The 144,179-nt window shown below is 39.1% G+C and overlaps 1 protein-coding gene across 4 annotated transcripts; it reads right to left on the reverse strand.

The window, feature by feature from the left end:
- Window positions 1-6,212: 6,212 nt before the first annotated feature.
- On the reverse strand, window positions 6,213-88,437 carry LOC134531076 (xyloside xylosyltransferase 1). 4 transcript variants are annotated; one of them, XM_063366610.1, is made up of 4 exons: window positions 58,538-59,198; window positions 46,019-46,242; window positions 14,649-14,895; window positions 6,213-14,009 (listed from the first exon to the last, which is right to left on the reverse strand). In XM_063366610.1, exons 1-4 carry the CDS (start codon window positions 59,177-59,179, stop codon window positions 13,803-13,805), a joined length of 1,320 nt encoding a protein of 439 aa, XP_063222680.1. In that variant the 5' UTR covers window positions 59,180-59,198; the 3' UTR covers window positions 6,213-13,802. The 4 variants fall into 4 exon arrangements, with proteins under 4 accessions (XP_063222680.1, XP_063222681.1, XP_063222679.1 ...); XM_063366611.1 differs by lacking the exon at window positions 58,538-59,198 and adding an exon at window positions 87,874-88,423 and having other exon boundaries at window positions 6,218-14,009; XM_063366609.1 differs by lacking the exons at window positions 6,213-14,009; window positions 14,649-14,895; window positions 58,538-59,198 and adding exons at window positions 40,236-45,011; window positions 87,874-88,437.
- Between the last annotated feature and the right edge of the window lie 55,742 nt (window positions 88,438-144,179).

Consider the following 144,179-nt stretch of genomic DNA (forward strand, 5'->3'; position numbering starts at 1 on the left):
TGAATTTTTAGCAACAAAAATGCAGGAATACAGTCCTTATACTTTTGCAGCGTCTCGGGTACACGGATATCAAGAATACAGTCCTTCAACTAATTGCTCTCTTTACCCATAAATAAATGTCGCGTACAAATTAAATTAAAATAATTATAAAGTTTAAAAAGTGTTGGTCAAAAGATTCAACTTTGGGAGAGAAGCGATTTAAATATGTTATCACAGTCAGAAAACAGTTGTTTTTAAATGTAACACCTGAACTACGCTTATAATTATAGTCAAAAATTGTTTCACAATTAAATGTATATTACTATGTTTAGATATGAATCATAATTGCTTATCATTTAGAATTAGCACAGATGGATTCAGTAGTCGAGGACTATAAGTTTATTTAGTGATAGAAAAGCGCAGAAAAAATTAGTTTATTATTTAACTAGACAATTTAACCAAACAGTATTTAGAGGTTAAGGAATTAAGTGACACCAAAACCAATGAAAATAATCGAAAATTTCTAAATGCTGACATAACTCATATATCAGCTTTCCACAGAAGAGTTTAGTTCGGCGCAATTAATCCACACAAAACAACTGGACACTATGTCGACGCATATTTTAAGAATATAAGAAGATCCACGTCGCAGTATAATTTTTTTTTCGTGTCGTGTGGTGCGGGCCCCCATTTGTGGTGCGGGCCCATAGGCTACAGCCTAGATAGCCTGCGCGTAAATACGGCCCTGATAAACCCTTAAATAACATGTTCAGTACTTAACTTCAGAATTAAGAGTACATTAGAACCTCGATTTTACGGAGCCCGGACTCAACGAAGCCGCGGTTTTACGAATACATTTTTCAGGAACCATCTAAAATTCGGAAAATTTGACACCAAAATATATTTAATAAAAAATTTAAAAAACTATGAAAACATATAAAAATATTAATTTTAATGCACAGCGTATTCATATTTTTAAGCTAATACTACATCCATTTACCGTTAGTGAATATTGTATACGTTATTGCGTCATCAAACTCAAAATCGAAAAGAAAAAAATGGACTAGGTACACTATTTGTCGCAAAGTTCGAAATTTCTTCGATTGAAAAATTATGTCAAGGCTGTAAAAATATTAATTTTACTGCAAATGAACTATACTCAACATTCCTTACCCATTCCAACATTTCCAGCTCGTGAGCATAGCAACTGAGCTTGAAACCTTGTGAAGCGTGAGAGAAAGAAACGATATTGAGTACCTAGCTACTTCCTCTCCTTTCTGCTAATATCCAGCAACCCATGCCATTAGGCATTATCTTGACATGTGTCGCATTCATTACCTTCGCTGCATCGGTTTCCCAGTAAAAAACGCTCAAAAATGGTATAAGTGACGCAGCAAGTAGACGTGACGAGCGGGTTTTTAACTAAGCTTTTTTTAACTTACTATACAAACAAATAATTCCCTATGGCTATCACAAATTCAAGGGCTTCTCGCACTAAAATGTACTGTGTTTTTAATGGATGTCTGTCGTTACAGAGCAGCGTTTTTCTTCACCAAATAAGCCTATGATTAGAGACCGTAAATATTCGTGGATTCCTTTCGAGACAGGCTGGAATCCAAACTCGTTTAGCTTAATGCTGCGTCAGTGATTGGACCGCAATTTACCTGAAGGACTCTGAGCCAATGGCAAACACTCAACAAAAGAAGTATCGAATCATAATAATCGCAATAAACAGGTGTCCCGAGTCGGTAGCCAATAGCCAGGTGATATTTGCCCGAGTACATAGAGAATCGTGGAGTATATCCTAGTGGTCATTGAAACCGCGAATTTTTCCAATCCCTACCTATGATCACTTTTATGAAACAATACAGGTGTACACTGAACTGTGTGCTTGTTCTCCTCGATTATGTTACTAAAAGTGCGTTCATTAATATTTTTCAAGCCGATCTGTTAAAGATTAACTGATAAATATGATAAGGTGAAGTCCATAAAAATGCAAGGCAGGGAATTCTTCCAGCCATGGGCGTAGATCCCGGGGGGGCCAGGGGGGCCCGGGCCCCCCCTGGAATTAATGGGCCCCTCCTTGGGGGGGCCCACTTCGTGATTTTAAAGTTAATGGTGTACACAACATATATATATTATTTATATATATATATTTATATATATTTATATATATTATTATTATTTACAACGACGACAGACACTTTGACATGCTTTGCATTCCTACCTTCGAGTTCCGTAGTTATTTTCCCCTACCCCTTCTGCGAAAGCCATGGTATGGAGTTTTCCAGTGAGAACTTTGAAACCCTTAATTCCCAGAAAACGTTCATTCCAAAGGAAGAAGCTAGGGTAGGGTTCCGTTAGCTTTTCCTCCCTATTGTTACCCACACTACCTTGTCATCTGAAACGACAGTATTATAGGTTTCAGGTAGTCTGTTTTTAAAGTGGTTTTGCTCTCGTGTGCGCCAGTCTTCTGCTTTCTTGGCAAACATCAACATGGATAAGTTCGTGACGCGGAAGAAATGGAAAACATAATCTGATTCTCACCTGATAAGCTTGATTGTTTTATAAGTAGTGACTATTATTTAGGTAATATATATTTTATTTAAGTGATTATGTAACGTTATTTTTTCCAGTAAATAAACAACTTAATACTTTAACAGTAATTATAGCAGAATTTAGTTTATTTACGAACTGAAACTTATATACCATTTTCTGGAATTTTTTAGCTCATCTCCATTCTGTAAGGCTAGCTGCTCTGTACGTTACATGTGAATATACATGGAATAATTTTTTTCCTCGTCAATATGGAATTTAAAATCACTCCCCTTTTATTATCAAACGATAATTTTCACAATTCATGGCCGATAATCACTTTATAACATTTGTTATTTGATAACTGCAACACTGCACGAGTAAACAGAAGTAAGAGTGAGAAAGAAGTATTTAAACGTTACACATCCGTATTTAAGTTAATAAGGAAGCAAACGCGTCTCTTTAATAACTAATCAAGAGGCATATTTTAACTAAATAATTCACTGCCAAAATACTGATTATACTAAATATAAGCCGAGAAATGTATGTGGTTCAATTAGCTGTAGGATAAATTTCATAGTTCTATCTCCGAGATTTTTCATTTGTGTCATTAAATTTTTTTTTTCTTTTTTACCTGGTTGATGCCTTTACTAAATAAAATAGTCTTTAAGAGTTTTAATATGATTCGATCGTTCATTTGATGTTGATCCGTTTATTAGCTGTGGCGCTTTGGGTTTTTAGGGCGCAGTGTTATAGCGGCAACAGAAATACATCATTTGTGAAATTTTATTCTGTTTTCACGTTTGTTGTATGGGAGCCCCCCTTAAATATTTGTTTTATTTTAATTTAATCATTTATTTTTAAATTGAAATTAGAATAAACACTTTTGGAAAATGGTAATGTATGGGTGGGGTGTTATCTATTTGCATTATATTCACGTATATTATTTTTATAGATTTTTTCATGGATATTTTATGTATTTAGGTTAGCAAATTATTCAAACATGTTTGAGAGATCACTTCTATAGTCATTAATTGATAATTACTAAAACATATGTTGCTCTGCTTTATTGTTAATATCACTTACGTAAAAATAAAGTGTATAACATACGAGCTTAATATCCAGAGAAGACTTGTTTCGGTTGACCTCTAGCGCAAAATTCTTAAATTAAATTCACGGGCCCCCCCTGGAAATCCTACAGATTTGCGCCCATGCTTCCAGCTCATCAACCCTACCCTGGATAGTCTCGTCTGTGTTCAGTCGTCTCTGGCAAGGAGTGGACAAGTTTGCAAACTCAAATATAAATTTATTTTAGTAGCACGCGTCTTACGAAAAGGAAATATATCCAAGAAAGGCATGTCGGACAACCTACTGTCACCACACAAAAGTTAACATGATGCAATGCGTGGTGCAACTGTGTTTAGTCGCTGTGATGTCACTTTTATATCACTCGTGCAATGAGGCAAGTTGTGGAATGCTAAAAAAATAAGGGGAACGCAGGGGAGGGTAGAGGGAAGACGGCAGTCATTGTTTTTACTATTTTATATTATATATATATTCCGTTCAATAAATTATAACATGTATCTTCACGGGGTGGGGTGTTTAAAATTTTATGAAGATAACGATTTTACGAATGCAATCCAAGCGACCGTGAGCGTACGTAAAATCGAGATTCCAGTGTAAATTGCTTCCGAGTCTACTGAAGGTAGCGGAATCCTTATCCCTTTAAACACTTTTGAAGGGGAAAAAGTGGTTTTCCTCTAAATTCAAAATTCCAACATAAATTTTACGTTGTAGACTTTTCTGAACAATAATTCTTATTTGAGTAACTTTAAAGGTGTTAGCTTACCTTAAAATTTGTGAATATTCTGAGCGGATGTGACGAATGAGGAAAACTAAGAAACACTACATAATAACAATGGTTTTTATCTTTACACTTTTCACTGATTTATTTACACTTAAGTTATCTTTACTGACTGAATACACTAAACTAAATCTAGACCAGATGCATAAAACTGTAGACCTAAAGACTATTGAAAAATCTGTTTTGAGATGTTATTTGTGAACATACACATTATTATGACGAAAAAGTAGCAAAACATTTCGCCGTCTACAAGTACATGTCAACTGTCGCGTCGTCTAACTCTGACTTGTCTAAATCTGTTGCGTTGTGTTATCGAGTGAGCTTGGGCAGGATTACGAAGGGGAATGACTCGCCACGGGCGTTGCGCTTGAACAGCGTTTTCTCCCTGTTCACAACACCTTATATCGCAGCAGCAGAAACTAATGCTTCAACTAACATAAAAAATGAAGTAGACATGTAAAAAACGATATACAATAATATCTTCGTGTTGAACCACTTCTACATAATACCGAATTTAAATAATTTTCTTTAAAGTAAAACACCTGACTACACTATATTTTTTTTCCTTCCCTGAAAGCTAGGGGGGGGCCACGGCCCCCCCCTGCCCCCGGGTATGGGCGCCCTTGGCCAGAGGGCACTGACAAGCAGTGGCGTAGCCAGGATTTGTGTATGGGGGGTGTTAAGAAGCGTATTAAAGGGTCCGGGGGTCCTCCCACGGGAAAATTTGGATTTTAAGGTGTAAAATAGTGCTATTTTAGCAGTTTTCGGTACTTAAATTTAAATATTGTAATGGTAAAAATTTTATTAATTTTTAATATGAAATTTGTTTGAGTGATGAATACGAAATTTAATTAAAGATTTGGTGCCAAGGGAGGGGGGGGGGGGGGGGGGGGTTTGAACCCCTAAACCCCCCCTCCCCCCCCTGGCTATGCCCCTGCTGACAAGTAATACTACAACAGTTTAAAATGGATACATGGAAAACTTGGCAGTAAGGAAAGTTCAGTTGGAAACATCAATAGGATGCACTGCCACATACATGGTCAGGCTGACTGACATAAAACTAATGTCCGGACACAGCCATTGTCAAACAGTGATCACTGCTGCGGGTGAACGTACCAGAGGGGAGGTAGGCTTCTGCTTCAAATGGTTAGGAGAATCAGGACGATGGCAAACAAATGTTTAAAAGAGAATAAAGAAATTAATGGAAATCAAAAAAAGTTACCGCAAGAATTCAAAGAACCTCACTGGGACTTCTACCAACCCCTAGCTGTTTTCCGGATCATGCTCACGGTTGGACACAGGACTGCCACCCACCAGACAGTAATACGCGACATCACCAAACCGTTAATTCAAAGCAGATTGTGTGAAAGTCTCTTTCTTTAAGCAAACCACAAAAATAAAACAACCACATGATAAATATGCATTGCTATCCATTTCGTGTCTATTTATTACACTTATAAACTATTTAGTTTTTTCATCTCTCCTGCATATCACAGTGAAAGAAGTGGCTTAACCCCTCTCCCACCCCCCCTTCTAGGTGCTATCAAACCAGCCCTCTGTATAATTAACACAGTTTTATTATACACAAACTTAAGAAAAGATGTGTTCAATATGTGCAAAGGTATCCTTGGTAACTTGATACAGCACATGTTATGAATTTATTTTAGAATAATAGCATTTGTTTTACTGATCAATCAGGGTGTCCACCAATATTTACAAAATATTTTCCAGTACATAACAAAAAATTCCAGTACATTCAAAAATATCAAATTAATTTCTAGTTACTTCTCAATTTTGAAAATAGCATAAATATAGATGCCTCAATTTAATTTTCTTAAAACCACGAAGAACATAGACTTGATTCACAGTTTAATTACACGTAATAAAAATAACATACAAAATATAGTCCATTTAATGTATATAAATGGAATTTTTAAAAATACTGCAGAGCAAACTTACCCTTTAGAGTAGTAGCAAGTTAAACTGTTTCAGTACAAGTGTCTATGTATTTCTCTTGAAAACCTTGCTAATACTGAGTACACTATGTATCACTTATAAACAATGTCCTCAATGACACCCACGCCATTCAACATTCTGGAAATTACAACTATGCCACAAGCAATTGTTCAATAAAAGTTAACCAATGTACGTTCTTGATTATTGTAATCAGTAAACCAATTTTGGGATTTGTGTTTCAAAATTTGTTTAGTGAATTAAAATATGCCTACGCCTATAATACATAATTTAAGCAAGTATTATTGCAAACCAAATTCAGATTCTATAAATTTATTTTACAAGAACACTGCATTGCATCACTTAATAATCCAAATCCATTTCTAACTGCTGCTTCAATTTTTCAACATACAGTAAAACCCCTTATTTGCACTTTTCAAGGAACCCCAAGGAAAAAGTGTAAATTGCGGGAAAGTGTAAATTGTGGGAAAGCACTTTTATTGGCAGTTAATGCTAAATTTTAGCTTAAAAAAATGTATCAGCATTTACTGGTGCTACAAGACAAACAATAGTTGTTTACAACACATTTAGGGCACTGCAAAAATATAATTTTCTTAAATATAAAATATAAAAAACAATGCAACATAAAGCCTACATTAAATTTTCTCTAGTACAGTTTTATAGGTGTACATACTAGTATAAATTCAACACTTTTAAAGAAATCTGAAATCCTATTTTTAATTATTGTGTTTAAAGTACTAACAGGAATATTCAGTTCCTTGGCCAAAACCACTCGGGTACCCACATGCTTGTCAAACTTCTCAATAATTTTAATTTTATCTTCAATAGATAAAGTATTTCGTGGAACTTTATACCTATCCATCTTCAATCAAAATCTTGCCATAAATAATATTGTGAACGATAAAAAAAACACGTACTAACCAAAACGGACGTTGACTAATGTAAACAATGAAAGCCATCATAGATATGTACTGTACATAATGCAGCACTACTAAATATACGTACTGTGTATGAGCGCTTTCCGGTAGTATCGATAGCTCAGCGCTTCGGACTATGCTCTGCTACGAGAGTGCTCTATGACACCATAAATAAAACCGTTTGTGGTTCTGCTACGAAAGTTCTCTATGGCAGCAAAGATTAAAACGTTAGTAGAGGAGAGGCACCATAGAACTTGTCGATACATCAAAACGAAAGGTTACAGACAATAGGCGAACTACTTCAAACTTTTCACATCTATGACTAACGTGACGAGTATTTACATTTTTACCGTGTTTTGAAACGTACATTCCGGGTTTTTTGGTTACGTAGCGGTGTAATTTCAGGGAAAATGCAACACGAAAGTTAATGTACAATAAAACGGACCTACATAAAATGACGTTATTTGCGGGAAAACGTAAATAACGAGAACGTAAATACGAGGTTTTACTGTATTTATTTTTGCTGAAATTTCATTAAAGTGCCTTTTCCTTCTCTTCAATTAGTTTTCTTTTCTTTATTTCCAGTTTTCTTATTTCCAAAGCCATTCGTTTTCTTTTATCTTGCTTTTGCTCTTCTGAGTCTTTCTCCTGTTGCTGTTTTTCCAGGGCTTCTTTGTACTTACCATTGGCATTTCTCATTGCAAACACAACAGACTTTGTTATTTCAATATTGTCCAAGCCTCCCTTCAGTTACAGAATCATGAATCATTCGCTGTGCCACCAGTGACTGTTCCTTTAAGTTTTCCACCAAACATTCCCTGTTAACTGAAAAACCCCTTTCTAGATTTAAGTTGCCATGTGACATGATGAGAATGAGTTTAACAAAGTTTTCCAGATTTCTGTATTCTAACCTTGTGCTCAAGGACTTCCATCCAAAATTTATCTAAACGTATATCACTTCTTGAGTAGTGAATCATTTGATATTTGACGCTTTCTCTAGAGCACAAGTCAGTATACTCACGTTGTATTTTATCTGCTACATTGCCTTCCATTACATTCCTTGAAACAAGGGTTTCAAGAGTTTGTCGTAGCCTTGTATTTCCTTTATCTGATGCAGAAATATGCGGACTAAGGCAAGAAACAGATTCTGTAAAAGAATACTTTAATGGTGACCTCTCCATACATTTCTAGATAAATAACTTCAGGAATGTTCTGCAGTCATTTTTGAAGACAAGAATATCTTTTTCAGTAGCACCCTTACATTTCTTTAGAGCTGACCTCGTCGCAAAACCAACATCAATGTCTGTAGAAAGCATTAGTGTTTCCTTTTTTCCAATGTCAATCTTCAGAAAATTTGAGCTCATTACTTCAGCTCTGACTATTCTTGTCATGATATTCCGTACAAGATCAGACAGTGTTTCAAACAAGAATGGCACCATTGGACTGTCCGTCTGAAACTCTCTCAAGAAGGGCTCGACCTCTTTGGACAGAGACTGAAAAAAAGTCAGTTTGGCCAATAATAACCTATCTTTGAGACTACTAACAACAGTTTTGAAACTATTGCATTTGGGTTCCATTGGAGTGCCTTCAACTGTTTTTACATATTTTTCTATGCAAGGAAGAACCTGCAAGGCTTTTGATACAACAATGTCATTTTCAAGCCACCTTACATTGCAGAACTTCAATGGGAAAACAGAGCTTCCTGTAACCTGAATGTAATCTCCTAGCCTAGCAGGGGAATCTTTGAACAAATAATACAAAGCTCTAAGAAATTCATTTAGATTCCATTCAGTTCCCTTGAGCCCTACCTTAAATGCATTGTGCAACGTGTGCAACCCACACGATCCAATATCAAGCAACTTGGGTCCATCAACCTCACAGGACGAGAGTTCACTGTTCAATAATTTTTGAAGTTTCAAATTAACATTCGGTCCATCCATAGACAACTGCATAATTTTATTCAGTGGTATGCCTATCAGTGCCTCTTTAATGCCTTGAAGGAGACATTCAGATGTAGAATGCTTCAAAAAAACAGATGTCAAGTACCTGGTACATACAGTATTGGTGTTACAATCCCAAAACCGTACAGCTACATCCATCTGCTGGCTCTGTGCTACTTTGTTTAGGGATTCATCAAAGCCTAAAGTAATCTTACTACATGTTTTCAACAGACCTTCTAGCTCATTCTTGAAGTATGGCGCTAGGCCATAAACAATTGAATATGCCATTTTAGTCCGGTGGAGTTGCATGCTATTGGCAATTTCACATGTTGGGAACATTTTCTTAAAGAGGCTGCAATTTCTTTCTGCTGAGCGTAAGGATGAGTGGTTTAGCACCGTGGATAAACACCAATAAGCCTTTGTAACACCGTCTTTAGTTAGCATTCTTTTCAGACCACTACCTTCAACTGTGTGTAAATGTGATTGTTGTATGTCAGGTGATTGAAATGGTGACAATTCAGATTTTTTGTTTACTGGCATGCTTAGTATGCTCACTGACTCACCAACTGACGTTTCTTGTCCAATGCTTATTTTACACGTATCTTGACTGGATGCATATGTAGACACAACTGATGAATCAAGTGCAAATGACGTAGCGCATTATGATTTATAGGAATTACAGACACTGGCGTCTATGTTGAAATGACACTAGTAAACTTGGCCTACATGACCAATACTAGACAAAAGTATCGAACATAACACAATGTGAACATCACTTACACAGCATACGAGAAGCGTCACATAAAAATAAATAAATATTACATTAATCACAACAAAGAAAATCACACTTTTTGTGGACTACACGTCTCTTTTGCAAATCTGTAATTCTAGTTAATTACCGCGCTGCGGAAAAATACTGTCATAACCCATCTCTCACGGCGCACTTAGTAGTATCAACACCTTTGTCTAGAGAATGTTAACAAAGAGTCCGAGGTTATCCCACGAAGAGTAACATTTCAACTGAAACAATTTAAACAGTGATCCGAGAGAAATATTGTGTTCTCTTTAAAAAATGTCCGTAAAACAGTAACACTACGGCCTATCCACCAAATCCACTTGCCAACGAACTGCGGTAACTTTTACAGCCTTTTGTTTCTCGCACCAAGAAACGACAATTCTCGTACTACATGCCATAAAATTTGTTCCCGTACAGATTACCACCCAAAGCTACCGGTTTAGAAGTGCCACTATTCTCTTACGTCCTACAATATTGGTACAGCACAGTAGCATCTAGCATTCCACCGAGCCGAGACATAACGAGCGTTTCCGAACATGGGCTTGGCTATCACAACGAGGTATCGTCTATCGTTTCGAATTCCCGGATGGAAACTTTAATTTCCCGCACATTCCCGTATATTCCCGTATGATAAAAAATCCCCGTACATTTCCCGTATTTTCCCATCTGGTGGACATCCTGTCAATGTCATTTATTCTAAAAGAAATCTCAAAATGCATTCATAAACATGCATATTTTATTACATTATTGTTAACAACAAATTTTTGGGTCCTACTACTACTGCATTGATAATAATAGACCTCATATATATGTAACATTTTACATGAAAATGAATAAATGGTACAAAACAAAATTTTCAGGATTTGATAGTTAAAAACAATAATATTTACAGTTTATAATACAAGAACATTTTCATAATTGTTCTGACATTCATTACATACAATATATTATGGCACAAGAAAGTAGTGATACAAAAAACATATGTATATTTATGGAAAATACAATACAGTACAAATAATCATTCATCTTATTAAAAAAATATATTTTGGATATAGATTATACAAAATTACTAATATTCTACACATGACTAACAATAAAATTTTTCTGGTTAGGGAAATGCTTCATAATAACTCAATGTTATTTTCTTCCCATGAGAAATAAAAAAATAATATTTCTACAACCATTCACTAAACCATTAAGAGTTAAATGCTAAACTAATTTTTTTCAGAACTCTGATCATCTTAATAACTAATAAAAATTTTAGTATTGCACATTTTAGATCTCGAATCTTTGAGTAAGAACACCTCCACACATATAAATATGGAATATTATGCATTGTAAAAAAGTTAACTTCACTCTGAAACCCAACACTATGTACTGAAAAATCACCTAATATATGATACCCAAACTTTTTTTTTAATAATGGCAGTGCTATCTAACAAAACACTAGTAAACACAAACAAATATAAAACATTTCAACTCTGAAAGAAAATATATGTATTTGAATAAATTCTAATTTTGAATACATAAATGTGTTGTTACATACAGTAGAACTTGTTCAGGTCAATTCTGAAAGGACAGGGAAATAATACAGAACGGAAAAAGATTGGATTAAGGTAAACGTTGTTGTAATCAACTAAAAGTTATGATATGGATCCAAAAAGTGTTACATATAACCTGAGATTATGGAAAACAAACAATCTGAAGATAAGGACAGTAAGTAACTAAACATTTCATCACTTGCTACCTGGCTGTTGGCGGAGTAGCATAAACAAAAGGATAACATGTTTGAACACATTTACGGCAGGAGTATCGAAGCTGTAAACAGTTTTGTTTCATCGACAACTGAAAAGAGAATATGTCACCTCCATTTAAGGCAGTCGATTTAATTAGATGGTCTTGGCATTGTAATACGAATCATCCAAATGAAAATAGAACTATACTTAAAATTTATAAAAACACTGTAATGAATTTATGACAAATCTTTTGTACAACTGCTCACCCAGTATGAATAGTATTACTAATAACACCAGATTGTGACAAAACATTAAAAAATCAAATCTTTTTAATAATTTGACCATAATTTTATGCCAGCAGAAAGGCTGCCCCTGCATATGGGTACCTAGCATCAATAATTTGGAAATAAAAATCTAACACTTTCACCAAAAGGGTGGACACATTTCGTCACAAAAACCTGTTGAGATAGGTATGTGACAACTGTGTATGGTGCCAGTTCACTGAAATTTACAACGATGAAAGAGGGAGGGAGAACCACAAACACTGCTGCATGGTCACATGCACTCATACATCCACCCCTCTTTCTCAATCTCTGGCTGGTTTATTTTTAGATTTTCCCCTCTGGCCAAATGCCAGCACAGCAGCAGACATTACTTACAGGCAGTAGCTGGGTAACCAGCAGATGCAGCATAACAGCACAGTTCATGATGCTTTACAGGCACTGCTGAGATAATTAACTAAACAGTTTGCAGTAAATACAGATAACAACACCAGTTTGCAATAAACTTCATTGCCAATTTTAATAATAGTTTTCAAAATGATTTTGGTGTGATTCAATTTTCATAATTTTTACTACAGTTGAGGAATTCATAAAAACTTTTCTGCATTTTCTACAGAAAAAAGATGAAAAGAAAAATGGCTAATTGACAATTGTACAAACCAATTTAAAAAAAGTGTGGAGGAAGAAAGTCAATTTACCAAGTTTACACTGCTATACAAGTTATTAATTAAAACAATATAAAATTAACTTCCCAAATTCTTTAATAATTGATTTAATTTAATTTGTCTATCACTGATGCTTCAATATTTATATTTAATTAATTTAATGGTTAAAAAAACCTAAGAAAATATTACTTCCATCTACATACATTTAAATTTATTCAAATTTAACACAGGTGTAAAAAATTATAGTTATAGTGTGCTACGGTGAAATGTAAACACTGGCATCTTGTATTTCCCTTCCAAATATCTTGTGTGTTTTGTTGTAGACGTGCTGGAATAGGAGGGGGCATAAGAGCGTAAGAGTTTGGAGAGGAAAGGGTGATTGCTGCCCTCTTCTTTAGAAAAAAGTACGACATATAGCAGACAAAAAAACTGTGGTGACACATTGTCATATTGCTTATGCCCCAATAAGTTGAGACGCAGTGCACATACACTTCCACTTTCATTCATAGAATACTACTTTAGACAAATATATAATGCAACCCATATTCCAGGAGAACCCTTAATTATTATATTTTTATACCACTGCAGTAAATATTACATATATTTACCTGTTATTAATATGCACACACGTAGAAAACTTAAACTTTCCATTAGCACCATATGAATTTTGTAGCTATGCTGACTAAACTAGTAAAAAAAATTATTATTGGGTACTCTTTACTTTCAAAATTAAAATTTCTCTATAACCGCATCAAATAAAAAATCTTATTTACTTAAAATAATTAATATGTAAACACATATTAATCTTAAATTTTCCATTAGCACCATATGTATTTAGTGGCATGCTAACCAAAATAGTAAAAAATAAATAATTTTTCGGTACATACACTTATAGTCAATTACATTAAATTAAAATGTCTCAAGAATGTGGCAAATAAAAAAAATCTTTGTTGAAAATAAGTGTAGCATTAAGAAAATTGAACTAAACCGTAATGCTAAAAACATACTAAACAGTATTGTAGCGATACATAAAAACCTAAGGAAACAAACCAACACAAAGTGAAGATATTGCAAAGGATAACAAACATAGAAGATGGCAGTGACCGACACACACATCAACTAGTTGGCATGGGTGTGTTGCAGTTGCCATGATACAGACGCACTGTATCTGCGCAGCGGAAGAAGGCAGTGAAGACCTCCTGATAGCCATGGTCCCGCCACCAAGTGCACAGCTGGCGGTTCCAGCCGCACGGCAGCAGGTGTATCATCTCTGGGTGCTCCATGGCCAGCAGTGTGTAGAAGTCCTGATCCCCGAGATGACCCTACACAAGCAAGGCCACTGCTAGCTCTGGCAGGGGGCTGAGACCACACTAAAAATTGCACTGAACAATTAATAAATCTAAACATTTTCAATTAGTTATATACAGGATAAAGTTAGTAACTACAGTCTTTTTTTATGCAATGCCTATTTTTGGATAATTACTGGTTAGATCTCTGAAATGAAAACTGTGCGACGGCACATTACTTTCATTGGCGCAAAGTTTTGTGTGAAGAAAAAACAGTAAAACTAAATTTGCTGTGTTTATTGTTCCATGAATTCTATATTACATAGTATTAAGTTATAAACTGATCAAATATATGATGACAGAAGAAAATAAAATATTTTTATAAAACAAAGCAACAGTGATGTATGCTAACATCCTTTAAAGAAGTATATGCAAAATAATATATATATATATATATATATATAAAATATACCACGAGTACTGGAGAGGTGGAGAGATGAACACAATGGATTACCAAAAGTTGTTAAATACCAGCTGAGAGGTTCCCAAGTAGTGGGATGATAAAGGAAGAGATGGAAAGAGCAAACAAAGTTCACAACTGTTTGAAAGTCCTCACACCTGGAGAAGAAGAGAATTTAATGATGACATCAATCCCCAGTCTTAAATGGCACTCACCTGAAAGTGGTACTTAGCAGCCAACTCATCTACAGAAGCTGGTTTCAAGAGCTCGTTATACTTCTGTGAATTTCTCATGTGGTCCAGATGGAGCAGCATCACACCGCTGTTGATTCCAGGAAAACCCCCTTTGGAGAACGGCTCTCCAAACCTTGTGTTCTTGTGTTTGGAACGATAAACGTAGAGGACATGGCGGTACACTGGAGTCAACTCGGGTGCCACACCAAACAACGTTGTGTTGTTGAAACTACAAATAAAGAAAAATTCGAGTTTAGCACTGCATAACATCTGTTTTACAAGTTGATTGCAGCACCATGATACAAGGTTAGTTCAATTGGGTGCAATTATTTAACATTCAATATGTTAACAGCTAACTTTTTGTTTGATGTTTGTAATTGTTCCCTGGGTACTATAACTAGTTTCAATCCCCTAATGAGGGAAAGGCTTGAAACTAAAAGATATGGATCCCATTTACCCAGTGTACCTACCAATTTCATAATGTTGACGGTATAGAAATCCAGTGTGAATTTTTCTGACACTGAGTAAAACAATAATATATTTGAAGAACAATTTTTTTTTTATATTATTGAGTTCAACACATCGTCGACAACATGTGAGAGATGGTAACTCTCAAAGACTCAGACCAGGGATATTGGGATGGATATTGGCCACAGCCACAAGCAACAAACCATTCCACAGTTTGCTTTGAGTCATCGGGACTCCTTGAAAAACTAAAATCAGGAAGATTGTAGGAGGCTTCAAAACCTGGTTCTCTGAAACGTTGAGTACAGACTTACTTCTAAACCCACCTTGCTCCCTACAGATGGAAATAGTACATTATGAATGTGTGTGGATCTATTCACAACATATTATAGTTCCAAATATATTATATGTTTTGAAGAACTACAGATATTTCTCAATGGTAGCCGCTTTTAAAAAAAAAGTTAAATATTTGAGTAGCATCACTAACTTATGTTACAAAAAAAGAAAAAGTGAAATATAGATCACATAAGCTTTACTGTGCGTGATATGGGAGGTGAGTACACCTAAAAACATTGTTTAAATAAAAAATACATAGTATGGTAATACTTTATTATGCTTCCGTGACATCTCCACAAATAATACATGCTGAATCCTGAAAGGTTTGAAACACAATTACCACCACAAAACATGCAGTCAATCACATGGGAATCACCACCTCTTGGCTGCCCCGAGTACTTCTGTGGACAGAGCACAAACACTGCCAGACATCTTCCACATCTGCTTAGGCACACAAGGGCAACTTGTGGATATTTTCCCCAGTCTCTTCAAACTGCTGACGCCACCATTGAACGTCGAGTAGTAGGAGGTTCACTGGGTAATGCTGACATATCACATTGAATAGTGGTAACTGATTGACATTTCTTGAAACCATTTTGTAGTTGTGTCGCTATATCATCAAATACTGAATGTGCATGCTAGCAGCACCAAGTATTTTGGCACCAGGGCAACACCGATCAGCAAACTAGTGAACCAGCAAAGTGTAACATGCCCCATGGAAAATTTACATTTCAATGTATAGTTTTACATGTGTCAAGAGATTCTGACGTAATTCACGTAAAAGTTATAACCTTCTGAACTCGGATTAATCAATTAGAAACATGCAGTATAACAACATTCTCCTTGCCTTTAATTAAGTTGAGTCTACAGTTGTTCTACCCTAACACACCAGGTGCCTAATGACTATAGTTGACTAAGGAGTAGAGGTGGACGGGAATAGCATTTTTACTTCGGGACGGGATTGGGAGCAAGAGCAGTAAATTGTCTTTTAGCTTGATGTACAGAAAATTATATTTACTTTTAAAATGTGTATATTTTTAAGTCTTTTTTTTTTTTAATAAACCATCCACATTTATAGTCCAAATCACAAAAAAGAAAAGACACACAAATACAAATAATATATAACATAAAATGTAATAAATACAAACATCTTGTGTCCTACTCTACTTTAAATTTTCATGAAGAAACACCAACTCTTCAACAAGTTCACTTGTTAATTTTTCTATTTTGGCACTAACAATATTGCCAGCACTATAGTCGCCGCACGGTAAGTTCGTACTTTTGGGAAGAACTGTTGAAAAATGGAACTAAGAATATTTGGTTTACTATTGTGCAATTTGTTTGACAAATAAATAAACAAAATAGGACGACATAATTTATCAAGCTATTACGTTTCCGTACGTGTGTATGCATACTGAAATAATTTGTATTTGTTAATTTTATATGTAAGTTTTTAAACACGCGTGGCAACGATATTTATCGGTATGTTGGCTACACACTTGAAGAAATAGTTCCTTAGTATGTAATTTTGAACAGCTGAAATAACGATAAATATTGCTTAAAATTAGGGATGGGGCGAATCCTGATTTCCTCGAATCCGAATCCTAACTCGAATCCTCGACTGGAATTGCCGAATCTCGAACCCAAACCCGAATCTTTTAATAGATGATGTCCACATATCTAATGTAAGTGTATTCTGCTTGCACTAAAAGTCCCTTGACTTTATCACATGTAGATTGGTACATTTCTGGTATAAGTGTATATAAAGACAACAATTTTTTCTTGAGAAATTTCAGTTTTAGTACAGATTTGCGGTTAGGATTTTTTCTATAAATAAGCTAGAGGTCTGGTTTTTTCATTGAATCTTACCTGTTTCCATTGGTTCATTTGTAACTGATATCATCCAACTAACATAACCAAGTATATGTTTGTGTAAATGTAACATATCTTTGGAAAAATTTCACCCTTGTCAATTTTTCTGGAGTCCTTACTGAGCTTCAACAAACTTAGCGCCAAAAATCATGTTGTTTGAAAAGTACATTCACATTGTTTCAACATTTCCACTTTTCAGCACAATAATTCTGAGAGAGATTGTCACAGAGTATTAAATTCTATTCTTTAATCTATCATTCAGAACAATAATTTGTTCTGCACGTTCAGGAGTTAAATTAGCTCTACGATTGGAGATAGTGTTTCCAGCAAAAGAGAAGCGTCTCTCGCTGGCAACCTGCTTGGCTGGAATGCTTTAGTAAAATTGCTTAACCTCAAAATTAGTGTCATAAATATCTGTAACTGGTCATTAAAGTTTAATCAATTGAAAGTAATAAAAATAACATTTTACTTCATTCAATTTACACTTGCAAAAAAAACATACACACAATAAACCTACATGGAAATTAGTCTTTTTCAATATCCTGAAGTCTGAAATATGTTTACTCATGTCATTAAATGTAGAGCTGTATTGAAGAAGCCGATTTTGCCAATATTTAGTTGAATCGGCATTTATGCTGACTTCCGATACAGTACGCTCGTTAATTTTCGGCCGATATTACCTACTGAAAAACGAAAGAGACTGCCATAACCTAAAAATCCACGAGTACCATTTTCACTTTTCGTAGTAGTACTGCATTCTTTCAGATCGCATTATTTCTTAGCAACATGTGCCAACCGTACATATCAAAGTTTAACATCCTTTTTTTTTTTAACAATGTTCTTTAATTTAATATGTCATAAATAAATAATACATTACTATCACGGTAAATATACATCTCAGTTGTTACGGTAACTATAGTGCAAATATGGTAGCTATCATGCTTCTGTAGTAATTATGGTATTCTACAAAGAATCTTTAGTTCTTTATATGGTAATTATCTTAAAATAACTATTGGGTTTGTACTGTAGTTATGGTACATCATCCATATTTCTTCGTATGTTGTTGTTCATTTGTCTTTTCTTCATATTTACGTGTGCCATTATTTGAGACAAGAAGTTTCAGAAAAAATTTTAACGGACATTATTTCACACATTTAATGGCGTAAATGACGAGACCTCGGGCAATTTAAACGCTTTATACGGAAATACCTACCATGCGGGACCTCGTAAGCGAGTTTTACTGTATTTTTTCCCCGTAAATAGTAAAAACCGAATCCTTTGACGAATCCTATATCAGACCCGCCGAACCTTCGAATCCCTAGGATTCGGCGGATTCGACGGATATTGGATTCGGTCGCCCCATCCCTACTTAAAATGTTTCACATATGTTTACTTCCAGATCCTGGAGTAATATTGTTTATTATATACGAAAGTTAAGTTATTTTGTTTACAGATGACGTTGCAAGCTGTTGCGGATGAATCACCTACGTAACTGTGTGTCGGCCCGAGCCATGTTGAACGCTTGTTTGCTCAAAACGACTTCTGATTTTCTGAAAACATCCAGTGTATTTGTGTACTAATTAATTTTCTAATTTTAAAGGGTTGTCTTAATTGTAACTTGTAGTGAACTATTGCTTTTACAGTGTAACTTTGTGTTAGTTATTACGGTTTGTTAGGTTATTAAAATGAATGTAAAGAAGAAGGTCGTCAGAGACAGCACGATATTATCAACGTGGCACGAAGAGTTACGATTTTAATGAATACAGGTCAACTGGAACAGGGTGATGTCGCAGAAATGACAGCATTTCTTCTAGATCTGGGCGTCACGACCGTGAAAAAGTGAGTAACTAATTAACACGTTATGAAAGTATGTGCGTGAAAACGTTCCGTTAGGTTGGGGCGTGTTTGTAAAATAGTGTAAAAGTACCTTCCTCGCATCTTTCTTGTTTTGAATGTCGGGCAAATTACAAACAGACACGTTCTTATATTTTCGGTTATATATTAGGTAATGTCCCACAAGCAAAACATATTAAATGTAAGGGCATGTACACAGATACTAACCTAACATAACCTATCCTCAACCAACATAATGTAACCTAACCCAACCCAAATGAGGTTTATTTACATGAAATTAGGTTTGGTAAATTTTGGTTAGGTTAGGAAACATAATTGTCAATAATTAGAATGAATTTTAAAAAACTTGAGTAGAAATTCAACTCTACGTAGGTTGTTGTCATGACTTTTTGTTAACACCTGTAACCATAAAAAGATACAGGGTCAATCCATATCAAATGTCCCAATTTTAATTTTTCAGGTTGCTTGACCTTTTTAGAAAAAAATAATTTTGTGTGTGTGGCCTCACTAGCATATAATAAGTTTAAAACCACAATAATATAATTTTACCATGCTTAGTTTATTATTGGTTGCTAGATTTACATGATCGGGTGCGGCAGTTTCGACGTTTGCAAGACTTTGGGGGAACTCCAATAAATTTTTATTGGCTGCTTCCGGAATTATGAATTAAATAGCACTGTACTGAGCATGCTCTGAAGTAACTTTATATTTAGTAAAATATATTTATTTTATTTTTTTATATACGAAAATGGAGTACAAATATAGTCAAAATTTGGGTCAAAAATACGAGATTCAGTGGTGTGTAGTGAAAGGAAGACTTCAAGTCTCAGAGTTGAAATTCACACAGGGAATTCCTTTCTACCAGTAGTCTTTGTATACCAAAAATGAAACCTGAGAAATATTTCCTTTCGTTTCTATGAGCTCGTCAACTTCCCACTTTTTGCATTTTTTACAAATTTTACACCTAAATATCTCTGGTGGGCAAACTGATAAAAATTTGGGATTATGCCAGAATGAAGCTCTATATGAGGGTAAACTCCTGTAAAAATTTGGACTTTGAGATTTATCTGTGAGTGCATAAAAAACAAGTTTTAAATGTGGCAACTATGCACATTAAACTATTATAACATGCATGCGTACAGATACACGATGTATAATATTACATATTTACAATACATGTACTTTACAATCTTAAGTGTTTAAAACTTAACCAAAAATCAGCAAGCAAAACTGTTTAGCAACACAGAAATTTCATCACAAAGAATGTTAGAAATGTTGTGTGTACGTCCCGTGGATGTTGTAAGTTCCTGTGGTGTAAGTTTCCTCAGAATTCTGTTAAATGGCACCCAGGTAGAATCATTAACATGTTTCTTGAATGATGTACTGGGTCCTGATGGATGGTAAAATTTTACATGGATATCCATATTTTCATTGCTGATGCCATCAACTTCAGCCAACCACCATTGTCCATCGTAGATACATGCAACTATATCACTTATGTCTACATTCAAGGGAATTGTTTTGCTGACTTGAAAGTCTTCAAAATTTTCTGCATTTGAAGTAACATAACACCTTACAGTGCTCTCATTTACAGGCACAAACCTATGGTAGCTTCTTATTCCAGTAACTCGTTTGCAGTTTTCAAATCTTTGTTCCAGCATTGTGGCATGATTGTAGATCTCTGTGCTTGACACATATATGTAAGAAATACCAGTTATTTGAGTGCTGCAGTACTGAAACATTTCTTGAGGAGTAAGTATCTGGTTATTTGCTGTTCTTTGAAGACTTGCTCGTGAAACTTGTCGTTTTGTAGTGCCACCAACTCCATCACAGGCATTCTTACCGTGTGAAGAACCAAAAAAGTTCCATTCACATTGCAGGTCAAAATCTTTTTTATGATTGCAGACATTAATTAAATTCTTTCTGTTCTTGTATTGACTGGAAGCCCCATCAGAAAAATACAGAATTTTTTTGATTGCAGGATTAGTTTCAGTAATATGTTTCAAAAGATGAACTTGAAATGTGTGAACTGCCAATGTGTTATGTTCCAAACTGTCACTGATAATGCAAACACTTTTGTGTTGAATATTTTGTCCGTTCATGTAGTAATAGACAAATGGATGTAGAGTGGCCTGTTTTTATGCCCAATGAGCAGATTGTATTTCATCTTGAATTACAAATGTGTAATTTTCAGCAAAATCAGCTAGGACCAGGCACTCGTATTCAGTCAAATTCATCTTCCTTTCTTTCAAGAACTGAGATTGAGTTTTGCTAATATAATGATGTTTTTTCAAAGAAACTAACTTTCCTGCCAGATCTTCCATGAATTCATGTCTTGGCTTCACAATTGTGACCATTTCTGCTCTATCAACAGTAACCCACTGTTTGTAGACAATATTGTCAGGTAAAGAATCACTTTCTTCAAGCTCAGCAAACCACTCTAGGAAAACTTCTTTTCCTGGGCATTGCTGGCATTCACCCATCATACACGAGTAGTTGTTGGAATCACACACTATCATATTGAGCAATTCTTTGTAGTGTACATTCAGCCGGGCTCCATCAATCATTAGTTTAGCATTCTGATGATAAAGACACACACATACTGTGTGTGTACCTGACGAACCTGCTAAAATGCACCACTTTGGTCTCAGCTCACAAAATTTAGACCTACCTATCTTGAATGCTGGATATTCATTCTTAAACTGTAGATACAGTTCATTTAGGTTGTTCAAAATGAGTCTTTTTTGTTTGTGAACTTTTTCTCCATTAATTTTCGCAGCTACAAATTCTTTTTTTCCAGAACATATACGACTATTCTCATCATCTTCATAAAACCTCTCCACTTCTTTTGCAATGTCATCAATAATTCCAACACCTTTCTTTTTTCCTAGGTGAGGTAAAATTCCTTGTTCTTTAACTAGCTTCCTTGTTGTTTTCACAACACTCTCTGTAACTTGAAATTCGTTCATTATTTTCTCGCAAGACCAAGAGGTAAGGAGAAGACTGATGATTCTTACTGTGTCTTCTTTGTTAGCTGTAAGAGTTTTAGTTCTTAATTTATTGATTAACTCATTATATTCTGATGAAGATACTCCACAACTGTCCTTATCTTGAATAACTGAATCATTTTCTACAAAACACAATCTCAACTTCTTCTTTACTTCTTCTGATACTCTCTGTGCTTTTGAACAGATTGCTAGATTTCTTTTGTTAGAACTGAGTTTTCTGATCTTAGAAGTACTTGGCGAAAGTTCCAAAATATTAAAAGCAGAGAGTAGTTTCTCTGCAACTTCTGTGATGTTAACAAATTCATCAACCTCTTCCTCATCATTTGCATTTTCTTTGGTAACAAATATCTTACTGTAGCATGTTGGGCAAAGAGATTTTCCAGGCACAAGACATAACCTCAAACTTACATCTTGAAAAGTATTCTTCAACTTAATTTCCCTGAGTCCTTTTGATATCACCTTCTTGTGAACTTGCATCGGGTCACAACAAACACGACCGAAAATATGATAATACTTGCATAGAAACTTGATCTCATGATATTTACAAACTGTCAAAATAGCCTTATTCACTCTCAACTGCAACAGATTTTTATCTTCCTCACTGAACTCACTTATCAATTTCATTTTCATTGGCACATTACCATAAACATTCTTGTGACATTCTTCTGAAGTAAAACTTCCTATTGAACAGATATCCTCCATACTTATAACCTCTCTTTTCTATGCTTATAAGTAAACACCATAAATAAGACAAATTATCCAAAGATAACACAAATACTAATTAATGTGCAGTGCTCCTTGTAGTACAGATTAATAGTGCATTATAATACGTATTGTAATATTCTAAATGTGATAATATGAATTTTAATTATTTATATGAAATTGGTTGATACAATTGATGTTTTTTTAATGGGTGGGTAAGTAACATAACCCTAGAGTATAAAGGCAAAATTCCACATATGAAAATTTTTTTTTTCTGCATTCACAGTGCAATCTCAAAGTCCAAATTTTTACAGGAGTTTACCCTCATATAGAGCTTCATTCTGGCATAATCCCAAATTTTTATCAGTTTGCCCACCAGAGATATTTAGGTGTAAAATTTGTAAAAAATGCAAAAAGTGGGAAGTTGACGAGCTCATAGAAACTAAAGGAAATATTTCTCAGGTTTCATTTTTGGTATACAAAGACTACTGGTAGAAAGGAATTCCCTGTGTGAATTTCAACTCTGAGACTTGAAGTCTTCCTTTCACTACACACCACTGAATCTCGTATTTTTGACCCAAATTTTGACTATATTTGTACTCCATTTTCGTATATAAAAAAATATAATAAATATATTTTACTAAATATAAAGTTACTTCAGAGCATGCTCAGTACAGTGCTATTTAATTCATAATTCCGGAAGCAGCCAACAAAAATTTATTGGAGTTCCCCCAAAGTCTTGCAAACGTCGAAACTGCCGCACCCGATCAGGTAAATCTAGCAACTATTAATAAACCAAGCATGATAACATTATATCAATGTGGTTTTGAACTTAATATATGCTAGTGAGGCCACACACAAAAAATTATTTTTTTTCTAAAATGGTCAAGCAACTTGTGCTGGGATACTTGATATGGATTGACCCTACAGCATTTGAATATATGCTCAGGGTAAATGTGCTAATGTATGCTTTTTAATTACAGGTGTTCTGGATAACGTGTTTAGTGATATGTAATTTCTCTGCTGTGTTTATGTGAGATTCTTAAACATTAGTTTCATTACAGGATATAACATAATATTGATGGTAGTGATAATTTATTGCTGAGTTTCGATTTATTTAATATATTTATTTTATTACAGATTCTTAAGTTAAGTTTTTTATGGCAACAATTTCTTTTCTGCATTGTACATACTTAAGTGATATAGTTTTTATATGAGACAACCACATAGACACATAAAAATACACACTTACAGAAATGTTTAATGTATAACTTAGAATTTGAATTTAAAATTTATTCTGCTTGATAGAAAATAATGCCTCTAATTACAAAACACATGTTGGTTAGCCATAACCTTTAACCGATACTTGACTCGGTTCGTAGTGCCAGAAAAGTGTTACCAACTTGTTATTTTCTATTCACAAATGACCTCTCGATGTAATGGCAGTGATGTGCCTGGCACTCACGGCTTTAGGAAACTAACAGTTTACATAGCTACCTCATACTGAATAATTTCCTAAAGTTAAATTCTTCATAAATGATACTGACATAATTTTCATGCTTTCAACCATAGCACTTTGTGATATAGTAATCTCGAAGCAGCAAAATTTCTTTAGTAAAACTTAACATCAATTTTTATAGATATTATGTGAAGACACAGCATCACGCTGGGTTTAAACTCTAAACTATAAAAATTTACTTAGATTTTTTTATATTTAATATTTGAATTATTAAACATGGTGTTATGACATTTAACCAATTATAAAAATTGCAGTGTAATTTTATTATCCATTAATTACATCCCTATTTGACAGTTACCCAACCAAAACATTGCCATGTGGTAGTCACATGGTTTTCCACATGGCAATGTTATTGTTGATATTTGGCCGAAGGATACATAGTCACCTTGAAAATAGATCCCAGCTTGAAGCAGGGCTTCCTAAAAGTATGAACTTACCGTGCGGCGACTATAGTAAAAACCCTTTCACTGGCAACCTCTGTTGATGGTATGCCAAGATAACTCAAGACAATGTTTTTGAGTGTTGGAAATCAGGTTATATTATTTTTCCACCACAAAAAAGGATCCTCCGTTATGTCTATAACAGGTTCACACAGGTACATGTCCAAGTCCTGACCGAAGAGATTTGTTAAAGTGGCAGATTGTTTCATTATCACTTGTGGCTTTGTGTTGTCTTCATTGACATCGGGCATATTTAAATCTCTCTCCTTTAATTCTCTTAACTCGTTTAACATTGGGCACAACTTTATGTAGAGAAATGAAAACTCGTTGGTCGTGCTGTGGCGATTTTAATACTGACTGAAAATACACTGTCTAATACAAACCATAGACCATAGAGTAAAGAAGCGCAGTGATAAATAAACAGTGCAGCCAACTACACAAAACTAAATTCTTACTGGATTACAAATAATATAGTCCAACACACTCCCTTAATCCAGTAAGACATAACAACTTTAAAGTTTTTACATTAACACATATTAATACCTCTTATGCATAAGTTATGTTTTATACTGGACAATGATTTTGTTAACATATCGGCTAACATCCTTTCTGTAAACATATAATCCACAATCACATGATTATGTGAAACAACTTCTCTAATGTAATGCTATCTTATATCAATATGTTTTGTTCTATTATGGAACATGGGATTATAAACTAGTTTCTGAGCACTTTCATTATCATTGTACAATAATACAGGTTTGTCAACATTAGTAAGCTCCTTGAGCAAGCCCTTTAAGTATATAGCTTCTTTAGCAGCATAAGAAATGGCAATATACTCTGCTTCTGTACTGCTAAGTGCAACACTACTTTGTTTCTTGGCCTCCCATGATATGGGACCATTTCTGAACATAAATAAGCCTGTATATGACTTTCGGTCTACCATACTTTGTGCCCAATCTGCATCAACTATACCAAACAGTTCACTTTCATTTTTTGAATAACAAATACCTAAGTCTATTGAGCCTTTTAGGAAGCACAATTCCCTTTCAGCAGCAATCCAGTGTTCCCTCTTATAACATCTGTTACATTGGCTAAAAAAACTTGCAGCATAATCAATATCAGGTCTTGTTGTAATCGCTAGATACAATAAACATCCAATAAGAGATTGATATGGGACATCTGGAGTCTCTTTAGTACTGCAATAATCAAATTTACAGTGCATTTCTAAAGTTTTTTTTTTTACTGTTTTTGCATGTTCCATATTAAAGAATTTTAACAACTCTTCAATGAAATTATTTTGGTGAATTTTTAAACCATTTGCATATCTTTCAAATTAATACCAAGAAAATATTTGAGTTCACCCAAATCTTTTAAACTAAATTTTGTACATAGTTTTCCTTTTAATTCACACTTTTACTTCTCATTATTGGAAAATATCAAGAAATCATCAACATATAATGCAATTATAGTGAAAGAACTAGCATTGTTTTTGCAGTAAACACAAGGATCATAATTAGATTTTTGAAATCCTAACTGTAAGAGGACATTTTCTACCTTATGATACCAAATTCTAGATGATTGCTTTAAGCCATAAATGGCTTTCTTTAAAATACATACTTTTTCTGCATTTTGTTCATCTATAAAACCTTCAGGTTGAGTCATGTAAACAATTTCAAACACAGTCAAACTTCTATTTATCGTTTTTCAGGGGACCAACAAAAAAATTCAGTAGATGCGGACATTCAATAGATATGGACTTCACTCTTAGATTTTGAAAAAAATATTTCAACCCCAAAATTAGTGTCAGAAATATATCAGTTACTTGACATTAAAGTTTAATCAATTGAAAAAATAAAAAATAAAAATGGAAGCATTTTACTTAATTCAATTTACACTTAAAAAAAACATAGCTTATGTACAATAGACCTACAAAGACACCTAGGCTAGTTACGAAAAAATACAAATCAGGTACAGTACATACAAAAAAATAACTCACCTAGTCATTGAGTTCCTCAATGTGTACTTTTACTCTCCCTATTAAAAAAAATTATAGGTAATAAAAAACTAATTAAAAATAACACAATACAATTTTAAATATTATGTATTTAAATTGCACTTTCACACTAACTATTTTTACCCACTTTATTTCTTCTTGAAGAAGTCATTTATGGTTGACTGTCTTACATTTTCTCTTCTCACGTTTAATAACATGGCCTCCATTCGAAGCATGGTATCTTGATCCTGCTCACTCATTCTGCGAGCGTAGTAGAAAGTCTTCAGTATTTCCAGTGCACAATGCGCTTCAGAAAATTATGGAACCTTCTCTGCTGGCAAATGTTTCTTCTTCCTCTTCTTCACTGCTGTGCTGATGTACTGCTTCTGTAGCCTCGCACATTTCATCCACGCTCTGGACACCACAAGTAACCACTTTTTCGTAACAAGTAGCATAAGTGTCAAAGCCTACATGATTCTCATCAAGTTTTTTGAAGTCATCTTCAAAGTCGACATCATCGGTGTCAACCACAGAACTAGATGGAATTTCTTGTGCAACTCCAAACTTGGAAAAGCAGTTCTGAATCACTATGGGAGTGATCTTTTTCCATGATTCTGCTAGGTACTGAATAGCTTGTAGGATGTTAAGCTTTAATTCCACCTTGGAATCAAGAAGCCCAACAACTTTTCGCACTAACATCTTCCGGTACTCATGTTTAAAACACTTGATAATTCCCATGTCAAGAGGCTGGCATACACTGGTACAATTTGCAGGATAGAAGTCAACCTTCACATTGCGAAGAAATGTGACATCTTTAGGGTGTGCAGCACAGTTGTCCACAAACAGAATTATTTTCCTTCAGCGAGTTCCCATAGTGCAATCCAAAGTACGCAGGAATGATGTAAAAAATCTCCAGTCATCCAAGCATTTTTGTTTGCTTGGTATTTTACCGGTAATGTTTTAATGTTTTTGAAGCACCTGGGCTTCTGAGATTTTCCAATGACAAGAGGTTGAAGCTTGTCGCTGCCATCACTGTTTGCACACGGTAACACAGTCAACCTTTCCTTCGACATCTTACCCCCCTGACAGGCTTCACCTTTCATGGCCAATGTTCTGTTGGGCAGGAAGTTGTAAAAGAGACATGTTTCGTCAGCATTGTAAATATCTTTAGGTGCATAACAGTCTGTAATTTTTTGAAGGTTATGTAACCAATCAGTTGTGGTTTCAACACACACACCAGCACTCTCGCCACACACCTTGTAAGTTAAGTCGTGACGCTCTCACACACACGCTTCATTCACACTACAAATCACAAGCCAATAGGAATACGCGACATACATTGAAAACAGTTTTCTATACACAGAGCCAGGGACTTTACATTCTCGTTCTCTGTCCCACACCGTGGGACAGCAGTTATCACTCAGTTCCCACGACCAGTGGGGAATCCCAGCTTTTGTGTCTGTTGGCAGGGAATCCCAGTGTCCGTCTCATTCTTACTTACGAATCTCATATCCCTCTTTCTCTCTATTTACATCCACCACAGACACAGTTCCTTGTTCTGTAACTATTATGCAACACGTTAATGAAAATTAAAAACAGCAATCATAATACAAATTACTTGACAAAATTAAACTTATTTAGAAAAACCTGAAAAAGTAGGCCAAAACAGGCAAAAATCCAGTACGACTTATTTGTGAATAATTACATAAAAAATAGTAATGATTTAAAATGTTTGTTAAAATACAAAGTACCCTCTTTAAACACACAGCAAGTGCAAATATCAACCCTAAAATACATAAAAACTGTAAAAATATTCTTAGAAAACCTTTTTAATAAATGTTTACATGCATAAAAATAGTTTATAAGAAAAATATTTAGCTAGGAGGGCAGGGGTCTTGCAACGTTACAACATGTTTTAAAGACATAAAGTATCATTTCAGTTCACACTACATATGTACGGAGCAGAACGAAGTAACAGAAGAAATAAACTCTTCTGCACTCAGATAACTCCAGTCTACATACTCTAGGAAGACTGTAATAGCTCTGTTAAAAAATAAACTGAGCTGTGATGCAACAATGAAAGCAATCAGTAGCAGCATCAACTGTCTTCCCAACTCACAAGGACTATTGTTATAATGATTATGGTTTTGACACAAACTACAATCAAACCCTGGGACTGCAATAGTATTCTACATACCTATATATAAAATAAATTATTGGTTTATATTAAAAGAGTTTAAAAAAATACAAACAGACCTAGAATTTTTATTGTTCTTATGGTGAAAAATTAGTTAACCTAAAGGAGAACATATCCGATGCATGTTTATACCATAAATTGTTACCTGCTGAACATGTTTCAATTGAAATTATACACCCTAAGAGTTGACAATATTATTGATTAATATTCATATACACAAAACCAAAGACACGTTGCCCAGCCTTCAGATTAACAAACAAACAAACAAACAAAAAAAAAAAAAAAGCTAATACCTATCTAAATTGTGGCACAGTATAAGCCAATATCAAGATCAGTTTTATAAAAACATCATAATTTAAGAGGTGTATGTCTTCACTTTACAACATAATTTGTTATTGCAGATTTATTCAATACCATAGCTGCCAACTTGTGAAAATGAAAAATAGTACAATTTTTAAAATATGGTTTTGTTTAACACTAAACAAAATAGGAAAATATTTACTAAAAATATTGTTTTCAATTAAACTAACCTTGTTCGTCTGGGTGGTTTTTAAAGAGAAGTAGGTGATAATTATTCTGCCTTCTGCAGCGTTTTGTATGTGCCAGCTTTAGCTTTCATCAGGAACTGTTGTTGAAATTCTTGCTCTTATCAGATTTTGCGAACAATAATATATTGTTCAGCACTTGGTGTGACATTGATGCTCTAAATCAGGGCTGCCACCACTTTGAAAACAATATCCTTGATTGAAATGTGAAATATCCTGTAATATCCTTGTTTTCAATACAAAATATCCTGTAAAATCCTGTACATTAAAAAATACAAAAAAATATGCAATTTTTATGAAAATTACTCGATCATAATGTACGTGAATTCTGCCATATTCTTCCTAGAAGAGATATACAACAAAGCATTTAGCATTGGCAATTCAAGATATGACCTGTGCCCTGTCTTGATAAGGTTGAGCTTACTAAATATACTTTCCACCCCTGCATTGCTGTGTGGAAGGATAAGTATTGCTTGCCTTTGCAAGTTTACAAAGCAGTGGAAAACATGTTTTCCCATTAATTTCATACTGTGACACTTAATGCCAGGCCTGCCACCAAATTAGGTTCCTAAACCCTCTTTACAGCATTTAAAAATCCTGTATAATTTATAGCCGTAATTGACATAATTTATTTTTCGCAGTAATTTTAAATATACATTGCATTCCAAAACATAATTTAAAAAAAAAATCAAATGAATGTAAATAATTGTTAAGATTTGCCACTTACATTACAAAACTAATAGTTGGTATCACAATAAAATGAAAAGTAATTTAAAAATTTCTCTTCAGTATAGGCTTTGGTGCTTTTATTTACAAACTATAAATACATCCATACAACTGAAGTTATTTACAAGTTTAAAAAAACATATGTTTTTCACATCATTAACTAGCTACTTTTTCATGTTCTGTGCTCTTTTCCGCATCTCGTCAGTGGGCTTGAAAGCCAGACCTGCAGATGTTCGCATTGTGCAATGCAACAGCGCATTTAACATTGGTGATTCCATTGACGATCTGTGAACAGTTTTAACCATCTTGAGATTGCTGAAAACCCTTTCCACAGCAGATTTTCTCCAGTTGCAGCAACACTCAAAGCCATTACTTTGTACAGATGAGTTTCAACAATCTCAGATGGAAAGAACCTTCCTAACACTACAACCTGCCTAGTGACTGTCAGTTGATTCATCAATCATCAGTGTGAAAAATTGTGTTTTCATTGCATAGGTAACATAATCTGCAGCTGATGTACCCAAAGATTGAATAATTATCTGGCTAGTTTTATTGCAAGAACAATGAAAGTTTCTTGCGATTTCACTATCTGGAAACATTTGTGGGACAAGTTTCGTGAAATTATCACTGAGTTTCACAGATAAATTGTTTTCACAAACGAAGTTCACCCATAACAGTTCCGCATCAATTATTTTGTTTGGTTTGGTTACAAAACTCGTCAAAGAACAACTCTGATCAGCAGCTCGTTGGTTTTTTGCATGAACGTACGTCTTCAAGCCGCCCTTGGTCACATTCAGTTCCGAGTTGCAAGTCGAACAAACGGCGGAAAATTCCGTTTTGCCACGCCTAAACCATTTCAATTCTTGCTCCCATTCTTTACGATAACGCTGTTTATAAAGTGACCTGTCCGGCGAAGCCTTTCATTTTTTCTCCATCATAATCAGCTAAGACCAAAACTACTACTTAAATCACGTATGAAGTTTGTAAACAAATGCTGCACCTAAAATATTGTAATGGCAAAAAATACCAATGTTTACTGACGCCATGACACTTCTTAGCGTTTAACTCAACAAACAAAAAACATTTCCCCCGAAACCATAGATATTGTACTTCATGAAACGATATGTGGGAGTATATGTTTTTGGTTTGTGGTTAAACGATTGGAAGTTCCATGGCGCTACACCTAATGTGAATGTTTGCTTTACTGTTGGATGCTTGTATGGTTTGACAACTTCAAATAGGTAGTTGAATGTAAATATTTACACGAACGAAATTCAAATATGAAAATATCGGCGAAGCGTCGTAAATATCCGTGAATGTCACCGTTTATCCGTTAGTCCGTTTTAAACTTCAAATATCCATGAAAACGGATAAAATCTGTGAAAACGGCAGGCCTGCTCTAAATATTGTCCTGTTCTTTTTAACACTGCTGAAAACCCTCTCACACTCAGCATTGCTGTGTGGTATGACTAATATTGAAAGCATTACATGTGCAACTCTATCATACTTTAAACTACCATCAACCCTCTTCATTTTTCAAACTGAACACCACAGATAATCCATACCCTCCGTGGATTCAAAAAGAATGCCACTATCTGCCTGAAACACAGAAAACTGTTCTTGAAGTAAGTCCAATGCTTCTTCAGGGGTTTCACTATCCTTAACAAGGAGAAATGTCGAAAACTTGTTGACAAAAAATTTTAGTGATGAAAATGAAGAACTCTCAATGTTCTTTAAATTAGCCACTTCTGCATGCTTTAATATGTCATTTTTTTTATGGAAACTTCAGTACAATGTAATCACATGATAATGTAAAAAAAAACTTCTGACTCATGTGTAAAACTTTTCTTTGTCAGATGGTTCTAATAAATCCACTAGTTTGGATGCATTACAACCCACAACAAGATCTTCATCAGTCTTCTGATTTGTTGCAATACTGTAGGTACTTGATATCTAGTATTGGTGTTGTTTTGATTACAGTTGGCTTTACAAATTTTAGAAGCAATTCTTTTAACATTTCAGTTAATAAGTCCATTAAAACATTATGTGAGGTGTTTGTGACTGCAAAATTATATTAGTCTTGTCAAACACTGGTATCACATTTACTAAAAACCAACAAATGGCCTTGTTTAGGTCTGAAGAAAGGAACATGAAAACCCTTTCTTGCCAAGAGAGCATTTGTGTAGTTTTTTCTTCTTCTGAACCATGTGACTTCATTTTCTTTCCAGTAGGAAAATCATACGATACTAAAGATCTTTTGCTGCAATTACTTTCAACTTTGTGAGGCACACTTAAATTTTTATCTTTATCTTGAGGAGCTTTTTTGTTGCAGCTTGAAGTTGCACATAATAATTTAACTTTGACATCACTTTTACCAACAGCGGTTGCATCGACCAATCCGCTTGAATATTTCTTTGGTATTTTGAACATACTTAATGAAGACGATGGGGCTGCACACTTGCTGTCTACCTCTTCTTTATAAAACCATAATAGTAGTTGCCACAAATCCATTAACCTTTGAAGACATATACCAAGCGAAAGCCACCGTGTGGATATGTGCTTTAAAACTTTCTTGGTTTTTCCATCACACAGCTTCTGTAAGTCTTTAAGCCTGTCTTTTCTTTTAGCACATTTTTCTAGGTAGTAGTATATGTCCAAAAGAATTTCGTCAAAATTCACAAGCAGTCCTGTGGAACCTTTCTCTGCTGCTAAGTGCAACAAGTGACATGCACAACCCAAAACAATATTTTCAATCCTATCTCTCATTACAGCAGCAACACCATTTTTGGACCCAACCATTACTGCAGCATTATCTGAACCCAGTGGAATGCAGTTCTTGATGGGGATGGTACAGCTTTCCAGATTCCTTATCAACATTTCTCCAATATTTTTTCCGGTTGCTGCACCTTCCAAAGAAACAATTGAAAGCAAATCATTTTCAACTTTAGACTCTTTTACATCCAAATATGTCACTACTACTGGATACAGCTTAGAATCGTTATTGCTACCGTCAGTAGCAATAGAAAATGAAGTATTTTTCATAATACCTACAAGATAATTTTGAAGTTCAGCTGCCATTTCACCTATAATTGCGGTTGTTTTGGTGCGCCCACAGCCGTACTTTTTGGCCTCTTCACTCTTGGGAAACATTTTCCTGAATAAAAGCCTCGCATGATCAGTGACGGATAGAGGCAAGTTATGTTCCATGATAAAAGACGTGAAGTAACATTCTACTTTAATCACACTGTAATCATCACTTTGAGCGCTGCTGAAAAAGGAATTTATTTTATTTGCGCTGCTATCACATGAAGCACTTCTTTTATGTTTATTTGTTCCTTCATGAACCTTTAGATCATTTCTGCCGCTATGGGAAACATTTATGTCACACGCACAAATAGTAGAATGGGCAAACTTACTTCCACTTCGTGAACGAGAAGCCCAAGGATACTGTTCGCTGTAACATTCTAAAAACACTTGATTATATGTTTTATTTTTTGGGTTGCTGACAGTTGCCATGATTGTTATTTTTATGACAAACACTCGTAACACACACCCATGGTACTAGCAACCGTAAATGACCGTAACTACAAACTTCTATTAACTAGTGACCACGTTCAACATGTCCGTCGTCCGATTACTAAAAGCAGGTTTCCCAACGTTGGAGCTTAACAAAACTTGTGGTATGCGGCGTTGCCATGCAACGTTGTCAAATTTAGAATAAGCCGTCACCCTGCTTTCTCAGCACACATTTTACGAAGAATTGTGCGCGGTTTATTAATACGGTACATCCAAACAATGAACCACACTCCAAAAGTAATGATATCCGTAAGAAAGACACACACGATCGTAGAATAGTACAATAGGGCCAATTATCGTACACTGTACGGGAAAATCGTAAGAGTTGGCAGCTATGCAATACCACAAAAAATTTGAAATTGTCAGCACTGAATCATTGAGAACACTACTTAAAAATGTTGTAAGCTCCAGCTTGGCTTAAAGCACACTATCCAAGAGAACAAATCATCTTGAGTATTATCATTGAATTTCTCAAGTTCAGTGAAAGACAGTCAGTCTGTTCACCATATGAAAATACACAGCCTAAATAAGATGCTAGATGCTGGCTACCTTTACTTTTTTTTGTTATCACTGTGCTTGTTTAATGAAGAGTTAACAGCAATAGCTCATGTGTGACTAAGCAAAATACAAGGCTATCCAGAAACTAACTTAAGTTTTAACATGGAATGGCAAGGGGAGGGACTAACGCAGCCATCTCGTGTTTGGACTTTCTCTTGATCAGTTTGCATCCAGCTGCGAGTATGAGGTTTGTGTTTTTTCTGATCAGTGAATTGAGTGTTTGTAAAATGTGTGCACCAATAGAAAATCTCATCAGCTGTGAATTGCAATAGATGATCAGGTTTTTGTTAGCATAAAAAGGCAATTGTAATTCATTGAAAACTTTGTAAAGTGTATAGAAACAAAGTAATGAGTGAAGGTGGAGTGAGACAGTCGTGCATCATGATCAAAAATGGCTGCACGATGTAAAGCGAAGCAGCTGACCAAGCATTACAACTGATGAACTAATGTTGAAAGTGAATGAGAAAATTTGTGCTGTATGATTTAGGAGCTCTCATTACAGTTTGCTCAAATTTCATGAAGTTTGCTGTTAAAATTGTAAAAGAAAATTAGGCTACCATAAATTTTGTACAAGATGGGTACCAAAATTTTTGTTGAAAGACCACAAAAAAACAGCACATGGCAGCATCGTTGACATTTTTAGAAGCCTACAACAAAGATGGTGACTCACTGCTTGGTTGTGTCGTTACTAGGAATAAGACTTGAGTACATGACACATTTAAAAGGAAAAAGTCTATTTAATGGGGACACACAAGTTCCCCCAGAAAACCATAACAGTGTTTGTAGACATTATCAAGATAAATCATGGAAACCATTTATTGGGGCATAAAAGGAGTGCTTCTTGTCGATTTCCTTGAAGGTATTTTAACAATAAACTCTGAAAGGTATGGTAACACATTAAATTCAAAAGAGAAGAGAAATCCAAAACAAGCGTCGGGGAATGCTGAGTTCAAAGGTTATGTTTTTGCAAACCCGCACTCGGCCAATTGAATTCGGGAGCTCTTGGATGGTTTTGGTTGGAAAGGGTTCAACCATCCTCTGTATACTACCAATCTGGTACCAAGCGACTACCACTTGTTTCCGCACATGAAAACCTGGCTAGTAACCCGCCGCTTTGACAATGATGTGGAACTACAGGGAGGCATAATCTCAGGCATGATAATGGCATCAACAAACTGGTGCACCGCTACAATAAGTGCCTCAATTTTAACAGGATTACTTTCAAAAGTAGCTTAAAAGTTAGGCTGTCAAATGTGAATAGTAAAAGATATTTTCTGTCCTCTTTATTTTATTTTTATTCCAAACCGTAAGTTACTTTCTGGATAGTCCTCGTACACAAGAGAAAATAATAAGCACAATTGTTGGAAGTAGCAATACCATAGACCATGTGGCTGTGCATGCATCAAAACTCAATACATACATAAATATCTCTGAGATTCAATCAACTCTTAAATTGAATTTAAAATACTTAATTGTAAAACTTTTTTTAACATAACATGTAATACTTTTAATGTGGGTTTGGGGAACAAAGTTCAGTGCTTCCTATCCTCTTTCCCATGTTTGTGTCTATTCAGGAATTACAAAAACATAATAAATAACATCATGCCCTAAGCACAGTCTTAATATAATACTTCACCATTGATTATGTACTAGCAAATTTTACACATTTCACTACTAGAGCTTAAATTTTACACATTTCACTACTCTGCCACTCAAATTACTGAAAACTACACACACCATATGACCCACGATCACAATGTAATTACACAGATTATAATTTAGATACTAGTCTGATAATAATGAGGGTAAACACCGATGAGATCAAGGTAGGCTACTGTCATTGTGTTCTGTACGCCAAAAAAACCCATATGGCGAACAATGAACAGTGAACAGTGAACAGTGTTACATCACAACCAATCACAATTTGTTTAATGCATTAGTTTTGTAATATTTTCTTTGAGTTTATGAAGATAAAACAAAATAAAGGGATGGAATTTGATCAAAAGAAAAAAAATTAAGGATATTAGTAAGTGTTTTTAAGACACAAAGAACATTTCCGGATCACAAACATATGTACGGAGGGGAACGAAGTAACAGAAAAATATACATTCTACTGCACTCAGAAGCCTCCATTCTACATACTCTAGGAAGATCAATAAGCTCTGTTAAAAAATAAGGTGAGCTGTGATGCAACCATGAAAGCAATCAGTGGCAGCATCAACTATCTTCCAAACACATGAGAGCAGTTGTTACAATGATATTAGTTATAACACCAACAACCTACAGGCAAAACTCTGCGACTGCAATGGTTTATCCTACCTGGTAAATAAATACTTATTAATGCAATCAAGTTTTAAAATCAAAATTACTATACAATTTTTAACACATGTGTCTATAATAACTACGTATATTATCTTACCAGCTTTATAGCCCTTAGTTTTCACAAGTTAAATTTTGAAACACTTTGAAAACTTGCATAATACAAGGAAAATCAAATAGTCTTGCAACAAAAAAAGAATTGCCACTAAGAATGCCATCAGAGCAGCTTATGAGTTTACAAGTAGACATATGACTAAGGTAGTAATGATGGAGACATGCATGCAAGAGGTGACAGTGTTTTAATTGATGTTAACAAATATAACTCTTATAGGTTGAAATAATTGACAGTTTTTCGATTTCCTGAATATTAAAATCTTTGGTGATAAGTATTTTCAGTTGAAGTTTAAAAATTTATTTGGAAAGCTGTGTTTTGAAACAATGGTGAAAAGCTATTCTTTCATTTAACAGCAAACAGACCTGTAATATCAGAGCAAAAGTCAGTGTCAAGCCTTTAAATGAAAGAATAGCTTTTCACCATTGTCGCAAAATACAGCTTTAAAGTTCTGAACTTCCAACTGAAAATCTGGTCACTACTTAGCACCAAATATTTCCAATATTATTTACCAATCTATCTTGAATCTAGTAATGAAGAAATCACTGAAATGCAAATACAACTAAAAACAAAAACTTACCACTCTGCTAGAATCTACAGACTGATATGCACATCCAACACCAAATTTAAAAAGTGCAGTCATAAATACATACTGAAGAATTCTTTCCGATTGTGAAAAATCTGTTTTAGAGCGCCGTGGGTGCAGTGCGAGTAGTAAGCAAGTACCGCGAGAGTTCCGAGCGAAGGGAAGTGCGACAGCGGTGAAGAGGGTGAGAGAGACCCCCCCCCCCCCCACCCCTGAGAGTGGCGCGACGCGGAGTTGACTGGGCGACGGAGTTCGGCGACTGAGTTCAGCGACAGGTGCCGTGCGAGTCCAGCGAAGAGTTCCACGACGGTGAGTGCAGCAAGTACGGCAACAAAGTTTTGGTGACCAAGTCCCACAACGGTGAGTGTCGTGAGGATTGCGAACTGCAGAACTTGCAAACAATGAGTGACTTGATAAACATTTTTTAGTGTTAAAGATTTTTGTTTAGTTTAAATATTAGTAATCAATAAAACTGTAATAATTCTTAATCGGGCTATCCATTACGAACCCAGTTCTCGCCACATTAATAAATATTAAGTCTAAGAATCTTTACATCCAAATGTGATCCTCCTTTCTAATTGCAGAACTCAATTATATGATCTCATTATTAAAAAATGTTACAATCACAAAATCAAAAGCAATTATATACTTGACAATAGTGGTTTCCGTGTCCCTCAATTTAATAGCCAGTTGCTATCTTCCTTGTGTACCCTCCATATAAACACTGACCTAAACTTTAATAAACAAAACATGCAATTTAGTTAATAACTAATAAATCTGCATTATTGTTATGCATTATTCTGTTATTCTGAAGATATATTTTGGTTATAATTTCTCTGAAAATCTCTAGTTGTTTTGTGCAATTCTGTTGGTCTTTAACTAATTAATGTATTTATCTAGGTGTTTACTCTGTTGTCTCGTTTGTGTTGTCCTTTTGTACATGCTGTCTTTGTTTATTTGTTGTGCCTGCTCCTTGAGTCTTGTACTGTTGGTAGGCATTTTACAAATAATATATTAATAAATTGAAGAGAAGTTATTCGAAGTGGGATCTGCAATCTTTTAACAGCCACTAACTTCAACATAGTTCCCACTCCTTTTAGCTAAAAAAATTTCGAGCACTTTTCAAGCACATTCAAGGAATTTTTTCAAAAATTTCAAGGACCCAAATATTATGAAATAATTTTAGTACGTATATTTTGAACACGTGCAAAAATTTTTTTTCTGTCTATTACTTACAAACAGAAAGATAAAAGCTTATCGGAGGAGCAGTAACATTGCAAACTGGCTGAGTTTAACATTATACCGAACTGATTCAGAATTATCGTAAGTTATTTAGGTTATTCTACTTTTGGTAGGCTTATAAAAAATTTAAATTTAACAATATTGAATTACTATAGGTAACCTTGACAGTCCCATTATTACAAAATTCCTGTTCATAACAATGCTATGTTTTAGAGTGATGAGGTCTTAAAGTGTAGCAAAAATACATACCAATGATGCAATACCAAATTTCTATCAACTGCATAATTTACAATATGCTAAGTTACTGCACAGTTTTACATCTACAAGCACATATACATACCTACACGTTGCATATCAGGACAAAAATATGATAATATTAATGCATTTTTTACTCACTACTACTAGAAAATAGGTACTCATATTACAGTTTACAGAACCTAATTTTTCCAAGGTTCATGATAAAAGAGCACAACAACATATACCATTTCTGATTATGTTACTCTCTTCATGTTTTCAGATACTTCTTGAATTTTCTTTTCTAACTTTTCTTTAGCTGTCTTGCTTAAACTGTTTGACTGGATAATCAAATTCATATTTTCGGTTTTTTCTGCCTGCTCAACAAGTTCATCAGCAGATTTTTGGAGACTGTCTATTGTTTGATGTAGTCGAATCTTCTTTTTTTTTATTAACTTCTAATTCCTCACTTAACTGAATGAAGACTATATGTTTCTTTTCCAGTGCATTAAATTTTTTCTTGCGTTCCTCTTCTAAGTATGACATGTACTTCTGACGAGCTCCTGCAACAGAAGCCCGCAACTCTCTTGTTAGAGGAACATTAATAACACCCGCCACATTTTCTGGCCTCTTCAATGGTTAATCTCTTTGCTGCATACGAGACTTCCTTTAGATTTTCCACTTCTACATGGCGATTAACAGAAAACCCTCGCTCTACAGTTGCTTGGCCATGTAAAAAAATTAAAAGCATTTTTATAACTGGCCACAGTTTCACAAACTTTTTCTCACCACCAAGGTAATTGTGAAAGAAAACATCAATTGGAGACACATCACATACTAAATGCTGTTTTGTTTTCATGAGCATATCGGAGCAATTCTTGGCACTCTAACAGGATTTCATCACATATCTTTTCCTAAAGGTGTTTTGCCTTTACAATAATTGACAAAATCTGCTTCATCTTCTTGTAGCAGCTGTGGCTATCGGTTAACATAAATCTTAGATCAAGACACGAAAGGCTTCGAACGAAGGCATACTTGATTGGGGATTTTACTACTAGGTCTTCCAGCATCAAGAAAATGAAATTCTGTGTCTCGTGTTTGAGTTCTAGTGTACCTCTTTTTCTGAAACTTCCCTTTTGTGAACAAGTTCTTTGACTAGTCTATCAGCAATGAACCTCAAGTTTACTTTGCATGAACTTAAAAGACTCTCTCTCTCTCTCTCTCTCTCTCTCTCTCTCTCTCTCTCTCTCTCTCTCTCTATATATATATATATATATATATATATATATATATATATATATATATATATATATCCCCTTCTCCGATAGCGACTCCTAGTGAGACCGCGGGATTCCCTTCTCTCTCTCTCTTTCTCCCTCTCTCTTGCACCCATCCGCTAGCGACTCTTCGTGAGACCATGGGCATCCCTCTCTCCTACTTCTAACCTTTCCGCTAACGACTCCTTGCGAGACCGCAGGCACCTTCCTCCTTCTACCTCCCGTCCCTGCAGGCCCGTTCCGTGCAAGCACGTCCTCGGTCAGCTGCACTGGGCCGAACGGTCCACTCCCGCCTCAGTGTGAGGCTGCTCTACCCAAGAGCTGGCGCCGGGCAAACAACACGACAACCGAGTGACGTCCAACCCGTCTCTACATCTTCATCAGAGACGAGGCCGCGACACACTACTTACGTTAACATTAATTTACAGTACTAATAAATATATATAAACATTAGAAGTACATTTAAATATATCAAGAGGACATTAAAAAAATGTTGAACAACATTTAGGGATTAAACAAACATAAATATTAAATTTAAATTTCACGTACCGTACATGCGGTAATAGGATTTTGGAATACATTTTTTTTTTCAATGTAGGCGTTACCAACATTTCTGAGTTACAAAATAATAAAGTTATTGATACGGAAGATATATTTGGTTCTAATGAGAATTTAAAAAACAAAAACTTACTTAACGTTTTCTATTATTATAGATATTATTATCTGTTAAATTAATTCCCGACTCCGTTGTTTACTAACTGCGTGTCTGGCCATCCTAACGCATCCTAGTGAGCAAAGTATAAACCATCCCGGAAAGCTTCTGGATTTTTTCTCCAGAGCTGCTGTTGACCGGCAGAATGGCGGAATACAAACATTTGCTGAACACTTGGGCGTTTTCGGAAATAATTATGAGATGAAGGAAGCTGATAGCAAATGAGGAAAGAGCAAAATTTTGTTGGTGGATTCGCCATATTAAGTTGCATTACTAAATCATTGCATTATATTTAATGCTACACAAGTGTCATTGCCATTGTGCTCGCACGAAAAAAAAAGAAGTTATTTTTTTGTTTTAATTGTTTGTGAAAGTGAAATATGGCACGGTTACACAACACGGATAATAGGGTGTATAGGTACTGTAGTTTATTATAATAACGCCAACTTACAGATTTTTAATAATAAAAAATTACAAAAGCGGCAATTCAGTAATTTGTTACAAACCCAAAAATTCATAATGAACCAAATAAAAATATGACTTACCTTTCATATGAGATTTCAAAGCAGCTTTGCCCATGCTACTAATGTCAAAATTTTTTGAACAAAGAGAACATTTTTCTTTATATTTTTCAGGCACTTTCACTAACCATGATGAATAAATATTGCTTGCGAGCCACGCATCACTAAAAATACACTTTCCTTCCCGGCATTTTTACGTGATAAAAGTCAACAAACGGCAAATTTCAACATGGTTGCAGCAACGAACAATGCAGAGATGGTGTAGACGGAGATTCCAACAAGGTGGTCATTTTTAAATAAATGAAAGTAGATTGTCTTTCATCAGAACAAATACATTGATGACACCATAACTGCCGATAAAAATAGTACATAGAAGATATCTTATCGTATGCAGTCGAAAAACGGCACATTAATCTATGTAAAAACTATTTGAACATACCATAAATATCGTAAAATAAAATTGTGGTGCCCCACTTTTAACTTGTCCTAAATAAATACTATAACTCTTATAAACAGTGTAAATTTTATCAAGCACTCTTAAGCACCTAAATGTTTTTTCAAGCACTTTTAAGGGCCCTTGATTACTTCAAACCATTTCAAGCACTTTTCAAGGACTTTCAAGGAGTGTGGGAACCCTGTTCAAGGAATGAGGTGGGCGCAGTGGTGAGACCTTGGACTTGCATTCCAGAGGACATGGGCGAAAATCTCGTTCTGACTAGTTTGGTTCCAGTTTTCCATTGTCTGACTTCTTGGCTTGGTGGTTAGAGCTGGTTAGAGCGGGGTCATTCCATGGTTGCGTGTGTGACATTTTGACAGTGGATTTAATAATATAAAAATTATATAATGAATACATCATAATAAATACCACTTTTTTTCTTATAATATATTAACCTAAAACTAGATAAGTATGTCATAAATTTTTCAATTAGTTAAGTAGAATAACACTTACAAAAAAAAATTGTCAATCTCTGTTGCGTGCGTGACAAAAGTATACACCCCTCTTTGATGGAAATGAAATCAATGTTAAAATTCTGTTTTATTAAAAGATAAAAATGATCAATACTTGCTGGTAACACAAATAAAATGTGCACCTTTAAGATGATATAGTCAATGTTCCTCAAAACCAATATTTTCACATGCAAACTTAGCTTTGCAAATGTTGCGTGTGTGACTGTTGCGTGTGTGACACTTTGAGACATGTATTTAAGCTTGTATAATAATCAGCTGCAATTTGACAAAAATATGTTTGGTTGCAAAATAAAATAAATATTTACCAAGATAGCAATAAAAGTAATATTATATTACATATAGAAAAAATATATACTGATTACATAAATGAAAATTGACCCCTATTATTAAGCAATGTAGGTGAATTCACTTTCTTCAATATCACTGAAATGTCTTCCCAAGAAGCATCTTCATTTGCTGGCCATACCCAACTCTTTCCACTAGGGTGCATGTACTTGAGCAAAACTTGATTACTTTCTTCATCATACTCCATCACAACAGCAAAATAGTCTTGTTTTCTGGTGAACTTTCCTGTGGGTGTTAAAGAAACTAATACAAAGGCCCCAGGTTCAATACTGTTCTTATCCTTTTTGCTGCAAGAAGAGCTGAACTTTACATTATTTTGAAGATAAGTTCCTTCACTGCCTCCTTCGAAATCTGAATCCTCATCCACATCTTTTTCATCAGTCACATCTTCTTTATCACTATCTTCTACACCATATTCCTTTTCATCATCGTCTTCGTCTTCATTTTCTTCACTGAGGTCTTGTAACACAACCGTTGTCAAATTTGTTTTTTCAGAAGTTGTAGATACCTCCACCACACCTTTTCTTACAGGAGAGACAAAGTGAACTTTATGTAGGTGTGGAATTGGCTGTACTTTTTCCCAGCGTTCATCTAGGAGCGATGATGATGACTTTACTTCTTCTGCAGATATGAAGATAACTGTTACACCCTTTACATTACGCTCTGTGCATTGAAAGAATTCAACGGGTGAATTAACAATCTCTTGTCGTGATTTTACCTTACGCCAAACAGTTCTTTTCAAAGTTCCCCCAACACCATTAACAGCCCCTTTGCCATGGGACGTGGCAAAATAATTCCAATCTGCAGAAATATTACAGTCCGTCTGAAAATATGTAAGGTTTACAACTGTGAAACGGTTCTTGAACTGTGCAGCACAGCCGTCAGAGAAGATCTTCACATGATGAATATTCTGCATTTTTTGTTTCGAGTCTTGGATAAGAGTTTTAAGAAATGTCCAAACAGAATATTTGTCATGTGACAATTCATCACTTATAATGGCATAGTTGTAGACCTTATTACATTCTAACCAGACAACAGCAGTGAAAATGGTGGTTTGTCGTTGGGTCCAGTGAGCACTTTGTATTTCATCTTGGCTCACAGCTGTGTAATTTTCTGCAAAATCAATTTGGATAACTGCATCATGAGTTGAAAAATTTTTCTTTGCATCCTCAAAATGTTTAGACTGTTTTCTTTTTACATACTGATGTAGCTTGAATGCTATCATCTGCATCTGTATTTTCTTCACACAGTCAGATACTGTTCCAGTTTCTGAAACAATTTGGGGATGTCCTTCCACATTTTTCCACTGTTTCCATTTCATTTCATTAGTCAAAGTTTCTTCATCATATTGACTTATAACATCTCTGACAGAATTGCATGTCAACTTACATTTCTCACATATATCTAACATGCAATCAAATCTTTCAACATCACAGACAAGAATTGCTAGTAAATCATTTGTACTATGTGGGAAAACATTTACTTCCTTTGCCAAACTTTCCACCAAAAAATGCATGTTCGCGTGGTAATGACATACACATGTGTTATGACTCATAGTAGAAACGGGATATACAAATTGTGGTCGAAGCTCAAAAAATTTAGATTTTTTTATCTTACAATCGGGATATTCCTTCACAAACTCTTCATAGGCCTCCGCAATGGTCATCATCATAGTACGTTTCTGTACAACATCTTTCTTGCCAGACTGAACATTCTTAACAGTGCATTTGTCCTTTCTTCCTGGTTCAGTTCTGCTTATATCATCACGGAGATAATACTGTGTCACTTTAGCTTTGGTTTCTTCATTTAGTCTCTGGCCATGTTCTTTTTTCATTTTATGTAGCAGGTTCAATCTTTTCCCATATTCTGGTAATTCATCAACTAACAATTTCGCTACTACTGCTTTACGTTTTCCTGGGCTATGTGGTAAAATTCGCTTCAATTTACAAACTGCTTTCCCTAGGGATCTGTTACTTCTGTACGAACTCTTTTCTGGCAACACATTACTATTACTCTTAACAGTTTGTGACTTTTTATTTTCTCTGTGCTTCCTCTGCCTTATTCTGTCTTGCTTTCGCTTTAACTTTAACTCCTTATCAGTTTGAATACGCTTTTGTTGGTCCCTTCGTAATTTAAATCTTTCACGTTCTTTTATTAAGTATGCTTCATACTTCGCTGGGTCTTGTTTAAGCCTTTCTCTAAAAGCCTGTGACCTCTTCGTAGATGTCATAGTTCTGCAAAAATACCAGTTAAAGATATAACATTAACCTCAAATAAATTTTAACCAATAACAGCAAGTTTGGCACTAACACACAAAGGCATTTGCAAAAATGGTCATTTAAATTTAATGTTGGTGTTCAAATAGAAACTGTGTTACATGTAATCCTCCTGGTTACATGTAATCATCCTGGTTACAAGTTTTTTTTTAATTTTTAGGTTAGTTCATAGTTGAAATCAAACCAGAATGCATCTCTTTTGTGTTGGAGTTGCAAGCTTACAAAGTTTGTATTTGACGGTGTCACACACGCAACACTACTTCCAGTTAAAAATATAAATGTTGCCAGAAAACTTTGTTATAGTAAAATGTAGTCCATGTGGCACACCTCACTTCTAGAAAGTTTCACATTGATATGTCAATTAGTTGTTTGTAAAAACTATTTTAACCATGTTTTGTGTTGCGTGTGTGACACAAAATCATTACATATTTTCATTTTATGCTGTGCAATATATGCTTACCTGATTTGGTCCAAAATGGTATTAAAAATACTCCCACATCTGTACAGTATGGTCAACACAAAACAATGGACATAACTCAAACAGGAAGATAATCAGGGTAGTCAATATCGAGATGTACTTTTCCCTTTTTGGCAACAGTATTGTTAGCACTAAAGTCTAACATTGGAAAATAAAGTTTTAACTGAGTAAATAATTTTTTAATTTTGCATATATAGTAAAAGGATTATTAAGTAATACAAATATGTACTGTACAATTAATTTTAAATATTTTAATTTTTTTTATGCTTGGGTCATCTTTCATGGAATGACCCAGCGTCCACTGGTCCCGAGTTTGATAATTGGCTAGGTCAGGGGTTTTTCCCAGTGGAATATTCCCTTCCCTTGTTGAGGAACAAGTGCTGGGTGTTGAGTTGTCCCTTCATACTGCAGAAGGCATCTACCATGGACGGCTACAGATACAAACTAGCCTTCAGGTCATTTATGTGGTAATCCTACTTTGGCTCACCTATCAAAGTGCCGAAACAGCTCGGCCACGTCCGCCAGTAGCTTGGTGTCAGCGTCAAACATGGCCGCCCGGCTCTGGTTGGCCGCGATGTGGTGTAGGCCAAGCGACAGGAAGAACAGGGCGTCGCTGTAGTATGTGCCTGGCTGCGAGCTGAAGTGAGGTTGCATCGCCGTGACTATGTCTGTCAACTGATGTGCCAGTCGACCCGCATCATAGTACGTCACCTGAATAAATGAATGTATGAATTACGATGAGATGCCTGAATTTTATCCAGTCCAAGCCTAAATAGTATTCATTAAGGTTTTTTTTATGTATGTTATGGCACTGAGAATATCCCGAATGGTTACCATTCAGGTTTAGATATGTTTCACTTTTAGCCCACACAGATCATGAAAAGTATCCACTTCTTGAATTTTAACCATTCCAACATTTGTCTGTGACGTTAAGGTTTTAGATCATGCCCAAACCAGGTAAATGGTGGTATAGGGATTTATATATTAAACTTAAATAGGTACAACTCCATCAGTTTTTTTTGACAGAACTGTCAAAAAAATGCAAAATTATACACTTTGTAAGACAAAGATTGCTACATCAACAAAGTTGAAATTATTTATTATTTCATAAGTGATTATGTGGTTATTAATTACTTCATAAATGATCTGGTGTGTCACAGTTTTCCAGCATTATGTTCTACTCCTTAAAATTGATATACTGACAGTGGTTACAACTAAGTCCATAGTGATGACATTGAATTTCTTTAAAAATATTAGTAGCAGATAAGTTTTTAAATGCTGTCTCTGATGGAGCCTGACATATATGCTTCATTGCCCACTGGTTATGTGATGTGCTCCAGTGGAAGGAACGCGGCGGGGAGAATGGCCTGATGCCATCCAACTGCTGCATCTCCACTACCCGCCTCTCCCACGATGAGATATGAAATGGTACACCCAACACACTGTGATTGTGTTCTTTAGTTATAAGTAGCTTGCTACCCTATAAAATTGATAAAATGGCGCAAATGTTCCAAGAACAAGTGATTAATGCTTAAAAATTTATTTAAAAAGAAAACTGCTGGTTTTAACTGTATTTGATTTTTCCTTAACAAATATTATCAAAGCTTAGTGGCGGTCATTATCCGACCCAGGCACTAGTATATGTCCTACTTCACAAACACTAATAAAACAGTTTACTGTCAAACTCTATGATGAAAAAAAATGACAGACATTCCGAATGTTCCATACGACACATGGTATAGCCACAGGATTCTTTCATTGGAACGCTTATGAACCAAGTTTGCCTCACTGTGGGATTTTGCCAAGACTATGTTCAACAAATTATATTTAAAAAATTCCAAAAAACGTTTACGGATCGGTGTTGCCTGGACTACAGCCTTGAAATTCTTTCTTCAAACTATATTATATAATTAATTTTGAGCACTCGCCCAACCACAACCTTTCAGTACCACGACCAAACCACAATTGGAAAAATGGTGCAGATTCCTTCTTCACTAAAAAGAACTCACTCTAGTGATACATCTAACAAACAATCACAGACCCATCATTGAATTATATCCAATAATAGGACACTAGGATTGTTTTACTTGCAGTCTCTTTTGCTCCCTAGGAGTTGTAAGAGTTAGAAACAAATGAACCTAGGTCAAAAAGAGTTGGTTCACTCTCATATAGGGGAAGAGAACAATTAAGGGTTTATTTATTTTTTTTATTTTTTTACATGGTACAAAAACAGACGTCTTAAAAAATTCAATTGCCAAGTAAGATTTGCTAAAGGCGAAACTGCTTAGACAATACATAATATCATGCCACAAATGATGAGTGCTTAGTCAAATTATGTTGTTGTGTTTATACATAATAATGTAAATATGTACGTATATACTCCACTTAACCTGTAGTAATAAAATAAATTAATGTTAACAAAAATACTTTATTCAAAATATCATGGACATAAACATGTGATGATCATTGTAATTTGTAATGCGATACTAAAGTTATTCATTTTCCTAAAAATTACAATACACTGAACAATATCAACATCACAGAAGTATATGATCGTGCCGGAACAAACAGTTGACAACTTGCCCTAGCACCTCTCCTCAAGAGGAGCATTGAGGGCATGACCTGAGTGACCTGAGAGCATCTTGCCCCCTCGAGTAATACGGTCATCTGCCATACTGTTTCTGGCAATAAAAACTTGTAAGGGCACCCACAGAGTTAAAAGGTTCAAAAAAGAGACTTGAGTAAAATATACTTTACGATATGAAAACCTCTCAAGATTCCTTGCAGTTTTTGTCCATGGGATATATCGCAAGTCCATGTTCCACACTATTATTAGAATGCTGATATAATTTTCAGCCATATTGCATCAAATTGCTTCCAGACAAAGAATAACAAGTAAATAAATCCATAAAAATATGCGAAAACATTACCTGTCTGGTAAAATACAATAAAAAAATACTAGAAAATTACACTCCGCCTCATAACCTAGAATTATTCTGAAATACTTAAAAGGGCTTTTGATTTAGGCCTAATCAAATTACATTAACCAAAAACTTAAGATGCATCCATACATCAATAAAAATACACTATGGTCAGCACATTTTTCTAGAGACTGTAAATGAAAAATGTATTGAACATTAATAAGCAATATTAATAATGCAGTAATATTGACCTTCCAACCTTAAAGCACAGTGTTTAGAAAGTGCTTGGATCAGAAAGCTGGGTACGGCATGAACCTGGTGTTTCCACATAAAAATGTGTTTTTACAAAAATATGTTGTAAATTTATTTATAGCTTAGGTATTCTTTTTTAAAGTTATCATGACGTACCAAGAACTAAAATTAAATTTTCTTTTGTTTTTGGAATGAGGCAAATCAATTTGTAAGACAAGGTAAAAGAAACTGACGTATAATACGTCAATTGCAATTGAGTTGTAAATACTCTGACAAATATATAACACTTAAAAATTTTTATGAACTAACTTGAGTAGTAAAATAATTAATTTTTGTTCTTTACTTTTTATTAATTTATAATGGTAACTAGTTATTAGTTAAAGTTTTGATAATGCATCATCAAATTAATAAATTCTCATCTTCTCACAGCCTGAAAAAATATACATATAAATGTTTAATTTTTGAAGCTATCTAACAACTCATAAATAAAATTGAATATTGTTTGTCTCTTTCATCTTGCAAGTCATATTGATATTCGTTATTTTCTTCACATATTCATTTATAAAAAACCTTAAATAACTGTGTAATTAGCATTTCAATAGCATATCTTTGAGGATTCAGAACTTCTCTTTCAAGCACATGCTTAGGATGTACATACGTATAGTCTTAACACCAAGCTTTCTGAGCTTTCACAGGCATGTGTCCTGGATGCTCTGCCTGTCTAGACAAGAAGTCTTTCTGAAAGATAATGATGTCATTCTCTAGATAAAACAAAGAAAGTTAAAACTTAAGACAAATGGACTTCTTTGGTTGCCTATTAATAATGTTATTAATTTAGCTGACCTAATATAACCCTACCAACTATTAAGAGACCCTGGTGCAACCTGTACAATGATTCACCCTCTAGTTTTAGTTTCTATTGATAGTAAACACGTGTGAAGGTTGCTATGTGCCTGCTATATTATAGAAAGTTCGCAAAGTGGGTTTTAAAAAATAAGGTTTGTTTCAGATATCATGAAAATCACACATTAGAGGCTATTAGAGCCTCAGGTGCAACCTGTACGATGGTTCAAAGTCTAGTTTTTTTTATTGATTGTACACACAAGTGAAGGTTGCTATGTGCCTGCTCTATTGTTATCTTTGTTCATTTTGTTGTTAAAATATAATTAACTCGGTCGAAAATTGCCGTAGTTGCGTGGAATGACTTAGGCTGTTGTCCCAAGCTCTCTGCCCGGGCAGTTGGACAGAGCCGGCAAATAGAGCTATTCTCCGTTCACTCTTACCTGAGTTTTGGAATAAACAAAGCCTCTTGTAAACAAACATTTTCATTGGCTGCCGCGCACATTATTCGTGCGCAAGAAATAGTCCATTGGTTAGGTACCATTTGTAAGTATTTTTACACTGCCTTTTTTATAACAATTGTTATATAGCATTATAGCGTTTCACAATTAATATCCAATACAGTTTAATGTGTCAGCAAGTATTTACTTACAGTTATGTTAGCAGACGCCGTGTGTACAGTATACAGTTCAGAAGCAAAACAAATGTCATAATTGATAGGGACGACATTTCACTATGGTGAAGAAATTATTTAAGCAAAATCCGTGGTTACAGACAACAAGGACGCAAAATATACTATTTAGATGAAACGTAGCTGAATGAAGGGCAAGCTACAAACAAGTCTTGGAAAAATTCTACAGTTACGATGTGCCGGAAATTAGGCATTTCGTCACTTTTTTAATTTTTTCTATAATTTTAAAATTTTTTGGGGTTTCTATTTTTTTTAATTTATCTGGTTGTTAATGGGGGTGATTTACTTTTGTTAGGCCAGTGTACGCCACGGATTTAAACTTTGTGCCAGTGGACCGAAGCCCCTTCCCTGGGGGCCAATCTGATATTTTGCTGTCTAATGTGGACATGGTCAGTCCGGTTGAAATTTCTCTCGCCTGCAGTCACGTCCCGAGTTTGTAATTTTAATTCCCTGCATGACCAAAACTGCATAGAGCAGCTTCTGGGCTGCAAGCTGCTACTTCTCAGAGAGCTGCTGAGAGAAGTAAGTCTGGTCACGAATACGTATTAGGTTCTCTCCTCGAAAAGCACGTCATGGACGCTTGTTCTCAGCGTCGTTGCACTTTTGCTCCCCCCCTCCTCTTTCGGTTCTAAGAATTCGCCTAAGGCCAATGACAGGTCAGAAACCCCAGCAGACAGCGACCGTCTCCCAGGATGCCTTGCATAAAAAAATGTGTGTGCCAAGATGGACCACCCCGCGACACCTAGCGGCAAACTCGCTAACCACCCAGCCAACTTACCCTGTAGGCCGCCAGAGTGTAGCACTAGACTGCGCCCTTTAACCCTTGGTTTAAGCAGACGCCTTGGGCGAGTCGATCCTTTTTTTTTAATTTCAGACAGCCCTCCACAGGGAGCGCTAAAGTCGGCCAATGCTACCAACTTGGAGATTTCAATCCAAGTTTTTTTTATGGCCCTCACTCGGGGAACTTCGGGACCTTTCGGTCCGGACTCCCAGTCCTCCCCTCCACTTTTGATTCAAGATTTACTTTTAATTACAAGACGGGGTTCTCCGCGGGGCACTTCGCGCCGCGACTGCAGACGGACCGTTAGATTATCGGCGAGTCGACGAGCCTCTGCAAGACTTCCATCCGGCCGCAACCGACTATGTAGTCACCTAAATGAGGGATGCTATCCCTATAATCTTTTTCAAGTAGTTTAGTCCGTCTGCGTAGTATAAAATGTAATAGTTATTTTTTGTCTTTTAATTTTTTTTTTGAAATTAGAAAACTACCGCGCCCAGGCGCGTATTCGCGGGATCCAGTTCCTGGCTGGCGACGCATCTGTGAATAGAAGTCAACTTCCCTGTCTGGTGAGTGACGATCCGGCCTTTTCCCCCACATTCCCGTTTGTTGGCCTTTTGCGCCGACGGTGTAGGACTGTCTGGAAACAAGTCTAATTCGTTTTGAATTTGATTTGGGTTTCAGACAGGGTCGAAGTGCTGGAGAGACAAATTGCTCCCAGCTCGTGGTCCTGCACCTCCACTGCGGGTCACGTTAGAATAGAGGTTTCCGCGACCCGATGTTATTTTTTTGAAGACCCGGGTGGTAATGTGAAATCAACATCCCCCCCCCCCACTTTCTAGCTACGAACTACATTAATCGAATGAATAGCCTACCAGCGAACAGTGCTTTCCTCAAGAATATGTAGAATCAATAAAACTAATCATCGATGTAATTGTTGGGACATTCAAATTTGGTGCAAGTTTTAAATTTTTGATTATGTAATAATTTTTGTTAAGGTGTAATATGTATTGTTTTAATTAATCCTGGGGCGCCCCCTTTAACTTTGTTATTTACTAAGATTTTTATTGTCAGGTTTGAATAATACGAACACAAAATTCCTTAATAATAAAACAGGGAACCTATAGACCAAGCTACTTGTGTAGTGTTAATTTATTTATGATATACCTTGTTCCCTTAAAAGATCCACCAGCTCCCCAGTTGCTTGTGTCAGGGAGTTCCAAATTATCTTGTTCTCCACCTCGTGCCACCTCTGGTCAATAACTTAATTGTCTCATTTTTCTTGCCCAGCAGTTTCCAAGGACTTTTTGATTAATTAAAAATAATATAAAAATTGGGCACGAGGGGCGTTACAACGAAGAAGAGAGAAGGTTTTCTCTCAGAACTGTCCACATGACTAAAAAATCCAACAGATAAGGGGCAGTGGTAGCGACAGTAGTTTTGTGGAAAACTGTGAGTTAATTTTTCAGTCAAAGAAATCCGGCGATTATCATGAAGAGATGAATGGTGACGTTTTCCGGGATTGGTTTGAAAAAACATTGCCAAAATTAGAACAGAACAGTGTTGTTGTTATGGACAATGCCTCCTATCACAGTGTAAAGTGTGATCGTATGCCAAATCAATTGTGGAGAAAACAAAATATTATCGAGTGGTTACAGGCAAAAAATATATCCTTCAGTGCAACATCTGTGAAAGAGGAGTTGCTGAATTTAGTTCATACAGTACGTTCATCTTTTACTGCATATGTGATTGACAACATTGCCGAGAAAGCGGGGCACACTGTACTTAGGCTACCGCCGTATCATTGCAATTTGAATCCAATCAAACTCATGTAGTCAGATTAAAGGTTACGTGGCACGTAATAACAGAACATTCATGCTAAGCGAGGTACCTGATTTGGTAGCCACAGCTTTGTCTCAGATTACTACAGAGAATTGGAATGACTGTATTCGGCAAGTAATGAAAGAAGAGGAAAGAATGTGGGAATTGGATGGTATCAGTGATATTGTCGTTGACATTGTTATAGTTCCTCTCGGTGACAGTGACGACAGTAGTGATGAAGATAGTGGTGGTAGGTCTGATTCAAGTCTGGAAGGGATAGCACCACTGCCAGATAGTGATTAGGTGAATACCAAATCGTAACACTATCATATTGTCTTATGTTACGGTGCTATTTTATAGATTATTCAAAAAATAAAAATTGTTTGCTTTTGTGCTCTGAACGGTAACGGCACCATTTTCCTGTTATATTACTTCTCCGTTATTTTATTAGCACCGACTGTACGGAAGTGTGTGTGTTGCAACTAGTGCTTGGCGTGCAAGATGAATTCTGCATATCACTTGCTGACGTGGCGCAGTGATACGACGGTGTTTGTTTATTTAAAAACTCAGTGAACGGAGAATAACTTCAGCCTAGTTTTTCATGACATCACAAAACAATGACGAATGGAATCCACACACATACAATTTCAGAATCAGGTAGCCACACGTCTGAGGACCACCTAATTGTACCAGGGCTGTAAATAGTTTTACGCCGACCAAAAACAAAGCTTTAACTCGTACATGTTAATGGTAATAAAACATTTTATCAGTATCAATAGATCCATTTAGGTATGCAATTAACGATTTGTGATAGGAAATAAATTGTTGTCCCTTTGGCCCTAGTCCCTCGGTCCCCGACGAAGCTCGCCCTGTGGGAGTCGTTTTTGCCCGAGTAGCTCCAGCCGGAGAGTGGCGGGTCTAGGCCTAACGTGGCCGGGACCGGAATATGCGGGACAGAGAAAGGAGTTCAGTAGAAGTTGGAGATGTTGACGAAGGCGATAGGAAAAAGACGTCTTGCCCGGTTTCGTAGACAAGTTTATTAATGGAAAGCCTATCGCACGACCTGGACTCCCTAATTACAATAACAAATAAAACGCGGTGCTGTAGGACAGCTGATGACGACCCGTGATATAAGCTGATCGCGATCTGCTCTGCAGCTAGTCAGTGACTGAACTCTCCGCCCCACCCACCCGCCCGCCCGCGCAGCGCGGGCGGAGGTCTTCCACTGATATTTCAATAGCTGCTAACAATGTTGTTACATAGATGCAAATGGACTTTCTGAGGACAAAAATGGGCTCATCAAATTATTAGTAACTTATTTTCGAGCTTCAGCATCACTCCATTCAGTGCTCAGGAGATGCTGATACCACTATAGCAGCTATTGCTCTTCAGTATTCAACAAGCTGTTGTGTAAAAGTAATAGCTACTGATACAGAAATACTTGTGATGTTGACTGCGAGGTCAGAAGAAGATGCACACATTCAAATTGTCCATCCACCCTCCAGCAAGACAACAGGAAAGATTTACAGTATATATAAGCTATTCAGCAGGACATTGGTGAAATGAAAAACTATATTTTGTTTTGTCATGCTATGACCGGATCAGATACAACCAGTGCTTTCTTCGGTAAGGGAAAGAAGCAAGCATGGAACATCATCAAGAACGATGTTTCCATTCGGAGAACAGTACATGTTTTCACATGTCAATATGCGGACAAGAAGATTGTTATTGCAGCTGGAGAAAAGTTTGCAATTGCAATGTATCAGGGACATGATAACTATTCCACTTTGGATGAAATGAGAGTATATATGTATACCTGCAAGATAGCAAAGATGCCTGTAAGTGCTTCTTTCCAGCTTGCCTCTCTTCCACCAACCAGTGCCTCATGTGAACAGCATTCTCTTCGGGTTTACCTACAGGTGCAAGAGTGGCTGGGCCATTCATTAGATCCTGTTGAGTGGGGATGGAAAAGTGTGAGTGGCACACTTGTTCCTATAACAACATCCCTTCCTCCAGCTCCAGAACAGCTCCTGAATTTGATATCATGTAAATGTAAAAGTGAATGCAGCTACAAATGCGAGTGTGTGCGGGCTGGACTGCAGTGTGGTATTGTGTGTGCCAAATGTCGTGGGGCAACATGCACTAATGTTGTTATCAATGATGGTTCTGATGAAGAGGACATAGTTGCCAACCCTGAGGAATCCAAATCTTGAGGATTTTCAATTTATGAATTTTTGCTGTGGTTTCGTGAAAATGCTTAAATATATCTAACATACAATATTATAGGCACTAATGTGTATGAATTGCATATTTCACGTCAATCACTTAAAACTGTTTCCAAAAATCAATAGGAACAAATGCAAACAACTCACCTACATTAGAAGATTATAAATGTAAACCTTCACAGTTCACACGTAGGTCTGCACACAAAATGATGTTATTTTAACTCAATTACATTTGTAGTTGTTAGAGGAAACATTTATATGTACAAAAAAATAATGTAACTTTAAACTAATTTTGATTATAAAATTGTAAATTGAGGTTGGGTTAGTATTTAAGCACATGTATGGGCCTACAAATTAAATGCAGATAATTTTAACTTCTTCAATGACATGCATGTTAAAGATTTAGCCTTCTTTAAAAAAATTTGCATCAAAATTCTGTTCATAACAAAGTCCTCTCTGTGATGATTTCAGTTTGACCAGTTTTTCTAGAGTTGCATCACACATTGATGCTCTGATAGTCCGGTCAAATTAGACCAAAAAAGATCAGTAAAGGTACATAAATTAACAGCAAGCTGTAAATGTGTGTACTTGTTTAAAACATGATTAAAAATAACCTCTGGAAGTTCCGAATTATTCCGGTGCCTGCAAAAAAAAATTGATTCGAGGTCAAAGTTCAAAAATCTCGAGAAAAAGAATGGTTTTTCGCGATTTTCAACAAAACGGTAAGTTTTATCATAAAATTATCTCAGACAAAAATTGTAGATCATTAAATTCTCTACAAAAAAATGTATCAATACTATTTTTTCTTAGAGCCATCGTTTCTGAGATATAAAGAGTCAAAGAACTGTAAAAGTTGTAATCGTCAATATATTCATAAGTACGCCATGTATATACATCTCTGAAGCTGTTATATAATTAAAAATATTTTTGAATCAGTATATATAAGTATAACTATGAGAATATTAGGTGGAATGAAATCTAATCCCTTAATTTATACGCCAGTGTAACCTTGAGACAACATCTGTCCCCCTGTTCAATTGTGTACATCGCTTGGGTCGTATATCTGCTTTGTGTCAGTATGCCCAATAAATGAATTACCGTTAGTCTTGAGCGCCACGCCGTAGTGAAAACACGTGTTTAATCTAACCTATTTCTTGCTGTTTTGAGTTTTATAATAAAAATGTCAGACTACTGTTTTATTTGTAATAAACTTTTAACGGAAGGTAAAATTTGTATTGTTGAACGTGGTTTAAAGACATTAATCAATGCCAGTATCTAAAGAGCAGATAACTTTTCAGAATATCTAAAAAATCAGAAATCTGTGAGAGTACATGAAGATTGTCGTAAAAATTATACTCGAAAGTGTTCTATTGCTACAGCTAAAAGACAACGCGAAGAGCAAGAAGCTAGTACATCAACAGTAAATCCTCGGCGTACAAGATCACGTGTAAGTGATTCAGCTTTTTGTTTTACTAATCTATGCTTATTTTGCGGCAAGGAATTGAATGAAGAGCATGAGAGAAAAAAATCAGTGGATTCTCGCCGTCGAATTAGCCAAGTAAGTACTTTCGATGAAGAAAGCGAACAAGACGAAGCTCAAGAAGAAGAACAAGAAATATTTGATTATGAATCAGATGAATAAATTTTGACTAAACAGAATCAGAAGAGACATGTGGAATAGGCCTACTGGGGAAACCACGTTAAAAAAAATGCGCTAAGTACACTACCTCTTAGGTGGCGTGGAAACGTGTGCATATATTGACTATTACAACTTTTAAAGTTCTTTGACTCATATCTCAGAAACGATTGCTCTAAGAAAAAAAATTATTGATACATTTTTTGTAGAGAATTTAATGATCTACAATTTTTGTCTGCGATAATTTTATGATAAAACTTACAGTTTTGCTGAAAATCACGAAAAACCTATTTTTTTTTCTTGAGATTTTTGACCTTTGACCTCGAATGAATTTTTTTGCAGGCACCGGAATGATTCGGAACTTTCAGAGGTTATTTTTAATCATGTTTTAAACAAGTACACACATTTACAGCTTGCTTTTAATTTATGTACCTTCGAATGTCTAAATTGACCAGACTACTGAATTGGGTTCTTGTTTTCTTAATTTGTGAAAAAATTACCAATGACCACTTCATATCCATTCTGCTCTGTTTTACCACCTCTTCTGGAATCTCTTGCACCTGAAAAGAGCAAAACTCTGTTTCCAATAAGTCTACTTCTGAATCCATATCTGGGTCTACATTCTTCACCACAATACTGAGAAACTTTTCAACAAAGAACCTTAGACTGCAGGAAGAAGCAGTACGAATAGAGTTCATGTCTGCCACTTCTGCGTGTCACAAGCAGACATAGGTATAGTATTTTCTAACTGAAGTAAAAAATATTTCTTTTTGTTTCTGATCCAGTTTCTCTAACGACCTGTGTGCTGCACTACCTATCACCAAATCTGAATCATCTTTCTGATTAGTTTTATTATGATAATCAACATCAAGAATAGATGTGACTACAGATGCAATAACAAATCTGGTAATCACATTTCGAAACAAATCTGTCAAAACAGACTTCAGAAGATGAATAAGGGGTTCAGCAAATTGCAAAAAAGTATTTGACTTTTCAAAAATTGGTATAACATTCAGGACAAATAAACAAAATGTTTTGGTAAGGTCTGATGACATGAACATGAAAATTCTTTCTTCCCTGCAGAAATGTTCCAATTTTAATTTTTTTGTAGAGGTAGTAGGCATAATATTCTGCTTCTTTGAGTTACCTATCTTGGTGCAATCAGACCTTGGTTTCTTCACGACAATTGCAGAAGAGTCCACCTGTCTTTTCTTCTTTGATGATGGTTTGTCAGTTTCTGGCAGAACATGATGACCTATGTCAGCTTTTGTGGACTGTGAATCAGATTTAGGCCCATCTTCTTGAAAATGTTCAAGTTTAGGAATTCTATAGCTCTGCAAACATGCAGTTCCATCTTTTCTACGATTAGACTTTGTTTCCTCCAAGAAGAAACTTGTAAGGGGCTGCCACTGTTCAACTAACCGTCCCAAACACCTTCCCAACGACAACAAACGTGTACACACATGTTTTAATATCTTAGCTACATCTGTGTCATGTAATTTCTGGAACTGTTTTAGTTGTTCTTTGCACTTTTCACTCTATTGTAAATAATAATAAAAGTCTACTAACATCTCATCAATTTTAACAGGGATACAAGCTGCAGCTTTTCCAGCAGCTAAATCTATTAGGTGCCAAGGGCATCCAATAACAATTAAATTTGGCATTTCTTGCTTCAGGACATTAGCTACGCCACTTTTGTTACCAATCACTGGTGCGTTATCTGCACTTAGAGCTAGACAGAAAGAGAGATGCCATTTTCTTTCAAATCTCTCAGGATAAGGTTGCCAATATTTAAACCAGTCGAATTACCCTTTAAACTGGGACAGACAACATATTACTCACCATTGCAGATGTCTCTTTGTTGTAGAAAGTAACCACGATAGGATACAGCTTTGCATAACCCTGATTGCTTCCATCCGTCGCCACTGAAAAAACTTCACTTTTCAAGATCTTAACATTAGCTGCATGAGTTTCCTCTTCCATTTCTGCAATTATAGCTGATGTTTGTGTTCTTGCGCAGCTGTATTTTTTTGCAATTTCACTGCCCGGGAACATTTTCCTGAACAACGAGCACACGTGATCAGCACAAGTTATTGGCAAATTGTGTTCCACGATAAAAGACGTAAATAAACATTCTGCACGAATTATATGGTTCTCAGACGTATCAGAAACAAAATTCAGCTTCTTATTTGAATCAATGCACTTTACGCTAGCAACATGTTTTTTTGTTTGGCTGTGTTTAAACACGTCGTTTCTGCCAGCATGCGCGAGTGAAAAATCAAAACGGCACGCAACACAATACGCATAATTTTCACCTTTACGAGACAATATGATGTGCAGAAACTCTTCTGCATATAACTTGTTGAAAGTTGTTTTGTAGTGTTTCTTCACGCCGCACTGCTGCGACATCATAAACAAAGAATATATATACGCTAATCCACTACATAACCAAACAATACGTCTAGAAACAACCACAGCCACCATTAACGATCAAAAGCAACTGGTCGAAAAAAGCAACAGGTCGAAGTTATTCGATCTCGAATCGAGGTCACAAGCGATATATCTCCGACCAATCTAGTGGGATACGATTGTATCGATACAGTTACAATCTATTGACAAAAAACGTACAAGGTAAAAAAAACAACTAAAAATTATGAGGAAGGGATGTTCCATCGTGAGGGCGTGACATTTATCTACAAATAGTAAGCCTCACGCCAAAATCGTGAGAGATGGCAGCTATGAGAGGACCTTTAATGGATTGGTTAAATTTTTTATTGTGTACTTCCATTAATTGATTTTAGATCAGGTTTCATTTTTTTGCTATGTATTGGAGTACTACCTACTAGAGGCCACACTTTGAGGCAACAGTTTAATCTGTGGGGAAACACATAGATGAGTGTATACAAATGGTCTCACTTTGTGGTTAGACAATTAATTATGTAGGTTAACCTCTGTATGTAAAAGTTTTGTTAAAATAAAATCAATTTGTGTATGTGTTATTTTTACTAGGCCACAGATAGGTAATTACTACTTGAAATACATAGGTATGGATACAGTTGTGATGGGTAAATTATAATAACATATAAAACACACTAGTAACTTTAATTATTTATTAACAAAAATATCTCAGGTTTATTTTAATAATAATAAAATTATTATTTACTTTCAAAAATTCCTAACCATTTTTTGGCACATATTTTTTGGCACATATAGATTAAAAATGTCTGGAGTGACGATGCGCAGATTCCTTTACTAAGCAAATGTCTCTTTGGTTCAGGTTCGAAAATACTCATACACAGGTTCAGTTTGTAAATAGGGTTCATATAAGTTTTACCTCGGCTAGATAAAATGACAGGTTGGTAGAGCTCTGGTGCTCTCTCTCATCAGACCACTGGGTGATGACACTTGTGTGTAAAATAAAGTATCAAATTATATTCTCGTTAATATTTACAATAGTTCAGTTCATCAATGTTTATTTTGTAATTAGGCCGCAACAATAACAATGTGTAGATGAGATACGTGATTACTAGCGAAATGGAGTAACTGACTAACATTTCTTACTCACATATATTTTCACTCCTATTAACTTTATCTTTTTAGATAAAGCACTATTAATACTTATTTATTTAATTTGTAACATACCACACCAACAGCACAAGGCTCCAACGGTGGGCACAACATTTAGGACAAGTACAAAACAAATAGTAAGACAAAAATACAACACAACATACAAATATCCATATGAATACTTAAATTCAAATAATTATTTAAACTTACAAAAAGTTTCATGAGAGTAACATGGCTAAATTAATATATATAGAAAATTGTTAGATTAATTTAAAGTACAATTATATAAGATATATAAAATATTAGTAATAATGAGAATTTTACTTGGTGGTGTGTCTATTATAGTTTGTAATGAGTCTATAAATAAGATCATTCTTGTTATAAATAGTACATAAACTAGAAAAGAGGCGAGAATTGAATTGAGGGATTCTCAATCCGGTGTTATCAAGAATATAGCTACATTTAATTATATAGTTATAAATATTATGACCAAAAAGATAGTCCAAATAGGCTTTACGGTCTGCTAGAGGAATAAGATTGGGATGCGGAAAACCTCTTTGAATTATTAGTTTAGTCAATTTGTTTTGTAAATTTTCTAGTTTCTCAATATCAGTCGACCCAATGTCATTCTTGATAGTTGAACAGTATTCTAATTTAGATTGAATTAATGCCAAGTAAAGAGAAAGAATTGAATCGGAATTGGTAGCATATTGAGTGATATATTTTATAATAGCAAATGTTCTTCTTGAAATTGAATTTAAGTAGTCGATTTGTTTATGAAAAAACAATTTTAAATCTAGAAAGACACCAAGGTCTTTTATAATGAAAGTTTTTGAGATTGGGTTATTATTCAGAATGTAATTATAAACTGTAGGGTTATATTTGCTAGTAAAGGATATTACCTTAGTTTTATTATTGTTTAGGTTGACCAAGTTTAGACGACACCAATTATTGATTTCATTAATGTCCCTTTGTAGTAGAGCGCAATCATTGACTGTAGATATTATTTTAGAGATTTTCAGATTGTCGGCAAAGAATACACCAGTTGAGTAATTAAGGACCATGGTAATGTCATTTATAAATATATTGAAGAGGAGAGGTGAGAGAGTGGCACCTTGTGGTACTCCAGAACTAGCATGGTGTAAAGAGGATTTATGGTTATTGACAGATACAAAAAAATATCTATTATTGAGATAGCTACAAAACCAGTTCAAGTAGTTAGTACAAAAACCAAAGTCTGATAGTTTTTTTTAAAGTAGCGAATGATTTACTGTATCGAATGCTGTGACTAGATCAAAATAACAGAAAAAAAATTGAGATTTTTTTACCTTTTTTTAATGTTGCATCACAAAATATTGTTAGCAAACCTCAAATTCAGATTCAGCACCCCAAAAAACATAAGCATGGAAGAAATCAAAACTACCCCAAAACTTTCCTGCTAGGGGCCCTTTTGAGAACAAATTGACTGGATTATATGTACAAACTGTGAAAAACATGGAAGAAGAGCTGTGGAGAGCTGACGAACTTCAAGATGACGAAAGATTTTTGATAAGTTTAGCCTCGTCCAATTCATCCCAGTCATCTCCATAGCCCCAACCCCATTCTTATGGTCAGCTCTGTGCTACTCTTATGGAAGGGGTATCAACATTGGTCAGCGGTAGCGATAGTGATTAAAAAGGTATGTGATGTTATTAATTTCTTAATCAAGTTAACGTTACATTCATCATATAAATTCCTATGAATAAAATGTGTGTGAACAGATTCTTGTTGTAAGTGAAAGTTAAAAAAAATTCCTTATCGGCACAGCCTAAAGGTGCAGGAAGATTTTGTTGATTATATTTCTTAACATTAGAACAAAAAGGGATTTTTATATCCTTAAACCCATATTTTTTTCTTCCCCTTGCAGTAATGGTTGCTACAAAAATATTTTAATCAAATATTGAACATAATCTGTAAAATGTATGAAATAAATACGAAGGAATTTAATAGTGATCATGGTTCAAAATTTTGAATTAATTTTCTATCCTTCTCAACACCAAGCATCTATCAAACATTGTGTTAGACAAAGTTTTGGAAAATAATTATGATATTTACAAACAATTTAAACAGATTTGATAAGGTGGTCTACTAAGGCAGTTACGTTTTTGCCCGGTGAAAATTGTTTTCAAACCCACGCAGTTATGGCTGGTCGTATCAAAAATTTATTTAGAAAACATGTTTTGGCATTATGTACTCCGCGTTACTAAACGTTAAAACGGATGTGATATTATTTATATTATGGGAGTTGTTGCGATTTTTCTGTTTTTCAAAAAATCTTCCCCATTTCGACCCAATTGTTTGGATTTTTCCCATAACTTACTGGACCGAGAATTTCCATTACCATATTTTATTTATCATTTTGGACATGACCTGTCCAAAAATACGGCATTTATCGGGCCCATGAAAATGTGATATATATATGGGATTTTTAGAACATAAAAGAAAACTGTAAGAAATTTTCGTCTACAATAGGTAGCTTTTATTTGAAATTTACATAAAAGCGACATTATTACAAATTTATATTTGTAATAGTATAAAATATTATAAATTACGATATGATTTCTTAAAATGCTACTTGTTCGATCCAAATTACAAAGACACACATCTCCTGAAATTCGTAATGTGTTAGAGATTTGGCAACAGCGTGCGCCATAAGCCGTGTACTGCAATCTAAGAGTGGGACGGGCTATAGTAACTTTTATCAAGCCTAGAGATGTATTTTTTGAGCTGTTTGCTGAGAAGTTCATTGCACTGTGATTCAAAGATTCAAACAAAATTTCTGATAGAAAAAAAATCTTACGGATAAAGAAACTGTTATTTTGGCTGATTTTTCTGAAAATTATAATTTTATTGTACAAGATGAGACCCAGGGCCATCATTGGGTCAATTGACAAGCATGATTCACCCATTTGTCTATTATTTGAAAGAAGATTGTAAAGTATAAAGCCAATTATAAAGGTTGAACTTGTCAATTTCCTATAACAAGATGGAGGAACTAAATTAATGTATCATATATTATAATTTCACTTCAGGACACATTTTATTTCTCTATGAACCATAAGTCAGTAATTTGTATTTATATCTTTGAATATAAAACTTCTTTGCTCAAGTAATGATATATTTTGTTTAACGAATAAGAATGGTATTTTCAAAGTTCACATGTAATATTATATGACGAATATTTTGTAAAACAATCTGGTATTGGTGGAAAAGATTTAACAAAAACTATTGCTAGAAAATAAAAGTTGTTTGGAAGGAATGGGAAAGAAAACGAAAAGAGAATTGATATAGGAACCTTCGGATAGGAAAGACGTGACATTTTATGGCTGCAGAAATTGAAATTATAACTATTGGAATACTTTGAAGAATTATAAGAAATAATAGTAAACATGAATAATATTGATAATTTAAAGAGATTTATTGAACTAGAGAAGAATTATTATTTGTAAGAAGATTCTAAGAAACATTGAGGCGTTCCCAGGATGAAGACTACGAATATCAACTACGAAGATTTGAAATAATATTAAGGCGTTCCCAGGACGAAGAAAGAAATATTTGGAATAGTCAACAGTACGAGACCCTACGGAAACGACGAGAGGCGTTCCCAGGACGAAGACGATCAACTATAGGCATTCCCAGGACGAAGACGATCAACGATAGGCGTTTCCAGGACGAAGACGATCCACGATAGGCGTTCCCAGGACGAAGACGGTCAACTAGAGGCGTTTCCAGGACGAAGGCTTGGAAACATCGATAGGCGTTCCCAGGACGAAGGCTTGGAAACATCGATAGGCGTTCCCAGGACGAAGACGACGAATTACTATGAGGCGTTCCCAGGACGAAGACCCAAAACAGCGGAGGGGCGTTCCAAGGATGAAGACGCAGAATATTCATTGCTGAGGTCCTGTTTAAAGAAGACAGACATCGTAACGCATAGTTCGTTACTACTGAACTATACTAACAGGTCGGTCAGATATTGGTAAAGGAATTGTACAACATTTACTAGCTTGCAAAAACTGACACTCGGGAATAGTTAATATCACTTGAAATCCATTTAATAATCTTTACACCATACCAGATTGCTGAAGTTATGGACAACTTGAGTTAAAGTTCAAAAATGGTTGTATATAAGCTAATCTAAGGATTTTACGAATTTTTCCACGACATACCCAGCTCTAACTACTGAATAGTCAGGACAACAATAAAAAGAAATTTTAATTAATGGTGTGTAGTAAACATTCGTTGATTGAATTGTAATGTTTACTCAGTATTACAACTTCGTAGAAGTTGTTGGCGCCCACAAATTAAACTAAATGATTCGTTCTTTTGTTCTTATCCTATAAATACATTAGAAGGAGTCTAAGTACTTTCAAGTCTTACAAAGTCAAATATATTTATTATAAACAATAAAGATTTTGATAAAGTAAGTCCTGTTTGGATTGGCTACCACAACGAGGGGCTATAAATCAAAGGATTAGCACAAAGTATATTGACTACAACAACCTGGAAATTTTAACTCAAGTTTAGAGATCCCACATACATGATGTCAGAAACAGATCCATCTGAAAACACAGATCAAACTGAAATAGACAGGAACATCAGACAGGGTGACGTACCAACACCGCAAACAGGCGAAGTAGATACGAGAATAAGGGAAACTACCACGTTAGGAATGGAACAAATATTTAGGTTCATGGGCGAAGCGGAGGAGAAACGCAAACAGGAAAAACGCGAAGAGGAGGAGAAACGGAAACAAAAAGAACGCGAAGCGGAGGAGAAACGTAAACAGGAAAAACGCGAAGAGAAGGAGAAACGTAAACAGGAAAAACGCGAAGAGGAGGAGAAACATAGACAGGAAAAACGCGAAGAGGAGGAGAAACGTAGACAGGAAAAGCGCAAAGAGGAGGAGAAACGGGAACAAAAAGAACGCGAAGCGGAGGAGAAACGTAAACAGGAAAATCAGGAACTATTAGAAAATATTAGGCAAATTAATACAGCCATGAATAGAATGGTAACGGACACAGAAAGAAAATTTTCTATAGTATGTGATAGGTTAGAAGGAATAGAAGGGGATCTATCTAAAGTAGAAGAGAAAGCAGATGAAAAATTGAAAGAATGTGAAAGTAGATGTCAAAATATAGCGGTAACTATAGTCGAGGAAAAGTTAGACATGACCAACAGAAGTAATGAAGTGAGATTTGAGGGAGTAGAAGGAAGAATCGGTGAAATAGAAAAGGAAATGCAGTTGCGAAATACCGTCAGAAATCATAGAGAAGTAGATGTAGTACATTCACAGACTACAATACCGGAAACTATTAATTTAACTAATTCCGCAGGAATTATTCGAGGTTCGGATATGAATAATAGCATCGTGCAAACAGCTATAACAGATCCGATATTAGCTTTACATCATCTAGCTAAGAAATGGTTAGACAGCATACCAACTTACTCCGGGATTAGCACGGAAAACCCTATGCGATTTTTGAGAGCATTCGAAGAATATTGTAAAACTTTCGCACTACACGAAGCAGATAAGTTGAAATGTGTGAGTCATTGTTTAAAGAATATAGCTTTCTTTTGGTGGGAAATGTTACAAGATACGGTTACTGAGTATGAAATATTTAGAAAATCATTCACACAACAATTTTGGAATACTAGGGTTCAGAGTAATCTCAGAATCCAGTTACATGCAGAAAAATTCGACAAGAAAAATAAAAGTTTAGAAGCACATGTTAGTGAAATGTACGAACGAACCAGGTATTTAGATTGTAGAATGGAGGATGCGGAGTTCGTTGCACTAATATTATCACAACTACCTATTAAATATCAATTACAGTTTGCGGGTAGACAATTTTCAAATATTGTAGAATTCAAGGAACAACTATTAGTGTATGACAAACTCGAAAAGTTGGATAGAACGACGACGAACAGGGAAACATACGAACGTAGAGAACCAAATGAAAATCGTAATAATATTAAACCGAATGTACCTCTGTATTCAAATTGGCACCAAAGAAAATTTGAAAATACAGGAGAACAGAGACCACCGCGAGTTAACACATTGGGATTCGATAATTATAAACGAAACTGGTATGACAGAAACCAATACAATAGGAGGAATTTTTGGAAATATGGTAACCAGAATTATAATAGAAATAATTATCAGGAATCAGATAGGAGATATAAATTTTCAAAACAAATGAAGGGAAATTGGAGAAGAAATGACGACTATTGTAAAAACACACAGAACGCAGGAGGGGCGGTGACACAGATGACACAAAATGCGAATAAAGTTGAAAATACGCCACAGGAACAGACAAATACTAGATTTCCGACACAAGGAAACAAACCAAGGGACCAATTCGCATGTAATGTAGATAAAACACCAGAATGGATACCAAACACGAAACTTATGTTTGAAAATTCAACACATCCAAACGGACAAGGAGGAAGTAATGTAATGGGTTTTAACAACCGTGAGTTTAATTCAAACGCGATATGGCATTCGCAAGAGGCTAACCAAAATGCACAACAGTTAAACTAAGGAGGGTTAGAGAGGATAGACTCCGAACGTCTAACCCAAAACTAGAGAATGGAGTCGAAAATAACTATAGCGGGAAAACGGTGAATATGTCCATGAGAAGCAATACGAAACAATTACACACTATAATTTTAAATAACGACGACAGGGAATTTTTAAGCGATGAAACAAGTGAAGAAACCGCGATTAACGACAAAGAAGCTTTATGTCCTGAAATCACTTTAATGATAAACGGAGTAAAAGTACCAGTATTGTTAGACAGTGGGGCTGAAATTTCTTGCATCAGTTCTGACTGCGTTGAAATGATTGAAAGTACAGGAGTAAAATTACCTATTCTGCCAGTACCGAACTTAAAGATCATCGGTGTGACGACTAAATTTAGCCCAATCATCAACAAACAGACATTATTAGAAGTGAATGGACTTGGAACAACTAAGGTAGTACCAGTACTAATTGTGAAAGGATTGGCGAAACCCATTATTCTAGGTACTGATTTTCTAACTAAATTCAAAGTTATATTAGATTTTGGAGGATGGCTCGTGACTACTAATGACGACGGATCGTCATCAACCACTGCGGAAAATTGGCAATTTACTGATCATGGTTTAGGCACATTAAAGAAGGAAAGAATGGAAGCACAAATATGTTGTATTACCACTAAGGAGTTAATAGCTTCAGAAGCAGATTTGAAGAATGCTACGTTAGGTATCGCATTAGATGACGAAAAATTAGAAAGACGTTTATTTGAAGTCTTATTATTACATAGCGAAACTTTTTCTGACAAACCTGGATTAAACAAATTATATCAAGCTAAAATTGAAATTAAGGATGGAGAGCCTTTTCACAAGAAATCATATCCCATTCCGGCCAAATATTTAGACGAAGCTGAGAAGTACTTACAGTTAATGTTAGATTTGAAGGTCATAAAAAGAGCAGCTAGCCCTTACGCAAACCCAATCATTTGCGTTAGAAAGAAGGATGGAACTGTTAGATTATGTTTAGATGCTAGAGAAGTCAATAAAATTACGTTACGAGATCGAGAGAGTCCACATGCTACGAGTGATATACTACGACTATATCAAGGCGTAAAATTTCTTACTACCTTAGATTTATCTGCGGGTTACTGGCAAATTCCACTTCAAGAAAATTCTCAAAAGTATACTTCTTTTCTATTCAAGAACTATCAATATGTTTTTCAAGTGATGCCATTCGGACTTTGTAATGCTGTTGCAGAATTCACGCGATGTTTAGATGAAACATTAGGCCCAGCATGTAGAAGTTTCGCACGAGCCTATGTAGACGATATACTGATTACATCTACCAGTTTTGAAGAACACCTGGAACACATCCACTTAGTTTTGTCTCGCTTGGAGGAAGCAGGCATGACTGTTAAACTATCTAAGTCCGTGTTTTGTAGGCAGGAGTTACCATTCTTAGGTCATATACTTACTCCAGCTGGTATTAAAACATCGTCAGATAAGCTACACGCCATAGCAAATTTTCCTGTTCCGAAAAATGTAAATCAACTAAGAACGTTCCTAGGAGTTATCGGATTCTATCGAAACTATGATAACCGAATCGCACAGGTGGCGTTACCACTATTTAGCTTGTTGAAGAAGGATAGAGCGTGGAAATGGGAAACAACCGAACAGACAGCATTCGAAGATTTGAAATCCATTTTTCTTAAAGAAAAGGTTATATACCATCCAGTACAAGGAAGAGAATTCCTATTATATACAGATGCTTCTGATTATGCTTTGGGTACTAAATTAGCACAATTGGACGAAACCGGAGTAGAAAAGACGGTAGCTATGGCCAGTAGAACGTTAAACAGCGCTGAAAGAAACTACACTGTCACCGAAAAGGAGACTTTAGCCATCATTTGGTCTTTACAAAAATTTGGAGACTTACTCTTAGGCGAACGAATTAAATTTTTAACCGATCACCAAGCACTGACATGTTTAAAAACTGGAAAAATTTTTGGCAGTCGATTAACTCGATGGAGTTTACTCATGCAAGAATTCGACATACACATCCAACATATTAAGGGTAAGGAAAATTTGGTTGCTGATTACCTTAGCAGAATACCAGATTTATCTTCCGATGTACCATCACACGAGAATCGCACGAAGGAATATATAGTAGCGAATATGCTAGCGGATAAATTTAAACAAAATAAATTGCTCACAAACATTGTCAGAAATTTAGCAACATTACAAGTTGAAGATGATTTTTGTAAACTATTAACAAGTAAGCTACAAGATACTGAAATAACTCACAAAATACATTTGAAATATTGTACTTCGGAGGACGGTATTCTATTTTATAAAAATCACAACAAAAATAAATTTGAAGACGAATGGAAACCCGTTATGCCTAAGCAAGTCATATTACAATTAATTCGAGAAACTCATGAAATTTGGGGACACATCGGATCAAAGAAATTAACCGAGTCACTGAGTAGACAAATATTTTGGCCAAACTTGCAGAAAACTGTCGCCAAGGTCACCTCTTCCTGTGATCTATGTCAGAGAACCAAGTGTTCACAAAAGACAATGGTAGGCGAATTACAATCTATCATTCCCGAAGCGCCATTGAAGTTAGTGTCCGTAGATTTGTTTGGACCACTACCGAGTTCTGCAGCCAAAGTAACGTACATTTTTGTCATGATGGATATATTTTCAAAATATACAAAGTTATATCCAATCGTTCACGCCACCGGTAAAATTGTATATTCAAAAGTCAAACAATTCATAAATGAAATTGGACAACCGAGAGCCGTTTTGTCAGACCGAGGAACACAATTTACAGGAAAAATTTGGCAGGAAGGATTGAGGAAATTAAATATTATTCCTACCACATCTTCTATAAGACATCCTCAAGGAAACCCAGTAGAGCGCGTAATGAGAACATTAGGGAACATGCTGAGGTCGTTTTGCCACGAATCACATATTGGTTGGAGGAATAAAATTCCTTTCATTGAATGCGTGATAAACCATACAGTGCATAGTTCATCAGGTTTAACACCACATGAAATACTTACTGGACAGAGATCTACTCTAATTCCTGAAGTAATATTGTCTAAGCCTACTGCAGCACTACCTAGTAACGAGGAAAAGGATCTGGAAGGAATATTGAAAGAAATTCAAGACATGGTAAAAGCTCGTTTAATAGCTGCCGCCGACGCGCGCAGAAGAGGAATGAAATCTACAACCAAAATTAATTTATCTTGCGGCGACTTAGTACTAAAAAGAACTAACTACAGCAGTCAATTTTGGGAATTGGTTACAAAGAAACTTTTCTTATTATATGAAGGTCCGTATCGCATAACTAAGGTTATAAGAGAAAATTGCTACGAATTAGCAGATATTGACACAGGGAAAATCATAGGTCGTTACAATGTAACCCAATTAAGAATTTATAAAGACCCTAATATGATAGAGAATTAAATTTTCAGCCTTATTGAAAAACATACCATTAATTAAAGTCTGGAGGGGCAAAGTAATCGTATATTTGAAAGTTTGTTTTATTTACCCACGCACTGATGATATGAATGCATAATATTTGTATAACGTGAAAGGTTAATGGAGGTACTAAGTACAAAACAAAACAAAATTATGATACAATTGTTTAACTATATTTAAAATATAAAACATGTACATATTAAATGGAGAATTGTTTTGTTGTTTTATTATTTGAGTGTGAATTGTATGTAATTCTTGTAAATATTTAACTATGATATGTGTTAAAGTGTAATTTTGTCCATAATGTATTATTGTTATTGGAAGAATACCTCCAGTGTATAGTGTCACCATACACAGTGTAGACATTCTTCGGAGGGGCATTCTATAAAGGTTGAACTTGTCAATTTCATATAACAAGATGGAGGAACTAAATTAATGTATCATATTTTATAATTTCACTTCAGGACACATTTTATTTCTCTATGAACCATAAGTCAGTAATTTGTATTTATATCTTTGAATGTAAAACTTCTTTGCTCAAGTAATGATATATTTTGTTTAACGAATAAGAATGGTATTTTCAAAGTTCACATGTAATATTATATGACGAATATTTTGTAAAACAATCTGGTATTGGTGGAAAAGATTTAACAAAAACTATTGCTAGAAAATAAAAGTTGTTTGGAAGGAATGGGAAAGAAAACGAAAAGAGAATTGATATAGGAACCTTCGGATAGGAAAGACGTGACATTTTATGGCTGCAGAAATTGAAATTATAACTATTGGAATACTTTGAAGAATTATAAGAAATAATAGTAAACATGAATAATATTGATAATTTAAAGAGATTTATTGAACTAGAGAAGAATTATTATTTGTAAGAAGATTCTAAGAAACATTGAGGCGTTCCCAGGATGAAGACTACGAATATCAACTACGAAGATTTGAAATAATATTAAGGCGTTCCCAGGACGAAGAAAGAAATATTTGGAATAGTCAACTGTACGAGACCCTACGGAAACGACGAGAGGCGTTCCCAGGACGAAGACGATCAACTATAGGCGTTCCCAGGACGAAGACGATCAACGATAGGCGTTTCCAGGACGAAGACGATCCACGATAGGCGTTCCCAGGACGAAGACGGTCAACTAGAGGCGTTTCCAGGACGAAGGCTTGGAAACATCGATAGGCGTTCCCAGGACGAAGACCAGTGGCGAGGCGTGAGGTTTACATGAGGGGAAGCAATAACTCCGTTCACACCAAAACATGATGAGGTTGGGGGAGGGGGGGGGGGGGCCCTCCGCCGGGAAAATATGGATTTCAAGGTACAAAATGGTGCTATTTAAGTAGTTTTCTTAACTGAACATTGACTATTCCACAGGTAGAAAAATTGACATTTTTTTTTAAATACATTATTTTTGAAAAATAATGATTGACTTACATTATTCTGATAGTAAAATACCTACTCTACATTACTTATATACTAAGTGGGAGTGTAGTATCATCGTACGCCCACAAATCCCCCACGCACTGCCAGCCAACAGCCCGCGGGAGAGATGCGCGCGCCCTGAGAGACGACCGCCGACTGAAACGCGACATCGCCACCTGCCGTGCCGAACTGTACCGGACATAGCCGAAGCAGTCGGCGGAAAAATTCCACCGTCTGCTTCGGCCATGTTCGCTCCAGTTCGGCAAGAAAGCGTTACCTTCGTAGCTTCTACCGCGTATTTTTCCAGCCAATCCCCTCCCTGAACCTTTGTACCATGCCACCCCCCTTCCGAAAGGAAACTACTGCAGCAGCCTTCCTGCTAAAAGCGATCCTACCAGCGCTTCTAAACCTAGCAACGCTTCTAAAACAGTATGTTTTTGTGTCAACGAGTTCTTTTTTTATCGCGCACAGCGCACAGTATTGGGTCCCAAGAAGATAGTGTAAAAAATACATACACCTAACTGCACGAGCCAAAGTAAAATACTATTCTGAATAAAATATTTATTTAAAAAATACAATGTCTGGAAACTGCCTGGGCAAGCACTGCTTGCCTTGCTTGCCCTGACGAGACGCCACTGTATGTTTTGTGTGTCAACGAGTTCTTTTCTTATAGCACACAGCGCACAGTACTGGGTCCCAAGAAGATAGTGTAAAAAATACATACACCTAACGACACGAGCCAAAGTAAAATACTATTCTGAATAAAATATTTATTTAAAAAATACGTCTGGAAACTGCCTGGGCAAGCACTGCTTGCCTTGCTTGCCCTGACGAGACGCCACTGACGAAGACGACGAATTACTATGAGGCGTTCCCAGGACGAAGACCCAAAACAGCGGAGGGGCGTTCCAAGGATGAAGACGCAGAATATTCATTGCTGAGGTCCTGTTTAAAGAAGACAGACATCGTAACGCATAGTTCGTTACTACTGAACTATACTAACAGGTCGGTCAGATATTGGTAAAGGAATTGTACAACATTTACTAGCTTGCAAAAACTGACACTCGGGAATAGTTAATATCACTTGAAATCCATTTAATAATCTTTACACCATACCAGATTGCTGAAGTTATGGACAACTTGAGTTAAAGTTCAAAAATGGTTGTATATAAGCTATTCTAAGGATTTTACGAATTTTTCCACGACATACCCAGCTCTACCTACTGAATAGTCAGGACAACAATAAAAAGAAATTTTAATTAATGGTGTGTAGTAAACATTCGTTGATTGAATTGTAATGTTTACTCAGTATTACAACTTCGTAGAAGTTGTTGGCGCCCACAAATTAAACTAAATGATTCGTTCTTTTGTTCTTATCCTATAAATACATTAGAACGAGTCTAAGTACTTTCGAGTCTTACAAAGTCAAATATATTTATTATAAACAATAAAGATTTTGATAAAGTAAGTCCCGTTTACAATGTTTTTGTCATTAGTGATACTTTGGAACACAACACAGTTAGCCTATTGCTTTCAGCAACATCTGGTAAATCAAATGAAAAAAAATCAGCAGCATATTAAAAAGGTAATTTTATTTTTCTGATGGAGCTTCTGGCCAATATAAGAACAGAAAAAATTTCTCTAACTTATGTCACCATAAGACATATTTTAATTTGGAAGCTGAGTGGCATTTTTTTTATTTGTGTCATGGTAAAAACACCTGTGGTGGTGTGGGTGGTACAAAAAAAAGAGAGGTTACCAAAGTTGGTCTTCAGTAAAAGTACACTAATCAAATATTGACACCAGCAGAAACCAGAAGAACATTTAAAAGGTACATAAAAGATGGAAGTAATCATTCAACATCACAACAGTAAAATTCGTGATCGAATTGAAAACTCTGTGGCAGTTACTGGCACAAGAAGTTTTATTATTTTGTTCCTGTGTCAGAGAGTAGCCTGAAGACCTTTATTACTTCAGAAGCTAGGGAATATGAAATTCATTTGACTACAAATACTGTACAAATAACACTTCACACAAGAGGTTATATGGCAAGTGTTACCACCACTATCTTAGTCACTACTGTCGTCACTGTCACCGAGAGGAACTATAACAATGTCAACGACAATATCACTGATACCATCCAATTCCCACATTCTTTCCTCTTCTTTCTTTACGTGCCGAATAAAGTCATTCCACTTCTCTGGAGTAATCTGAGACAAAGCTGTGGCTATCAAATCAGGTACCTCGCTTAGCATGAATGTTCTGTTATTACGTGCCACGTAACCTTTAATCTGACTCTACATGAGTTTGATTGGTTTCAAGTTGCAATGATACGGCGGTAGCCTAAGTACAGTGTGCCCCGCTTTCTCGGCGAAGTTGTCAATCACATATGCAGTAAAAGATGAACGTACTGTATGAACTAAATTCAGCAACTCCTCTTTCACAGATGTTGCACTGAAGGATATATTTTTTGACTGTAACCACTCGATAATATTTTGTTTTCTCCACAATTGATTTGGCACATGATCACACTTTACACTGTGATAGGACGCATTGTCCATAACAACACTGTTCTGTTCTAATTTTGGCAATGTTTTTTCAAACCAATCTCCGAAAACGTCACCATTCATCTCTTCATGATAGTCGCCGGATTTCTTTGACTGAAAAATTAACTCACCGTTTTCCACAAAACTACTGTCGCTACCAATGTGAAGCAAAATAAGGCGCTGCCACTTACCTGTTGGATTTTTTTAGTCATGTAGACAGTCCTGAGAGTAGGAGTAGGACTCCGCAACTGTGTTACACACATATTCATGACAATTTTTTGTTTCAGGTTAGGTAAAATGAAAGGAAAAAAATCAATAGAAGTTATAATTTGATTTTACTAATAGCTTAAAAAATATATAAGATATTAAAGCAAAAGTTTTATAAACATCTCTTCGCTAATGTACCCCTTTGTCATAAAACATAAGAAATCAAAAACACAAAGTAAACCTACTTTAGTAGTGAAACAATGGGTCAGCATAATTATTACGATTCTAGTTAAAAATTATAATCTGATAACAATTTTATAATATAGTTTTACATTACTATATTACTCTTGAAATTTTGTATTTAACTATTTATCTTATATTCCACCACTTTGCAATAAAACATACCTAATCAGGAAGCAAAAGTAAGTAAAAATGTTTTAGTTAGTAGTGCAAACAATTTGTCAACATGATTAGTTGATTACCTACCTATTACAATGCCAGTAACAAATTGGCATCTGAGCATAACTTTCTAAAATAGTTTTTATTACCTACTACATTTCTCTGGAAATTCCCAATAATCATTTCTTGATATTCTGCCACTTTAGCATAAAACATCATCAGGAAGCAAAAACACAATGTAAATCTGCTTTAGTGCAAAAAAAGTTGTCATGAATATTACAAGACCAGTTACCAATTCAGGCCCAAGCACAACTTTCTAAAATAGTTTGATTCACCACGTTTATCTTGAAATTTTATTTAGAAAACTAGTTGTTTGAAAATTCAAACAGTTCACAAACTTACTGCATCTGTATACCTATAATAATAAGCAAAACAATAATATAATTTATGTAACAAAAGGAACACATGAAATTCTATTATTTGCACAGAATTTGTAATCAGTGCCATTTTATGTGTAAGACACACTATTCGAGCAATCTGGGCAATTTACAGATACTACATGCTCAAGACACACAAATTTCTGACATGCAGCATTGTGACACATGTACTTCGTTGGCCGATTTTTTGTTCGGTCACAAAGTTTACACCTCCCACGCCTTTGTTCAGTGTTTTCACGAGTGACAGGTGTCTCTTGTCGTGGGGCATTCAACACTTCCTTCAAGCGAAGACTTATAGTCTGAGGAAGACTTTTACATAACGTAGACGCAACATAACTCCGAGCCTGGTTGACGGTTAGAAAATCTTTGTGTGTATGTGAGTCACGACATTGGAGAAGGTAGACGTGGCGCGGCGAGCGATAATGCGTAACTTGATAACAGGGGCTACACGCTTCTGCACAGAGTGAAAACTTAGTCCTTCGGTGAAATCTGACGAATACGTTCGTTAACACATCCGTGGTACTTACTAAACGTTTTCGTTTACAGTTTGGATATGAGGTTTGTGTGCATGTAGTGTATCACTTTTGTTCAGAGCCAGTGTTACATATGTAGTGCAGTACTTCAATAAAGTACAACTTTATACATAAAATACCTCCAGTGTTGTCAAAAGTTAAAAGTAAAAAACTGCACTCGCAGGCGCGGAAAATCGTCTATAACGTTCTGCAGTTTATGGAAAATGAAGCGCAATTGCATGAACCCTCCATTTCACTAGAGAAAGCACAGCTGAGAACAGCTAAGGCGACGGGTCTCTCTTGCACGACTGTAAAAACAATTAAAAGGGAGGCTAAGAGGAATGAAGCTGGTGAAGGAACATATTTCGAGACGCCCAACAAGAAGCGAAAGAAAACATGTAAACACGAACTTGACACCTTTGATGAAGCTGTGGTGCGACGTACTGTGTGCAATTTTTACTTACTTGAAAAACGTGTGCCGACTGTCGAAACTGTACGGCGTAAACTAAAGATTGACATAAATTACCAAGGTAGCAATACAACCTTAAGGACGACTTTGAAGAAGCTAGGATTCAGGTGGCAGAAAACCAAATCGCAGCGCTTACTTTTAATAGAAAAATCAGATATTCGGCAAAAACATATAGAATATCTCAAGAGTATGCGTCAATATAGAAACGATGAACGCACAATCATATACATGGATGAGTTGTACATATTGTCGTCTCATGTAAAAAATAAAATGTGGAGTGACATGTCCTCAAATGGTTTACTAGTGCCTATCGCGAAGGGTCAAAGATTAATAATGATTCACGCAGGTGGCGTAAAAGGTTTTATCCCAAATGCTCTTGCAATGTGGAAGTCGCACCAGGCAACAGGGGATTATCACAAAAACATGAAAAAAGATAATTATGAAAAATGACTCACCAAACAATTAATACCAAATCTTCCACCAAACAGTGTTGTTGTGATAGATAATGCTCCCTATCACAATGTAAAAATAAATAAAACGCCTACCTCCAGCTCGACATAATTGGAAATGCATCAGTGGTTAAGTAAGGAGAATATTTCCTTTACTAGTGACATGCTCAAACCAAACTTGTATAACCTCATAAATAAGCACAAACCTTCGCAAGTGCAGTACTCGGCAGACAGACTATTGGTAAATAGTGGCCACACATTACTTCGTCTGCCCCCTTATCATCCGGATTTGAATCCGATAGAAAGCATATGGGCTAAAGTTAAAGGAGAAGTCGCTTCAAGAAATGTTACTTGCAATTTGGCAAATGTAAAAAAAACTTTGCGAGCAGATATTTAACCGAATGGGTCCAGAAGATTGGATACCGATTTGCAATCACGTCAAGACACTCGAGAACGAATACTGGGATAAGGATGTGCGTTTTGACATTGAAATTGATAAAGTGATTGTTCAGTTAGGTGATGCAAACAGTGACAGCAGTGAAGTATACTCATCAGACTCTTCGGATGGGACAGTCAGTGGCGTTGAAGAACTGAGGTAGTGCTTGGAACGTCAGTGGTAAGTGGTCAATGTTTTCTGCTTTTCTCTACCTGCTGTGCAAGGTCGCCGTATCTGCTTATACCCCCTCCTCATCCACCCGACCGCCCACACGTGTTGCAGTCCCTACTCCTCATGTGTGACGTAGCTCAAGCTTCGAGTTATATTGCGCCAAGTGTACATGCCTCGCATGTAAGTGGTCTTTTAGAAGAGCTTTGGATAATGACTTCAAGAAGTCTTTCCTCGAAGATTTTCAGCCCAAATTTGTGCACTGAATCACATAGGAGTTTATTCCTGCAATGTTTAGTAATGCAAAGAAAATTACCAAAGTCCAGCATCATGTTATCCTTGCTATATTGTAAAGTGATTTCATTTGATCAACAGTATCAACTCCCGATTTTGTTGAATTATAAAATGTGACTATTTCAGGTTTATCAGCTTCATCATCCATATCGTCACTAGCATGCATTGTAGATATGAGTAGTACATTTTTATTTTTTTTTTGGTATGTTTGACACCAACGTAATGTCTCTGTTGAAAGCAAAAAAAAAACTGGACCCTATTGGTCTATCCTTCACATAGACTGTTATCGGTGGTAGCTCTCTTTTGTTTTTCTTGATTGTCCCAACTAGTGTCAAGTTTGTATTCTTTAGTAAATCCATGGCTAGGGGCACGGATGTGAACCAGATTGTGCATAAGGACCTTCAGGTTGGTTGCCACAGTATATTTCTAAATTTTTTGTATATAATTTTGGTATTGACTAATGCAAAAAAATTAATACCATATTTGGCAGGTTTAGAAGGTATATACTGCCAAAATCGGCAGCGACCACGAAAGGCCTCCAACATTTCATCAACTGTGACAAACTCTGATGGTGAATAGTGTCTCTTACAGTTGTCAACAAATCTGTCAAGTATGGTTCGCACAGCAGCAAGTTTGTCAGTTTTGAGTCTTTCATTTCTGGTTGATTTATCATCGAATCGCAAGGCTCTGAGCAGAAATTTGAATCTCGATACACTCATAGCCAAACGAAAGTATTCAATGCCAGTTCCATCAGCAGCAAAGGTCATTGAGATTTGTATGCGAGGCTTTCATTACACCCCCAAGGAAGAGTAAACCTAAGCAAGCTTTTACTTCATGAATATTTGTTGTATGTGTGTGTCTTTCTCTAGAATAACTGCCCTGTAAACACTCTACATACAAATTTGTAAACTTCACTATGTCATCCAACATGTTCTCGGTAAAATATAAATCAATCACTTCCGCGTAAGTAACTCGAAATCTTGCATCGCCCAAAGCACCTGGAAGATGTCTCACAATGTTGTGACGCGCTTGTCGGCATGTTCGACCTCTTCTTACTGGGTGGTCGTACCACTGTGTGTTGCCATCTCTTCCACGATAAGCAGCTTGTCTTGGAAAATCATATTCACAATCTGATTGCTCCGTGTCTTTAGTATGGGGACTTACCCGGAGAGCATCTTCGCAGCTGTCATCACTACCTTCTACTTCAAACTCTGGGTCCTCCATTTTTCAACAACAAAGTAATACTCGGGACACCGCTGCGCCCGCGACTCTATCGCCCGGAAACTCCGCCGCGGGAAAACTCCCGACTGAGCACTCCGAACTCCACTCTACTCAGACTGACTCCTGACGTCCTCGGACCTATATATAGGCCCCAGCGAAATTCCAGAACTCATGAGAGCGGCCGGGGCCTGTCGCGTCATCGCGAACCGTCCCGACGGCAGAAATCTCTCAAAAACAAATGTCAGCGGCTCGCGCAACTCCCAGCTGTCCGGTGTCAAATACGTGTCAAAGGCAGGGTGCCGCGCGGGGAGTGATGGGAAGCGACAATCCTTGTTATCTTCCAGGCGCGCGCGGCACATATCATATTGCTGCAGTCGCCAGCCAGCTCTGCACCTGCACGTGTCCCGGCCAATCTCACATTCGTAACAGTATGTATTTACCCAAAAGAAAGCGTATTAATTATACATTACTTTGATCTGTAACACAATGCACAGAAACACGTTGAAGAAATAATACTAACGACACTAGAGTTATTTATCTCCACGCTCTTCTGTGAAGTTGCTCACAGTTATCGCTCGAGTTGATTAATCCGTATACATCACGAGCGAGAGTCGAGAGATGTGTAAGCGGATATCTGGGGGAAACAGAGAGAGAGAGAGAGAGAGAGAGAGAGAGAGAGAGAGAGCTAAAAACAGTGAAACAGTATCCTGGTGACTTGGCTGATTGCGAGTTATTTGGGTGGAGGGGGATGGGAAGGGGTGGGAAGGGGGGAGTGGAGTTGTCACGAGCAAAGAATCGTGGAGAGCGAATCAGCGTCCAGCGATGACAAGAAGAAAGAAGGATGAACCAAGAACCACGAGTTCGCGCCGGACGCGATAGCTGAGAGTTGTGGAGGAGAAGGAACAAAGAACAACTAGCGAACCTCTCCTTCAGTGTTCTTCCCACTGTCCGCGATTGCTGAGCTGGTGAACCACGGTTCTTTTTCTGGGAACTAGTTCCTGAGTGTTCTTGGACATGAACCGTTTCATTTGAGTGGTTTGTGAACCATCGGCCCATCTCTAAATAGTATTAGTGTTAGTGTATCCCTGCTGATTGGTTAGTCCACTACCACCACCACCACAAGAAATTACTGTTTTACAATGTAAACATGTTGCTTTATTTTGTTCAAATAAGTTTATAGAAAAATGTTTTCACAGTTCTCTTTTTTCTCCCTACAAGCCATCTCACTATAATATAAAAAAATTACACAAAATCAATTATATCACATGTGGTTTTATTTATGTTTACTGAATATATAAAATTATAAATACTTATTCACTTTTCACGTCACACACAAATAACACAACGTATAATATTGACAAAGACCTCCATAACGAGTTGGTAAAACGCAGTGATAAAACTCTATAAGGTGTTGGGACCGCGATTTTGAACCACTACTATGACTCGAAAAGATTGATTGTCCTAGAATCCACTGCATCTGCTTGTATTTGATTGTCTGCCATTTATTTTACGTCACTGGCTGTAGGTAATGTGTAAGGCCACTAAACAAGAGACAGAACAAAAGACGAAACGTAAAGAAACATGCAGGAAAAAATGTATTTTTTTATTGTTCAAAGCAATGAGATTTATTAAACTTTATGAAGTATCTGTAATCAAGATTTGACGGAGTTAGATTGAAGCATAAGTTTCTTGCGTCGCTGAACAGCTGAGCGATTTCTTCCCCTCCCTTCGTCGTTTCCCCCTTTACGCTACCTCTTCCGCTGGTTGGATTTCCCCTCCGCATCCCCACTCCTTTCCGTGTAGTGTGTTATTTCGCCGCAGCTTCAGCGCCCTCTTTATTGTGCTTATAAGGGCCTGCGAGCTATTGTCTCGGGTCGTTCGGTTGCGGTCAGGGGAGCAGTGTGTACTGGTCAGTATCAGCGATGACAGTAACTTGCATACAGTAACGTTGAATTTGTTGCATGATGTGGCCGTGGCTTTTTTACATACATTTGTTTCGCCCTTGTAAAGTTAACTTCAATCAGCCACAATGTTTGTTTGAGCCGTTTGGGCTGTAGTATGGGCATTTCTGTCTGTCTCGCTATACTGCCAGTTTTCTTACGTGGTTTGCATTCCCACTGGTAAACGTAACGTTTGATTCCTTGTATTGATAAATTATTAACTTCCTTACGTTTTGTTTTCGCCGCTCCGATATTGGCCGCCTTGTTTTGTTGTGGGGGCTTTAATTAGTTTCATCTTTCTTGCTTGTCTTGTCTTTGCTCTTTAACGCCTTACGCGCCATTTGCTGCGCGAGCCAATATCGAGTTTGGGCTTGTGTAATCTCTGCCCTGGCCGCACTGAACCTTCACTTTTAGGGCTTTATTATTCGTTTTGATTCAGTCTAAATTGTCTTGTTTGTTTGAATCATTTTGTATATGGCCTGCACGGTTCATGTTATATTTGTAACTTTCTTGCGGACTTGTTGCAATTTCTTATTGCGTCTTAATAGACCACGTTTTGTTTACATACATTGTTATGCATGTATTAAGAATTTATACTCATGATTTAAAAAAAAAAACAAAAAAAAAAACAAGTTAACGAAATTGGTTAGTCCTGTTCTATAACAACATTTACACCTCTCTGAATAATTAAACTTTTTGCTTTAATAGCTTGCAGTCCGGTCAAACCTGTGAGTCCACCGGGCTGTAAGATGAATTTTGTTATATATAAAAATTACCGTATTTCGTCCTAAAATGTCTAACAAAACATTACACTGTAAAAACCTATATAATTACGGCGGGCTGAGTATAGATAACACTTTGCACAAATGCGGTATGTATCGTATTATTAAAAACTTTTCACTTCATTACAAATATTTTATCTGAATCGCAAAAAATGATACCATATAATTTTTTTTTATTTAATACTTAAGATTAAATGAAACATGTAGATAATCGGCGAAGTAATCGTTAAGATAATCGCTGAATACGATTAATCGGAAAGTACCCAAAATCGCTGATTACGATTAATCAGTATCCGCATCGGTGCACCACTAGTTTATAATATTGAATTGTCATCGGTCCTTGATAAGTATGCCAAATTTCGAGTTAATTCGACGTTTTGAAGGGGGTCAAAATCATGTTCAAAGTTTCCGTTACATACTAACATACATACGTATGAAGCTAATAAAAGCGTATTAAAAAATTAAAAAGAATAATGTGACACAGGAAAAGAAGAAAACACTATTCTAAGTGGTTGCCCTCAGTTGCCGGAAGTCACCGCCAGTTTTCCGCTCATTGTCTGTTTTCTGAGAAGTGACTCACTCTATACTCGCGAGTTGTTTTGTTTAGTTCCCTTCAGTCGATGTTTACTCGTGCTGGTGATACGTGCTCCTTACAGTTAATTTTATTCAGTGGGAATGTCTTACTGTGTGCTCTGATTAAGAGCAACATCATGGTTCCTAAACATAAGAAAGTGACTGTAACAATGGAACAAAACCACCAAGCCATATTTTATATTCATACAGGTGAATCATTAACAAGAATCACGCAATATTTTGAGTGGTATAACAAACTGTTTCTGAATGGAAAAAAAATAGAAAGAAATTGAAAATTTTTGAAGACTTTAAAGTAAAATTTTAAAAGTTTGTTAAAGATGAAAACTTAGAGCCTTGTCAAGTGTTTAATGTTGAAGAAACAGGACTAAATAACAAAATGCTCACAAAAAAAAAACATTAGCCTCAAAGTAGTCAAAGGTCATAAGGTAAAAAAAAGTGACTTTGCTTCCTTGTAGTAACGTTTCTAGCGATTTGAAAATTCCACTTTTGGTTATAATCAAATCGGCTAAACCTGGGCCCTTAAAATTTTTAATAAAAATGCTCTTCCAGGCCAGTACACTTCACAAATATTGACATGGATGGACAGAAAAATAGTAATTATCGGATGTCGCAGCTTTTTAGAAAGGAAATAAAAAAATTAGAAAACATGGTTTTCACACACTGCACATGTCCCTAAATTTACCCTGAAGGGAACGTCTTAATTCCTACTAGTTTGTGAAAAATAATAGTTTATAGCTTACATTACTATGCAAGCAACAGACAACAGGGAACAATAAGTAAATAAAAAAGGAAAATATTTTTTTCCCCAAGAACTAGACACCCATAAATATAGCCAGAAAACATGGTGTCTTAAATCCTACTGGTTCATGACAAATAAGAGTTGAAAGCTTACAATACAATATCTGTGTTTTCACACTGCCGCCGCCATTAATTGTTTACCCGCGATCGTGCATCTCTTTTTTTTAGCTGAACTGTAACCAACTATGGAGAATTCAAATGTGGTATTTCTTCCAATTCATATATTGAAGGTTATCCATGGATCCTGAAGGCTTGATCCGGTGGTACAAGATGCTTGCTGTTTTAGTTCAGTATGTCAAAAGATCCCGATGGCATGATCCTGTTGGCTTGACCCTGTGGTACATGATGCTTGCTGTTTAAATTCTGTACATAGGAAGATCCTGTACATAAAAAAGACTGTCATATAATAATGAATTATGATTATAAGTCAAATAAAAAAAATTTTCTACCTTCAATAATAAATCTTTTTTATTTTGCAATTTCTTTTAAGTGCAGGATCTTCTGACGTACTGAACTAAAACAGCACACATCATGTACCACAGGATCATGCCATCAGGATCTTTCGACATACTATACTAAAACAGCAAGCATCATGATCCACAGGATCATCATCATGATCCACAGGATCATGCTATCAGAATCAAGCCTTCTGGATCCAGGGATAAACTTGGATTCATGAAACACAAGCCATGAAAACACAGCATATATGAAGGTTCTAATCAAAGAATTCCCTAAAAAAAACTGCAAAATTTAATGTGTTAGCTACTTCAATGCACAGCACGTATTCCTCACAGAAAATGAATGACATTAACAATTCAATTAAAATTTTAGGCTCCCATTAGACTCGTTTGTTATGTCACTCAAAATAGCACGTACTTTAAATGCAATGTAAAAAAACAAACATGAAATTCAAGCATTAAAAACTCCTTACTACTGTAATACAGTCGTTATTTAAATAAATTTCATTATTACAACACTTACATTAACTAAAGTTCTCCAAAAAAATTTTTAAAAACCCACACGGGTAAACATATTGAATTTCAGCAATTGCCTGAGTACACAGGTATTGTAATGTAAGCTGTAAACTGTTTTTTTTTTTTTTTTTTTTACAAACCAGTAGGAATTAAGAAACCTTCCTTGCAAGGTTAATTCAGGAACACCTCTAGTATATCGCAAGTAAATAATGAATTGCAGCGGCAGCATAAAAGCACAAAGGTATAAAATTTTAATTTTTACAAACTAGTAGAAATTACGAAACCATCCCTTGGGAGGAAATTTAATGATGTGTGTAGTATGTATGTGAAAACCATGTTATCTGATTTTTTCTTTCCTTTCTAAAAAGCAGAGACGTCCAATAAATACTTACCGGAAAAAATTTTTACAACTTGGTTTATTTGAAACATTTGTTCCTATAACAAAAAAAATTTAAGAGACAAAAATCGCCCAGAAAAAAGCTGTATTGTTAGTTGATAATGCACCGTGTCATCTGAATGAAGAATTATGAGATGGTAAAATTTTTGTAAGATTTCTGCCACCAAATGTGACTCCTTTGATATAACCTATGGATCAAGGTGTGATCGATGCAATAAAACAGATATAGGAGAAGAAAAAAAATCATGTCTCTTTTAGGGCAACACGAAGCAGACCTTAATGACATTAATGGATCATAATAAAAAAATTGATCATGAAGACTGTCACTGCCATTTACTTGGCTGCAGAAGCATTGGAAGAAATTAAGCCATTAACTATTCAAAAAAGCTGTAAAAAATTGTGGCCGAGCATTTCACACGAAAACCAGGGATAAGACGAAACTCAACCAATTTCAACTAGCTTTGATTTTGTACAAGTTTTTCAACAGTTGGAGGGTTTTGCCAATGTGGAGGAGAATGACATATCAGAATGGATGAACAGTGACAGTGGTATTGGTCATCAAATGTTAAGTGAAAATAAAATCTGGAGGCATATATTGCAAACACGGAAACTGAAACAGTTTGGAAGATGATGAAGATACGGAGGAATCAGCTGACCCAACTCATGGCAAAGTGAATACAATGGTATAGGTATTAAACTGTTTTTTTTTTTTTTTTTTTTTTTTTAAATCTTCAGATCTTGAAAGCCCATAACTCTTAAAAGAAACAAATCTCAAGGTTGAAATTTTTGTAAATACAGTGCATTAAGGTAGTTACACATAACCACAAAAAAAATATGGAGAATCAAATTACCTACTTTGGGAATGATACGCCTTCGAAAATTGATCATTTGTCATTTTTGAAGTTGAACTTTATGGTTAATTTTTGGTATTTTTCATACAATTTTCCTTAAATGTGTAACAAAGATTTAAAAAAAGGGCTGAATAAACTGGTTTTTGTTTCTGGTAAATATGTAGTTAGGCGGTATTTGCAAAAAAAAATGTTAAAAATCCGTAAATACTTTTATTCTATGCTCTTTAACTTCCTCTTTTCATTAAAAGCGGCACAGGTAAGAAATTCCAAATAAGTACTTTAGGAGATATCAAATTTTTAAATTTCATCATATGTAGTTGAGCGGTATTTGCGGAAAAAAAATGTTAAAAATCCGAAAATACCTTTAGTAGATGTTCTTCAACTTCCTCTTTTCATTAAAAGCGGCGGAGATAAGAAATTCCAAATACTTTAGGAGATATCGAATTTTTAAATTTCATCACAATTATACCAGTGCATTCATGTGGCATTCCACATTGTTTCTTGTTTACGAGTATCTATTTTTTTTATTGGATAATGATGTCACGTGATTGATCGTGATAGGCCAGAATTCAAATGAACCAATACGTGATTATTTAGTTCATTTTTGTTTTAAAACGGTGTTTAATTACCGCCTCCAACTTAGGCGAGTTTTTAACGTTTCTAATTTTAAAGTCTTATTTTTTTTTTTGTTGCGCAAGTAATAAGTAACAAAAATTTTTTTACGTGAGTTCTTACTGATCATCCTTTGTCCCGGTTTGTTAGGTCAGGTCAGTTACATTATAAATACTTTAAAACTAAAGAACCATTGAAATAATTTCATATTATTTGTAATGTACGCTTAGTTTCAAAGTATTTATAGTGTAACTGACCTGACCTAATCGACCATTTTCATTAATTAGGCATTCACAAACGCACAGCAAAATAAAAAAATGGCGGCGGTCGAATGATAAACACAGGTCTTGTATGCAAAATAAGAACGGCGATATCTCCTAAAGTACTATTTGGAATTTCTTATCTGCGCCACTTTTAATGAAAAGAGGAAGTTGAAGAGCATCTAATAAAGGTATTTTCAGACTTTTAACATTTTTTTCCTCGCAAATACCGCTCAACTACATATTATGATGAAATTTAAAAATTCGATATCTCCTAAAGTAATTGCAATTTCTTACCTCCGCCGCTTTTTAATGAAAAGAGGAAGTTGAAGAGCGTCTAATAAAGGTATTTTCGGATTTTTAACATTTTTTTTCAATAATACCGCTCAACTACATATTTACCTTGTTTCTTCTACCTCTATTTCATCTGTTACGAGTAATAAAAGTTAATGCAAACCCTTACAAACGCAAAAATCAGCAAGTTGAGTAAAACAGAAATGGCTGCCACCAGAATTCAGAAAATGATAAAAATATTAAATTAGTTTTGTGGACTCTCTCTCTAATCATGTAGGAATCAACATACAAAAAATCATTTGATTTTAAAATGATCAAGCAACCAATTATTCATTTTCTAAATCACTTGACATAGAATGATCCTCCGCGAAAAACTTCTTTTCTACATTTTGCAAACATTTAATAATTTAAATACCAGTATTGCCAAATAGAGTAGAGCAGGTGGGACTGTACTCTACTTCAAGATGCAAATGAAACTTGTCTACATATTAGAAATTATTATCATTTTAAATACCCTATATTGCTAAATAAATTATTCCGCAGGACTGTACTTCACTTCGCGATAACCACAAAAATAGTATATGGATATTTCAAATCATTAGCCTACTTTCTCTACCTTTTACCCCCCATATTAAGCTTCCTTAATTACCATTATCACGTTATGGAATTGACAAATTATGTTAGGTACAGTAAACACATAAAATCGTGAGAATTGTTGGTTAAGGTCAGCTTCATTACAAATACTTTATTATATCGTAGATGGTTGGATAGGTTAGAGATTTTAAAACACTTTAAAATTGTATGAATGTTTGGTTAGCTATATTAAAAATACTATAGTCATAAAAGTAAGCAGTCAACTTCTCCAAATATTGCAGTGACCTTGTACAGGATCATTAATAAGATAATCTTAAAAATTTCATTTTCAGAATTGAATTTAATATTCTACAACAAAATGTTCTTGTTCAATAATACCACAAAGTCTTTTCTTCCCCAATATTAATAAAGAAAAAACACATGGCTGCTATCATGTATGGTAAAAATTGTATGTTAATGTGAGCCAACCTGTCCATTAATTGTTAACAGCTATAAAACCGCTGTAATTATTGGACGTTGCTGCTTTTTAGGACAATCGCGAGTTAACAATGACTGGTGGTGGCAGTTTGAAAAAACAGGTATAGTAAAGTAATGTCAGCTATAAACCATTAATTTTCACGAACCAGTAGGAATTAAGATTTAGGGATTTGTGTAGTGTGTGAAAACAATTTTTTCCGATTTTTGTTTCTGTTCTAAAAAGCCGCGACGTCATATAATTACCAAAAACACTTTTCCAATGCTACTTAAGCAAATAACATAGAAATAATACTGATAATTATATAGGCTGATAAAAGTTTTATTTATTTATCTCACTATTAAAAAAAAACCAATACTCTAAAATGTATTGGAAACTGGCTGAATTGATTCAAATGAACCAATAATAAAACAAAACTTTTACACCCACCTCTAGCAGTTTTGATGTTGTCTTCCTCACATTACCAATGATGTCTTCTGCTACATTTTTACTGCTGTTATCGGTGATAACGTGATAGCTTATATCAACAGATGACTTTTTAACAAGAGAATAGGTAAATGTCTTAAATTTTTCCTTCAAAGGAGCATTATAGGTAACTTTGGTAAAAATACACCACACATTATAATAATTTGTCCTGTTATTCGCAATAACAGATATATTATAAGATTTGTTCATGGAGGACGAAATTTCCAAAAGACCCAACCTTTGGGACTGATTATAAGTTGCATTTCCATTTATCCTACTGCTTCTTACTGATATGTAAAGTTCTCCGAAGTCTTCAGTTTCAAAAGCATAATATAACACTAAAAGAGTAACGGTAACAATCAAAAGAATTAATATTTTATGAAACACACGCATGAATACAGTTTACTACCATCATACTACATTTTCTTGTAAACTTCACGTACACTAAAACAAAATATTTTTGCTGAAACTCCTTGCGTTGCTCCATTGCTACCACCATAGAGTAAATAAAGTACTAGTAGCTGCCACAGAATCACCACCACCATTAAAAAATAAATGTTTATTTATAAATAAGAGGCCATTACTACATTGATTAAAACAGCCAGAAGTTATTTTTTCCAAAGAAGAAATTTGTTTTTATTCACATTTTTAAATACTTCGTGGAGTGAGAGACAAGAGTTTAGCGACAGGAATGATTGACAGGAATGCTACTTGTTTTAAATACCGAGCCTTTCCGAAATTTTTTCTTAGTTTCACGTGCGCGTTTATTTCTCTCCCAATTAAAAATAAGCCATGCACACTGCTTCTTGAATAAGTACACGTGCTCTTCAGTTGTTGCAGTGAGTGTTAAGCTATGAGTAACCATAAACAATTTGTATGTGACGAGTGTAGTCAAGGGTACAAGTATAAGAAGTCTTCGCCAACATGTGCTGATGAAACATACAAGTAAAGTTGATGAAGAATCTTCTTCGAAATGTAAGATACCATGATTGTAAATATCATAGTGCGGAAATCGTTTCCAAAAAAAATTTCAAATGCTCCTTATGTGTGTTCAGACCTAATACAAAAATGTCATTTCTGAATCATCTGGAATTGGAACACAGTGCTGGTGTCAAGTTTCAAGATCTCGAGTGTTCTTCTTTCGAAGATTTTGTGAAATGGAAGCTAAATTTTGAAAAAGAAACATTTTTCCATGTATGTGAAAGAGTATGGTTCAAAACAGTGTGCTGACAATTATTATATTAGGCATTATTTTGTATGCCATGTTTCAACCTATTACATGTGTCAAAGTATAGGTAAAAGGCGCCTTAAACCTCAGAGCAATAATAAAATCAATTTGGACATGTCCTGCAAGCATACAAGTAATCGAATATGAAGGTGGAATATATAAAATTAGTTGCATTTCAACACAGGCAGGCCATCAAAATTATATAGGCCATCTCAGTCTCTGTGATTCGGAAAGATGTAATTTAGCAACAGACCTTCCCAATAAGATTCCATTCCAAGCCATTCTATACAAGATAAGCGAATCAGGTTCTAATTCAAAACTAGAAAGAATTCACCTCCTAACCAGAAAAGACTTAGGGCGGTATTCCAAAACATTCAGGTAAGGTAGTAGCGAATAAGCACTACCTTGTTGGGATACAACTGTAACCTATCTCGCAGACTGTATTCCAGAACGTGTCCCAATCCAATTCCTGTTAGGAAACGAAAAAGCAACTGTTTTAATAAACTGTACCCTGTACGAGGCTAGAAACTGATTTCAGTGCATTCTAGCGGATGTTTGGCAACCATCGATGGATTTGCTACGCCAAAATCCTACAGATAGCAGCACTATCGTGCGAATTAATTGGCGTAATTTTAATTTTCTCAGGTAATTTTAAAGTTGTTGATTATTTGTTTTTATGACCATTAAACTATTCAAATATATTCCAGAATAGTTTTTGCTATTATAAAGTTTTATTTGACACACTAGGTAATTTTAAAGTTGTTGATTATTTGTTTTTATGACCATTAAAGTAATCAAATATATTTCAGAATAGTTTTTGCTATTATAAAGTTTTATTTGACACACTAAAACACATTATTCATCCCCCGATTATAATTAAAATGGCTATATATGAGTTAATGGCGCCAGATGCGATTCAGCCATCTGGGAGAAATGAACGAAAAAGTGAGCTCTGCGCATGCGCGTGATTTAGGCAACGAAACGGCAACAGATAGGACACCAAAAATCAGTGCCCTAAAAATCATAGAGTAAGTAAAGGAGTAAACTAAAAATAAGGTACTGGCCGTGTCCTATCGTGCACTTGGAATATAATGACGTCCCTCGGCTTCAGGTCCCCGTTTTCCCGTTGAAATAAATGTCCTGTTATGCCCGTACTGCCCTCGTCGGAGAGGTGTGGGTCCAGGCCAACGTGGCCGGGACCGGGAAAGGCGGGACCTGGAGGGAGAGTGAAGTGATTGCGAGGAATGTTGGTAGGTTGTCGCAAGCAGAACACGGCATTAACGAATTTCACGAGCCGTCTTTTATTAACGCTTATAAAGTCCTGCCGCAGCCTGGCGGAACCGTCGCGGAACAAGTGCCCTACCACGGCGACACGGACTCCCTGATGACGGGGCGGTTCTCAAATACGTTTCGGCGCGAATCGTAAAGTTTATTAATGCTAGGCTGACCCAGTGAGAAAGGGCCCGAAGACGGAACGCTGTACATACGCGGCCCGTTACGTAATGTTCCGTGGACGGCGAAAAGTTCAGAGACTCGTAGCACCACGTTCGCGTTGTAGAAACTGCCCGCTAGACACGTCTCCCGATGACTCGTAAGTTAACAATGCTAAGCTGATTCGCGGTGGCAGCTCAGCTGCCGTGACCGACTGCGGACTGAGCGAACGTTCAATCCCGAGCGCAACGTGCGCGGCTCGCGGAGCAACGAACACGTCTGTCTCCGCTCGAGACCAGGACGCGACTGCCTCTCCCCGCTCGCCCGCGGGCCGGCGCCCGCGGGTGGCGGGGAGGGAGGGGAAAATCGGCCGGCGTGGGAGAGAGCTCCGTCCCGCGGCGCGCCAGGCTGCGATTACATACTACGGCGAAACCCTTCAGAAAGTTATTGAATTATTTACAAAGACATACACGAGACATTAATGAATAAATAAGTTATTTACATTTAAGACCCTTGATCGTTTGCAAATATATATACACAGACATAACCCTCACTGGCATGCTAGGGCGCACGCGGGTGCGTCCCTGGCCGTCGCACTCCACTGGGGACACACAGGGAGGACGTTGACGAGGCATAACGGCCTGAGGGAGCCGAGGAGACACTTGGGTCGACGTCAAATGCCCCCCCTCCGACGAGGCCGTTATGTCCGTCAACGCCTCTCATTTATTAAATGGACATGAAGCACCAGGCTGTGGCACTGGAGAACTGACCTGCTGAGTCCGGGACCCTCGTGACAGATGGAAGGGGCGTGGCACCTTTCGCGTCGCGCGCGGCAGTGGGCGGCGGCGTCGCGTCAAAGGTGCCCACGTGATGGTCCGAAGGGGCGTGGCACCTTTTGCGTCGCGCGCGGCAGCAAGCGGCGGCGTCGCGTCAAAGGCGGCCCGCATGACAGTCCGAAGGGGCGTGGCACCATCCGCGTCGCACGCGGCAGCTGGCGGCGGCGTCGCGTCAAAGGTAGCCCCCGTGACAGTCCGAGGGGGTGTGGCACCTTTCGCGTCGCCCGCAGCAGCTGGCGGCGGCGTCGCGTCAAAGGCGGCCCACGTGACAGGTGGAAGGGGCGTGGCACCTTTCGCGTCGCCCGCAGCAACAGGCGGCGGCGTCGCGTCAAAGGTGGCCCACTTGACAGTCCGGGGGGGCGTGGCACCTTTCGCGTCGCACGCGGCAGCAGTCGGCGGCGTCGCGTCAACGGTGGCCCACGTGACAGTCCGAAGGGGCGTGGCACCTTTCGCGTCGCGCGCGGCAGTGGGCGGCGGCGTCGCGTCAAAGGTGGCACACTTGACACTTCGAGGGGGCGTGGCACCTTTCGCGTCGCCCGCAGCATCAGGCGGCGGCGTCGCGTCAAAGGTGGCACACTTGACACTCCGAGGGGGCGTGGCACCTTTCGCGTCGCCCGCAGCATCAGGAGTCGGCGTCGCGTCAAAGGTGGCACACTTGACAGTCCGAGGGGGCGTGGCACCTTTCGCGTCGTCCGCAGCAACAGGCGGCGGCGTCGCGTCAAAGGTGGCACACTTGACAGTCCGAGGGGGCGTGGCACCTTTCGCGTCGCCCGCAGCATCAGGCGGCAGCGTCGCGTCAAAGGTGGCACACTTGACAGTCCGAGGGGGCGTGGCACCTTTCGCGTCGCCCGCAGTAACAGGCGGCGGCGTCGCGTCAAAGGTGGCACACTTGACAGTCCGAGGATGCGTGGCACCTTCCGCGTCGCACGCGGCAGTTGGCGGCGTCGTCGCGTCAAAGGCGGCCCACGTGATAGTCCGAAAGGGGCGTGGCACCTTTCGCGTCGCCCGCAGCAACAGGCGGCGGCGTCGCGTCAAAGGTGGCACACTTGTAACTTCGAGGGGGCGTGGCACCTTTCGCGTCGCCCGCAGCATCAGGCGGCGGCGTCGCGTCAAAGGTGGCACACTTGTAACTTCGAGGGGGCGTGGCACCTTTCGCGTCGCCCGCAGCATCAGGCGGCGGCGTCGCGTCAAAGGCGGCCCGCTTGACAGTCCGAGGGGGCGTGGCACCTTTCGCGTCGCGCGCGGCAACTGGCGGCGGCGTCGCGTCAAAGGTGGCCCACGTGCCAGTCCGAAGGGGCGTGGCACCTTTCGCGTCGCGCGCGGCAGCAGGCGGCGGCGTCGCGTCAAAGGCGGCCCACGTGATAGTCCGAAGGGGCGTGGCACCTTCCGCGTCGCACGCGGCAGATGGCGGCGGCGTCGCGTCAAAGGTGGCCCACGTGACAGTGGTCGCGGCACGCCCTTGTGTGTGCAGAGCGGTTGTGTCAGCACAGCCGGTTCGCACCGCGTAGGCTCCTCGTGAGCCCCTACGGCAGTTGGGGGCGGCGGCGTCAGGGGCGGCGTGTCTGAGTCGGCCTGCCGTATCCACCCGGACGTCGCGTGCCAGTCGTACCACAGGGGCTGGACGGGCGCGGCTTCCTCCGTCTTCAGCGATGTCCTGCTCGGCGTCTCCACCCCATAGGGCGGGGGCTGTGTTGGAGGCGGTGTCGGAGGCAGCGTCGGCGGCGGTGTCGTGGGCAGCGTCGGCGGCGGCGTCGGTTGCAGTGGCGTTGGGAGTATCGCCGACTCCTGCAGCGTGATGGCGCCCGCCCAGTGTGACCACTCGACCTTCGCGGTCGAGACACTTGCGGCACCACCCACGCCCAGTTTCGCTTGGCACTGGTCACACGTAAAGCAGGACGTCCGTTCCTCTTCTCGCGCGACCAGTTGTGAACACTCCCTGTGCCACAGATTCCCGCACGTCCCGCAGATCCGCCCATCCGATGTCCCGCCGGGGCACGAGTCCGCACCGCACATTGTCCTACCATACGCCCGGTACTCAAAGCAGAAACCGCACTCGTAATCTGCGAAGTGCTCGCAGCACTCGCCGGGCTCCGGAAAGTCTGTTTCCGCCCATGTCTCGTACGCTTCCTGGAAGTCGTCCATGTTTATCGGGAGTGTCTCTGTTCGGTAATTCAGTCCGTGTCTTCCTCTCGCGGCGTTATCTTGAACCGAAGATCCCTGCTGCGTCGCGATCTCAGGTTCGTGGCGCTCCCACGACACGTTATCTGTCGCGCCACCGATCCCTGTCGCGTCGCCCGCCGTCTCCGGTTCACACCGCTCCCACGTCGCGTTATCTTACGCCGAACGTCTCGAGTTCGCGTCGCTCTCACGCCACGGTATCTCTCGCCGAAACGTCTCGTGTTCGCGCCGTTCCCGCGCTGCGTTATCTCCCGCCGGCGCGCCGGCGCGCCGTCTCGAGTTCGCGCCGCTCCCACGCCGCGCGGTCGCACCTGCTTCCGTCCTGTCCTGCATCTGCGCGCTTGCGTGCGCTTGCGTGCGCTTGCGTATGCTTACGGCCACACTAGTTGGGCGCCAAATGACGTCCCTCGGCTTCAGGTCCCCGTTTTCCCGTTGAAATAAATGTCCTGTTATGCCCGTACTGCCCTCGTCGGAGAGGTGTGGGTCCAGGCCAACGTGGCCGGGACCGGGAAAGGCGGGACCTGGAGGGAGAGTGAAGTGATTGCGAGGAATGTTGGTAGGTTGTCGCAAGCAGAACACGGCATTAACGAATTTCACGAGCCGTCTTTTATTAACGCTTATAAAGTCCTGCCGCAGCCTGGCGGAACCGTCGCGGAACAAGTGCCCTACCACGGCGACACGGACTCCCTGATGACGGGGCGGTTCTCAAATACGTTTCGGCGCGAATCGTAAAGTTTATTAATGCTAGGCTGACCCAGTGAGAAAGGGCCCGAAGACGGAACGCTGTACATACGCGGCCCGTTACGTAATGTTCCGTGGACGGCGAAAAGTTCAGAGACTCGTAGCACCACGTTCGCGTTGTAGAAACTGCCCGCTAGACACGTCTCCCGATGACTCGTAAGTTAACAATGCTAAGCTGATTCGCGGTGGCAGCTCAGCTGCCGTGACCGGCTGCGGACTGAGCGAACGTTCAATCCCGAGCGCAACGTGCGCGGCTCGCGGAGCAACGAACACGTCTGTCTCCGCTCGAGACCAGGACGCGACTGCCTCTCCCCGCTCGCCCGCGGGCCGGCGCCCGCGGGTGGCGGGGAGGGAGGGGAAAATCGGCCGGCGTGGGAGAGAGCTCCGTCCCGCGGCGCGCCAGGCTGCGATTACATACTACGGCGAAACCCTTCAGAAAGTTATTGAATTATTTACAAAGACATACACGAGACATTAATGAATAAATAAGTTATTTACATTTAAGACCCTTGATCGTTTGCAAATATATATACACAGACATAACCCTCACTGGCATGCTAGGGCGCACGCGGGTGCGTCCCTGGCCGTCGCACTCCACTGGGGACACACAGGGAGGACGTTGACGAGGCATAACGGCCTGAGGGAGCCGAGGAGACACTTGGGTCGACGTCAAATGCCCCCCCTCCGACGAGGCCGTTATGTCCGTCAACGCCTCTCATTTATTAAATGGACATGAAGCACCGGGCCGTGGCACTGGAGAACTGACCTGCTGAGTCCGGGACCCTCGTGACAGATGGAAGGGGCGTGGCACCTTTCGCGTCGCGCGCGGCAGTGGGCGGCGGCGTCGCGTCAAAGGTGCCCACGTGATGGTCCGAAGGGGCGTGGCACCTTTTGCGTCGCGCGCGGCAGCAAGCGGCGGCGTCGCGTCAAAGGCGGCCCGCATGACAGTCCGAAGGGGCGTGGCACCTTCCGCGTCGCACGCGGCAGCTGGCGGCGGCGTCGCGTCAAAGGTAGCCCCCGTGACAGTCCGAGGGGGTGTGGCACCTTTCGCGTCGCCCGCAGCAGCTGGCGGCGGCGTCGCGTCAAAGGCGGCCCACGTGACAGGTGGAAGGGGCGTGGCACCTTTCGCGTCGCCCGCAGCAACAGGCGGCGGCGTCGCGTCAAAGGTGGCCCACTTGACAGTCCGGGGGGGCGTGGCACCTTTCGCGTCGCACGCGGCAGCAGTCGGCGGCGTCGCGTCAACGGTGGCCCAGGTGACAGTCCGAAGGGGCGTGGCACCTTTCGCGTCGCGCGCGGCAGTGGGCGGCGGCGTCGCGTCAAAGGTGGCACACTTGACACTTCGAGGGGGCGTGGCACCTTTCGCGTCGCCCGCAGCATCAGGCGGCGGCGTCGCGTCAAAGGTGGCACACTTGACAGTCCGGAGGGGCGTGGCACCTTTCGCGTCGCGCGCGGCAACTGGCGGCGGCGTCGCGTCAAAGGTGGCCCACGTGCCAGTCCGAAGGGGCGTGGCACCTTTCGCGTCGCGCGCGGCAGCAGGCGGCGGCGTCGCGTCAAAGGCGGCCCACGTGATAGTCCGAAGGGGCGTGGCACCTTCCGCGTCGCACGCGGCAGATGGCGGCGGCGTCGCGTCAAAGGTGGCCCACGTGACAGTGGTCGCGGCACGCCCTTGTGTGTGCAGAGCGGTTGTGTCAGCACAGCCGGTTCGCACCGCGTAGGCTCCTCGTGAGCCCCTACGGCAGTTGGGGGCGGCGGCGTCAGGGGCGGCGTGTCTGAGTCGGCCTGCCGTATCCACCCGGACGTCGCGTGCCAGTCGTACCACAGGGGCTGGACGGGCGCGGCTTCCTCCGTCTTCAGCGATGTCCTGCTCGGCGTCTCCACCCCATAGGGCGGGGGCTGTGTTGGAGGCGGTGTCGGAGGCAGCGTCGGCGGCGGCGTCGGTTGCAGTGGCGTTGGGAGTATCGCCGACTCCTGCAGCGTGATGGCGCCCGCCCAGTGTGACCACTCGACCTTCGCGGTCGAGACACTTGCGGCACCACCCACGCCCAGTTTCGCTTGGCACTGGTCACACGTAAAGCAGGACGTCCGTTCCTCTTCTCGCGCGACCAGTTGTGAACACTCCCTGTGCCACAGATTCCCGCACGTCCCGCAGATCCGCCCATCCGATGTCCCGCCGGGGCACGAGTCCGCACCGCACATTGTCCTACCATACGCCCGGTACTCAAAGCAGAAACCGCACTCGTAATCTGCGAAGTGCTCGCAGCACTCGCCGGGCTCCGGAAAGTCTGTTTCCGCCCATGTCTCGTACGCTTCCTGGAAGTCGTCCATGTTTATCGGGAGTGTCTCTGTTCGGTAATTCAGTCCGTGTCTTCCTCTCGCGGCGTTATCTTGAACCGAAGATCCCTGCTGCGTCGCGATCTCAGGTTCGTGGCGCTCCCACGACACGTTATCTGTCGCGCCACCGATCCCTGTCGCGTCGCCCGCCGTCTCCGGTTCACACCGCTCCCACGTCGCGTTATCTTACGCCGAACGTCTCGAGTTCGCGTCGCTCTCACGCCACGGTATCTCTCGCCGAAACGTCTCGTGTTCGCGCCGTTCCCGCGCTGCGTTATCTCCCGCCGGCGCGCCGGCGCGCCGTCTCGAGTTCGCGCCGCTCCCACGCCGCGCGGTCGCACCTGCTTCCGTCCTGTCCTGCATCTGCGCGCTTGCGTGCGCTTGCGTGCGCTTGCGTATGCTTACGGCCCCACGTTGGGCGCCAAATGACGTCCCTCGGCTTCAGGTCCCCATTTTCCCGTTGAAATAAATGTCCTGTTATGCCCGTACTGCCCTCGTCGGAGAGGTGTGGGTCCAGGCCAACGTGGCCGGGACCGGGAAAGGCGGGACCTGGAGGGAGAGTGAAGTGATTGCGAGGAATGTTGGTAGGTTGTCGCAAGCAGAACACGGCATTAACGAATTTCACGAGCCGTCTTTTATTAACGCTTATAAAGTCCTGCCGCAGCCTGGCGGAACCGTCGCGGAACAAGTGCCCTACCACGGCGACACGGACTCCCTGATGACGGGGCGGTTCTCAAATACGTTTCGGCGCGAATCGTAAAGTTTATTAATGCTAGGCTGACCCAGTGAGAAAGGGCCCGAAGACGGAACGCTGTACATACGCGGCCCGTTACGTAATGTTCCGTGGACGGCGAAAAGTTCAGAGACTCGTAGCACCACGTTCGCGTTGTAGAAACTGCCCGCTAGACACGTCTCCCGATGACTCGTAAGTTAACAATGCTAAGCTGATTCGCGGTGGCAGCTCAGCTGCCGTGACCGACTGCGGACTGAGCGAACGTTCAATCCCGAGCGCAACGTGCGCGGCTCGCGGAGCAACGAACACGTCTGTCTCCGCTCGAGACCAGGACGCGACTGCCTCTCCCCGCTCGCCCGCGGGCCGGCGCCCGCGGGTGGCGGGGAGGGAGGGGAAAATCGGCCGGCGTGGGAGAGAGCTCCGTCCCGCGGCGCGCCAGGCTGCGATTACATACTACGGCGAAACCCTTCAGAAAGTTATTGAATTATTTACAAAGACATACACGAGACATTAATGAATAAATAAGTTATTTACATTTAAGACCCTTGATCGTTTGCAAATATATATACACAGACATAACCCTCACTGGCATGCTAGGGCGCACGCGGGTGCGTCCCTGGCCGTCGCACTCCACTGGGGACACACAGGGAGGACGTTGACGAGGCATAACGGCCTGAGGGAGCCGAGGAGACACTTGGGTCGACGTCAATGGTTAGGGTACAGGTATCGCATATTCAACACCTAAACCCTTATTTTTGTGTCTTGGAATATGGCCCTTAGGTATATAAAATCAAGCCGTATTTTAAACATAATTGCCGCTTCTGTGAGACACGAGTCAATGGGTCTATTGTGGAGACATGAGTTAACAAGGGAAGGACAAGTGTTATGTCGTGTGTTTTGTTTTACAAGCCTAAAATACAGTCACTGAACTGCAGCCAGAGTTTAAAAAATTATGACTATGTCTTAATTATTACGAATTAAGCTCAGTGTGACTTATTAAAAAATAATATGGCAGTGAATGCATTTGTATCGATAGAACTCATGGTATTAACAATTACGAGTTCGAATGAATACATTAATCATTTTATATAACGTGAGGCAGAGTTTTCCTTGCGAACTTTTAATATCAAATAGAACATAACAATATGTAGGTACTATCAAATTTTTTTACCTATATAAAAAAAGCTGCTGGAATAATATGCCCCAAAGATTTTATGTTTGATATGACTGACTCATTCTTCAATGCATGGGTTTTAACCATGAAGCCACCGACTATGAGACTTTACTTTTATGGCATGCGGATAGAGCCTGGTGAAAAAATCTGTCAAAAGTTAACATTAGAGAAAAACAGGCAGAAGTCTACACAGTGGCGTAGCGTGCCATTTTGGCGCCTGGGGCGGGAGACCAATTTTGTCGCCCCCATTCTATAGGTGCTTAATTAAAATTAAATTTCACATGCAATGAGGTACCTTTTATTGAAGTTAAAATAGGATGAGCGGTTTTACAAGCGGATTCTACGGGCCTTATGAGCAGCGAAGTCAGAAATAACTTTGTCAAAATCAATATAAGCAGCCAATTCTTGTTCAATCGACAATATAGCCAAGTTTGATAGTCTAGCGGAGCTCATAGTAGATTTGAGGTAATTTTTTATTAGCTTCAACTTCGAAAAACTTCTCTCACAACTTGCAACACTAATCGCCAAAGTCAAATATATACGAATCAAGATGACTATATTTGGAACCGAAATTCCGAGATTCAGTTTTTGAATGAACTGGAGGAGCTCCAGTGGTCCTTTACCACTTATATCTTCCTCTGATTCAGAACAGGTAACAACAACAAACTGCTGAAGACGCTTCTGCTTCATCTGAAACTCGTCCTTGTCGATGTCTTCTAATACACTCGAACTTGCTGTCCAAAAGTTTCGCTGGCATCAAAAATCCGAACTTGTCCGATATTTCTTGAATTTGCTGGAATCGAGTCGTCATTTCTTGAATGATCTTGTCGAATGATGCGATAATCTCTCGACGGATTTCCTGTTCGTGAGACAAAGCTGCATCTTCAGAAGATTCATCGCCATGCATGCGTTTTTTCCTGCGAATTCTTATCGTTTTGAGTTAAATTCCGAGTTTTTCGCAGAGAGTCTTAGCAAAGTCAATTGCTTCTTGCACGAAACGGTCTCTACTTTCCACTAAGAGGGTTTTCAAAGCGCAGAGTTTCTGAGCACACTTATCCACACTTAGTCCTCGTTGCTGCAGGTAAATCTGTACGTCATCTACTTCAGGTAGCACTGCAGCCCAAAAGCCAAGAAAAGTTAGGAAGTTAAATGACTGCATGGCTGTCAGGAGAAGACTGGCTCCCGATCTTGTTTCGGAAGTTTGAGATGAATCTGTTAATTGTTCCAGTACCTCAAGAACTACCTCAAACTTATTTTTAAGCCTCTTGACAGCTACATGTCTAGCGCTCCAGCGCGTTTCAGTGACTCGTTTTACTGCTTGGCCTGTGACAGCAACCAAAGCGTTCCATCTAACAGTTGATGCGGAAAAGAAGGCAAACAGCTTCTCCAGAGTTCCAAAAAACGTCACGGAAACCAATTATTCAGAAGCAGCGTGTACCCCAGCCAAGTTTAGTGAGTGGTTTGTGCATGCAACGAATATAGCTTTCGGATTCAGTGCTTTAATCCGGGCTTGAACTCCATTGTGGACCCCTGACATTGTGGCAGCATTGTCATAAGCCTGTCCTCTCATATTCTGTAGGTCCAGTCCGTCTGATGTTATCTTCGCGATTATATCGTTGCTGAGATCTTCTGCATTTTTTCCTTTTGGTTCGAAGAAGTCAATGAAAGATTCTACCACGGCAACTTTTTCTCCTTCGATATGTACGTATCGCAGAACTTGGCTCATTTGGTCATTGTGGGAGATGTCTGGTGTACTGTCGAAGATTACGCAATAATATTTAGCTTCTTGAATACGACGGATGATGGTGGATCGAACTTGCTGTCCCAGTAAGTTTATAAATTCATTCTGGGTTTCTGGAGATAGATACGAAACTGAGACTCTTGCTCCCAGCTTTATCTTTGTCAGGTGTTCCATTTGAAGAGGGTCGTATTTAGCTAGGAGGGGCACTAACTCCAAAAAGTTCCCGCGATTGCCACTATCATCTCCTCGAATATCTTCTCGATGTCCTCTGAAGGCCAGATTCTGTTTGGCTAAGAACTGGATAATATTCAGCAACCTGTACAGTACATCCCTCCACTTCTTCTCCGCACTTTCGAAAACTTCTTGTTGTTTCTGATCGATGGTTGCTTTACAGTTCAGGCGAACTTCCAACTCCTTCCATTTCAAGAAGCTCTGTTCATGGCCCAGGCTATTTTCATGGTCTCCTATTCTTGGATTTAGCTTCCACCATTTGTTGAATCCTTCTTCAGATGCGAAGTTAGAGCCGGAATTGCCAAACAGCTTGCAAGAAAAACAATACAAGGATTGCTTCAAAGGCGAGTACACCATCTATGTTCGGAGAACCTTTTCGCCGTTAGATAATGGTTTGTAGAACCACTCTTTGGTTAGTTTTCGGGTACCGCCTTTCGTTGAAGTCCCTGAGCGAGTAACATCGGCAAATTTGGAATCGATGTGCTGTACTGAGTCAGATCCGCGACGTACTAGAAGCGTTCTTACTTCTTCGGTCATAGGAGAAGGCCAGCAACCTACATCGTCGAGATTCACATCTTTGATTTCGGCATGAGCAGAAGGCACGATTTCAATTATGTCTTCTTTGGCAACATTCACTTTTTCTGCAGGCTTATGACTATGTGCTTGAGGTACTTTTGATGAGTCGACTTTGACTTGACCCTGCTCTGTGGTGGGACCAGAACTACTTCCAACTGCGACGGAAGGTACGTCTTCTTTTTGTACCTGTAAAATAAGTTATGTATTCCCATGAATATTGGCCGGAGGACACATTCGAATTTCAAATAAGTATTTAATCTATCACAAAACAAAAGTGGTTATGGTGACGGCGCGGTTTGCCGGGCTTATAGGAAAATTTACAAACAAAATTGATTTTGTATGGCAGCTACCTTTTTTAGAGTTTCCCGGTAAAAACTGACTGAGTAAACCATCTTATAGATGTTATTAAAAGATAAAATGACGAGAAATTTGAGAAAAATCGTTGGCGCCATTTTTGAGCTAAATGAAAAATTATGTTTTCTTTGTATGACAGGTACCATAAATAATCAAGTTATCCAAAAACAAAAACAAAATATTCCTAGACTACTACTAGATTTACAAAACATCCCCTATTGAAGTTTTAAATTCAAGTAGCAGGACAAAATTCAGTCGTAAACTTAAAAAGATGTACCTTAACTCAATGTAATTTATGTTATGCCGTCCGCCGCGGTCTCGTGTTTGAGGTCGGGCGCAGGTCCTAGCGGGGTGGCTGGCTTTCTTAGAGATTTCTGTTCCGGGAGGGTGCCAGGCTAGCTCGGTGTCTAACCGTGTGGTGGTCGTGGGTTCGTTGCCCCAGCGTGGCCCGCTAGAACCGGTGATGGAATTTGTTTCCTGATTAGGTTGGGTTGTTTAGGTTAATTTACATACATTGTTCTGGTTGTTCTACGGGTCGCACGTCGCGCACGGGAGGTGCGGGGTGGACGTTTTATTGTTCACGATTTACACTGGTTCTACTCGGCGATACATGACTGCCAGTGAGGCGTCGGAACACATAGAAGTTTTGATTACACTATTATTACAATTACACTTGACAAAACGGCACCCTGTGGTGCTCTTACGTACACGATTACACTCCACACGTTATCACCTGCGTGCCTCTACGTGTGTTTACTTATTAAGCCCTCACGCCAGTCGCAGTTGAGGGAGAGCGTTCGATTAGCGTCGGCTAATCTCGTAATCGGTAAATTGCGACGCGCGGGCCCACCTGTGTGGACCGCGGCTCGCTACTAAATTAAAAACACGTTTAAGCTTGGATGTAGCCTGTGCCTGTGCACTGGGCGATTAACTAAAGTTCTGGGGTGGCGGGAGACAGCCCGTACCGTATACTGCACAGCCCCACGTAATGCTTTGTGTGGGGCGTGTTAAATTGACGCGGCTGGGTTAGGCCCTACACCGGAAAAGGACCGGGCGCACACGGGGAGTATTTAAAAAAAAGGTTTTGGTTGTGACTATAATTACCAGATGGACGTTCGGTCCGCGAGTCGCGCTGTACTGGCGTCTGGCCCTGGCGCGAGGGGAGGGGTGAGCTCCCTGTCGCGCCAGAGTTTCTAAAGTTCCATTATTCGTAAAAAATTACATTAATAATAAAAATCAAGTGGCTCTAAATTCATACAATAAAACTTAATGATTAACTTAATATCTATATATGTTTTAGAATTGACATTTAATAAGTTTGTCTAAAATAAGTTTGAATATTAGAGTCAAGCTGGAGACTGTCTGTTTCTTGATAACTACTCCAGTGGCGAATGATAATGCTAATTTGGGGCGGTTTGCATTACGTCACACGTTTCACTACTGAATTTAGGCTGAAGGCCGCAAGGGTTGCACTCACAGCTGTTTTAGTAGAAAGCTACACGTGAGTGACCTGGGCACTCCTGCGTCGCTTTCTATTAATTAGGGGCTTTTGTTTGTTTCTGATTACTTTATTATTGTGTGGGGAATTTTGTAGGCACGGGGAGTGCGTTGCATGCGTAATTAAAATGGTTCGTTATTCTCTACCTTGGGCTGCGGTCCGCTCACTTGACTCAGGTGGGCCATGGCTAGGGGTGCTTTCCGTTAGCGGAGCCGAGTACTGGCGGGTGCAGGTCGGGCTTTGGGGTGGCCTTCGGCCATACGATGTCAGTTAATATACTCAATACTTTTTAAACAATAATCAATGTTCAAAGAGCTATTAGAGCAATTTTAAGTGTATTATAAAATAAGATTTAATGAACGAGTGTGACTCCGTACTTGCAGACAAACCTAGGTAAATAGGTTTTGTGAGACTAATGTAAGAAATATTGTAACTTTTGAAAACAATAAATAAATAATAATAAATAACTGGAGTAATTCTAGGCCATGCATGATTCTAGATGGAGAAATCATATACCTACTTACACTGGAATCACTTCCGCTGCTGCAGGATGCCACCGAAGACGTTAACGTGGCTTTCGAACCAGAATTGGAACTAAAATATTTCAGTAATGCACCTTGAGACTTCTTCGCATCTGCTTCTTTCTTAGCCTTTTTTTTTTTTTTTTTTTGCGGAATTCCGCACCGCTTTCTTTGACTCTTTTCATTTTCAAAAACTAGTTCAAAGATTGGGTAAAGTTCTAAATGTTTAGTTTTAGAAGATTCAACAGTATTTAAAAGATCGAAACACAATCAAAATGACTTTCGTTCCGTATCCGAAACTCTCGCGAAACAATCATACGAGTAAAGCCTGATTGCGTAACGGTACTTCACGATGCACTAAAACAAACAAAGATCAGTACTGTAGCATGTTTGCTACAGCTGCTACCTTTGATAATGTTTATGTTGGCAGAAATGGTTAACGTATTTTATTAATATTTCGGATGCCCTGGTAATACGAGTTATTTTGGATTTAAGTTTGTTAAATGTTGTTTTAAAAAAGAAATTTGTAATTTTTGTTTAGTCTTATTATTTTTAAGTTTAAGATTTTAAGTTATTAAATTGGTCTGGAAAGTTCGAGGACACTACCGAATATGTTGGTAATCGCTGCGCTAGACGGCGCGCGAGCAGAACAGCTGATTGTGTGACGTCAGGTGAGACGGGCGAGCGGAGTCGCCTGGTAGGCCCAGGCGGGCACGCACGTGAAGTAAAACGCGGGTTGGCCATGGTAATGGTTCCACATCGAAGTAACTGTATACGAGTGTTCCTTTTTGAATATGAACGGGGTTCATTTATATAATTTAGAACGCTTTGGTACGATGAACGCGAGTGGTTGGTGAGGCGTGTGTGAATATCGCGAGGATTTTCCAATGATGAATTATGTACGCCGAAATAAACTCCAAGATGGTATGGCGAAGGATTCGTCATATCCGTACAATTACCTGCAGCTACGGTAACGTATAATGGCAAGGGTTTGCCATTAAAAACACTCGTGAGCAAACGAGTGTATTTGGTGACCGGACATCACGACGTCAAAAAGCAAGTAAGTGCCAGCCGTGCCACTGCCCTGTTGACCCCTTTGACCCCTGGTGCGAAACTATAATTTGTGGTTTTTTGGGATTTAAATTAACGGACTAATAAAACTGAAACTGGGATTTTACGTTCAGCATGTTTCACCCAATCCCTGCCAGACCTAGAAGAATAAAAGGCGTCGACCATTAGAAAATGACTTAACTGAGAAGGGCTTGTAAACCCATAATTTGTAATTTGCTAAATTTTTGGTATATTTATGTGCTGTTAAGGTGTGTCAATTTTTTGCTAGATTTCGCCTATGTTAATTGGTATTTACAGCGGTGATACGCCCGGTGCGTATCTATATTTGTATTTGTATTTGTATTAATATGTTCTAATATTTTGAATGCCTTTTTGGTAATTATATTTAATTTTCGGAGCTCTGAAGTATATGATAAAATTAGGTACTTTAAGAGAATTTTGAATCATGAAACAATACTGTAAACAACTTAAATATTAAATGCAGATATAAGTAAATGGACCAGATGGAATATAAACGATACTTCTTGAAGCTGGCAATCACTAAGCAATATGGTGCCTATGTACCTGAGAAATTGTTTGCATGAATAGCTGTTTTAAACAACAAACAAAAACATGTGTTGTTATACTTCTAAAACAATTAAAATCATTAAAATAATGATTTTGGATGTTTAATTAGGTTAGTATAACTACATTTTAAAAAATTGGGAGATTGTGTGAAAGGTTTGTTAGGTCAGGATAGCTATATATTAAATTAGAAATTCCTAAACAACTATTAAAATGATTTGACAGTATTTTTAATGTAGCTATACTAACCTAACATAACCAACCATCCACAATTTTGTAAAGTAGGTACCTATTTATAATGTAGCTAACCTAACCTAATCGACCATTAGTTATCATGAGTCGATCTAAACAAACATACACGGACACACGGCAAAAATAAATTGCGACGTTCGCACCAATGTACAGGAATGTTAATAATTATTCATAAACAGCGATATCTCCTAAACAAGTTGGAATTTATTATCTTCACAAAATGTGTTAAACAGAGGAAATTTTGTAGCACGAAATAAAAGTATTGCCGATTTAAAAAAAAAAAAATTTTAAGGAAGAGGGATTAGTCAAGATAATTAACCCTTTAACATCAATAATCAGTTCCATCATTACCTACCTAACCCAGATGTAGTTTAAACAAAGAAAGGTACGTAACTGAATGCTTTCTATTCGTTTACGTAGGTATCCATAAATTCAAACTATGCCTTCAACTTTGAATCCTCCTCCCCAGCCAACAATTCAGGGTAGCCATCGCCCACACTAATATCTCGTTCTTTAACAATGAATCCATCCAACAGTTATTAACATTTGATGTGTAACACTGCTTTTTCAATACAGTCTCATTACATTTGGCCCTACAGAATTGCGACATTGTCTATTGCATCTTAAATATCATATAGATAGCAACTAATAGAGCCAATAAAAATAGTATTTCACTAAAATAATCAAACACAATTTACCTGTGAAAGGTTATCTTCTTATGCTTTTCATTCCATAACTGGCTCTCAGATTTCCTAGAACTTCTGTTCACACAACCATACACAACACACGATGTCATAATATATTAATATATCATGACTTATACATTGTCACACTGGTTCAAAATCACACATTCTACTTCTAAAACAACCAAACTTTTGAGAAATTACAACAGATTCACCTACAACACTCAAAAACCAAATTAACAATACATAAATTAACAAACTTTCAACTACTCGCAATCTAATCAAATGGCGAAATAAACGATGTTATTCACTCAGCAATATGGCAGAAATTCGCCCTCACTTTTCCCCTCATGACTTCAAACCCCTCACCTAAACGATGTGTTTATGTTCCATGTGGTCAATTTACTTATCTCTGATTAAATGTAATTCGTACTAATTAACACAGGCTTTGCACACTAACACAAAATATTAAAAAAATTAAGCATATTTTGTCACTTCTCAAGCACAAAATAAATCAAAAATAATTATCAAATAAATGAACTATAAAAATAAAATTTGAAGTAATAGGTACACACACATATATATTATTACAACATATGTGGGGAGAACTGGGTTCGTAAGGGATAGCCCAATTAAGTTTTATTACAAAGTTATTAATTACTAATATTTACATTAGAAATAAATAATTAACTGTTCTTTAAAATGTCCGATAACAAATCACTGGCACTTAAAAATGTTTATTCTCGTGTCATTTAATGTCAGTCAAGTTCCGCAGTTCGCACTCACTAGAGCTAGGTTCAACAGTGGTTCGCCCCAAACCAGGCGCCCGTCCACACACACTGTCTCGCTCGCGCCACTCAGTCGCCACACTCTCACGATCCAGTTGAACTCCGCATCGTGCCACTCTGGAGCAAGGGTGGCTCTGACCCTCTATACCGATGTCGCGCTTACCTTAACTCTCTGAATTCGCTCGGAACCAGCTCGTAACTCCCGCGAAGGCCGGCATCGCCCTTTTATAATAGTGGGTCGTCTTTGCAAAACTGACGAGAGCAGCTGTGACGAGATGCGCGACGACCGAAAAGTCCAGAAATGCAGCGCCCCTTCACACCACTCCGCGCAGCGGACCGCGGAACTTTCAAGGCCTCTCAGTGATAGATAACAGCGCCGAGGAAGGACGACGTGCGGGTAGCAGAGGTGGGGTAGCAACAACCCTTGTAATCTGGCTAGGTACATGTGGCATGCTTTACGTCAGGAGATGGCACATGATGTCAGTGGCCATGCAGGGCAACCAGCCAACTCCAAACCCGGTGCATGTCACGGTCTACCTCCTGGAAAATGGTTGAGTTAGTTTTCAGGTCAAACCTTGCCTTCATTCGATTCGTCGCTAAGCGAAGATTTTTACGGGCATCTTCATGTATAAGCACCATTCGCTCCTCTAAACGATTCTCATAATCAGTGGTACTGGTTGGCTCTCTGCGAGAACGACCAAACTTGACATCACAGGGCAGCCTCAACTCCTGTCCAAACTTAATACTCGCAGAGGCCTGTCCAGTGGAGTCATGGATGGCAGACCTATATGCCACTAGGAACAAGTGGATGTTTTGATCCCAATCCTGTTTTGCTCAGCCACAACCTTGGCAAAATGTTCCTCGAGAGTTCTGTCGAACCTCTCCATCATGCCATCGGACTGAGGATGTAGGGCTGTAGTCCTGGTTTAAGTTATTTCCAACAACCGACACACCTCCTGAAATATTGTTGACTCAAATGTGCAGCTTTGGACTGAGTAGAGCTCCATAGGAACACCAAATCTGCACATTAAGTTGTTGACTATACATCCACAATGATAATGGCTTCATGGTTAGGAAGTGCATAAGCCTCTGGCCACTTGCTGAAGTAATCCATTGCTACCAGAATACCAGAATATATCGGTTTCCATTTTTAGTCTTGGGAAATGGTCCAGCGATATCGATGGCTACACTCTTAAAGGGGGCACCTATATTGTAGGTTCTCAATTTCCCACGACTCCAGTGTTGTGGCTTTTTTTAGCCGAGCATTCTTCGCATTGTCTACACCAAGCCTCCACATCATGGCGACACCTCAACCAATAGTAGTGTTGATGGATCTTGGCTAAATTTTTGTTCACCCCTATATGAACACCGGAGGTACCATTATGGATTTCTTTGAACACCTATGCCACTATACTCTTTGGAAGGAGTAGTTTGTGCTGTTGCACATGTACATAGAGCTCTAGCTTTTGAAGGCCCCACTTTGATGAAGTCCAGTTTAATTATGTGAGGATACTTCTTATAAATAAAAGGTCCCACTTTGTGGAGACAATAAATATGTTGAGGTAAACACCTCTATGCTAAAAGGCTCCACTCTGGGTTAGACAATTAACTATGTATGTCAACCTATATGCAAAGGGACTGTGCTTAGATAAAAATCAGTTTATATATGTGTTATTCCTACTAGGCAACAGTTAGGTAATTAATTGAAATACATAGGTATGGATACAGTTATTGTGATGGGTAAATTATAATAACATATAAAACACACTAGTAACTTCAATTATTTATTAACGAAAATATCTCAGGTTTATTTTAATAATAAACAAATTATTTATTACTATCAGAAATTCCTAACCATTTGTTGGCACTGCAGAACACATATAAATATTAAATGACTGGAGTGACGATGCACACATTCTTTTACTAAGCAAATGTCTCTTTCGTTCGGGTTGGCAAATCTCTTACACAGGTTCAGTTTATACTTAGGGTTCATATAAGTTTTTACCCTGGCTATATAAAATGACTTAGGTCGGTAGAGCTCTGATGCTCTATCTCATCAGACCACTGGGTGATGACAGTTGTATATAAAATTAAAGTATTAAATCATATTCGCGTAGTTAAAATTTACAATAGTTCAGTTCATCAATGTTTATTTTGTAATTAGGCCGCAAAAATAACGATGTGTAGATGAGATACGTGATTACTAGCGAAATGGAGTAACTGACTCTAACATTTCTTACTCACGTATATTTCTCACTCCTATTAACTTTATCTTCTTGGATAAAGCCCTATTAATACTTATTTAAGTCCTAACAATACAATTCTATCATCCTTTAGTGTGGATGCCTATCCTTTTCTAGCTATATTTCAGGATTATTATTCGTCGACGTCGTGTAGGCGTTCATTCATTAGCAAGCCATTTCATTCTCTCTAATCCTTAAATTAAGTCCTCTTAACAATGTGTGACAGATTTTAAACTACGGCTTCTGATTGGCCGAGAACTAAAGACAGTTACATTATTTAAAGTCAAAAACATTAAATCCGCGCGCAACATTAGCGCGGAACACAAAATCTTGCTTTAAATTCAAATAAATAAATATTGGAATAACATTTCTCATTAAATAACAACAGTGTCAAATTAACCGTTTACCGTTAAATTGTCAATAGCTCCTTAGAGGGGTTTTGCAATTGTTCGTCTCAACGTTCATTTCTGTTCATAGAGTATCTATTACATATACACATTGAAATATAAACAGTTTTAAGTAATAAAATTATTTACATAGAGCAAATAAATATCAATTAAAATAAATAATCATGTAATCTAGGCGGGAAACATATAATGTTGCAGTGCAAGTTGCATGGTAACTACTTTTCCATTTGGACTCTACCATGTTCTCATTAGCAGTCCATTCACCATCTTTAAGGAATCACACTGTGCCTAGTAAGTTTTTACAGCCCTTCGATCACCAGAGATCTCATGCTATATTGGACGTCCAGTACCATTCTCTAGCATCTTATGTGTGCCAAGTCAGGATCATTCTACTGTGCTGCTTTGAAGCTGGCATTATCCCATTTATCTTCCCCGTTAGTTATTGTTGTTCGCCGAACATCTACGATCCCCCCATTTTTCTCTGCCCTAATGCGATAGTTACAGTCTACCTTTCAAGGTATTCGAAAGAGGGCAGCAACATTACTGTAATTTCGGCCTTTCCTGTGTTCTATCTGACAATAGTATTGCTGTATCTGTTCAATCTACCTAGCAAGTTGTCCCTCTGGATTGCCACTGAAGTGCGTCATGGTCAGTTCGTAAAAGGAATTTTCTCCCATATAGATATTTGTGGAAATGTTGCAGTGACTTCACTTCTGTCAAGAGTTCTCGTCTTGTGTTGTAATTGTTGCGCTCGGGTTTAGACAAATTTGCTCTAGTATGCTCGTTCATTTCCATCTTTAACCTGGGAAAGTATAGCACACAACCCATCTCTGCTTGCTTCTGTGTCGAGGATATACTCTCCATGTTGATGGGGATAGGCAAGTATGGGGGTAGCAGCACACAGGGATTCCTTGAGGTCTTGAATGGAAGTCTCACATGTTGAAGTCCATATAAATGATTTAAATGATTCATGCAACAGGGCAATTTGATTAAATGCAGTGTTTGGACATACGCCATTGAAGTTTTGCACTTTTGTCATGAAAAAATTCTAAAAATCGAAAAAATAAAAATATGAAGATAAATATTCACGGAAAACAAGACTGAATCAGCTGATGTCGGACCATGGGATATATGTTAGTGCTTCTCTCCTTGCACTAACATATATAAACCCATTGTTTTCCATTGTCTAATAGGCCTATCAGTCTGTTTGTGCCCGATGATGGGAACATATGTCAGTTTCCGAAATGTCTCAACTTCTGTCATTGGAAATCTTCTGTGTTCGTCAGTGCTATCATCGTTGTGTTGGCCATAGTATTGTTTATCTTTATCGTTGTGTTTATATGTTTGATGCGTTGTACAGGTTTGTTGTCTGCTTGTACTTAATCTGTCTCGTCGTTGTTAGCCCACTGTCTTTGTCTGTTTTATTATATTATTTGTTTAGTGATTAAGTTCCTTCAAAGGAATTCTTGTGCTGTATGATATTTATATGTTGAAAATTTTTTATTATCAATGCTGTCGTCGTTGTGTTGTCCATATAATAATTGTTTGATTTCATAGTTGGTTCCATTTGTCCGACATCTGCTGATTCAGTCTTTTTTTCTGTCAATTTTTTATCTTCATATTTTTATTTATTTTTTATTTTCAGAATTTTTCCATGACAAACAGTGTAAAACTGCAATGGAGTACATTCAAAAACTGCATTTAATCCATATAAATTGTCTCTTGTCCTCGGTCAACTGATGCAATGGTTTTGAGAATGTCGAGAACCCAGGCACAAAACACTTATAGTAGGTACAGACTCCCAAGAAACTCCTTACTTAATGCTTATCCTTAGGTTGAGGCCTTTCCTTAACAGAATGGATCTTCTCAGGATCTGTTCGCACTCCATACTGCGATACAATATGTTCCAGGAATGTTACCTCGGGTTGGAACAGCAAGCGCTTCTTGGGGCTTAACTTAAGATTGGCATGGCGAAGCCTATTGAATATGCCCTAGAGATTTCGCTGTATTTCCCAACACAACAATGTCGTCCAGGTATATTAGGTATGTTTTCCAAGTCAAGCCATGCAGGAAAAGTTCAATCAGTCTCTCAAACTTTGCAGGAGCATTAAATATTCCAAATGGTAACACAGTAAACTGGAGCAGCTCACTCCCTGTTGAGAAAGAAGTCTCTTCTGTGTCCTCGGGGTTCAGCTCCACTTAACAGTAACCACTCTTCAGATACAGTGTGGAGAACCATCTAATGCCAGAGAGTGTATCAAGTGCGTTATCGATACGTGGGAAATTATAACTGTCCTTTTTGGTGATAAAATTCAGCTTCGGGTAGTCTACACAAAACCTCAGTTGGCCATCCTTCGTCACTAAAACGACTGGGGAAACCCAAGGACTTGCTGATAGTTCTATTAACCACTCTCCATCATACCCGCAATCAACTTATCTGCTTCTTCCTGTTCTTTCATTTCTTCTTGGTTCTTCTTGATGTCCTCTATATCAGACTTCATGGCATTCTTAACCTCTTCTTGATAGTTCTTCATTTTATTCTTCATCTCCTCTTGGTTACTCTCCATTTTATAATTCAATTCCTCCTGGCCCTTCTTCATTTCATTGTTGCTACTCTTCATTTCATCCAGCCGAGTCTCCATTCTCTCCTGGTTACTCTTAATTGTATTATTTATTTCATCTTGGCCTTTGTTCAGTTCGGTCAAGAAAGCCCTTATGTTCTTTAGTTCATCGGCAGCCATCGTCCATGTTCTCATACACTATTTCAGTCACTATCACTACTGTCCTAACACTGTAATCTCACCTCTGATCTAACCTAACTTCTAACCGAAACAAACTTTATTACGACTATACTCCAAACTAACTACTGTTCATTACACTAATTTTAATCTTGAAAATCTAAATTATTTTCTGTTGCTTTTATTTGAATATAACTAGACCCTGAACCTACTAATTATGGCTCTCCCACTTCTCACACCAAAATATTGCTACCTATGTGGCAAGAACTGGGCTCATAAGGAATAGCCGAATTAAGTTTTATGACATTTTAAATAATTACTAATATCTACATTAATAATAAATAATTGTTCTTAAAAATATCCTATCACAAATCACTGGCACTAAAAATGTTAATTTTTGAGTCACTTAATGACTGTCAGGTTCCGCAGTTCGCACACCTCACAAGAGCTGGACTCAACAGTTGTTCACCCCTTACCTCATGCCTGTCCACACAAACAGTCTCACGCCACTCAGTCGCCGCACTCTCACGATCCAGTCGAACTCCGCATTGTGCCACTATCGGGGAACGATTGGGTTTCACTCACCTTCTTCGCCGATGTCGCACTTACCTTCGCTCTCGTAACTAGCCCGGAACTCGCTCGGAACCAGCTCAGAACTCCCGTGAAGGCCAGCATCGCCCTTTTATACAAGTGGGTCGTCTTTCCAGAATCGACGAAACTGGCTCTGGCGATTCTCGTCAGCCTGGGCCAGCCCGACGCTCGAAAAATTCAGGAAGGCGACAGGCACCCCTTCATGCCACTCCGCACAGTGGCCCACATAATTCCTAAGGCCGCTCAGCGATAGATAACAGCAATGAGGAAGGACGATGCGTGGTGAGCAGAGGCAGGAGGAGGAGTAGAGACCACCCTTGTAATCCGACCAGGCACGCTTGACATGCCTTATGTCAGTGGATGGCATGTGACACAGCGCATGATGCCAGAGGCCATGCAGGGTTGCCAGCCAGCTCCGAAGAACCTGGCGAGTATCGCGGTCCAGTCTGTGTTCGTAAAAATATTAAATTAAACAAGTTGCTTCAATCATAAAAAAATGTATATACTAATCAACTAAGTAGGAATATGAACATAGAAGAAGTGCACAAAAATAAATCTTATAGGTTGACGTCATCCCAAGTGCTCCTCCGGCTCGCTGAGGCCATTATTGCCCGTTGCTGCTTCAGGCTTGCGTGTGCGGCAGTGTCCGTGCGCGTAAGTGTAACAAACGGCCTTGGCCGAGAGGGGAACGCCCTGCAGAGGCACCACCATAACAGTGATGTGTCTTTTCATAAGGGTTTTGTTTATGTAATTATGTGAGTGTGTAAATATCTATTTGGGTTGTTGTGTACCTGTAGATGTGTTTCCCGGGCGACTGAGTGGCGTCTCCCCGCCTGTGACCATGTGGGCTCCACACACTCGCAAATGAAGAGAAGAGGGGGATTCATGTGCGCGCGGCAAGGGGGGAGGCCGCTGAGACGTCGCAGTGCGTGGGTCGAGTTAGTCACCTGAGTGGGATGAGAGAGTGCAGTCGCGAAGTTGTGAGTGAGAGTCGAACGGACACTGTCAGTCGTGTCACCATTGTCACTCCCCATCATTCGCGTCTTCGTCGGTCACATCACCATCATTCGCGTCTTCGTCGGTCACATCACCGTCATTCGCGTTTTCAGTCACATCACCGTCAGTCACGTCACCATCAGTCACGTGACCATCGTTCGCGTCGGCAGTTACATCACAGTCTTTCATGTCATTGTCATTCACGTCACTGCTAGTCACATCACCGTCATTCACGCCACTGTCAGTCGCATCACTGTCATGTCACCGCCAGTCAGTTCACTGGTAGTGTCGTGTCGCGGTCAAAGTGCGTGGAGCCGGGCCTCGCCCTGATGGACTGTCACAGATGGGAGCTGTAACAGCCCATGTTAAGTATGTGACGTGTGCAGTAAACACAACTTAATGTCATAAACTTTTTTATTTCACCCGAGTTAGGCTAGTTCCCTTGCCACGTGGCACGAACCTTCTCTGCCGGAGCAGCTGGGCAGCGACTCCGAACCACGGGAACGGCCCTAACGTCGACAAGGTTATCCTATTCAAATGATAAGTTAAAGTTTAAGATGTTTCATCCTTCAAATTATAATTATAATATTGAATTAAGATGAATTCACTGTAAATACTTAACAAAGTGAATAAATAATATGTAAAACTAACATACCACTGAACAATATTACAATTATTAAATTGAGATAAGTTAGGTATGACACTTCAACTGAAATATACATGTTAGTTGCTGCGCAGTAATGATATTGCGATGTCTTGAATCTCTGTTTCATTTGGTTTCGACATTCCAGCACAATTAATCACTTTTATTTGTTTTGTAGAAAACAGTCTTCTTTGGGGCATTAAATTTCGTTTGAGTTGTTCACTTCCCGGAATGGCCTGCTGACTATTTAAAAGACATCCCTTCTGCGAACGAACTGCAACTAAAGTTTGTCGTCGTTCCCTCGCCCTCCATCGTTGTTCGACACCCGGTTGCTCAGTTGTACTAGGTAGAGTGGGGTTCGGCCAGTGTGGCCAAAGAGGGACAAGCTAAGACTTATAATTATTCACTACCAGTCTGTGACGAACACCCGATTTATAGATACAGGACTCTGTACATGGGGCTGTCCCAGCCCCGCCTGCAACAGTCTAGTTTCGCGTGTGGTGACACGAGGGTTCTTCTCCTGACCGGATACTCGGCGTTACGTTCAGGCCCATCTACACCATACTATTTCCTATAGTTCAGAGACACCCGGAAATGTGGCGTGACACTGACACACTATGCTACAAGCTATTATACTCAGACCTAAATTCCCCGCAAGATATTATGTACAACGTAAATGCTGAAGTGGTCGGTGCGCGTCACTTGAACTTCGCGCCGCGCGGCGGGCTTCGGCGCTGCTTCCCTTCCTACTTCCCCCCCCCCCCCTCTCAGCGTCCAGTGCTGTGTCTGACCTCCCCTCGTGAGGTGTCCGCGCATGCGCGTGGCGCCCTCTTGCTTAATTATAACTAGGTGTAATGCCTAAAAGGCTCTTCTTGTTCGTTAGCAGTCAGTCGGTGCTGGTCGTGAATTAAGCATGTAGTCTGATACTTGCTTTAGAGAGAGTGTGTGACAGCGGGGAGAATGCACGTAAGTGTTGTAAGGTGGTGACCCTTACAGTAATGTAAACGGTACTTGGTAATAGCTGTATTATAAATTCCATTTCGGCCGTCACCGTCTAAATTCAATTTGGCATTTATTGTTTTCCTTGATCGTTTTTGTATTAATACCATGCATAGTTTGTTTGACGTCTCTCCCCGTCTGGTCTACAGTCTTCGTTAGGACTTGTTTTTTCGTAATGAATTTAATGTATTAATATGTAAATTTTCCTTTTATATCATGCCTTATCATGCTTTACAGTAAGCTTATACCGCCTAGTGTAGGTTAGGCCGCGGTCGCCTGCATGTTCATTTGACGTTTTTGTATTCTCTAATGAGGCATGTTAGTGTTCATTATCCTTGTGTGTAAGCGTTAATACTTAATTGTAAAATTTCTTATCAAGTTAATATTATGTATTCAATCAAGCATTTAATCCTAAAGAAAACATGGATATGTGTTCACGTATTTTGCCGTAGCATTTGTACCGCTAATTTTTCTTGCTATCAGTATTATTAAAAACCCAGTATTACTCTTGTATGTGAAAGAATGTTTTACGTGAGGCTTTTGCCCAGGATTAAACGACATGTATGTAAATTCATTCTTGCTAATTCAACCTTTGCATCCATCCTTGGCTATAATTGTTATATTACCTCTTTGAAAACCTTTTATTCAGCATAATTTATTCAGTATTTTTAGGATAGTGTTACACGCAGTTGAAGGTTCACGTAAATGTACTTCACCTGTTTACACTGTCCCATGAAGCTCATGGAAGCCTTCAACTGCGCAACTCTGCTATGTTATGCTGACTATTAACGTTTTTGTTTTTCTCTTTTGTCTTGCATGCACCATGGGGTCACCGGTCACGGGATGGGTGTATCGTCTACGCCGTGACGAGCTGGTTCAAATCCTCTCCGAGGAGGGCGTTTCCTTCGAGGAGGGCGCTACTGTTGCTGTTTTGAGGAGCCTACTCGTCCAGCATGTTCGTAACTCCTGGGAATCAGCTGATGAGGTACCGTCTCGGCAGTTCCCACCCCCTTCTGGCCCCGCCTTGAACTCAAAGTTTAATACAAAAATATTTTTTTCTAACCTTAAGCTTCTTCCTCGGCTTGATAGCTGCGAGCCACGAGCTGTTTTGGATTTTTTAAGTGCGGCATCACGTCTTGAAGGGCTGAAATTAGTTAGTGAGGCAGAATTGTTAAAGGCCCTGCTGAGTCTCTGTGGAGCCGCATTTTTGCAATTACTTACTGACGCAATTACTCAGAATCTTTCTTTTGCTCAGTTCAAGAGCTCAGTTTTGCAATTTGCCTGTCCTCCACGTGTGCTTGAGAGCTGTAAACGTGACTTAGTATTTAGGTTTCAATTGCCTAACGAGCCCACTCTTCAGTTCATTAATTCCGTGGCCAATTATGCGGCCGTTCTTAATTTAAACCTCACAGAAACGGAGTTAGTACAAACTATATTAGGGAATGTCTCTCCGCTTGTGCTTCAACATAGCGCCATGCTTAGTCCTCCCACAACTTTGAATGCTTTACGCAAGTGGAGCTCTGAAGTGGAGAATCGCTTGCTCGCTGTTAGAAAATATAAGGAGGAATTCCCCATTTCATCTACATCGCGGTTTTATAAGCCTAAAAACTTAGAATTTCAGCCTGCTGTGAATGTTTATTCTCAGTCTGCTCGTGCTACGCGCGCGCCGCAGCTCGTTGATTGTGCGGCTAGTGTAACCGAGCCCCTTGTCGGCTCCGGCCGCGCTACCGACAGGCGCCCCCCTCCCACTAATGCGCCCGGCCTTAAGGCCAGCCGGTCTAGGTGTGCCAACTGCGGAAAGTTCGGTCACGCGGTGTCTGAGTGCACGCAGCCCGCTGTGAGCCGTGATTTACGCAAATGCTTTAGGTGCAACCGCGCAGGGCACTATAGGGATCAGTGTCCGGGAAACGGGCCCCGATCAGGGCGTATGAGCGGTCGCCGCGATCGTCGTCAGAGAAAAGCCGCCTTTCATAAATTTTACAATTTTGTTCATGTTAATTTGTTTAGTGATATTGTCCCGGCTTTAGTGGATTCCGGAGCCACTCGTTCTTTGTTGAGTGCTGATTTTTTTGATTCCTTATGTAATAAATTTCCTGCATTGCAGAGCCGTGTGACTACGTGCCCTGACGTCATTATTTGTGTAGCTAACGGAGAAGTAGTACGCGCTAACAGGACAGTTGAGCTTCACATCAAAATTGCCGGATTTTCCTGGAACTGGCATTTTTACATTATTCCTGGTTTGTGTCATTCACTTATCCTTGGTCTGGATTTTCTGGGGAAAACTCGTTGTTTGATTCACGTGGCTAATCAGCATCTTGTTTTTGGCTTTCACCCTTCATTAAAAATTAAATTAATTCCGCAGAATGCCGCCCCTGAAGTCATGTCTTGTCCAGACACGAGTGACGTGACCTTCAGAGACTCTTTGATTTCGGACGTTTTCAGTCGTTATCCTGACGTAATAAACAGTCGTATAGGTAGGTGTGATGTATTGCCCTATAAGTTTTATTTGAAGGATCGCACGCCTGTTAAGGCCAAAGGCCACAGAGTATCACCCCCTAAACTACAAAAAATGAAGATTATTGTCGATCGCCTCATGGAAGCTGGGGTCATTGCCCCATCTATTTCTGATTTTAGCTCGCCTACTTTTCTAGTTCCTAAAAAGGAGGCTGGAGAATTTCGCTTGGTTCACAACTTCAAATCTTTAAATGATAAGGTCATTCAGGACTCTTACGAATTACCGACGGTAGAGAGCGCTCTACAACACCTAGGAGAGGCAGCCATTTTTTCCGTCATCGATTTGAACGCCAGTTTCCATCAAATCCTCTTGCATCCTGATTGCCGTAAATACACCGCATTTTCTACCCCTTGGGGACAATTTCAGTTCAATAGGGTGCCCATGGGAGTTTCATTTGGTAGTCAGGCCATGAGCCGCGTGCTGGACCATATTCTTTCTGATTTAAAGTATAAATTTGTCTTTAACTATATTGATGATATTATTGTTTATAGCGCTAGCTTAGAAGAGCACAAACAACATCTAACTCAGGTGTTTGACCGTCTTCGAGCAGCTGGGTTAACTGTTAATCCTGACAAACTTTGTTTGGCCCAGGACCATGTTAAGTTCCTTGGTTACATTATTTCTAAGGGAAAGCTCATTATGGACCCTGACAAGGTTTTACCCATAGTTAATTTTCCGCCCCCTAAAAACGTCAAGGGAATTCAGAGATTCCTAGGCATGACAGGTTACTATGCACGCTTTATACCGGACTATGCTGCGGTCTGTGGTCCGTTGAATAAGCTGCGCAAGAAAAACACAGCCTTTGAATGGGGTGACGCGCAACAGAAAGCCTTTGATAATCTTAAGGCCCTTGTGTCTTCTCCTCCCGTTTTGATCCTTCCGGATTTTCAGCGTAGGTTCGCACTTCAGGTCGATGCGTCTAGTATTGCTCTAGGAGCCGTCCTAGGTCACCTCGAAAATGATAGATTACGTCCCATAGCTTATGCTAGCCGATCGTTGACAGACGGAGAAAGGCATCTCGGCGTGTATGAGAAGGAGGCGCTTGCATGTTTGTTCGGCGTTGAGAAGTTCGCCTCGTACCTGGACTGTCAGGAATTTGACCTGTACACTGACAATCAGGCACTTAGCTGGTTATTTAACCACCCTAACCAGCTAGGGAAATTAGGGCGCTGGGTGTTACGGCTGTCCCGCTTTAACTTTAAGCTACACCATCTTAAGGGTAGTGACAATGTGGTCGCTGACACGTTGTCACGGATGTTTACCCCTGAGGAGTTTGACACCAGTGCCTTGCCAGTATCCTGTTCTGAGCCGATTAGTGCCGCGGTGTGCAAGGTCTTCCCAGAATCTTTTCTTAGTATCCGTGATTGTCAGAAGGATGACCCGCTGTGCGTTCGCATACGCAGGGATTTGCATCATGGCACTGTTACGCCCTACGTAGAGGAACAAGGTGTAATTTATTACACAGGGAAATCAGGCAAGCAGAGGAAGGCAGTGGTCCCTGCCTCCCTTCGTCCGATGGTTCTTAAATACTTTCATGACTCATTGTTGGGTGCTCACTTGGGTATCGAAAAAACGTTCCGCCGCATCAGCGCGCATCTGGCATGGCCCGAACTACGTGCAGACGTGCGTCACCACGTGAGGTCCTGTGTTGACTGCCAGGTTTCTAAACCCCCGCAATGTGCCAAGGTTGGCCTGTATTGTGCGGATCCCCCGGTTGCTCCATGGCACGTTCTGCATATGGATATTTTTGGCCCCCTTACACGCTCCAAAAAGGGAAATATTTGCATTCTAGTGGTTCTGGACATCTTTTCCAAATTTGTGTTACTACTCCCCTTAAAAAATATGAAGGCGACTAGTATTGTTAAAGCCTTAAGAGAGCAAGTGTGGAAATTTTTTGGTGCACCTGCTATGATAACCTGTGATAATGCCCGTTACTTCCGGTCTGTATTATTTAAGGATATGTGTTTTGAATGGGCTATTAAACCCATTTACAGTAGTCCCTATTGCCCCCAGGGTAATCAGTCTGAACGTGTAAACAAGGTGCTTAAAGCCACTCTAACTGCTTATTACAGGGATGACCAGTCATTGTGGGACAGTGACCTTGAATTCATCAACGTGGCGTTTAATTCTGCTGTCCATATGGCGACAGGGTTTCCCCCTTCCATCCCCTTCATGGGCCGTGAGTTGACCCATCCCTTGCTTAACTCCTGGGGACTGCCGCCTCTGGAACTCGCCTCTGACAGTGATTCCCTGGAGGCCATGCTTGACGATGTGAGTTGTAATCTTAAGAAGGCCCGCGAGGCTGTAGCCGCCTCTTATAACGCTACGCGGAGACCTCATGGTTTTGCTGTTAATGACTTGGTTCTCTTAAAGAATTTTAAATTGCCAAAACTGGCTGATAATGTTAATTCAAAATTGATTTCTGCTTTTGTTGGGCCATTTGTGATTGATAGATTTTTGGGAGACAACACGGTCCTATTGCGTAACCCTTCTGGTTCTAGAAAATATAAAAAGGCCCATGTGGGTCAATTAAAGAAATTTCATCAATAACCTTTTTTTTTTCTTTTATTTGGACATAGTTTTTTTTGTTGTTGTTTGGGTGTTCGTGTTTCCTTCTCTTTCTTTTTTTTCCTTTCCTCCCACCGATGCTCCCGCCACGCCCAGAAGAGGACTTCGCGCCGCAGCGCACCCGACGCTCCTCGCCCTGCCCGAGATAGCGTGACCGCAGCCGCCCGCCGGGTTCGTCGTGTCTGCAAGGCCACTTGCTTGCTGGGACGTTGGTCGCCGTCACGTCACCGATGAGGAGCGGTGGCATGGAGTCGCCGCCGTCTCCTGCCCGTGAGGGGCCGTGACGCGTGCGGAGACTGTCTCTCCTGCAGCGGCCGCTTCGGATGGCCCTGCCTGCCAGGCGCCGAGCGTGGGCAGGCGGTGGGGACGCCCGCCGTTCTTGCCCTGGGTTCGCGCTGGGTGAAGGCATGCTGTTCCTGCTACTCTGGGATGAAGAAGATGCTGTCCGATATTGAATTTATTAGGGACGTCCCGTACTCTAAACTTTCTCTTCAGCGCTGAAGAGTATTTCAGTGGAAACGCTGAAGAGTCTTTATTTCAGTGGAAACGCTGAAGACTCTTTGTTTCTGTGGATACACTGAGAATCCTTGCTAGGTGTCCTACACGGAAAATTATGCCAGTCATGAACTCACTTCAAGAAATTGTTATTTAGAAACATTGGTTGTATTTGTATACACATAGACATGTGTTGAACTCACTTCAAGAAATTGTTATTTAGAAACATTGGTTGTATTTGTATACACATAGACATGTGTTGGACTCACTTCAAGAAATTGCTAGTTAGAAACATTGTTTGTATTCGTATACACAGAGAAATGTGTTGAACTCACTTCAAGAAATCGTCAGTTAGATATCAAGAAATTGTTATTTAGAAACATTTGTTTGTATTTGTACACACATAGAATTGTGTTGACTTGACATTTGAGTTACTTCAAGTGTTGTGACCGGACCTGCAGTTCCTCGTGTCCTTGTGACTTGGTTGGCGAGGCTCGCGGTTGCGTTCGTCAAGGGTGGGGGAGTTGAAGTGGTCGGTGCGCGTCACTTGAACTTCGCGCCGCGCGGCGGGCTTCGGCGCTGCTTCCCTTCCTACTTCCCCCCCCCCCCTCTCAGCGTCCAGTGCTGTGTCTGACCTCCCCTCGTGAGGTGTCCGCGCATGCGCGTGGCGCCCTCTTGCTTAATTAAAACTAGGTGTAATGCCTAAAAGGCTCTTCTTGTTCGTTAGCAGTCAGTCGGTGCTGGTCGTGAATTAAGCATGTAGTCTGATACTTGCTTTAGAGAGAGTGTGTGACAGCGGGGAGAATGCACGTAAGTGTTGTAAGGTGGTGACCCTTACAGTAATGTAAACGGTACTTGGTAATAGCTGTATTATAAATTCCATTTCGGCCGTCACCGTCTAAATTCAATTTGGCATTTATTGTTTTCCTTGATCGTTTTTGTATTAATACCATGCATAGTTTGTTTGACGTCTCTCCCCGTCTGGTCTACAGTCTTCGTTAGGACTTGTTTTTTCGTAATGAATTTAATGTATTAATATGTAAATTTTCCTTTTATATCATGCCTTATCATGCTTTACAGTAAGCTTATACCGCCTAGTGTAGGTTAGGCCGCGGTCGCCTGCATGTTCATTTGACGTTTTTGTATTCTCTAATGAGGCATGTTAGTGTTCATTATCCTTGTGTGTAAGCGTTAATACTTAATTGTAAAATTTCTTATCAAGTTAATATTATGTATTCAATCAAGCATTTAATCCTAAAGAAAACATGGATATGTGTTCACGTATTTTGCCGTAGCATTTGTACCGCTAATTTTTCTTGCTATCAGTATTATTAAAAACCCAGTATTACTCTTGTATGTGAAAGAATGTTTTACGTGAGGCTTTTGCCCAGGATTAAACGACATGTATGTAAATTCATTCTTGCTAATTCAACCTTTGCATCCATCCTTGGCTATAATTGTTATATTACCTCTTTGAAAACCTTTTATTCAGCATAATTTATTCAGTATTTTTAGGATAGTGTTACACGCAGTTGAAGGTTCACGTAAATGTACTTCACCTGTTTACACTGTCCCATGAAGCTCATGGAAGCCTTCAATGCTACTAATCCTCGCCGCATAAATATGAACAAGTTGAAATTCGGATACTGATTCCAAGCTGCCGCTATGCCTGCGTCGCGACGCCGACGTCCGCTTACTGCTGGTTGGCTCAAGGCTCAGCGACCGTCTCGAGGCACGACTCCTCTCGTGACACGACCGTTCCTCGTGCCTGCCTGGCAACGACTAACTCCCCTTCCCCCTCCACTCGTCCTGTGCCGACCCTGGCGTGTCGCAGACGGGTGTGGCGTAGTAGCCCAGTGAACACTGATAAAAACAAAACATAAACACTTAAATCGATAAAATTAAATAATTACAATAAAATAATGTTAATAAATATTTACAAGATTTGTCCTGCTGTAAATACAGCATCAATTCCTTCAAGGAAGTTTGTATTTTACCGTTGATTCTCCTGTCACACGAATCTATCTGCCCCCCCCCCCCCCCCGGCCAAGCCGCACTGCACTATTCAGCGCACACACGACACAGGGCAGGAGAAGGCGTTGGCATGGCATAACGGGCTGTGAGAGCTGGGTCGACACTTGGGTCCACGTCAAGTTGCTTTCATGGCTGCAGTTTACTGCCTAATTACCTCAGCCTCACTTTAAGTGGAAATGCCTTAATTATTTCATGAATATCTTCTTCACGTTTCAAATATGTTCACTATTTATATTAAAGATAGTAATTTTTTTTCTGAGTTGAGTAACAATATCTTCCTTTTCAGTAAATTAGAGATCAATTTATAAATGATTAAATAATTTGCAATCGCTAGTGGAAGCCCTGGCTTGAACATTTTCGAATGCAGTTATTGGGTTGTTTTCTGTTGACATATGAGATGTATATTGCCGTCACCCGGCCTCTGTAGAAGGCCCGGGTAGTACATGACGGGCGCTACAGGTGTCGCGGTGCTGCTGTTGTCCGGGGGAGGGGGGGGGGGGGGCGCCAGGCTAGTGGGATACTAGGCCTTTGGTGATGGGTCACAGGTACTCTGCCCCCGCGTGCCCCGGCAGGTACGCAGCTGGAAATCTACCCTGAAACTCCCGACTTGGCTGTGAGGCCGTGAGGCCATGTGGAGGACGGAATGGTGCGGAATAATCGCAGACGACAAAGTTTACATTAAATTGACTTTAATCCACGGACTTCTCCATTCTCCAGTGGTATGCATGGTTACGCTGTACTCCCTACACATACACTACGCGGTGGCAGAACCACTACAAAAGCTATCATAATGCGCTATGCGGCGTCTGAGCCACTGTACAAATACACTAACACACGCTGATTACAAAACAAAACATGACACTAACATAACACTGTGAATTTGCCCTGGTAGTCTCGCGGGGACATGAATACTAGTTCGCCGGAGACAGCCAACGCCGAAAGTTAATTGTCTTAGGAGGGCTCCATGAGCGCGATCCTAAATTCTATTCTACACTTACGTGATGTTGTAGCCGGCTGATGTATGCACGGCGATCTTAACGAAAACGAGTTGGATGGAGTCGGCCAGTGTCGTAAATTGTGTGGTCCGCGACGCGGTGCGGAATCACCAAGGAAACGGTCGGAATAAGCCCGGGTCCGCGAAATACACGCCGAGTCTACATGAGCAGCAATGAATTAAAAAGGTTTGGTTATTAAATCAAGTGCAGAGTGAACGATCGGTGGAACAAAATGGAAGGCTGCTCACGGACACACGTCTTGACCCGGCGCGGAGTGGTTGGAGACTGCCGAACATGGCCACCTCGCAAGGGAGGGAAACTTTCACCTCCTTTGTGAGTCGGCGCCCAAAACTTATATCAACTCAATTTGCTCTATTATAAGCTAAAAACACGTTCCAGGTGCTCAATTAAAGGGTAGCACCTGGTAATTGGGTGCTTAAGGCTTAACAACTGTTTTATAGTATTTAATTTTTTGGATTGTGGCATCAAGTTGGCGACTGTAAATTTATTAACATATTGTCTCACTGTGAACTGTCCTAGTTGGATTTCTCCTAATCTGACTCGATCATTGTAACGGGCACTTCATTTAAGGCCAGTGGCCGCGGTGACGTGTAATGAGGTTCGTTGTCTACTCCGTGCGTGCGGTGCTCTCACGGAATAGCTACGACACACTTGTTTAATTCCTGTGAATTAATAATTGTTTCCTAATGTCTTGATACAATTCTTTTACATCAGATGTGGATGAAACTTCTTCGATAATAAGTCCATGTTAAGAAGTAAATTTTTTCTATGCCTACATCTTATATTCACAAGTTTATTGGTCACTTTAACTTTAGTTAGAACAATCAGCCTGTCAAATGGCTTGTCCCCAAGAAAGTTCATAATAACAAAAACCAATTTATCCAAATGTCTTCCAGTCTTTCCTTGCACATTTATATATTTTAAGGTTATATGCATAATTTATATATGCATTTTTGTATTGATACCACTAATCAGTCTGTGACAATATGCCCATGATTGAATATTTTTCACATATTTCTCACTGCAATATGCCTCAAAAGCAGCTGTGTCTGTATCTCTATTCAATCGGTTTGTTACCACAAGTAGCATCATTTCAAATGCAGCAGAGTCCCATTCTTGCAACAATGTTCTCAAGAGTTTGTAGACTCAGTGGCGTAGCGAGGGTGGGGCGGAGGGGGCGGCCCGCCCCGGGCGGCAGCCCGCGGTGGCGGGTCGCCAGTGAAGCGGGTTGAGATCTGATCTATGATTCATTCATTACATGTGTCAGACACACTATAATGTTCCATTTTTATCTAAAATTTTGCGCACCAACTATTTTTTAATATTTATTTAAAAGAAAAACCTGCGAAATCACTGACAGAGCTCTTTATAACGTTTGTTTGTTTACATACGAACAGCAACATCGCATCACGCCGCGCCGCCCGGCGCACGCGAGCCGAGTTGAGCGGCACTCCTTATTATGTTAATTACTCATACAAAATCATTTGTTTCACGCGTCGGCCCGTGTCGATGCCTCTCTTTCGCACTCATTGAATTTAGTACTACGCATTGTACTGTAAAGTTTGACCTTAACCCAGAGCAAACCAAACAACTTCCGCAAACCGGGACACAGTAAAACTCCTATATTGCCCCGTACCGCGAGCGCAGGTAAACCCAAAAAAATATTAAAACCCAAACTAATAGCAGGCTTAAAAAATACTAATAAGGTTGCGAACAGTGAGAGGAGGCAGCAAGTTAAAAAGACGCATAATTTATATGACAACATTTAATAAATATATATATATATCATAAAATCGTTTCATCACAAATCGGCGCATCCATCATAAAATACATACCCTATTACTACTTATAAAAAAATAGCTATATAATAATACTAAAAAAATACTTTAACAATTCCCCCCAAAAAAATTATAATTTGATCATATACTTCAGAGCTCCGAAAATGAAATATAATTACCAAAAAGGCATTAAAAATATATAAGAACATATTAATACAAATACAAATACAAATATAGATACGCACCGGGCGTATCACCGCTGTAAATACCAATTAATATAGGCGAAATCTAGCAAAAAATTGACACACCTTAACATGCAAATAAATATACCAAAAATTTAGCAAATTACAAATTATGGGTTTACAAGCCCTTCTCAGTTAAGTCATTTTCTAATGGTCGACGCCTTTTATTCTTCTAGGTCTGGCAGGGATTGGGTGAAACACGCTGAACGTACAATCCCAGTTTCAGTTTTATTAGTCCGTTAATTTAAATCCCAAAAATCCACAAATTATAGTTTCGCACCAGGGGTCAAAGGGGTCAACAGGGCAGTGGCACGGCTGGCACTTACTTGCTTTTTGACGTCGTGATGTCCGGTCACCAAATACACTCGTTTGCTCACGAGTGTTTTTAATGGCAAACCCTTGCCATTATACGTTACCGTAGCTGCAGGTAATTGTACGGATATGACGAATCCTTCGCCATACCGTCTTGGAGTTTATTTCGGCGTACATAATTCATCATTGGAAAATCCTCGCGATATTCACACACGCCTCACCAACCACTCGCGTTCATCGTACCAAAGCGTTCTAAATTATATAAATGAACCCCGTTCATATTCAAAAAGGAACACTCGTATACAGTTACTTCGATGTGGAACCATTACCATGGCCAACCCGCGTTTTACTTCACGTGCGTGCCCGCCTGGGCCTACCAGGCGACTCCGCTCGCCCGTCTCACCTGACGTCACACAATCAGCTGTTCTGCTCGCGCGCCGTCTAGCGCAGCGATTACCAACATATTCGGTAGTGTCCTCGAACTTTCCAGACCAATTTAATAACTTAAAATCTTAAACTTAAAAATAATAAGACTAAACAATAATTACAAATTTCTTTTTTAAAACAACATTTAACAAACTTAAATCCAAAATAACTCGTATTACCAGGGCATCCGAAATATTAATAAAATACGTTAACCATTTCTGCCAACATAAACATTATCAAAGGTAGCAGCTGTAGCAAACATGCTACAGTACTGATCTTTGTTTGTTTTAGTGCATCGTGAAGTACCGTTACGCAATCAGGCTTTACTCGTATGATTATTTCGCGAGAGTTTCGGATACGGAACGAAAGTCATTTTGATTGTGTTTCGATCTTTTAAATACTGTTGAATCTTCTAAAACTAAACATTTAGAACTTTACCCAATCTTTGAACTAGTTTTTGAAAATGAAAAGAGTCAAAGAAAGCGGTGCGGAATTCCGCAAAAAAAAAAAAAAAAAAAGGATAAGAAAGAAGCAGATGCGAAGAAGTCTCAAGGTGCATTACTGAAATATTTTAGTTCCAATTCTGGTTCGAAAGCCACGTTAACGTCTTCGGTGGCATCCTGCAGCAGCGGAAGTGATTCCAGTGTAAGTAGGTATATGATTTCTCCATCTAGAATCATGCATGGCCTAGAATTACTCCAGTTATTTATTATTATTTATTTATTTATTGTTTACAAAAGTTACAATATTTCTTACATTAGTCTCACAAAACCTATTTACCTAGGTTTGTCTGCAAGTACGGAGTCACACTCGTTCATTAAATCTTATTTTATAATACACTTAAAATTGCTCTAATAGCTCTTTGAACATTGATTATTGTTTAAAAAGTATTGAGTATATTAACTGACATCGTATGGCCGAAGGCCACCCCAAAGCCCGACCTGCACCCGCCAGTACTCGGCTCCGCTAACGGAAAGCACCCCTAGCCATGGCCCACCTGAGTCAAGTGAGCGGACCGCAGCCCAAGGTAGAGAATAACGAACCATTTTAATTACGCATGCAACGCACTCCCCGTGCCTACAAAATTCCCCACACAATAATAAAGTAATCAGAAACAAACAAAAGCCCCTAATTAATAGAAAGCGACGCAGGAGTGCCCAGGTCACTCACGTGTAGCTTTCTACTAAAACAGCTGTGAGTGCAACCCTTGCGGCCTTCAGCCTAAATTCAGTAGTGAAACGTGTGACGTAATGCAAACCGCCCCAAATTAGCATTATCATTCGCCACTGGAGTAGTTATCAAGAAACAGACAGTCTCCAGCTTGACTCTAATATTCAAACTTATTTTAGACAAACTTATTAAATGTCAATTCTAAAACATATATAGATATTAAGTTAATCATTAAGTTTTATTGTATGAATTTAGAGCCACTTGATTTTTATTATTAATGTAATTTTTTACGAATAATGGAACTTTAGAAACTCTGGCGCGACAGGGAGCTCACCCCTCCCCTCGCGCCAGGGCCAGACGCCAGTACAGCGCGACTCGCGGACCGAACGTCCATCTGGTAATTATAGTCACAACCAAAACCTTTTTTTTAAATACTCCCCGTGTGCGCCCGGTCCTTTTCCGGTGTAGGGCCTAACCCAGCCGCGTCAATTTAACACGCCCCACACAAAGCATTACGTGGGGCTGTGCAGTATACGGTACGGGCTGTCTCCCGCCACCCCAGAACTTTAGTTAATCGCCCAGTGCACAGGCACAGGCTACATCCAAGCTTAAACGTGTTTTTAATTTAGTAGCGAGCCGCGGTCCACACAGGTGGGCCCGCGCGTCGCAATTTACCGATTACGAGATTAGCCGACGCTAATCGAACGCTCTCCCTCAACTGCGACTGGCGTGAGGGCTTAATAAGTAAACACACGTAGAGGCACGCAGGTGATAACGTGTGGAGTGTAATCGTGTACGTAAGAGCACCACAGGGTGCCGTTTTGTCAAGTGTAATTGTAATAATAGTGTAATCAAAACTTCTATGTGTTCCGACGCCTCACTGGCAGTCATGTATCGCCGAGTAGAACCAGTGTAAATCGTGAACAATAAAACGTCCACCCCGCACCTCCCGTGCGCGACGTGCGACCCGTAGAACAACCAGAACAGTGTATGTAAATTAACCTAAACAACCCAACCTAATCAGGAAACAAATTCCATCACCGGTTCTAGCGGGCCACGCTGGGGCAACGAACCCACGACCACCACACGGTTAGACACCGAGCTAGCCTGGCACCCTCCCGGAACAGAAATCTCTAAGAAAGCCAGCCACCCCGCTAGGACCTGCGCCCGACCTCAAACACGAGACCGCGGCGGACGGCATAACATAAATTACATTGAGTTAAGGTACATCTTTTTAAGTTTACGACTGAATTTTGTCCTGCTACTTGAATTTAAAACTTCAATAGGGGATGTTTTGTAAATCTAGTAATAGTCTAGGAATATTTTGTTTTTGTTTTTGGATAACTTGATTATTTATGGTACCTGTCATACAAAGAAGACATAATTTTTCATTTAGCTCAAAAATGGCGCCAACGATTTTTCTCAAATTTCTCGTCATTTTATCTTTTAATAACATCTATAAGATGGTTTACTCAGTCAGTTTTTACCGGGAAACTCTAAAAAAGGTAGCTGCCATACAAAATCAATTTTGTTTGTAAATTTTCCTATAAGCCCGGCAAACCGCGCCGTCACCATAACCACTTTTGTTTTGTGATAGATGAAATACTTATTTGAAATTCGAATGTGTCCTCCGGCCAATATTCATGGGAATACATAACTTATTTTACAGGTACAAAAAGAAGACGTACCTGCCGTCGCAGTTGGAAGTAGTTCTGGTCCCACCACAGAGCAGGGTCAAGTCAAAGTCGACTCATCAAAAGTACCTCAAGCACCTAGTCATAAGCCTGCAGAAAAAGTGAATGTTGCCAAAGAAGACATAATTGAAATCGTGCCTTCTGCTCATGCCGAAATCAAAGATGTGAATCTCGACGATGTAGGTTGCTGGCCTTCTCCTATGACCGAAGAAGTAAGAACGCTTCTAGTACGTCGCGGATCTGACTCAGTACAGCACATCGATTCCAAATTTGCCGATGTTACTCGCTCAGGGACTTCAACGAAAGGTGGTACCCGAAAACTAACCAAAGAGTGGTTCTACAAACCATTATCTAACGGCGAAAAGGTTCTCCCAACATAGATGGTGTACTCGCCTTTGAAGCAATCCTTGTATTGTTTTTCTTGCAAGCTGTTTGGCAATTCCGGCTCTAACTTCGCATCTGAAGAAGGATTCAACAAATGGTGGAAGCTAAATCCAAGAATAGGAGACCATGAAAATAGCCTGGGCCATGAACAGAGCTTCTTGAAATGGAAGGAGTTGGAAGTTCGCCTGAACTGTAAAGCAACCATCGATCAGAAACAACAAGAAGTTTTCGAAAGTGCGGAGAAGAAGTGGAGGGATGTACTGTACAGGTTGCTGAATATTATCCAGTTCTTAGCCAAACAGAATCTGGCCTTCAGAGGACATCGAGAAGACATTCGAGGAGATGATAGTGGCTTTCGCGGGAACTTTTTGGAGTTAGTGCCCCTCCTAGCTAAATACGACCCTCTTCAAATGGAACACCTGACAAAGATAAAGCTGGGAGCAAGAGTCTCAGTTTCGTATCTATCTCCAGAAACCCAGAATGAATTTATAAACTTACTGGGACAGCAAGTTCGATCCACCATCATCCGTCGTATTCAAGAAGCTAAATATTATTGCGAAATCTTCGACAGTACACCAGACATCTCCCACAATGACCAAATGAGCCAAGTTCTGCGATACGTACATATCGAAGGAGAAAAAGTCGCCGTGGTAGAATCTTTCATTGACTTCTTCGAACCAAAAGGAAAAAATGCAGAAGATCTCAGCAACGATATAATCGCGAAGATAACATCAGACGGACTGGACCTACAGAATATGAGAGGACAGGCTTATGACAATGCTGCCACAATGTCAGGGGTCCACAATGGAGTTCAAGCCCGGATTAAAGCACTGAATCCGAAAGCTATATTCGTTGCATGCACAAACCACTCACTAAACTTGGCTGGGGTACACGCTGCTTCTGAATAATTGGTTTCCGTGACGTTTTTTGGAACTCTGGAGAAGCTGTTTGCCTTCTTTTCCGCATCAACTGTTAGATGGAACGCTTTGGTTGCCGTCACAGGTCAAGCAGTAAAACGAGTCACTGAAACGCGCTGGAGCGCTAGACATATAGCTGTCAAGATGCTTAAAAATAAGTTTGAGGTTGTTCTTGAGGTACTGGAACAATTAACAGATTCATCTCAAACTTCCGAAACAAGATCGGGAGCCAGTCTTCTCCTGACAGCCATGCAGTCATTTAACTTCCTAACTTTTCTTGGCTTTTGGGCTGCAGTGCTACCTGAAGTAGATGACGTACAGATTTACCTGCAGCAACGAGGACTAAGTGTGGATAAGTGTGCTCAGAAACTCTGCGCTTTGAAAACCCTCTTAGTGGAAAGTAGAGACCGTTTCGTGCAAGAAGCAATTGACTTTGCTAAGACTCTCTGCGAAAAACTCGGAATCGAACTCAAAACGATAAGAATTCGCAGGAAAAAACGAATGCATGGCGATGAATCTTCTGAAGATGCAGCTTTGTCTCACGAACAGGAAATCCGTCGAGAGATTATCGCATCATTCGACAAGATCATTCAAGAAATGACGACTCGATTCCAGCAAATTCAAGAAATATCGGACAAGTTCGGATTTTTGATGCCAGCGAAACTTTTGGACAGCAAGTTCGAGTGTATTAGAAGACATCGACAAGGACGAGTTTCAGATGGAGCGGAAGCGTCTTCAGCAGTTTGTTGTTGTTACCTGTTCTGAATCAGAGGAAGATATAAGTGGTAAAGGACCACTGGAGCTCCTCCAGTTCATTCAAAAACTGAATCTCGGAATTTCGGTTCCAAATATAGTCATCTTGATTCGTATATATTTGACTTTGGCGATTAGTGTTGCAAGTTGTGAGAGAAGTTTTTCGAAGTTGAAGCTAATAAAAAATTACCTCAAATCTACTATGAGCTCCGCTAGACTATCAAACTTGGCTATATTGTCGATTGAACAAGAATTGGCTGCTTATATTGATTTTGACAAAGTTATTTCTGACTTCGCTGCTCATAAGGCCCGTAGAATCCGCTTGTAAAACCGCTCATCCTATTTTAACTTCAATAAAAGGTACCTCATTGCATGTGAAATTTAATTTTAATTAAGCACCTATAGAATGGGGGCGGCAAAATTGGTCTCCCGCCCCAGGCGCCAAAATGGCACGCTATGCCACTGCTAACTAGTTCCATAAGAGTACATTTTCTCATATTTTCTTCACACACTATGCTGTGTCTTCGTAACCAAGCTATAATATCCTTTTTTACATCAAACTTAGAAGGCGGCTTGTCATGTTGTTTGGAATGATAAGGGGCGTTGTCCATGACTACTACTGAAGCTGGCGGTAAATTGGGAATCACCATTTCGGATATCCACTTTTCAAAATTCGTGGCGTTCATTTGGCCATGATAATCGCCAGTAGCTGCGTCAGCTTTATAAATAAGCGACCCTCCGGGAAGAAATCCACCTTTCGAACCAATATTAACAACAATCAATCTTTTTGAAGCATTTCCTGTAATAACTCCACGAACGCTTTCATGTTGCCAACATTTCTGGAATGTGAGATTGCTGTCAATCCAAGTTTCGTCAAGGTAAAACTCCTCCCTCCCTTCAGACCTAACGTTTTTTATTTGCGTCAAGTATTTTGAACGCCAACCGACAATGTCTGCACGTTCGATGAGCACGTGCCTTTTGTCATAACACTTTTTCCAGACGAAACCCATATCATTCAAAAGTCTTTTCAGTGACGTCTTGCTCCAATTCCAACCAATTCTTTCTTTGAGAACCGGCAATAACTTACGAACTGAAGGTATAACATGCTTCACAGTGTAGAACTCGTGTATGACATCTCGTATGACTCGTCTGTCAAAACTGTCGACAAAGATCTTACGAATTTTCTTCGGCCTGCAAAAAGTAAAGCGGTATATTTCACTTTTCAGCATCGTATTTCTCGTTAGACAAAAAGTCGTAGCATAGAATTGAAAAAGAAACCGTTAGGTTGAACTACAATTTCATTAAACAATAAAGAATATTTGCGATTGTTAAGGTCATTTGTACGAGCATTTCTAAGGTAGACTTAATTTACATGAAAATGCAAACACATGTGTTTATCTACTTAAATACTATTACTTTCTCACTGGCATAAATGATATTCCCACAAATTCGTCATACAACGGTCGATACGGCCGCTGTAATTTATGCCGAAACAGAATAACTAACGCGCCTGCATGAATTAGTCCGCAGTGTTAAGAAAATTATTTATGTTATTATTTGTGTTGTATTTCAAAACACCAATATGGGGTGTGGGGCCGATAGTTGGTGCTTTTACCCTAACAATAAATACTTAACAACACCAAACAAACAAAAAACTGAGATTTCAAAACAAGCTTTAAATTACTTAGTGATTGCACAACTTTCACTCAACTATGCCTTTACGGCCATTGCATTTCTATCTATGCTGCTTTTGCGATTTTTACTTTTACATTCCAGTACGGACGCGGATATCGTAAAACCGCATAATAGAAACGTTGAACATCGTTTATACCATGTACACTGGAATTTCACATCTAAATTCTATATAATTTAGGCGAAAAATACAATTATTTAAAATGTTTTGCTTTGAAAACAAGTCGGGTACATTGTACGTACGATACCTATTCAATAAACAATTTGTAGCAGTTGGCTACACTGTCGGTCGGTATAGGTAGCGCTCCCATCGTCTTCCTCCCCTTTTCCCCCTCCACCCTATAGTCTCCTTCCCTCCCTCCATCCCCACTCCCATCTACTCCCTCCATCCCCGCCGCGATTTTAGCGCGCCTAGTGGCGTAGTTTCAGAGGCCTATATAAACTCCAGATTTTGCATGTTTTGCCACTGTCTGCTTGCTCTTCGGAGTGATCGACAGTCCGTCGGGCATTAGGCGATGTTAGGCTTAAACACGGTGAATCTATGCTAGTGGTAATATCGATGGGGTCTCGCTCGCTGTCGTTAGTTTTCGGAAGGTTATTATGTCCGTATGCGGTCAGATGGTAGTAGGTTCAGTTATGTTATGGTTACCTACCGTATCGCTTCGTTGTTATTTAGTGCAAACTTGAATACTAGTTGTTTGAATTTCTCTCGCTCAGTAAGGCTTACTTACATCAAACTCTTGTCGGTAGTAGATGCGCCAGAGTTCGTGTTTCCTTGCTTATGATTGTAGCTTCATTCACGTCACTGCCCGACGTACTTCCGTGCAGACGTCTGATATATTTCAAGTCAGTAGTAGGTTTAATGATAGAGTTGTAGAACGGGCGTTTGGCCCATTTAAATTTGTATTGCTCTGAAATCGATATATATATATATGCTATGTCGTTATTTCCTAAAATCACGATAGGTATAAGAATATACGTAAGCTGAAAGAATACGTTGTACCTTATATCATGTTAGTCATGAATAGCCATCTGTTTAATACAGTTCAGAGGTCTTGCGCAAGTAACGTTCGTCCTATTGGATAAAGTTCTGTGTATTTGATTTTCTCTGCACTATTATTTCAGCAGACTATTATCTTATGTTTTATACGAATGTTATGCTCGTAATCTAAACTGCGTATTATGTAAATTATTTGTATCTCATACCCTCTTTATTAGCAGTAAGATTTAACGTGTAAATGCAGTTGATTGCAAATTTATTGGACTATGAAAATCTCGGAAATGAATCACGAAAACCACGTTATCATATTGTAAACACTTAAATAAAAGATTTAAGGCGATTGAAATATATAAATATACAAAAATGTATAATGCAAAGAATTCTATGTTGGTGGCCATGTGCCAAATTGACTCATGAATAATTTATTATGCACGGAATTGTTACTACAGCCCAATTGGTATATTGAGCTAGTGTGTGCAGCTTATTATCATCAGTATTGTTATTATTTATGTCCTTTATCTAAAATTGTACTTTTATATATATATACCTGTTTCGTCTATAATAAAATGTTATTTTTGGTAACTTTGGATTTACTTCAAAACCTTACTGCGCCTTAAATAAGGGTAATAGAACCCTTTATTTTTTCTTCTTGTTACACTCTGTATTGCAGTTAGGGATAGGTAGGGACCATTCTCAACCCTCCCCCCCGCTGCAAGGACTGCGCAACTCTGCTTTTAAGGCAGCTCCAAGGTTTTGTTCTTTGGTTTCATGATGGCCGTGAGCGGTGCGACGAGCGGTGTGAGTTGGGTCTACCGACTCCACCGTGAAGATTTGGTGCGGTACTTGGAAGAAAATCAACTCCCTTCCGAGCCTTCCGATACTGTGGCCGCGCTTCGTGCGCGACTTATTCGCTTTATGCGCGAGGCGGCCGAGCCGAGTGGTGACATCACAGCCGAGACTCCTGGGATGCAGACTTCTCCTAGCGTGAGTCCCGTTTCCGATCCCTTTTCCTTAAAATTGTATTTCAGTGTTTTAAAATCCCTTCCGCCATTGGAGGGCTCTGACGTAAAAAGTATTTTAGACTTTTTCCTTAGTGCTGACAGATTAAGTAAATTGAGTTTGGTACCCGTAGGATCTCTGATGAAAGGGTTATTAACTAAGTGTACAGGTACTTATGTTAGCCGTCTCACTGAAGCTATAATACAGGGAAAAGATTTCAACACTTTTAAATCTGAAGTCATTCGCTCTGTATGCCCTCCCCGCGTCATGGACGCATGTCGTCGTGATCTAGTACTTAGGTTTCAAAAACCTGATGAGTCGGTCCCGCAATTTGTGGATAACGTACTTGCCTATGCAGGCGTGTTGGAACTAGAATATAATGAGGGAGATTTAGTCCAACTCATATTAGGTAAAGTGGCGCCACGAGTTATAAGTTTGTCTAGTATGCTCGTGCCTCCTTCAACTTTCGACTCCTTGCGCTCGTGGGCAAGTGAGGTGGAAGCACGCCTTTCTTCCGCAAACAAGTACGACGTTGAGTATGCTGCCAAAGGAGAAGTTACATCTAACACGAACAAAGGACACAGCTCGATCACATTGTTTAAAGAATCCTACAGTAAGCCGGTTATGGATGTTAATAAAGATAAAGGGGTAAACTATTACAAAACAAACCAGTACCATGACAGAAATCAGCGGTTATTTGCGACTGAAAGTGGTAGTCGTGAATCTCGCGTTCCGTCAGACAGAGGCAGTTCGCCCTGTGTAAGTTACCCCGCGGCGCGCGTGGCCGATAGTCGTGCGAACGCCGCCCAGCCAGCTCGCCAGGTACAGGATGTGCATGAATTCCGCCACACTCGTTGCGGCAATTGTTGTCAGTTTGGGCATTCAGTGGAAACCTGTGACAAGGTGCTTGTCAGTTTGAATGACCGCAAATGCTTTTCTTGTAAGGCGATTGGACACTATCGTAATAAGTGTCCTTTAAACTGGCAGTGACAGGTCGGAAAAGAGGTAGACTCTGTCGTTTTCTAAAAAAATCCTCTGTTAGTAGTTATTTTCATTACCTACCGGTACAGATACATAATCATTTTTTTTTCCGCCTTGGTTGACACTGGGGCTTCACGCTCAGTAATAAGTGAAAATTTTCTACAAAGGTTAATTACCCTTTTTCCTCATTTATTTCCGCAACATAAATTTACTGCTGACTCTATTAATATTTGTGTCGCAAATGGGCAATGTTTAAAGTCAGACAAAGCTGTGATATTACATTTCAAAATAAAGCATTTTTCGTGGGATTGGAAATTTTCTGTTGTACCCAACATCACACCAGAGTTTATAATTGGTTTAGATTTTTTGGGGAAAACAAGGTGTATCTTGGATTTAGATCAACATGAGCTGCATTTTGGCTTTAACCCTAACGTTAAGGTACCCTTGAGGTTTGAGTCATCAAATAATTTTGTCATGGAATGTCGTGATATTGAGAGCACGGACCACCAGTCTGCCATTAGGTCTATCATTCAGAAGTTTTCCGATGTTATTACGACTAAGATAGGTAACTGTGACATTTTACCTTATAGGTTTTACCTAAAAGACGAAAATCCTGTGCGTAGTAAGCGATATAGTTGTTCACCACCTAAGTTACAGGCAATGCGTGACATTGTCAATAAGCTACTTTCAGCCGGTGTCATTTCAAAGTCTACATCAAATTTTAGCACTCCAACCTTTTTAGTCCGAAAGAAAGATGGCGTCAGTTGGCGCATGGCGCACAACTATATTCCTTTAAACAAAAAAATTGCCTATGAGGACGTTTACCCGTTACCAACTATCGAGAGCGCCTTGCAACATCTGGGAAAGGCAAAGTTCTACTCAGTCATAGACTTAAACAATAGTTTTCATCAGTGTTATTTAGACCCGGGCTGTCGTAAATATACCGCCTTCTCCACTCCTTTCGGGCACTATGAGTTTAATCGCATTCCCATGGGTGTCAGCTTTGGTAGCCAAGCAATGAGCAGAATTTTGGATCACATTTTAGCAGACGTAAAATATAAATTTGTGTTTAACTACATCGATGACATAATCATATACAGTAATTCTTTTGAGGAACATTTACAACACATCACTGAAGTTCTTACAAGGTTGCGTGCAGCACATCTCACTGTTAATCCTAATAAAGTTGAGTTTGGTCAAACCTCAGTTAAATTTTTAGGGTTTATTATTTCACAGGGTAATTTAATCATGGATCCGACAAAAATTTCTTCTATTGTACAGTTTCCCAGACCGACTAATGTAAAAGGTATACAAATATTTTTAGGGATGATCGGATATTTTTCTCGCTTTATTGAAAATTATTCAGCAATTTGCGCACCCCTAAACCAACTACGTAAAAAGAATGCAGAATTCTGCTGGGGATCAGATCAGGAAAACTCATTTCCAACCTTAAAACAATGTATAACCACTCCGCCCATTCTAATCTAACCAGATTTTAACAAAAGATTTGCCGTACAAGTGGATGCTTCTTCGGTAGCATTAGGAGCTGTCATAGGTCATTTGAAGGAAAATAAAATCAGGCCCATAGCATACGCAAGTCGTTCCTTGTCCGACGCAGAAAAAAGTCTAGGAATTTACGAAAAGGAAGCCTTAGCATGCTTATTTGCCCTAGAAAAATTTGAAGGTTATCTTGATTCAGCAGAATTTGATCTTTTCACTGATAACCGGGCACTGTCCTGGCTGTTTAACCACCCTCACCAGTTAGGGAAACTAGGTAGGTGGATCCTCAGGCTATCTAGGTTTCGGTTTCAAATTCATCATATTCAAGGAAAGGAAAATGTTATTGCAGATTCTTTATCGCGGATGTTTTGCCCAGGCGAGTTTGAACAAATTACAGATACCCCAGATAATCCGGTCCATAGCGATCAGTTACTTGCCTATAAATTACAGCCGGAATCCTACTTTAATATTAAAGAATGTCAAAAACAAGATCCCTTATGCCAACAGATTTTTAAAGACCTTCAGGCTAAGAAAGTTATACCATTTGTATTGGAGCAGGGCTTAATATATTTCACTGGTGTATCCGGAAAAGCTCGTCGAGCTGTGGTCCCAAATTTGTTAAGGCCCATGGTTCTATCATATTTCCATGCTTCAGTGTTTGGCTGTCATCTAGGGATTGACAAAACGTATCGTCGTATCGCCGCTCATTTATACTGGCCAAATTTACAGGAGGAGGTGCGTCAGTTCGTTCGTTGCTGTGAGGATTGCCAAATCTCTAAACCCCCACATAATTCTAAGATAGGATTATATGCAGCTGACCCTCCAGTTGCTCCATGGCAGGTGATCCACATAGACATTTTCGGTCCTCTTACCCGTTCAAAAAAGGGGAATATTTGCATTCTGGTTATTATGGACATTTTTACTAAATTTGTAATCCTTCTACCCCTTAAGAACATGAAAGCAGAAACAATTGTTAAAGCCCTAAATGATCAAGTCTTTAAATTATTTGGTCCTCCATGTGTGGTCGTCTCAGACAATGCCCCTTATTTCCAGTCTGGTTGTTACAAAAATTTCCTGTTTGAGTGGGCTGTCAAGCCTGTGTACAGTTCCCCTTATTTTCCGCAGGGTAATCAGGTTGAACGCGTAAATAAAGTTTTAAAGAGTATTCTAATTTCATTCGGGGAGATCAGAGTTTGTGGGATTCTGATTTATCTTTCATTAATGTTGGTTTAAATTCCGCCCTTCATTCCTCTACCGGATATCCTCCCAGCACCTTATTCCTAGGACGTGAACTCCTGCATCCCCTGTTGAATCTATGGGGTCTGCCTCCCATCGATTCCGTCTTGGATGAACGCCAGCTTGAACAGACTTTAGAGTCAGCTACATTTAATTTGAGTAAAGCTAGAGCTCGTTTGGCTAAAGTGTATAACCAAAATCGCACCGCCCCTCGTTTTGAAATCGGCGATTTAGTGTTATGTCGAAATTATCAGTTACCCAAGGCAGCTTCCCAGCTAAATGTTAAATTATTGGCACCCTTCGAAGGGCCATATAGTGTGGATAGGTACCTGGGCGCAAATACATTATTGTTAAAAAGCTGTAAGTTTAAAAAGAAATTCCGCAAAGCCCATGTATCCCAGGTTAAGCTGTTTGTCACTTGAATATTGTTGTGGGCAATTCTTCTTTGCTTCTGATTAGAGTTTTGTTAGGTTTAGTTTATAGGAGTTTATTTCAAGTGTTGTATGTTGTTGTGTTATTTGGGTGTCTGGTGTTTGCGGCTCCCCTTGTCCCTTTTCAGATGACGCGTCATTCCATCTTCCTCAACCTAAGCGCTGTCAGACCGACCTTCGCCTCGTCTGTTTTCTGCCTGCGACTTCTCGGGAGACGTTCCTACAAGTTCAAAGGATCTTCACCCCCTCCTGACCTGCGACCTGCCTGTTGAGATCTTGCTTCTGTCTTCTGGAGCTCCGTCGGATACTGCTGCGTCTGCTCTACTGGGTGCCAGTGTTTGATGCAGTCGCGTGATGGTGACCCACCGGACATCTCCGCCTCTACTCACGCCAGCTCCGTGGAAGTGGTTCGTGGTGGAATCCTACCGTCGAGCTGTCCAAGACAGTCATGACTACGAGCCCTGGAGGGGTGCATGCTATAACTATCAGTTTCTTCGTCAGACTTTTGCTACTGGACATTGTGGATTTCGTCGAATTCTAAAGGTCACCATGTTTATGAGCACTGAAACATTGTCCTACTGAGATTCGTCTTACGTCAATTGATGTGTTTGCAAGGTCGTCGTCAGATCTCCAGGCAAGGGTCAGTCAGGGAGGGGGGATTGTAGCAGTTGGCTACACTGTCGGTCGGTATAGGTAGCGCTCCCATCGTCTTCCTCCCCTTTTCCCCCTCCACCCTATAGTCTCCTTCCCTCCCTCCATCCCCACTCCCATCTACTCCCTCCATCCCCGCCGCGATTTTAGCGCGCCTAGTGGCGTAGTTTCAGAGGCCTATATAAACTCCAGATTTTGCATGTTTTGCCACTGTCTGCTTGCTCTTCGGAGTGATCGACAGTCCGTCGGGCATTAGGCGATGTTAGGCTTAAACACGGTGAATCTATGCTAGTGGTAATATCGATGGGGTCTCGCTCGCTGTCGTTAGTTTTCGGAAGGTTATTATGTCCGTATGCGGTCAGATGGTAGTAGGTTCAGTTATGTTATGGTTACCTACCGTATCGCTTCGTTGTTATTTAGTGCAAACTTGAATACTAGTTGTTTGAATTTCTCTCGCTCAGTAAGGCTTACTTACATCAAACTCTTGTCGGTAGTAGATGCGCCAGAGTTCGTGTTTCCTTGCTTATGATTGTAGCTTCATTCACGTCACTGCCCGACGTACTTCCGTGCAGACGTCTGATATATTTCAAGTCAGTAGTAGGTTTAATGATAGAGTTGTAGAACGGGCGTTTGGCCCATTTAAATTTGTATTGCTCTGAAATCGATATATATATATGCTATGTCGTTATTTCCTAAAATCACGATAGGTATAAGAATATACGTAAGCTGAAAGAATACGTTGTACCTTATATCATGTTAGTCATGAATAGCCATCTGTTTAATACAGTTCAGAGGTCTTGCGCAAGTAACGTTCGTCCTATTGGATAAAGTTCTGTGTATTTGATTTTCTCTGCACTATTATTTCAGCAGACTATTATCTTATGTTTTATACGAATGTTATGCTCGTAATCTAAACTGCGTATTATGTAAATTATTTGTATCTCATACCCTCTTTATTAGCAGTAAGATTTAACGTGTAAATGCAGTTGATTGCAAATTTATTGGACTATGAAAATCTCGGAAATGAATCACGAAAACCACGTTATCATATTGTAAACACTTAAGTAAAAGATTTAAGGCGATTGAAATATATAAATGACATAATAAACCTTATCTTCAGAAACTAAGGCTTTATTAAGCACAAAACATGACTTAGATTGTTACATGAATTAATACATAGATTTGAATAAGAGGTAATATTGAAGGTTAAACAATGTACATGCAAAGAGGTTGCTAAGAGGTTGCTAAGAGGTTAAAACCAATATCACCACATTCGCCCCCTCTTCATTTAAGGACATAGTCCTTGAGATATTCAGAAGGTCTAGTGGTGCGGGAAGATCTCCGGAGTGAAGGTTGAGGTCTGGGAGGAGATCTGGGTGGAGTCCGAATTGGGTTCACTTGAGGTAGGTCTTGATCATTCATGTTCTTCGCAGGTGAATCTTCTGGAGTGAGGTTCAGCTGGGTGTCTTCAGATGCTTCAGTGTGTTGATTAGGATCATCAGCGAGGTTTGGAAAATTCACGTCTTCTAAGTTAGATTCATTGTTGACAATATCCCCTGCAGGAGCGAGATGCCTGAGGTTGACTGTTGTCTCCTTACCATCTGGAAGTTGAACCAGAGCATAGTCAGGGTTCGCCTCAAGCAGAGTTACTTCTTGCACCAGGGGGTCATATTTACTCTGACGGACGTGATTCTTCATTAGAATTTTCCCTGGTGTAGTAAGCCACGAAGGAAGAGTAACTCCAGAACTGGCCCTTCTCTTATGGTAGAACATACGTTCGTGGGGTGTAGCGTTAGTAGCAGTACAGAGCAGTGTGCGGATGGAGTGCAACGCTTCAGGTAACACCTTCTCCCACTGCATTATCACAAGTACCTTCGTTTTCAGCGCCAGCGATACAGTTCTCCATATTATCCCATTGTAACGTTCTACTTGGCCATTTCCACACGGATTGTATGGTGTAGTACGACTAGTAGCAACTCCATTGGAATGTAGGAATGATTGAAGTTCTCTGGATATAAAGGATGTGCCTCTGTCTGTGTGAATGTATGAAGGATATCCGAAGAGTGTAAAGATCTGATTTAGTGCTTGAATGACGGTTGTGGAGGATAGGTCGTTGCAAGGGATGGCAAAAGGGAACCTGGAGTACTCGTCGACTACCGTTAACAGATATTTCCGAGGAGTGTTGGATGGTAATGGTCCCTTAAAATCAACGCTGAGCCGTTCGAAGGGTGCGGTGGCCTTGATGAGGGTGCTCTGCTTGTTGTGAAAGCGAGGTTTGATTTCGGAGCATGTTCTGCAGGAAGACGTGACTCGGCGTATCTCGTCGATGGAGTAGGGAAGGTTCTGATTCTTCACCCAGTGAGCCATCCGGGTGATCCCTGGGTGACACAAAGCCTTGTGGTAGTGGACAAGTCTGTCGAAGGTATGGAGCGAGCCGCAAGTCCTAGAGAGAGCGTCAGCCGCCACGTTCTCCTTCCCCGGTCTGTAGATGATGTCATAGTTGTAAGGAGCAAGTTCTAACCGCCATATTGTAAATTTTTCGTTCTTGATTTTCCCAGGATGCCGAATGTTAAACATGTAAGAAATAGACTTCTGGTCGGTTATAAGTTGAAGCTTTCTTCCTATCAAGTAATGCCTCCACTTCCGAAGGGCTTCAATTATCGCATAAGCTTCCTTCTCGACAGCTGAATGGTGTTGTTCGCTCTTAGTGAGGGTTCTCGAGAAGAAGGCTACTGGTCTCTTGTTTTGAGTCAGAGTGGCGGCGATGGCGACATCAGAGGCATCTGTTTCGACGCAGAATGGGATGTCTTCCTCTACGTTAACGACGAAGGATTTAACTATGCAGTTCCGTAAATTGTTGAAGTCTTGGATTAGTTCAGGGGCCATAGGAAATACTTTACAGTTCACTAATCTACGTATTTTATCTGAAAATTTTGGAATCCATTTAGAATAATAAGCGAACATCCCTAGTGCTCGTTGCAAGGATGCTTTGTTTCTAGGGATAGGGAAATCAATCAGTGGCTTAAGTCTGTCGGGATCTGGTTTGAGTATATTGTTTTCGATGAGATAACCGAGGAGCTTAAGAGACTTCAAATTGAAATGGGATTTTTCTTGATTAATGGTTAAATTATATTTCTTGCAGACGTCTAAAAATTTTCGTACATTGGAGTCGTGTTCAGATTGGTCTTTTCCGCTCACCGTCACATCGTCCAAGTAGATGCCAACTCCTTGTAGTCTTTCTTTGGTCATGATCTCGTCCATCTTCCTCTGGAACGCAGACACTCCATTGGTGACGCCCATTGGTATACGTTTGAATTGCCAGAGTTTTCCTGCTGCCTCGAAGGCGGTGTACGGCCTGTCTTCAACCCTTATTGGTATTTGATAATATGCGCTCTTGAGATCTATTGTGCTGTGGATATTATATTTAGCTACATCGGAAACTATTTTCTCTATGGAAGGGATTGGGTAAGCGTCTAACATTGTGTATCGGTTTATAGTCTGAGAATAGTCGACGACCATACGTTTTCGATGTGTTCCACTCATGACTAGTACCTGCGCCCTCCAGGGTGAGTTGCTTTCTTCAATGACACCGTCAGAGAGAAGTTTTTCTATGTGGGATTGAATGTATTTTTCGTCTTCGTTTGAGTGTCGTCTGGACTTGATCGCGATAGGTCTACAATTTGGTGTTAAGTGTTCGAAGAGGGTGGCCGGACCGACTTTGGCACATGCTAAGCTACTGATTTGCAGTTCAGGTTTATTACCACCAAAAACTATCGACAGAGTGGAATGCTGCTTAAAGATATCGTGCCCTAATATAACATCTGCGCAACAGTTGTTTAGAACGTTAAGCTTTGTTTTTCTGTATATATTGTCCGAGATTTGTAAATCTACGGAACAATAAGCTTTTATAGGCATGGCCAAAGAGGAC

Source organism: Bacillus rossius, chromosome 3, assembly GCF_032445375.1.
Source record: "Bacillus rossius redtenbacheri isolate Brsri chromosome 3, Brsri_v3, whole genome shotgun sequence".
NCBI classification, from domain to species: Eukaryota; Metazoa; Arthropoda; class Insecta; order Phasmatodea; family Bacillidae; genus Bacillus; species Bacillus rossius.

Coding starts and splice junctions, on each gene's coding strand:
- LOC134531076 (XM_063366608.1), bottom strand. CDS start 59,179: ATGGTGGCTGTGGTTGTTTCTAGACGTATTGTTTGGTTATGTAGTGGA. Junction 46,243..58,537: donor ACAAAGAGACATCTGCAATG/GTGAGTAATATG, acceptor TCATTTATTCAG/GTGACGTACTATGATGCGGG. Junction 45,012..46,018: donor CTGTTTCGGCACTTTGATAG/GTGAGCCAAAGT, acceptor GTATTTTTGCAG/AACTATGACATCTACGAAGA.